General features: G+C 41.2%; 1 protein-coding gene across 1 annotated transcript; it reads right to left on the reverse strand.

Moving 5' to 3' along the window:
• Positions 1–13,268: 13,268 nt before the first annotated feature.
• Positions 13,269–100,714, reverse strand: cpsf1 (cleavage and polyadenylation specific factor 1). Its single transcript, XM_039736683.1, has 38 exons — positions 100,535–100,714; positions 96,310–96,484; positions 95,895–95,922; positions 95,483–95,616; positions 93,908–93,988; positions 92,504–92,655; positions 92,238–92,384; positions 91,793–91,932; positions 91,594–91,704; positions 90,328–90,421; positions 86,933–87,020; positions 84,010–84,132; positions 81,972–82,023; positions 81,104–81,198; positions 80,904–80,978; positions 78,930–79,010; positions 72,364–72,453; positions 72,149–72,262; positions 70,587–70,728; positions 70,228–70,406; positions 68,519–68,658; positions 63,895–64,075; positions 63,246–63,449; positions 60,270–60,359; positions 60,027–60,173; positions 59,699–59,851; positions 55,576–55,692; positions 46,994–47,084; positions 43,153–43,237; positions 38,466–38,607; positions 38,122–38,274; positions 37,248–37,424; positions 34,425–34,491; positions 32,149–32,196; positions 28,592–28,747; positions 26,013–26,142; positions 20,867–21,005; positions 13,269–13,452 (listed from the first exon to the last, which is right to left on the reverse strand). The coding sequence occupies exons 2-38, from the start codon at positions 96,451–96,453 to the stop codon at positions 13,405–13,407; spliced, it is 4,338 nt and encodes a 1,445-aa protein (XP_039592617.1). The 5' UTR covers positions 96,454–96,484; positions 100,535–100,714; the 3' UTR covers positions 13,269–13,404.
• Between the last annotated feature and the right edge of the window lie 13,601 nt (positions 100,715–114,315).

Here is a 114,315-nt window from a genome sequence, read left to right on the forward strand (position 1 = left end):
CAGTAAAACATCGCCATGTAGCCATGAAAATTCTGTGTTTGATAAATTGGGTGTCCCGTGTACAGATACTTGTTTCTTTAAGCCAGCCAGTCATCCACTGCTGCCGCAGTCCTTGACAACTTCTGCCAAGTAGAGCTTTTTCTCGGCCCTTCATATTAATATCATAGTTTGTCAAGTTGAACGTCGTAAACGTCATCTCAAAACCGACCCAGTTGATAATCGCTATCTGCTTCTGGGGCTTCCTCGTGAACTGACAGCGTCGGCAAGCAGCAATCGCCACACAGGACACATTAAATGTATGATATTCCAAGTCTCTGCACATTTAGAATCCTTCAATGTATACTTGATATCACTTTCATGATGAAATGTGTTTACAGTATGTATATTACATTTTACAGATAAATCGTTAACTTCATTTAAATAATGAATACTTTTAATAATCACACATGTGGGGGCCGGCGTGGTGGCCGAGTGGTAGTGCTGCTGCTGCCTCGTAGGGAGTCACGTCACTGGTGTTCCTGGTGTTTTTCCACAGTGAGCTCCAGTTTCCTTCCAAAGATATGAAGGTTTGGGCATTTGGTGACTCTACAACGCCGATAGTGTGTGTGAGTGCTTGTGTTCACTTTGTGATGAGCTGATGCCCCGTCCACGGATTATTTCTCCCTCGCTCCTGATGCTTACTGGAACGCCCGCATCCCTGGATTGATGGATGTAATCATTAAACATCCATCCTTTTCAGGGATATTATGGCAAGGTGTCCTCAGAATTTTATGGATGTTTCGGGCAATTCGCAATACAGCCGTGATGATATCTCGCAGTTCCACCTGGTGGAATCTTCCAGATTTATGTAAAGTATGTGCACAAGTATAAACAGTACGACACTTGCGTAACAGTAGCGTGCAGAGGCGCTGTATTGCGTGAAGTATAAACCCGGCCTTAAGCTCACGCAGGGCACCACATTGGCTTAACCTGCTCATGACCTCATCGGTCATCAGCCTCCTAACCAAGCACAGATCTCACATTATTAAACGTATTACTAGGTTAGCTTCTTTCTTTAAGGACATTAAAAGCTTACAGGCCATTACTTCACTGTTTCCAATTTAAAATCTGCTCTTTTTTGTTAACACACCAATCCAGATGTCATGAACCAACCAGTGAAGCCAAAGATATTTGTGAACTACCTAACAGACTGAAGAGTTTTGCACACTACTGTATAAACACAACCACAACACGGTGACCTTCCCTTGTTTCCCCACAAAATAATCTCAATTCAGTTAGGATTATCGATACAAAAAAAAAAAAACCTTCAACCAGTTTAGGCCGTCACTGAGGATGCCGCTAATAAATAATGGCGTAAAGCCGGCCTGAAACCGCTAAGGTGGCGCTTCCCAACCTTGGGGTCACCTGATATGCTTAATGGAGTCGTGAGAAAATATTTAAAAATAGAAAAAAACATGAAATAATGTATTGAATAGGAAGTGAATGTCAATATTGAAAACGGCTGGGGTCGTGAAAAAGCTCAGATTTCAAAATGGGGGCGCACTCTAAGGATACCAAATAAACCAAACCGTCATGTGTGGAGTGGACAGGCGGTCCTATCTGGAACTGAGATGCGCACTGCTGAAGCGGTCAAAAATGGAGTAGTATGAAGAAAAAGAAAGGGACCGGAGCACCGAAGTCCTCAGTAAAGAGTATGTGCTGTAGAGGAACAGCCTGGAAATGTTTGAGTGAAAGAGGAAGTCCTACCTCCCAGGGTCAGTCAGTATCGTCTCCATTTTATCTCAACAAGTTGTCACTTTAACACATCGAACAATTGATAAATATGTAAAAAGACGCCTCTCACGTAGCACCGCTAAGTAACGAACACTTAGAGAAGAGGATCACGTGTTAAAAAGCCAACACTGCAGCATCCCATTTCAGTCATTCTTCGTAAAGGTAGAGGAGCACACAGATCAGGTTGAACACATCAGAAAACAGAAAGTATTGGAATGTGATGAACAGAAAAGTAACACACAAATCTGAGATGAACACGCTCAACCAAATGCACACGACATTATGACATTATAAATACAGACAGACGGTACATAGCAGGCCAAAGAAGAAAAGATGGTGGGTGTTATGATTTGACCTCCTCTATTAATGCGGTTTGGAAGCTTGTCATCTGCAGACTGATGTGAAGATGAGGTGACTGTATGGACATCGGGGACATCACATGGCCTGAAGCCAAAGAGATCAGGAGCACCATAGCTTATATAAATGTGCGTTTTCTGCCACGCGCCTCCATTCTTCATTTCTCTTTTAGCTGCTTTCCCTAATGCCAGACGCATTGTTAACCTGCAGTGAACGCATGCGCCTTTGTGGTAGTCTGTGCCACTAAACCCCTGCACGGTTACATCCTGGGCATCTTGTAGTTCATAGCCGAGTGCCAGGGAGGGAAGGAGAGACAGACCACTGCCGTAATGTAAAATTAACAAGTTTTACTATTTTTATACATTAATGTCGAATGAAAACGTGAAGTCGTGACGTTCTTCGTAACAACGATCAGTCAAAGGCAAGTGAAGTACAAGTCTCCCAGACTGAGTGTTTAAAGGTGGTCCTCAGCCCCTCATTCAGAAGTTGGTTTACTTCTTCCCTTTCTTCAGGTCCATCAGAAGACTAATCCTACACGTGCTTCCTTTCACTCTTCCATTGCCAGATCCATCTTCACTGCTCTCTCCGAACACCTCAAATAGCCACTCAAACGCGCCCTCCTTTCTAATGCTTACTGAACCCTTAAATGACCCTCTGGGTTAAACCTCACCAAACCGCCTACGCCCTTCGTTGTCACCTCGTAACTCCCACGTCGGTACGCTTGACGTCTCTCACTAGATTGATGCCAGTGCACAGCACTTCCGGGTCCCTTCTTTCTCTTTTACTGATGGCCATCTATAAGAACTCTGCACACCTCATCACCTCACCTCGGGCGCTGTGCCCGTCAGAGCCACTGTGGTGCACCACCCCATGTCTCTGGTAAGTGCAATGCTTAACTGCTTAGACTCTTAACCTAGAAAAAGATAAAAAAAAACCCAAAACATCCAAAGTTATTTTGGGATGTCCTGCCACAGCCCACCACATGCCTACCAACAAAATGGCAGGGTGGTTTGTCCTCTTCAATTGTTCATCCTCTAACACAAAACTAGACCTCTTCACACAATGACACACACAATTTGTTTTTGTTTTTTTTGACGTTTGCTGTTACGTTAGCATTAATCAGCCATGTTACACACTAATGTCACCTTAAAAAGCAAAATCATCAGAAGCCCAAACATCCTCTGAATGAGCAGTTGCGACAGGTTTCAGAATTTTGCCCAGAATGGCGTGTGAAGGCCAACCCAGATATGCAGCAGACAGAATAAGCGTTCAGGGTAAAGAAGGCAAGCGTAATTCACTGTGCAGTAAAGAGGCGTCAAGTGTAAAGTTATTGAAGATGTGGAGGTCGCGTTCACTGTTGTGAAGATGACTCCTTTAATCAAGATGAAGCAGAACTCTATTATGAAAGTACCGCATTTTGAAGGAGAATGTGCCCCATCACCCTCGTGTTTCTGTAATACGAGATGTGGGGTTTGCCATGTTCTGTTGGACGTCACCAGGCGCACTGCTGTGCACTTTTTCTGGACACGTAGACCAAGGCGGCAGGACGCCATTGTGATGAGGGCCCGCATTCTGCTCTATCAACGCTACCAGCTTCACTGCTCAGTTCCGACTTTTATCGGTCAGGTAGACAAATCCAACCTGTTTTGGTTGTAAAATTGTCCAGGAAAGGCACTTCCGCCCCTTAAGGTTCTTTTTAGAGTGCTGGACAAGTAACCAAACTCCGGTGTAGCTGCGTCATTTCCAGGATGTCGAAATCGAGCTGCTACTGATTTGGTGAGGCAGGATCGACACGAGCCCAACACGTACAAAACAAATTTCATGGTCCAGTGAAGTTCATTTTAAAAGCAAAACAGTTCACACATACACTGTAAAAAAAAAAAATGTAAAATTTACGGTAAAAAACTGGCAGCTGGGGTTCGCCAGGATTTTACCGTAAAAAAGAAGGTAATGTTTTTTGGTCTACGGTACACTTTAAAAAATAATGTTAAATTTACGGTAAAATACTGGCAGCTGGGTTGCCAAAATTTTACTGTAATAAATAAAGTGACAATATTTTTAGGTTTACAGTATAATTTTGTAGTAAAAGCTATTTGACACAAGGGAATGTTTAACCACAATCAGAAATTCTTGTTGTGTAATAAATATGACAATCAACAAACAATATGTACTGATAGGGTCAAACCTAGTGATGGGTCGTTCTTGAACAATTCGTTCATTTTGAACGAATCTTTAATGTGACTCGGGAAGAACGAGTCGTCTCGTGGGAGTGATTCGTTCAGTCGTGCATGCGCATTTGCGCAACTTCCTATAGTTTCTGTATTGGAATTGATTCACTTGTTTCGAGTCTTCGGGTTTGAGTCGTTCGTTCATCACGTGACAGCCCCATAGCTTAACCTATGCAGTCTGAGCCGGAAACAGAATTGATTAGTTCATCTCTCGAGTCTTCGGGTTTGAGTCGTTCGTTCATCACGTGACAGCCCCATAAGCTTAACCTATGCAGTCTGAGCCGGAAACACAATTGATTAGTTCATCTCTCGAGTCTTCGGGTTTGAGTCGTTCGTTCATCACGTGACAGCCCCATAAGCTTAACCTATGCAGTCTGAGCCGGAAACACAATTGAACGAAATGACTCGAAAAATAATTTGTTCATTTTGCTGAACGAGACTCAAAGGTCCGAGTCGGTAAAATGATCCAAACTTCCCATCACTAGTCAAACCCCAGTACATAGTTTGCATCAGTTAGCTAACAACAACCAATAGCAAGCATGTGCCATTTAATTATACACATTGAAAACAATTCAATGATTAAAGAAGTTACGCCACTTGCCTGGTAGGTAAGTAAAGTTTTCTCTTCTGTGGTGTATGGTGTCCTACTTATCAAATACAACCCACCATAAATCAGCTTCCATAACTTCAAAAAACCTTCAGCATGTGAAGAAAAATAAGTCTGCTAACTTAGGTGAAGTTTTTTTCTCTACTATTCAAAGGTATGCGGTTCACCAGGAACAATACTGTAAAAAGGGGCGTGTCCTTATGCAAATATCATAGCTGGTTTTACTGAAACAGTGATTTACCGTTTTAGATTTTACGGTTGTTTACCTTCGCTATTTAACAGTTTTACACTGTAAAATTAACAGATTTTTTTCAGTATAACTGTAATGCATCAATAAACGGTATTTAGCATATTTTGAAGGTAGAAAAATATTGATTTTACAGAACTTTCTGTAAAAAGTAACGAAATGTATTATTTAAGATATACAGGTAATTTTCAGTAGAACATAAGGTAACTTTCCGTTTTTTCAGGAAAGGTCTTTTACCTTCACCATTTACAGTATTTGTACCGTTAAATTTACTGACATTTTTTACAGTGAAAAGTTATAACACATGAAGAACGAAAGGCAAAAGGAAAAACCGATTCTTCAACAAACTTCGCTTTTTCTTGTTAAACTTCAGTTCCTTTCGATGCTTAAAGGTTGTCTTACTGTATTTCTCTACAGCAAACTCACATTCAGTACGTTTTACACGTACGGCACCTTCAATACGGTCAATACGATACGTTACAGGATACGACTTGAAAACTGTGTGCCCTCCATGCCTTACCAGCTGCATGGCAGATCATAAACTGGGGCTAATCGTTAGTCAGAGAGGCAAGAAATAATTCCAATATGTCACCCAGTTTAGCTTGTGGCGCTAGAACACAGGGAGATTCACTCGAAAGAGGCCCCCAGTATTCTGTTGTAAGTCCCGTTAGGATGAGGCAATCTGAACCAAACAAATACGCTCTATGCCTTGACGTCTGTGTAATCGATTGCATTGCTTCCGATGCTAGAAGTGGTTTCCGTTTTCTGCCAGACATATTTCGACGCGGTGCTCCATGTTCCTGAACGTATCAGCAAGCGTCTCGGGGGGAATAGCAGCGATATCACGTTGGATGTTTTCCTTCCAGTCTTCCACAGTGTGAGGTTTGCTCCGATAGACTTTTTCTTTGAGCAGACCCCAAAAGAAGGAGTCTGGTGGTGTCAGATCCGGTGACCGTGGTGTCCAAAGCCCCTGTTGCCGAAGCAGGACTAAGTTTCTGCCATGCTCCTTGCCAATGTGTGACACGTTGCTCCATCTTGCTGGACGTAACTCTCTGTTAACTCACGATCACCCAGTTGGTTCTAACATTGTTTACACGACTTGGTGACCCAATAGGTTCGCACCCTGAAGACGCGCTGCTCAATACTGCAGACCACCGTCCTGATGAGGAGTCGAGTGACTGAGTGAAGGGGTACGGGCGCCGTGCACCCAGAAGTTACAAACGGAGGTTAAACGTCACGCCAGCTGTCCGCCGCCAACCTCATCACTACCGGCTTGTTTGCACGCACACTGCACGTTATTTCGTTCAGACTGCTTTGTTAGTACAGAATATTCTGGGCCTCTTTCAAGTGAATCTCTCCGTACAATTCCACCATAAGACTGCATTAATATACGAGGGGGGACCCAAAAATAACCGGAATGTTGTTGTTGTTAGGTTGGTACTTGTAGTACGTGGTTGGGCCGCTAGGACGATCAAGTTACACAGTCTGCCAAGTGCCATCAGTCTGGAAGGTTGTGCTTGTGTTCATTACATTTTTTTGTAAAAGTAGTTTTGTGCAAGCGTCGTTTTTTTAAGATGGCCGATTATCGTGAGCAACGCGCGGCAGTGAAATTGTGTTTTCTTCTTGGAAAAAAGTGTTGCAGAAACTACTGTTATTGAAACGGTATGACAACCCTGAACCACCCACCCTACTCACCGGATTTAGCTCCGTGTGATTTCTTTTTGTTCCCTCAGATGATAAAACACTTGAAAGGAAGGCGTTTTGCTGACGTCGAAGAGGTAAAACAAGAAACGACCAGAACATTAATGGGCATTACTTCAGACGAATTTCAAAAATGTTTCGAACAATGGAACAAACGGCTAGATAAGTGTATTTCCGCCAATGGAGAGTACTTTGAAGGAGACTAGTTGTGGTTTGTACAGAAAGTTAAATTAAAAACGTTTTAAAAATATTTCCGGTTATTTTTGGGTCCCCCCTCGTACAGTGGAACCTTGGGCCATGAACAATACAATACAGTTTATTTTTGTATAGCTGAAAATCACACAGGAAGTGCCGCAATGGGCTTTAACAGGCTATGACAGCCCCCCAGCCTTGACTCTCTGAGAAGGAAAAACTCCCAGAAAAAAAAACTTGTAGGGAAAACATGGAAGAAACCTCGGGAAAGGCACTTCAAAGAGAGACCCCTTTCCAGGTAGGTTGGGCGTGCAGTGGGTGTCAAAAAGAAGGGGGTCAATACAACACAATACAATACACAGAACAGAACAAATCCTTAATACAGCATAATAATAAAAATTTTAGAAGTTCGGAGTAGAATTTAACAGTAGATGATATCACATAATAAGATTTGGATTTGTTTAGAGTCCTGGAGACCTCAGCCATCAAGCTGCCTCCCCCACTTGGCCATTCCACGGCTGAAACGTTGCTCCGATGAAAGGACCCCTCTTTCCCATGATTCCTGTGATCCTCCATCAGGGATGACTTTACCACAGGCAGGTGGGCCGTGGCCACGAACGTCTCTGGACACGCACAAATCGGGTTACGACCAAAAAGTTCACCAAACTTTTGCACCTGTTCACGACCACACACTCGGGTGACGAACAAGCCAGTTCCCCTTCCGGTTCGTACGCGTCGATGATTTGCGCACGTGTTCAGTCTCTCCCTGTACCTTGTTCTCGGTCAGATGTGCGTGAACTCTTTGTGCTCTGTTTCGTGTGCGTTTGCATTCATTTTGCAGTTAACCACGGCCTCTAAGCAAGTGAAGGGTGGAGGTGTTGGTGAGAAGAAAGGTTTGAAGAAAATTGAATTAAAGAAAAGAATTATTTTAAAGTAATGAGCGTGGCGTTCGTGTTCCCGATCTTGCTGCCGAGTACAAAAGTCAAACTTTACGATTCCGACTATTCTAAAGCAGAAAGAGGCCATTAAAGCAGCTGATGTTGCAAAAGGAATTGCAGTGATAACCAAGCAGAGGCCTCGAGTGCTGGAAGAGGTGGAAAAACTGAGTGGCCGAATGAGAAGCAACTTGCAGGGGACAGCGTAAGCGAGGCGATGTTATGCGAGAAAGACGAGAAGATTCGTGGCCTTCTACGAGTGGCTAGCTCTTCCTGCTCACTTCCTTCATGCCAGAACTCGACTCGCGCCAGGTTAGTTTTCTTGCTCGTTTATGGTTCGTTTTTGTATAAATTAAGGATTTTTCAAATTTTCATTTTTTTTAAAGTGTTTACAGCGAGCGCTTCGTAAGGCTGTAGCGTGAACTCTTGCAGTGTTAGTTTTCTCTGTTGTTCAACGTTTTCTCCGCGTTATTCAATGTTTTTACATTTAGTTTACTATTACACTGTGCATTCTATGGTGTGATTAACTATTTTTGTGCTTAAAAATCTTAAAAAGAAAAATTTACATACAGTTTGGACGATCTGGAATGGATTAATTGTATTTACATGCAATCCTATGGTGGAAATTACTTCGGGTTGCGACTTTTTGGAATGAATTACGGTTGTGACCCGAGGTTCCACTGTACAGGCAAACATTTTAACATAATTAAGAAAATACGATCAATCTGCATAAATAATTCACTAAGGCAAGACAACCATGAAAAGCGATTCACTAAGCTGCTGACAAGTGAGACACCTATGGCGCAGGCAGGAAGGAGCCACGCCCACCAACTCCAAGACCATTGGATACGACGACACCTCGCAGGGCCACGCCCACCAACTCGGACGCGACGACACAGAAAAAACGGCGTCATTTATGTTCGTTTGTCGTAAAGGCCACATTCAGTGCAGGTCAGGTTAATGTCATGTACCTCCGAGCTACGTTGACTGTTCATAGAGGCATGTTTCTCACGGAGGTGTAAAACGGTTTGCGTGGGGAATCCCATGGGATCCTTAAAACGTTCCTTTACAACTGAGGTTAAAGCACAATGAAGGAATCAGTCTTTAAAAACCGAGTTTTCAGTTACGAAGCACGACCGCGTGCACCATGGCAAACTGTTTTACACGCTACATACAGCAATTCGCATCCGCGACAAACATGCGTCTTCTTAGATACTCCTGCAGGAACACGGAAGACGTTTCCCTGCCCACCAACTCTTCTTTTTCACCGGCTGGCGTCTACCCTCGCTCTCTAGGCATTCACACTGCCTGCCCATTTGCCCGGACGCAAAAACTCACCGACCACCCAGCTAGTCCCTTTCGTCTGTGGTGAGAGTCCACATGCGCGTCTGAGCCACGCGCCGTTTGTTATGCCGCGGCTTCACTATTGTGTTGTATTCTGCTCTCCCCAGAGTTCCATCTTTTCATTCGCTTACTGTTGTATTCTCACACTAACCTGTTTTAGACAACCGTGTCTTTCCACAAGTGTTTAGCATTCAATAAATAATTATGCATGACATTGCCTGTGTGTCTACCCGGCGCAGAGAGGCGTGGGTAAGCCGTTGAACCCCATTCGGGCTGCAAACCGTGGAATTCCCACTAAGTGAGACTCATACGCTCCCACTGGTTGCGTCCCAACCCTTTGTACACACCCCCCTCTTACTGTGGTCGGGTGTCTTGTTGGATTATATATAGAAAAGCAGCCAAAACCACACAGAGCAATGAAACGTCTACGTGAGTCACAGGTGCATGTGGACTGTGTAAAGACGACGACTCCAGTGACAGTGAGTTGGAGGTGGGCACATGAGCGGGCAGTGCATACTGAACGAGAAATCAGCAGACTAACATGACGGAGGGAGCTAAATGGACATCCTTCTCCTCTCCTCCCGTTCCAACCTCCGCGCCGTGCACCCCCATCCCTCCGTCTGGCAGGAGTAGGCGCGAGGGCGGTCCGCCAGCTTTCAGTCACGGACGATTGTGTGTTGGTTCGTTCCGTGCATTGTTACAATGTTGCTTTTCTTGCTGATTTATTACATTACCGATTTTTCAAATGTTCATTTTCTCCCTCTGCTTAAAAATCATTAAAAAGCGGCCTGATTATGCGGCGTATGCTAGTTTAACATAACCCAAGAACTAACAAATGGCTCTTACAGCCGGAAAAGCCTAAACTGTTAGCCTTGACTTACATCCACTCATCACTCATACAAACGAGCACACAAGTCAAACCAAGGCTGGTGACCTCAGTTTCAAAATGGAGCCTTTACAGGGGCCAAGGGTCTGTCACGGTCCAAGGGGGCAAAGGGCAGCACAAATCAAACTGGCGACCGCAGTTTCCAGACCCCTGAAATTCTAACACAATTCAAACAGAACGCAGACGGCTCACACCGCAATCGACATAAAGGACAAAAGTCCTAACAGGTCAGGCCGCTTACCTTCATCACAGCTAAACAAGCCCACCTTGGTCAATAAACAAGGCAAGTGTCGGGGAGGAAACGTTCAAAACTTTAATTACGACTTCTGTTTACTTGTAGAGAAGTCAGACATTAAATACTGGGAGTCAAAAGTAGAAGAACAGACACCACCTGAACGATTCGATTCAATGCTTCGCTGCAATGTTGTGTACTGACAACGAAGACATCTTGATGATGAAATACGGTATATTATATAAAGCTCAGTAACGGACACATCTTCTTCTTCTTCACTAGTGGCACCTCCAGGGTGACGGCGAACACGACTGCTGTCTGTGCCCACCATTCTTTACGTCGGGGGCTGCTATTCTCAGATGGACCTGCAGTCTGGAGTTTTTTTAATCGATGAAGTGCCACCCTTCATTTGAGATGTTTCTTGCCTGCAGGACCACCCAGTGCTCTTCTGCATACCCAAACACATCTTGCCAAGGTTGCCATCCTGCATACCAAAACAGCGGAGATATGACTGGGATCTGCACAGGCCGCTCAGCTTGTGGGCATGAAGGACAGCTGGTCCTCCAAGGGTGGGTGGCCCCTCCGCTCGCACTCCTCCGTAGGACGTCGGCCTTTCGTCCAGATGAGCCCTTGGGAGAGTCGCACGCCCTCAGCTTGTTGTTGTATTCCAAGGGATGGAATGCTGCCATCTCCCATCAGACCCACCGCACTCGGTTCAGGGGCGACCCACTCGTCCCCCCCTCCACCATCGCACTTAGTGTGGCTGACTGACCCCTCAGGGGCACTGAGTGGGCTGGCAATGACAGTGAGGGTCCTGTGACGTGGTAGCGCCAACCTGCCATGAACACTGGGGGGCACAAACGGCATAAGTTACGCCGGGCAGCAATTGGCTTTAGAGGTTTTACTCCCTGAAACTTTGTTTGACATCTTCAGGCTCCACACCAACATCCATCATGTCACACGCAGGAGTTTGGAGGCTCGGGAGTTGAACTTTTACAGAGTTTATAAAGCGGGTTTAACTGTTTAATGTTGCTGATGCCCTGCAGCAGTTCAGTTCGTTCGTCCTCCACATCGGGAGCTTCTCGTTTTCAGGTTCCCACAACAGTCGGCCAACACTGATGGAGTCCCCTCGCCCCGATTCTGCTTCTCCTTCACTGAAACCTTCCGCCATGAAACTCCCTGACTGCCCCGAGAACAACGCAGAAGACGAGTCTTCACGACTTGTCACATGTCACGGTTTTGTACGCTTGAAGCAGCACGGTGTCACACCAGCTGGACGTGGTCTGCTGCTCTGGAGTGGCTCTCGATAACATCCTGCAATGGCCTCCATGGGACTTCCTTCGGCCCCACTTGGCAGATCTCTGAAGCTCCGTGTCACTGATGGTGTGCGTGTCTGACACGTGGACCATCAAAAGGGCCTTCCTGTATGGAATCCTGGCAGCAGTTCATTCACGGAAACAATCGGCCTCAAGGATCAAACCGACACCAACGTTTTCAGCTCTTTGGTGGGTCCACAGACCATTTACAGAGTGGCGTCTGTCCTAGTAGCCGTGACACAACTGTCAGGTCACCACTCATGTTCCCGTTGTTCTGTCTGTGTGTACTTGAATCATAAAAATGGGCAACGGCAACAGAACAGTGCATGATGGGAACATTTAAGGGTGACTCGTGTGGTCAGCAGGCCAAAATCGGTAAGATACACGCAAAGGAAACGTGTCCAGGGGGCAAACATTTTGTGCAGCAATGAGAACAACACAATCCACCTTACTTAACAAATGGACTCGTGTCAGTGTGTCTGTGTATCTTTCCATTCTGTTATGTCTCTGAAATTCCAACAGATGGTGCATCAGAAATGATAACACTGCTTTTATGAATCCCATACCAAATGGCATATAACAGAGACACGGGCACTGCATTTGTCATTCCAACAGATGGCACATCTAACAGAGACACAGGCACTGCACTTGTCATTCCAACAGATGGTGCATCACAAACATTTGCAGTAACGCATTTTATTACTACAAATGTTTGTGATGTACTATCAAGTTCAATGCATTTTGTTACTAAATATTTTGTGATACATCCATCTGCAGGAATGACAAGTGCAATGTATTTTATTTCTAAATACATTCCAAAAGATGGCACATCACAAACATTACTACTGCTTTCACAAATTCCATACCAATGGCATACAACAGACACAATGGCGCTGCACTTGTCATTCCAACAGATGGTGCACCACAAACATTTGCAGAGCCAGTCGTGCCGAGAGGCTCCCCGGTCGTGTCCCCGAGTTCCTACACGCTGTTCCAGCTGTGATGACTCCACTCGAGGCGTCTTTGAGTGGCGGCCATCGCGAGCTGACAGATGTGCAGGCGCCGTCCAGCACTAACAGCTCACATCTGTCTGATGAATTCATTTCTTATTCATTTTACCCATTTGGGTCAGATATCGAGACAAGTGCGGTCGTATTGGATTTGAACTGCATGCAAGATGAATTTGAAGAGTCAAACACAAGAACTGGAGTTCAGGTCTGAACGGCTCTTCCTATTTTCTTTGATTTTAACAGTCGCGCCCGCCCACCTGCCTGCCCGTGTTATTCCAGACCTTTACCGCCACCTGGTGGTTCATTCATTCATTTCACAGCCAAATGGATTCACTTGTTTTTTTTTTTTTTTGCTTTATTTTGTTTACAAAATAGTTCTCCATAAGAAAAATGATATTTTTATAACACCAAAAAAAAAACTACATTAAATCACATATTGGAAACAAAAAAAAAAAAAACTTTACAATTTTAAGAATGCTTGCTCAAAAATGTTTTGTATAAAAAAGCCTTAAGAAAATGTTAAGGCATTCTACAATAGCTTCATGGGGGTGCGAACCTGCAGAGGTGGACGTCTGCTCAGAAGTGCGCCGTCACTCGGTCGATTTCCAGCAAATCTTCTAATATCTGGAAAAGAAAAATCAAAAAAAGGGAAAAAAATCCGAGTTATAAAATCAACTTTTCTACCGCGTGCTGGTCGTCGTATTAAGATGAATACGGTACGACGATACGCTGACCAAATCTTTTTGTGTTTGTCAAATATGGGATTGTGTCGCACATTCTCGTTTCTGAACAGGGGTCCTGCCATTTTTCTAACATGTGGGACCCTCATGGTGAGGTCACTGTTGGGGACAGCCGTCCAGCTGAAGGAAGAGGCCTTCTATGTGCGGCCCCCAGACTGATGACAAGAGGGGCACACCGGAAGGATCCAGGATTGGCTCGAAACTTCTTGGGTGAAGTTGGCAAGGTCAGGGTTGCCCGGTCAGTCCCACCCTTAGCAGGATAAGTGGGGTAGAAGTGGACGTGAACACCAATGACTGGCCACACGTATCTGACTGGTGCGGTGGTCTCCTCAGCTCCAGCTAACGGGCATACAGTCACTTCCACACTTTCAATTCAGGGCACTGGGAGCCGAAGCCCACCCTGAAAGCATCATCAGGCACTCTTATTCAAACTCGGACCACTTTAAGACTGCAGATTCCACCGACCAGACTGGGGGGTCAAACCCAGGGTCCTGGCAGCTCGCTCTTTACTGGAAGTTCGGCCGATTTATTTTAGTGTTGTGTTAGCTTTGTTAGAGTGGCATGCAAAAGTTTGGGCCCCCTTGCTTAGAATGTCTGTTACTGTGAAGAGTTACCGTATGTACTGGTATGTAGAAGTCAGGTCTTGAAACCCGAAAAATCGATCATAAAATCAGACCTCAACTTATACGCCCGTTCAAAAATGCGACACTTAACCTTTTTTTTTTTTTCTTGCCTCCTCCAATCTCACACCAGTTTCTCAGACACATTGAATTTTGTCGCAGCAGCGCAGTCACCAATTTCTTTCGCCACTTCAATGACTTTTAATTTAAAACCAGCTTCATGTTTTCTTCTGATTGGACGCCTCATCGTAGATAAGGGAAGCTCTTACGATAAAAATGTATGAGGGTGTGAGATACAAAAAACACAAAACAGTGCAAACGTCGCTTCGGAATAGTTTGGGTGTTACCGTGTGGTCACGTAGGCACAATCTTCTTCTTTTGGCTGCTCCCGTTAGGGGCTGCCACAGCGGATCATCTTCTTCCATATCTTCCTGTCCTCGTCATCTTGCTCTGTCACACCCATCACCTACATGTCCTCTCTCAGCACATCCATAAACCTTCTCTTAGACCTTCCTCTTCTCCTTTTCCCTGACAGCTCTATCTTTAACATCCTTCTCCCAATATACTCAACATCTCTCCTCTGCACACGTCCAAACCAACGCAATCTCGCCTCTCTGACTTTGTCTCCGTCAAACTTGAGCTGACCCTCTAATGTCCTCATTTCTAATCCTCTCCATCCTCGTCACACTCAGTGCAAATCTTACCATCTTTAACTCTGCCACCTCCAGCTCTGTCTCCTACTTTCTGGTCAGTGCCACCATCTCCAACCCATATGACATAGCTGGTCTCACTACTATCCTGTAGACCTTCCCTTTCACTCTTGCTGATATCCGTCTGTCACAAATTACTCCTGACACTCTTCTCCACCCTGCCTGCACTCTTCTTCACCTCTCTTCCACAATCTCCATTACTCTGTACTGTTGATCCCAAGTATTTAAACTCACTCACCTTCGCCAATTCTACTCCCTGCATCCTCAACATTCCACTGACCTCCCTCTCATTCACACACATGTATTCTGTCTTGGTGGTCCTACTGACCTTCACTCCTCTCCTCTCCAGAGCATATCTCCACCTCTCCAGGGTCTCCTCAACCTGCTCCCTACTCTCGCTACAGATCACAGTGTCATCAGCAAACATCATAGTCCACGGGGACTCCTGTCTAATCTCGTCTGTCAACTTCGTCCATCACCATTACAAATAAGAAAGGGCTCAGAGCCGATCTCTGATGTAATCCCACCTCTGTCACTCCTACCGCAGACCTCACCACTGTCACACTTCCCTCGTACATATCCTGTACAACTCTTACGTACTTCTCTGCCAGTCCTGATTTCCTCACACAATACCACAACTCCTCTCTCCTCACCCTGTCATCTGCTTTCTCCAGGTCCACAAAGATGCAATGTAACTCCTTCTGGCCTTCTCTAAACTTCTCCATCAACATCCTCAGAGCAAACATTACATCTGTGGTGCTCTTTCTTGGCATGAAACCACACTGCTGCTCACTAATAATCACCTCACTTCTTAACCGAGCCTCCACTACTCTTTCCCATAACTTCATGCTGTGGCTCATCAATTTTATTCCCCTGTAGTTACTACAGTCCTGCACATCCTCCTTATTCTTAAATATCGGCACCAGTAAACTTCTTCTCCACTCCTCAGGCATCCTCTCACTTTCTAAGATTCCATTAAACAATCTGGTTAAAAACTCCACTGCCATCTCTCCTAGACACCTCTATACTTCCACAGGTATGTCATCTTGACCAACGGCCTTTCCATTCTTCATCCTCTTCATAGCTGTCCTTATTTCCTCCTTGCTAATCCATTGCACTTCCTGATTCACTATCTCCACATCATCCAATCTCTTCTCTTTCTCGTTCTCTTCATTCATCAGCTTCTCAAAGTACTCTTTCCATCTGCTCAACACACTCTCCTCGCTTGTGAGTACGTTTCCATCTTTATCCTTTATCACCCTAACCTGCTGCACATCTTTCCCAGCTTGGCTCCTCTCTGCAGCCCACCGGTCCTTTTCTCCATCCTTAGTGTCCAGCCTCTCACACAACTCATCATACGCCTTTTTTCTTTAGCCTTTGCCACGTCTCTCTTCACCTTGCTCCTTATCTCCTTGTACTCTTGTCTACTTTCTGCCTCTCTCTGACTATCTCACTTCTTCTTTGCCATCCTCTTCTTCTGTATACTCTCCTGTATTTCCTCGTTCCACCACCAGGTTTCCTTTTCCTCCTTCCTCTGTCCAGATGTCACTCCAAGCACCTTCTCGCTATCACCCTTAGTACATCTTCTGTAGTTTCCCAGCTGTCTGGTAACTCTTCACTGCCACCCAGTGCCTGTCTCACCTCCTCCCTGAGTCTTCCTTTTCCAACATTCACCATTTGATCCTTGGCACTGCCCTCACTCTCTTCCTCTTCTTGATCTCCAATGTCATCCTACAGACCACCATCCTATGCTGCCTAACTACACTTTCCCCTGCCACCACTTTGCAGTCTTCAATCTCCTTCAGATTGATTCTTCTGCATAAGATACCATCTACTTTGGTGACTCTTCCTCCACTCTTGTACGTAACCCTGTGTTCCTCCCTCTTCTTAAAATACGTATTCACCACAGCCATGTCCACCCTTTTGGCAAAATCCACTATCCTCTGACATTCTTCATTCCTCTCCTTGACACCATACCTACCCATCACCTCCTCGTCTCCTCTGTTCCCTTCACCAACACGCCCATTGAAATCCGCTCCAATCACCACTTTCTGTCCCTTGGGTACTAGTGATGTGTCGTTCGCGAACGAGCCGGCTCTAAGAGCCGAAGCTTCAGCCGCACACAGAACATTGGCTCATAAAGCCGGCTAATTGGCAGGGGCGGGACATTATTTATACGGGCACACAGAACACTGGCTCATAATGCCGGCTCGTTGGCAGGGGCGGGACATTATTTATACGGGCACACAGAACATTGGCTCATAATGCCGGCTCGTTGGCAGGGGCGGGACTTTATTTATACGGGCACACAGAACATTGGCTCATAATGCCGGCTCGTTCACCAACGATACATCGGACTAGGATTGTACCATTATGTGAAAGAAGGAAGGGGGGCAGACGCTCCGAAGACAGCGAGTGTTGGTACAGGCCAGGCACACAGAGCGACACTGTCGATGCGACAGACGAGGTGCCAGTTTTAAATGCAAGCGCATCGTGAAGAAAAAAAGAGGAGTGAAGAAATGAGTGAATGCCGAAAAAGCAGCAGCATCTGTCTGCATTTCAGTGATACTGGAGACTGCAAAGCTAAGTGCAGAATTTGTAATATGAAAATATCCGTTAGAGCAGAGTCAACGACAAACCTGCACACACATATAAGAACCTGCCACCCATCCGTGCAACTGGAGGAGAGCGTGCCCTCTCTCCTGCCATCCACTGACCCTGGAAAAGAGACAAGTACTTCTGCTGCAGTGCTGGTAGGAAGACTTTGCACAGTCAGAAAGAGTCTTCTCAAAAACAGGACAAATAATCACGGAGTGGAGAAATTACATCAGCCCATCTGGCATTTCTGAATGCCAACCTGGCCTAAAAACTTTTATTCAAAGAGTCATAGTGTTGTGTTGTTGCCGAGTTTGGCCTTTATTTAATTTGTTTGCTGTGGTTAAGTTGTTAATTTAAAGCTTTCATTAAAATGTTAAACAGTAGTAACTGTGTATTTTTTGTAATGAAAAAATGCATAAAAATACGTAATGTCTGAAAACACTGAATAAGAAATTGCTTATACACAAACCATTCATAATTGCTTAATTAGGCTAAAATATAAGCATCCAAGTGATACTAAACGAAGAGCCATTCGGGAGCCGTAAGAGCCGAAGCTTTGAAAAGAGCCGGAGTTCCTATCACTATTGGGTACACTGTTCATCACTTCATCCAGCTCACTCCAGAAATCTTCTTTCTCACCCACTGCACACCCAACTTGCGGTGCATATGCACTAACAACATTCATCATCACACCTCCAATTTCCAGCTTCATAATCATTACTCTGCCCGACACTCTTTTCACCTCCAAAACACTCTGTCCATACTATTCCTTCAGGATTACTCCTACTCCATTTCTCCTCCTGTCCACACCATGATAGAACAATTTGAATCCACTTGCGATCCACCTGGCCTTACTCCCCTTCCATTTAGTCTCTTGCACATACAATAATAATAATAATAATAATAATTCTTTGTATTTATATAGCGCTTTTCCCACACCTCAAAGCGCTCAGCAATTGCAGGTTAAGCTTGTCAACGCTTTTTGTAGCCAGCTGACAGTCTTTCCACCCATTCGTACTCGCCAAAGGTTTCTGATTCTTTGAGATTCTTGGGCCATCTTGCATGTGATGCTCTTTTGAGGTCTCGCCACAGACTGTCAATGACGTTTAGGTCGGGGGACTGTGAGGGTCCATGGCAAAAGCATCAGCTTGCGTCTCTTGGGGTATTCCGTTGTGTTTCAGATCATTATCTTCTTGTAGGACCCATCCTCTTTTTAACGTCAACTCTTTTTACAGATGCTGTGGTCTTTTGCTGCTATTTATTTGAATCCATTCTTTCCTCTCCCAATGACCTGTTACACAAGACCAAAGCTGATTGATTCACCACCAGGCTTAGTAGACGGAAACGGGTTCTTTTCTTGTAATTCAGAGCCCTTTTTTCTCCCAACATACCTTTGAACATTGTGGCCAAAAAAGTTCTATTTTGACTCCATCAGTCCACAGAACGTGTTTCTAAAATGCATCAGGCTCGTTTAGATCTTCAGTTGTGAACTTCAGGCCCTGAGTTGTGAGGCTAAGACACTGGAGAGGTTTTCTTCTGCTGACTCCACCATGAAGGTCATACTTGTTCAGGTGTCGCTGCGCAGTAAAACAGTGGACCCCCACCCCAGCGTCTGCTAGATCTTCCTGAAGGTCTGTCTGCTGTCAAACAGGGGTCTTGATTTGCCTTTCTAGCAATCCAACCATCAGCTCTTTCAGAAGGTTTTCTTGGTCTTCCAGACCTCAACTTGACCGCCACCATTCCTGTTAACTGCCATTTTTTTAATAACATCACAAACTGAGCAAATGGCTTCTGTACCTGAACACATTTTGCTGTCTTCTTGTCGCCTTCTCCTGCCTTGTCACAATCAGATATTTTACTTTTCAGAGTGCTGGGCAGCTGCTTAGAGGGGCCGATGGGTGCTGATTGTTAGGATGAAGTTTGAAAAGTCCAATGATTTATACAGCTTTGACATTTGCATCACCTGAGGTGTCCTAACGATGACTGTGCACAAGCCAAAGTCCAAATGAGCCAATTAAGGCCTGAGACCACCTTGGGAAAAGTTATCTGAGACCTCAAATATCTTACGCTTTATCTATCTCCTTTGCTTTGTTCACTTTACAACTGTACAAAACATAAACAATACACTAACCTTATATATTAAAGTGTGTGTGTGTGTGTCTGTCCGGCCTGCCCGTAAGTGAGACGAGGAGTCGGGGTAAGGGGTCCACATCTGAGGAAACAGAAAACTCGCTTACCCGCTAATGCACAAATGATGTGAGCACCTCGGCAAAACGAATCCTCCTAGGAGGGAGATGCCCAGAGCAGTTCCTTTCAGTTACCGGACATCCATCCATCATCCAACCCGCTGAATCCGAACACAGGGTCACGGGGGTCTGCTGGAGCCAATCCTAGCCAACACAGGGCATAAAGCAGGAACTAATCCCGGGCAGGGTGCCAACCTACCGCAGGACACTCACAAACACACACACCAAGCACACACTAGGGCCAATTTAGGATCGCCAATCCACCTAACCTGCATGTCTTTGGACTGTGGGAGTAAACCCACGCAGACACGGGGAGAACATGCAAACTCCATGCAGGGGGGACCTGGGAAGCGAACCCAGATCTCCCAACTGCGAGGCAGCAGCGCCACCGTGCCACCCTAGATGACATCTCTACATTCAATTTTTTTTCTGACGATTTCGGTAGTTTCTAGGACCCCTGGGCTGACACAGCTAGTCTTACATAAAATGCTAAAAAGAAAAGTGTCATCTTTAACGTTATGCCTGTTGCTGATTAGTTCATCTTCTGCTCACTTAACTACTCACAGTAGCAGACATTTTAAGCAGGGGGGCCCAAGTGTTTGCATGCCACTGTAGTTGGAAGTCTGTTTGTAGCCCTCCTTCAGACCCCTTCAAGCTGTGCACACTTCACCATGCGACTGTCACGTCTTTGGCCCACTCAAGGAGGCTCCACGCAGTTGCAGGTTTCACCCTGATGATGAGGTGAAGGAGGTGGTGGACTCCAAAAGCACTCGGACCTCTTCACATTTCATTTTAAGTGGATACATTTGCCCGCTTTGCCCATCAATCTACACTTGAAAAATTGTTCAGAAAGGTTTGCATATTTATAAAAAAAAAATCAAAACCGGAAATCTCTCACTTTAAATGAGTATGATCTGTTAGGTTTTGTCAGGGCGAGTCACAGGGTATGTCAGACTTCACGACCGGACCCTCATGGATGCACGCCACTCTTTGATTATATAAATGCAGTCTGTGGCTGAACATCACCGTGACGGGCCCTTTCAGCTCGCCTGTAAGCAAAAGCTTCCTTATCTACCGCACGTGTCGCTGGGAAAGTAACAAGCAACACGTGGCGTTGTACTTACTATATCTTGGGTAGTTCCAATTTTTTTTGCAAGTTCGCTGCGCTCCATGGTGCTCAGGTAGAGATATTTGTTCAGTAGTTCACCGTCCAAGATATTCCGGACTGCGTTCTGGAGGGAACGTCGGTCAGCGTGCAGCATTCTGTGAAGACAGGCGACATAATGTTAAAACATCAGGGGGCAAATTCACGTCAACATTCTGGTGTGAAAATGAAAGACAGTCCGTTTCTAAAAACTTCAGAACACAGCAGCAGCAAATCGAACAGAGCAAATGAGGGCTGGGGCAGGATGATGGGAAACACACCATTGTCTTGTCCATAATGACATTCTGGTTCCAGCTGGCATTTAATTGGCGCTAAAACAGATTTGCCAACCTGCAACTCACTGTATGGCCGAGATGGGTTGTCAGCTTAAGAGGAAAGGAAAAGAGCCATCGCTTGAATGCTTTATGGGGGCTGCAGATTTCTACAACCAGCCGAAGGGTCACTTTGCTGCTGCATACTGGGGAATTGAAACGACTCGCATATGAGGTGTCACACACAGGCGCAAATGGGAGAGCAGCTGAAGGGCCCGAATGAGGACAATTCCATGCCAGACCAGGGGGTGGTGAGTTGCACTAATCCTTTCTCTCTTTCCACTGCAGATCAGTTACAGGAAATCTTGCCTGGCCTTGATGATGTCAATTCCGGTTCAGAGGAATGCAACTTCCCGACTGAAAATTCGGGTACAGTACACCTGGATATTAAGAGGATATTGGATTCTTCAGGTCCTGCTCCTATTGCTCCTGGAAGTCATTCATCCTGCCGACTACGCCAGTGTCATATGAATAGACAAGAGACATAAAAAGGTTTGCGGCAGCCACCTGTATAGTGTTTCCTGGCTACAAAATTAGTTTAAATGGTGTACCAGTTGTGTACAGGTTTGAGTTGAAAACAGAACTGCCTGGATGTTAACTATTTCAGGGCGGATGTCGACAGGAGGGGTTGAGGGCGCACATCGACAAAAGTCCACATCCATGGGTAGACGGTGACAATCGGCTGTTAATGGCGACAAAACTCACAGTTACGTTAAAGGCTCTCTGCTTGGAGGAATGTTAGACTCATTGACTCAGCATCTAATCCTTGCGCGTATGTGAGTTACGAAATGTAAACAAAGGCAAGATGGCATCGACATCTCACGTGGGAGCGAAGCGATTTCCGCATTATCGCCGAGTCGGTTTCTGATTTTTCAGAATCTGATTTTATTGATAGTGATCAGGAGATCGAGCAAGACAGTTAGGAATTGGCATCAGCTGATCGGACACCAGCCGATGCCACCCCAGCTGAGCGCATTCGCGCAGCCAACACACATATGGCAAGGTTCATGTGGGAGGAATACCCAGACATTGATCCATGGGAGCCAAACTTGCTACCGGACTTCACAAGACGGCATGGCTAGCTGTTGGACATGACAGATTACCAGCCGCTGGACTATGTCAGGCTGTTCTTTCCTGAGGTCGCCTTTCAGCTACTGTCAGACGAGACAAACAGGTATACGGAGCAATTTTCTGAATCGCGGGCTTCGCTTGCAGCACATTCTCGCTTTTCCAAGTGGAAACCGACAACAAGAGACGAGATGAAGGTCACTCTGTCATTACAAATAGAGATGGGACTAGACTGGCGATATAACTTCAGGGAGCATTGGTCCAAATGTGTTTTGTGCCCTGGTGGCTTTGGGCAGGTTTTATTCACTTCTGTGATAACCAGAAGCAAATCCCAAGGGGTGAGCCAGGCTATAACCCCATGTATAAAGTTCAGCCCCTGCTTGACATTGTGGAACCAACATATAAACAATTTTATCAGCTTGGCCGTGATTTGTCTGTGTATGAATCAATGATAAAATACAAGGGACGCCATTTTTTCCCGCCAGACAGGCTGACGGAGTGCCACTTTCCTGCAACAAATCAGGACAAAAAATACAAACCTGACTGTGTTGTGTGCAGCAACAGACAAATGAAAAGGAGGCACCAGTGCAGCACGTATTGTAAGCAGCGCAATGTGGCAATGCATGCAGTTGGCTGCTTTGAGCGATATCATACTTTGCTGTGTAACATGTATGTGAAATCACATAGTAATACAGGCTCATACGACATTCAAGACAGTAACATCTGTCAAAATAAATATTTTTTGCTGATTTGATGTCTTAAACAATTGCTTTGTGTTCTTTTTTTTTTAAAAAGTCAAGTTTCTGGAAAAATATTCAGCCCTGGGAGAAAAGAAACAAAAAAAAAGCCCTAAAAGAGTTAAGGGATGGTTAGAGGAAGTAATGTCATTGGGGCCAGAACCGGAAGTGACATCGTCAAGGCCAGGCGGGATTTCCTGTAACTCGTCTGCAGTGGAAAGAGAGAAAGGATTAATGCACCTGGTCTGGCGTAGAATTATCCTCATTCGGGCCCTTTAGCTGTGTGACTGAGGGTAAAACCAAAATGGAAAGGCAATTTGAAAATTACGTGGTAACCGCAATAGTTAGAAAGTTACACAACACAAGGCCATCTGCAATGCCTTATGGGTGGTTTGAACACACACACACGTAGTGCGGCGCTCGGCCATTAGTCTCGTTGAAGCCAAAGTCAAATGAACCTGGACATTCCACTGTGGGACCGCACCATTATTGAACAACGCGCCGTCGTGAGATTTCTTGAGGCAGAGGGCGTGAAACCTGCTGAAATTCACCGAGGGGTGTTGGCTCAGGACAGAAGTGAAAACAGCAGAGCTTAACATACAAGATTATGAATGGTGGGAAAGGTTTACAGCAGGAAGAACAAGTGAAACTCAATCTGGTCAATCATCAACATCACGCACACAAGCCCACATCGACATGGTGAACGTCTTCATTAGACAAGACCGACGGATTACGTTGTCTGCTGTTGCTGCACATTTGGGTATCAGCAATGGATCTGCACAGGACGGCATAGAGAGTGATGGCTGTTACATAAGATGAACACCCAAACTGCTTACTGATCTTCACAAACAGCAGCATGTGAAAGTTGAGACCCAATTCGTGAAGCGTGACGAAGAAGATCCTAAAGTTTTGGAGTGGATTGTCACCGGAGATGTGACTTGGGTCCATCACTGTGAGCCGGAAGACAAGAGACAATGCATGCAGTGGAAACCCCCGTGTTCTCCATTAAAGAATAAAGTTCAAGTGACAGCCCTCTGCCAAGAAAATCATGATGACCTTCTGGGATATGAAGGATCCTATTCTGACATTTTCAGGAACATCGACAATCAGCGACCAATACAACGTGGTGTGCTCTGCTTAGAGAGAAACTGAAACCTGCAATCGGCAGCAACAGGAGAGGAATGCTGTCAAACACCGTCCTGCTGCTCCATCACTACACACGTCCACATGCAGCAGCCTCAACGCTGAAGGCCATGCAACAGCCGTGGTTTGAATGTCCTCCACATCCCCCTCAGAGCCAACTTCCAACTCTCACATCTTCGGCCCACCTGAAGAGGCTCTACGAGGTTGCAGGTTTACCTCTGACTATGAGGCTGAGTTAGCGGTGCAGACCTGGATTTGTGAGCAGCCCAAGGAATGAAGTGGTGGAACAATTCAAGAAGTGCACCGGCCTGCAGGGGGACCATGTGGAGAGGTGACACAACTGTCATGTTCATCCGCTCACAATTACCCAAATTAAAAAGCACGTTGCCTTTATTTTTTCAATGTGCCTCAAGTCACAAGTCCAGTTACAAGTAGATGACAATCTGTGTACACCACACGCTTCATGAAGAAAGCTAACAAACACGGACAGCTTCCTCAAATGCCCCACGGCATCACCTAATCTGAACTCTTTTAATTCCGTATCAACCTCACAAGATTCATCTCAAAGGCGTGAACAGAACAGGAATGTTAAAAAGAACATAAAGCCCGGACTTTCTGAGGAAAATACCCAGAGGAGAGCGACTGGGCTGACTGCAGGGCTACCGGGGATGAGTTATGAGGAAAGATTAAAAAGAGCCGAGCCTTTACAGTTTAAAAAAAAGAAGATTAAGAGAAGACATGCCTGAGGTCTTTAAAATTAAAAAGGGAATTCAAGCAAAGGATCGAGATGTGACTTTATAATGAGTTCATCAGGGGCACATTGTAACTTGTTAAGGGTCGCATCAGTGGGGTCCGGTGGTTAAGGCTTTGGATTTCAAACCCTGAGGTTGTGCGCTCACATCCCTCCACTGTGCGACCCTAAGAAAGTCACTTCACCCGCTTGTGTTCCAGTTGGAAAAAACAAAAAGAAATGTAAACAATTATATCTCAAATGTTGTAAGCTGCTTTGGATAAAAGTGTCAGCCAAATAAATAAATGCACATTTCGCACAAACATCAGGAAGTTTTTCTTCACACAGACAGCCATAGACTCGTGGAATAAGTGACCCAAGTGGTGTGGCAGGCAGCAGGACATTAGGGACCTTCAAACCTCGACAGATTTACTTTTAGTGTGAGCAATGGGCGTTGTGCGTCATCTGCCAAACAAAAGCATGAAGCCTTCCAAAGTATAAAGACATTTGGAAACAAAGCATGCTAACTTACAGAAGTTGAAACTTTTTTAAATGAAAAATGAAAATCGTGAGGCTTCACAAAAAAACGTACAAATAAATGTGCCAGCAGGCCCTCGGGGCACTGTCCCACTGCACATCACAGTGCCAAATGTAGGAATGGGCACAAAATTCTCGACATGCCAGCCACCTGCAAACTAAGACAAATCCCTTCACTTACCCCGATGTGAAAACCAGACAGGCCAAGGTTATTCATTCAGAAGACAAATGGACACTAAGTTTGATTCAGTGTTACACCCCCAGTGCCGAATGAGTACGGTGCGTATTTCACCTCCTATGTACACCGTAGGTAAATTCTGAATACATATTTGCTGTTATTTGTTAATGTGTGCCATTTGTAGGGCCGTGGGCCAGTTGACATTAGAATTTCTTGATGATAAAATGGTTTGAGACCCATTGCTCTACAACATCTTCATCCTCAACGGGCTCACCCAGGACAGCGGGTTTCCTCTTAAACAGGGCATCCTTCGTGGTGGGACTCATTAGCTTCATATGATCTGACACTAAAATCATCAACACACGGCACGCAGCTTTACTATCACAAAACTCTCACCATACCTGTATGCTTTAGGGTTTAAGCCAGCGTGGTGTGGGATCATGGTAGTCAACGCATTCTGCAACATTAGTAGTCGACGGTACGTCTTTTCCTGCATTGGCAGAAGAAGTCCAATCCCACCATCTAGAGTAGCTTTAAGAGAGAAGACATGTCTGTTATTACGCTGGTTGGTTTTACAATCAGAAAGTCGAGCAAAGCCAATAATACAGTGGTGATCGAAATTTGAGAACAATTTATGAACACTTGCTTTTTCTGAAATGTTGTTAATCTTCATTGCTCAAAAGAATATTATCTGATGGTTTATCACTGTTCTACTAGCATGTTTTACAAAATAATGAAGGCATTGCAACAAAAAACGTTATTTTGTAGAAAACGCAACAGTCAAAATTAGAGAACAGTACCAATGCAGTAGAAGATTACAACTACAATGTCTGAAGAGTCACAGTTTTCATGGGGCAGAATGGTGGCTCCGAGGTTAGGGATCTGCGGCGCCCGATTGGCTGTTCAAATCCCGTAAACGGCAGAAGTGACTCCACTCCGCTGGGGCCTTCAGCAAGGCCCTTAACCTGCAATCCCTCCAACCTGGGTAAGACATTAATCCGCATCCAGCCCTGCAAGACGGTCCTCCAACTTACAGGGAGAAATCGGGGGTTGATGGCAGGACTGGCACTCCAGCCACCATAACAAAACCTCACACTGTTGGTCACCCGCTGCACTCGGGTCCCAATCCAGGTGGCTCGTCGTGTGGTGGGTGCGCCAACGTGCTATCAGTGCACACTCCCAACCTCTCTTACGGCTTTGAATTATCAGTAGGACATGTCGAGGCCCCTTAGCTTTGAATGACTTCAGCCCCTCTGCACCCGCAGGACTTCACTCGTTTCTCACGCTGCTCTGGTTTGACATCGGCCCACTCTCACTGTTCTTCCACACTTCGGTAACTGTCAGTGGGTTTCTTACCCATAACCCTGTCGCCAAAGATTCTCGACTGGGTTTAGATTTGGACCCTGGGCTGGCCATTTTTATTATTACAATGATGTTAGCTTCAAGGAGTTGCTTTCCCCGTTATGCAGTGTCACGGTGGGCACCGTCTTGCATGAAAATCATTTGCTGATTATGAGACACTTGCAGAGAAGGATCAAAATGTTGCTGATGGTGGTGCTGATAAACATTTGCAGTCATCCTGCCATGTAGCTGTATAAGAGGCCCAACTTCTGCTGCAGAAAGCAGCCCCAAGCTGTGACGCTTCCTCCTCCAAACTGAACTGACTTTTTTACGCACTTTGGGTTCAAGTCTTGTTTGACACTGAGATGATGTTTCCCATCGGACCCAAATAAATTCACCTTGCTGTCGTCACAGAATTGAACTCTGGACCAGTTCTTCTCTGTCTACACAACGTGCTCCTCAGCACCAGTTAGTCTTAGCCTTCTGAACCTTTCTGCTGATGAGTGGCTCTGTCGCTACAGAGTGGGATTTCAGTCTGAATGGTCTTAAACGGTGAGCCGCTGTATGCCGAGACCGATCCTTACCTGGCGAGCAATACCAGCTGCAGGGTTGAACCGATTCCCTATTGAGAGTCTCCATGTTATCCTCTCGGCATTCGTCTTACGTGGACGACCAGCGTTTTTGGGGGATTTGAATGAATTAAGTGTCATTGTAAAGCTGCCATATTCTAGAACAATCACTGACTTGGAATGACCAGCTTTTCTTGCAGTGGCTGAGCGGGTTAGCCCTTTGGCCTTCATCTGGACAACCTGCTGTCACAGGGATCCTGTCATCTTAAAGCGGCAGAGTAATTCAGAGTGCAGGGCTGGTCAGATAATGAAGGAAATTAACACCAGAGAGGTGTCTGACATTTTGATCAGAGTCCTTCAAATTCTTCATTTAAGTTTTTTATATTGTGTTTCAGAATGTATTTAAATTATAAAATTTACTTAAAAAAAGCTGCTCTTCTATTCCAATTGGGATAACTTCAAATAGGTATAGGCAGTGATTTTCAAATTGAGGAAGTTCTGCGAATTTTGATCACCACTGTACCTGAACAGAAAAACAGAAGTCAGAAGTACACAGCATACCCCGTCTGCAGCTATTTATGCATTTCTCACTCACTCGGGGTCAAGGATGAGCCCCGGACAGGATGTCAGCCATCTGCAGGGCCTCCTCGTTCACAGGCACACAACCACAAGAGGGACAGTTTTGAGCTGTGAAGGAAGTCAACTGCACGTCTTAGGACAGCGGGAGGCCATAACAACACAGGCAGGCAAACTCCACACACAAGGCATGGAGGGTTAGGCAGGAACTGAAAGAGGGTCCAAGCTCTCTGAGGCGACAACACCGCCTGCCTGCCTGCCGCCATCCAAATGTCCTGTGCAACCTCTTTAAACTTGAATCGGTACACTTTGCTTCTGTAAATATTTCAATCAGAAAGTTGCCGGTTCAAATCCCGTAAATGCCAACAGGGGCCCTGCTCTGTTGGGCCCCTGAGCAAGACCCTTAAACCTGCAATTGCTGAGCACTTTGAGTAGTGAGAAAAGCGCTATATAAATGCAAAGAATTATTATTAATCCATCTTAAGTAGTCTTACCAAACCAGGTGATGTGTTTGTTCTCCCAGGCTAGTGACTTCTTGCTCGGCCCCTCCATTGCCCCTCTACAGGGCATTCTCCAGAAAGCATTCACGTGAGCACCAACGTTAAAATCCGCACGCCGAAGCAGGCGCATCCCTCCGAAGCTTTCTTTTGCTAGACGTATAACACAAGACATTCATTTCAACAATCATTTCTCTACATAACTTTTTGTTTTTTTCATTCCTTATTTACGTCATGTCATTTTATAAACTGCTTAATCCAGACCAGGCTCGATTGGGGGCTGGAGCCTATCCCAGCGAGCTGAGAGCGCAAGGCAGCAACAAACCCTGGACGACGACGACAACAGCATTTATTTATATATAGCACATTTTCATACAAACAATGCAGCTCAAAATGCTTTACAAGATGAAATAAAAAGAAAGCTAATATGCAAAACATTAACAATATTAGGCAATAATTTTATAAAGTGTGCAACAAAGCAAAAAGTAAGGGCGGATGACCAGGAGGAAAGAAAGCAAAATAAACTTCAGTTAGGATGGAGAAAAAAAAAAAAATACAAAATCTGCAGGGGTTCCAAAGCCACCCAACACCCATTGGGCATGGGCACTGGACAGGGCGCCACTCCATCCCAGGGTGAACACAGACACACACATTTGAAATATATTTATTTACTAATGTATAATTCTGCCATGATTAACCCTGGATTGTATAGTAAAGTGGGGTGTGAACATCTCCTCAGCCACCTTGTTTTACGTACTTTATCTAAACTCTGCCGCGTTCTTCTGTTTTGTGAACCCCTAAAAGTGCAAGCAGTGCCTTTAGTCCTCTCATTTTTAACTTTATAGGGTCCTTAGTGTCACGTGTACAGGGCACAGTGCAATTCTTAGTTACATGTGTCAATTAACAAGCGAGACGTCACCACTCTCTAGTGCCATGACTAATGATCGATTGATATGAAAGGTGCTACTAGACAGACAGACAGAAAAGGCACTATATAACAGCTAGCTGTGCTACCCGTCTCCAAGACAGGTTGAAATCCAAGTAATCAACGTAGACCGTCGCACTAACATCTGGAGTGCACCACCTATTGGGATGTATTTTTTAATACATTTAGTAATAAAATTCATTGCATTTTTCATTCTAACAGATGGAAGATCACAAACACTTGTAGTAATTAAACACAGGACTACAAATGTTTGTGATGCACCATCTGCTGGAATGACAAATGCAATGTAGAGGTCTTTTTATATGTCATTTGATATGGGATTTGTCAAAGCAGTGTTAATGTTTGTGATGTGCCGTCTGTTGGAATGACAGAGATGTAGCAACTGGATGGACACACAGATACTTACAGTATGCTTTTATTAAAATGGATGGGTTAATGGATAAGATACTGTAGATGTGAAAGGCACTATATAACTAATAGACAGACGTTTCAATCAGGTGTTTTAGGGCTGATTTAGATTTCACGTTACTAGACTTGGCCAATTCTGAATTGTTTTTATTGTCCTGCACAACCAGCCATGGAGAAACTTTATTTACTATATTAAAGTCATATTTTTACATTTAGGCTGCAGTTCCCAGGTGTTACCTGTTCATATTTTATTAACAATATAAAATTCTGTAGGTTTATTGTTAAGTGACCATAAAAATACTAAAATAAATAAAAGCCCCTTAAAAGATACTTTTTTTAAACTAATAAATTAAGTACAAAAATATTTATACATAATATACATATAACAAAATAAAAATGATTTTTACACGTACAAGCCAAAATTCTAATGAAATGTTCCAAGTTTATCTAGAAGATACAAGGCCATTATGAGTAACAAGTTTACACGTAAAATAAACTCATTTGTCTTTTAAGCTAAAAATCCTTACTGGTTAGTAAGCAGCAAGGACAAATTCTTCTTTAACTGTTCTTTTTCTAATTAAAATGAGAGCTGCTATGCTAAACACGAGCAGATAAGGAGCATTTGTTTTAATTACAGAACAAAATGAAAAAAGTCTCATTAAATTTTCATTTCTTCCAAAGACGTGCCTCTCTTTTCTCACACTCTGCCAGGCCTTTCCATGCACAGCACACAACTCCTCAGATTCCCTTTTCTGTCTTTTACTCCACTTTTTGCAATAAAAAAGCCAGTATTCCATTCTTCCCGCTCACCTTAAGTTTGACTGCTGGCTTTCTTTTTAGAGAAAGTTCCAGGAGCAAAATGGCGCATGGGATTCCTTAACTGCCATAATATCTTGTGTAAAGGAGCACTACAACTAAATTACTGTAAAGCTGAGAAAAGCACGTTCTGAAAAAAATCTTTTTTGAGATCAGTTAATGTAATCACTGATCATGTCATCTGGGGTGAAAACTGGATAATCTCAACCAGCAGCTGATCATTTGGAGTATCACAGATAGGTAGACATACAGAGAGATAGATATGAAAGGCACTATATGATAGAGTAGCAAAATACCTGCGCTTCGCAGCGGAGAAGTAGTGTGTTAAAGAAGTTATGAAAAAGAAAAAGAAACATTTTAAAAATAACGTAACATGATTGTCAATGTACTTAATTACGTGAGAGGCGTAGTGATGGGGGACGCAACTCCGCCTCCCACGGCGACCGAGCTGCAGGCTATGGCCGTATATATGTACGTAAGTAGGTTCCAGTTATGACCGTTACACGCAGAATTTCAAAATGAAGCCTGCTTAACTTTTGTAAGTAAGCTGTAAGGAATAAGCCTGCTAAATTTCAGCTTTCTACTTACACGGGTAGTTGGAGAATTAGTGATGAGTTAGTGAGTCAGTCAGTCAGTCATAGAGGGCTTTGTCTTTTATTAGTATAGACAGATAGATATGAAAGGTACGATATAATAGATAGATGTAAAAGGCACTATATAATTGATACATAGATAGATATGAAAGGCACTATATAATAGATAGATATGAAAGGCACTATATAATAGATAGATAGATGTGAAAGGCACTATATAATAGATAAGTAGATATGAAAGGCACTAATATAATAGACAGATAGATGTGAAAAGCACTATATAATAGATAGATATGAAAGGCACTATATAATAGATAGATAGATGTGAAAGGCACTATATAATAGATAGATGTGAAAGGCACTATATAATAGATAGGCACTATATAATATATAAGTAGATATGAAAGGCACTATATAATAGATAGATAGATGTTTAGAGCGCTCTCCTGCTGATCACTGGCCAAAGAAGAGTTTGCCCCTCATTGAGAGAAGACCTTCCTCTCTTTAACCCCCCCCACCAGTTTTAGGCATACCTGCAAGGCTCTAATACAGTTAAAAAATGTGTAATAAAAAATATACTGTAAAAAAAAACAAAATGTATGAATTAATAATAGAGAACAGAATATCCCCTCTAAGTCTCTGATTTGGTACAGCAATTGAAAATACAGGCAATACTAAACACCTAGAATGATGGAGGCGTGTAATCTTAACAGAACATGTGTGTTTTTGGAAATCAACGGAACGTGTCAAGTTCATTCTGTTACAATATATATGTGGTAAGTGGAGCTTACCTTCTGGCAGGTACATATAAACCATGAGATTTTTATCTCGATCTGACACTAAAGACAAAAAAAAAAGAATAATAGTAATTATCAAGAAGAGTTCACAATAAAATTAAAACAGATTCTTATGCTTAAAATGTTGACAGAAAAAAACAAACATTCAACAGAAAAGATATATAAGTAACAATTTTAAGTAAGCAAAATGTGTTCCATTAGCATCAAGCATCCACAATCAGTATTTCTAGCACCACAATTTAATGCATTTATCTTGTCACTGTGACTGCACCACGGCACTGCTGCTTTATGGATCCATCGTCCTGGGACAGAATCCCACACCTGCTTACCCTTCCAAACCTTTATTTAAACTCAAGAGTACGCTGAAGAAAATCCTGATTTACAATGCAGCCAAGCATAAAAAATATTCAAAAACAATACAAAAATCAAAACTGAAAATCATAAACTTAATAATAAGAAATGAAAAACATTAAAACCACTAACTAAAACAATTAAAGACTAAAGATAAGTGAGATGAAATTAAAAAGTTACAACTGTTCAATTCATATCAAAAGCCCATCTTTAAAGCATGTGCCATATATATAAATGTATATATATATACACACACACACACACACAGTGAATTCAAAACGTATTCAGACCTCTTCACTTTTTTCACATTTTGGTTTGTCGTAGCCTTGTGCTAAAAACATTACAATTCATTTTCTCCCACATCAAGTAACACTCAACACCCATAATGGCAAAGCTAAACAGGATTTTAGTGATTTTTACAAACTTATTAGAAAATACAATCAAAATCAACACAAGTATTCATACTCTTTTACTCTTGTTGAAGCCCCTTTGGCCGTGATTCCAGCCTGCAGTCTTCTAGGGTGTGATGTGACAAGCTTCACACACCTGGATGTGGGGAGTTTCTGCCGTTCTTTTCTAGATCTGACAGACTGGATGGAGACCATCAGTGGACAGCTATTTTCAGGTCACTCCAGAGATGTTCCGTTAGGTTCAAGTCTAAGCTCTGGCCAGGCCACTGAGGGACGTTCCCAAAGTTGTCCCTAATCCATTTCTGTGTTGCCTTTGCATTCTGTTTAGGGTCATTGTCCTGTGAGAAGGAGAACTTTTGTACCAGTCTGAGGTCAAGAGAGCTCTGGAGCAGGCTTTCATTAAGGGTATTTCTGTACTTTGCTCTGTTCGGCTTTTCCTGCTGCTGAAAAAGAACCCCACAGCATGATGGGGCTGCCACCAGCATGCTTCACTGTTGGAATGGTGTGGCATCAAGTTTGTGTGGGGAAAAATTATTTTAAGTGATTTTAGCACAAGGCTGTAACATAACAAAATGGGAAAATAGTGAAAGGGCTGAGTACTTTCTGAATCCACTGTGTATGTGTATAAGTGTATATATACATAAACACATGCACACACACACACACACACACACACACACACACACACACGCACACTCACACAGATGTCTTTTGGCATTTGGAATAAGACAGGCAGGGTCGTAGAGTGTCATAGTGGTCAGCACATCTCCCATGAGGACCTGACCCTGACTGATTGCTGGCTGTTGTCTGCACAGAGTTGGCATATTCTTCCCATAACTATTTGGGTTTTCTCCTAAAGATGCATATTTAATACTGATTGGCCTCTCTAAATTAATACTGTGAAAAGCTCTATATAAAATAATATATACACGTTATAAATTGGCCTAGTAAAAGGCTGTATTTGTACAGGTGTGTCCTGACATCTGACATGTCAGTCAAGACTGGTTGCTGCCTTGTGCCCAGTGGGTACTAGGGCACACTCTAGTTCCATGTAACTATGTATCAGTAAGTGGGGTCAAACAATGGATGAATTAGATGCATAAACAACCTCTTATAGTCGGAAAAGGTAACCAAAACTTGAATTTTTGAGGAACGCATATCATCCCTAAACTGACAATATAAACACAAATGCTGAGAGAGAGAGAGAGATGAAAATTTTGACAAACCTGATGAATTCCATTTTTAGACAGTTACATCCACTGTATTTTAAAGAAAGGGTTAACCCACTCGGGCGATCTTCTGTGTTCTAGTCATGAAATATCAGATCTTTGGTGACGGCACCTTTGAGCCCATAGAATCATTAAGCTCTCAATAAATACATTTGACTATGAGAAGGACAAAAGTTCTTGCAAGCTTAGGTCTTGTGCATTAGTTTACATGTCAAGCTGAGACAGAAGATAGTCCACACACTTTTAAAAATACTTTCGGTAAGAACACCCTTAGACGTACCTAGAAAGCCAAGCTGGGAATTGTCCACCATGAATTCGATGCTGTAAACCTCCAAAGGTTTGGCGTCCTGGAAAAGGAAAAATACATCGTAATGTATTATCCAACAAGGCACTTACTTTTTACTGCTGGACATTTATAACAAAATATTTCCCTCAGATGAACAATACAGATGCTTAATAGCACCACACACACATAAAGCAAATATATATTTTTTTACGTCGAAGAGTGTCTCACAAACAGAATAATCTCACCCAGTCTGGACATTTGCACTGTGTTAGCTGCCAGCTGCAAACTCGGGCCACCTGCATTACAAAGACCCTCAGCAGCAGCCCATTTATGTCATGAGCAGAACTCCTATGGACAAGGAGAGCCTTGAAGCAGAAGGCTTCCTGGCGACTTCAGCTCAACTCTCCCTCATTCAGTGCCCACCTTTCTGACGCTACACTGACAGGTTACAACAATTCAGTGCCTTTTAAAAAGTCCAGGCTTGTCAAGTCAGAGAAGGAAGTTGGTAAAAATGTATCGACTCTGAATCTGACTTTGTATAATGTAAATTGTAACAAAATGTGTTTAAATTTCCAATTTTACTTATACTAATTTAATTACATCATATATTTTTCTTCTAACCTTTTGGTTAGAAAATAATTAGGGAGCTTTGCCCCCTGCTCGCTGGCCAAAACCCAAGCACACTCTGCTCACGTTGAGAAGTGGGGATGCTGAACGCACGCTAAGGAGATGCAGTCTGATCAGCTGCTGTCTTTCTCCTGCTGCTACTGCGCTGCGTGTTCTGCTTGTCACGCTGTGCGTCGATCATTTAAAAGCCTGTACAGCAGCTGTCCTTTTGTCTCACTGACTTGTCTAGTGGGACGTTAAAAATGTCTCAGAGAAAATCACGTATTGTCTCCTTCCAAGCCTTCCAAGATTTTTTTTGATAATAGAGAGAAATAAAAAAGCCACTGCGGTATCGCTACACCAACACATTAAGGGGGCTAAAAAGTAGCCTGATGATTTACAATGGCAGTGATCAAATGCCTAGTGTCTTGTATGTTTGTGTGCTTTCAGTCAACATAGTAAATATACAATCACCGGCCACTTTATTAGGTACACCTGTTCAATGGTTTGCTAACACAAATATCTAACCAGCCAATCACATGGTAGCAACTCAATGCATTTCAGCCCATAGACATTAATAAAATGACCTGCTGAAGTTCAAAGCATGAGAAATGGGGAAGAGGAAAAGTGACCGATGTGGTTTTGAATGTGGTGTGGTTGTTGGTGCCAGACATGCTGGTCTGAGTATTTCAGAAACTGATGATCTACTGGGATTTTCACACACAACTATCTCTAGAGTTTACAGAGAGTGATCTGGAAAAGGGAAAATATCCAGTCAGTGGCAGTTCTCTGGGTGAAAATGCCTTGTTGATGCCAGAGGTCAGAGGAGAATGGCCAAACTGTTTCGAGCTGATAGAAAGGCAACATTAACTCAAATAAGCACTCGTTGCAATCGAGGTATGCAGAAGAGCATCTCTGATCACACAACACGTCAAACCTTGAAGCAGGTGGGCTACAGCAACAGGAGACCATAGCGGGTGACACGCCTGTCAGATAAGAACAGGAAACTGAGGGTACAATTCACATAGGTGCATCAAAATTGGACAACAGAAGATTGGAAAAACACTGCCTAGTCTGATGAGTCTCGATTTCTGCTACGACTTTCAGATGGTAGGCTCAGACTTTGGCATCAACATCTTTAAAGCATGGATCCATCCTGCTTTGTATCAATGGTTCAGGCTGGTGGTGGTGGTGTAATGGTGTGAAGGACATTTTCTTGGCACACTTTGGACACCTTAGTACCGACTGAGCATCGTTTAAATGCCACAGGCTACCTGAGTATTGTTGCTGACCATGTACATCCTCTTATGACCACAGTGTACCCATCTTCTGATGGTTACTTTCAAGCAAGATAACATGCCACGTCACAAAGCTCAAATCATCTCAAACTGGTTTCTTGAACATGACAGTGAGTTCTCTGTACTCCAGTAGCCTCCATAATCACCAGATCTCATTCCAATAGAGCACTTTTGGGAGGTGGTGGAACAGGACATTCACATCATAGATGCGCAGCCGACAAATCTGCAGCAATTGTGTGATGCTATCAAGTCATTATGGACCAAAATCCCAAAGGAATGTTTACAGCACCTCGTTGAATCTATGCCACAAGGAATTATGGCATATGGGGCCCAACCTGGTACTAGCAAGGTGTACCTAACAAAGTGGCAAGTGAGTGTATTGGTCTAATTAAAAACAGAGGAGCCGGAGTCGGTGGTACCATAAATTGAGAAGTCAAAGTTGGACTTGAATGTTTTGTCTACCAACTCCACAGCCCTGCTTTTGTCACTGAACGTCATCACAAAGTACAGAGAAATGCAGTACAACAGTAAGAAAACAAAAGCTGTCTGACAGAACCTTAGGAAGGTGAGGTCAACTTGGGCCACACCGATATTAAACTACATGATAGTTACCACTTCATTAACCAAGACAAATTACTTTAAAGTCATTAGGACCAGAACGATAAAAACAAAGAATTTTGCTGTTGTATATAAGGTGTTGTCTGAAATGGCAGAATGTATGCCCAGGTCAGTTTTGTCAGTGATAAGTAAAGGTCATGTGCTTTTGAACCAGATGTACTGAAGCCAAGAAGAGTGCTTAAGGTTATATTATTTCTGCGAGGAACAAACATAAAACGTGTTTTCTTTTCATGGATGGGTCAGTCTCTGATAAAAGTATTTACAGTATTTCACTAATGTAAGAATTCAGTCTTACCCGACTAACAAGAGAAAGCGTCTTGCTCTCCTCCTGGTAACGGAGAATTGAAATGCTCTTCATGACGTCAGCTGCGAGGATGAAATTTTTGATGCTAAACATCTGGTGGATGTATAGTTGGGTATCAATGAAGGCCATCCCAGTGAGCTCGTTATCCTTCAAACTCCAAAGGAAAATCTTATTGAAGAGTGAAAGAAACAAATCAAATAAAGTTAAGGTCAATGCAATTTCACGGCTAGGATCTGAATGTCATTATCATCACATTACTCAAGAAATACGTGGACCAAATGACTGGATAATACGAAATGATAATAATAAAAAAAAGGATAATCATCACACTTTTGATTGATATGAAATGTGTGGACCAAATGAACTGATAATAGGAAGTGATAATAAAAAAAAGTATAATCATCACAATTTTGACTTATATGACAATTTAATTACAAAACAATCCACTCTTAAAAAGCCTGTGTATTATTTTACCTTTGTTTAGCAAAGAGAAATGTTAACAAAATACAAACATCATCTTTAGACCCTACTCACACTGTGCCCAATGGTTTGGGAAAAAATTGAAGTTTCCCAAACAGACAACGGCCCAGATGGGGCCACTGCTATAAGAGACCTTCAGATTCTAAAACCTGCTGATTCTAATGGCTGCTACAGGAAACAACATTTTAGTTTGACATTACCAGACTAGCTCTGCTAGAGCTGTTTGTGATATATTTAGTTTATTTTTTTATTTGATATACTTTATTAATCTCTGAGGTGGAATTATACTCCTGTAGTATTACTGATGTATCACAGTGACATTCCATACCAGTTACAAAAGCAGCAGAACTTGAAAGGCGGATGTGAAGTTACGTGAAAATATTACCTTTTGACCAATGGCAGAGACGAGGTAACCATTACAATGGCATAAAGCAGTGACAGGTCCCTTCTGTTCTTTCTCATACAGGACTTTAAACTTATTTTTTGTGAGTGGCTGTCCGGGCTCTGGGACCACTTCAATAATATCTATGATTAAAATCTGTAAATCAAAGTAAGATCAGCTGTAGTAACACTGCTTACAAAATATCATTTTGAACACAAAAGATGACACTTTCAGGAAAGCTTAGCATGCGATATTACTGAAATATACTCTTGAAACTATTTTCTAAATACCAATACAATTCTATAAAGGGCCTCTGTTCAACAGACTAATGAGAAATGATGGCTTACTCTTCCCCTACAAGTGACCTCTTCTCCTTGCATTAGACACGTTCCTGCTGCAATGTAACCCTTTAAGCCAGACACAGTTTCTTCACTTTTCAAAGCCACCGTTTTCATGCAGGTTATGTGTTCCCACTCTTCAAGTTCAATTCTGTGTGAGAAGAAAAATGATCACTCATATGTAAGAAAACAGACTGCCAAAAAAGTTGCCCAGATGGACTCTTAAAATGTACAGAAGGCTGTGAGTAAATTATAACTGATACAAGATGGAGTAGTGCTGCTGTTGCTTGGGTGGTAAATATAACCAGAAGTACTTTCTCATACTTCCATTATTGCAAGTTATTAGGTATCCACTACCTACAGGCCTAAAAGGAGCCATGTTCTTATCAGCCCTTAGCTAAACAGATTTCATTGTCCTCTTATACATTACAGAAGCATCTTGCAGAAGGCACTAACGTGGAGTGATGCTCGCTGTACTGTTTACCTTTTACCAAGATTAACAACTGCACATTTAAAACACGGACATTTTGAATGGCCACTGACTCATTCCATCTGAAATCTACTGTACCTGCATTGATTTTGCATTTGCTTTTACATAGTCTTCTTGTTTGTGTATTTTACTGAGCTATCCCTCGTTTTTTTGTGTATATGTTATGTAATTGGAATTCAATCTGTACACTTGTTATAGTGTGCTGAGACTGTACTAATGTGATAATGGATAAACTGATTATTATTGTCTTTACTGTCATTGCACATATGCAATACAATGAAATTTACTGTGCAACTCCTATATAAAAATAATTTGTAACATAGTACAGTAAAACCTCGATTGTCCAACAGGGGTCAGGACCGAGGGCGTGACGGATAAGGGAAAGGACAGATAACAGAACAACTACTTTAAAAATGATATACAGTAGGTTAGTTTAGCAAATAGTCGTTATTTATTTACAAAACAAAAATACTTTAAATAACATTATATATTGTGGCGAGTGGCTGGGGCTGCTGCTCAGCCGGGATGCCCAGAAGGACCCCATGAGGGGGCAACTGCCTGGTTGCTTTGGGGATCACGGGTACAGAGCTTTGAAGCGCAACCCTGTAGGGGCCCGTGGTCACCGACAGGGGGTGCCCAGGTGCCTTTGGAGCCCTGGATCTCAGCACTTCCGCCACACCCGGAAGTGCTGGGGGGGGGAAGAGCACCGGGGACACCCGGAGTGCTTCCGGGTGTGCAGCCGGCACTTCCGCCACACAGGGGAGTGTCGGGAAGCACCTGGAGCCCATCCGGGCATGTATAAAAGGGGCCGGTCAGAAGAAAAGGCATTGTGAAAAGGCCAGGACTTAAAGGGGTGATTGGTGCTGCGGCACTGGGTTGTGCTCACTAACTGTAAATACTATAGTGTAAAATAAACGTGTGTGGTAAAATCATCATGTCTACCTGTCTGTGTCCGGGCTGTACCCCACAATATATAATATTCAACTGTTCATTTTTAGCATGATTCATTGTTTTATGATTTTTAAAATTACATTTTTTTCAATTTTGTCAGCATCACACTTTATATCGTTCACTGATGTTCTTCCTACTCTGTAAATCAAAGCAATACTTGAAGCAGTTTCGCAGTTATGCAAACGTTTAATAATTTCAATTTTTTTTTGACAATTACTACACTACACATTTATGTTTATAAGCCATTACAATGTACAGTAGATTAATTATAAGAAAAGAGAAAAGCTATAAAATACCATTAAAATGGAAGGTAAGTAAATGACACTGCGGTTTCAAAATGTGGCATGACACGTGGTGCTGGAGAAGTCAGAACACTATGCACGAGTACAGGGGAGACGTGTTCCAATGTGCACAGCAGTACGACAGTAATAGGTAGGCGATAACACGTGGGTCATTTTTTTTTTTGTCCTTGACGGTTAACAGAGACCGACGTTTAATCAAGTGACTGATAATCGAAGTTTTGATGTAAATATAAAATAAGTAAGAAAGCAGTATTTAAAAAAAAAATACCGACAAACATTAAGCAAGAGAAGCAGCGATCACACTAAAAATACTGTGTGAAATAAAATTAATAAAATAAATATGCCCAGAGTAATACTAATTGTATACTTCTGCAGTACCGTTTAAGTTCTCCCGAGCTTGATTTTACTCCATACTTTCCGGTATTTTATAATGTCGGTCATATAAGTTGAAGGCGGAAAACTCACACTATTGGTCCAAGAGATTACAATATGCTAACGCCCACCCGTGAGAGTAACCACGGAGCTCACTGCCTTTTTTTCTATGTATTGTGCCTACGTGAGCACACGGTAATACCTGAACTATTCCAAAGTGACGTTTGCACTGTTTAGTGTTTTTTGTATCTCACACCATCATACACCTTTATCGTAAGAGCAGCCCTTATTTACGATGGAGCATTTGATCAGAAGAAAATATGAAGCTGGTTTCAAATTAAAAGTCGTTGAAGTGGAGAAAGAAATTGGTAACTGTGCTGCTGCGACAAAATTCGATGTGTCTGAGAAACTGGTGCGAGACTGGAGGAAGCAAGTAAATGAAAAAAGTGTCACATTTTTCAACGGGCGTATAAGTCGGAGTCTGATTTTTATGATCGATTTTTCGGATTTCAAGACCCGACTTATACGCGAGAATATATGGTAATTAATTTGTGACAGCTTTTAAATTGTTAAACCCATATATTACTGCACATAAGAGACAGTCGTGCTAAGAAGATGCTTTTTAGGAAAGCAGTGTTCTTACAGAGTTCACTTCAATAATGGCTCTGTGATAATAACTGCTTTTTAAGGCTGGAAGTACATGACTTTATAGCCCTGTAGCGTCTCCCAGCAGGCAACATGGTAAAAAGGTGGTGGCCGGGATGAGTAGAGTCTTGCAGGATACCTGCAACCTTCCAGGGGCATCATGTTCTAAAAATGTCCGCTAATGAGTTTAAAGAGCAGCCAATTATCTCCTGACTCTCTGTAGGGCCTTTCTGTTTGCGGCTGTAGTACAACAGGCAATTTTTGAGTTGTATTGACTAATTCCATCCGTATCCAACATTGTATCAACATGCACATTGATAAATATTTCATTATATTGGTTCAAGGCCCTTACTTTGACACGTCTGGCCCTTAAGTGCAAATATCTTGGACTAAAACTAGTACCTCTGAGAAGATTCGAGGGCTGATACAGAGGAGAAGTAAAAGGGCTTCCTCTAGACAAAAATGTATCTCCTGCAGTGTATGGTTGTATGGTTGAATTTACGTGAATTATCTCAGTAAAGGCAATTTGAAAATTATGTGGTGGCCGCAACAGACAGAATCTGACTTAATTCTACTTGTTTACGAGAGGCTAACGGGTAATTTGATCACACATAGCACACAGCTCTGCCAGTAGTTTAGATGTAACTAAGGTCAACTGAGCATGGATGCTAAATTGTAGGACTGCACTAACGTGTGATGTGGTTACATGGTTACCACATCATTTTTAAATTGCCTTTACTTTTTGATTTACCCTCGTACATCTGTGGTCCATTAAGGTTATCGTAAAGTTCAGAAATGCAGACTGGAGAATGTGCATGGCAGATGTAACCAGAAGTAGCAAACGCAATGGCTCCCCACACGCAACACATTTATCTCACATCTCTTGTATACAAAGTGATTGCGCTGCCAGCACTATAGTGTACATTATATTATTTTAATGTAAGCTTTCCCTATTTACAAATAAAAAGTTTACTGCACAACACTGTAAACTTTGACTCGTAAGAAGCAGCTGCACCCAATCTCGTAAATCGTGTGTTTCCGGAGCATAGTAGCGTTATCTCTCTGAATATATTACAAACTGCACACTGCAGTAGCCCAAATAGCTTTTCTAAATGCTGTATAATATGCTGTTTGAACAACATCCAAATCGCATAACGTCCTGTTTCACAGAATGTATCGTGAGTGTTAAGCGGCGTATACCAGAACATACAATGGAATTAGTGAACTGCTCCATCAGCACACATTTACAAAAGGGGGAAAAAAGGTGGATGCTATTCCCACATTCAAAAGAAAAGAAAGTAAGATAGAATGTTTCAGATGAATGACTTTCATCAGGTCTGTGACATGTTGGTGTTATACTGCATATGAGTGCGGCAGGGCTGAGACGTAAACATGACGAGAACTGTCATCTGAGTCACTGACAGGCCACTTGATGAAGACTCTACAGCCAAACACTGTCTGTTACTTTCCTTTCATTTTTTAAGTACTGTATATCGTAGATGCAGAAAAGCAGTAACAATCATAAGCAATTGCATTTATTCTAGAATAAATAGGAAAAACCTCTTATCATTATGTTTTTTTCTGCCTTATACAATTTCTTGTATTAGGAATTTGTTAGTTTTCGCATACCCCATGGGGTCAGAGCGCAGGGTCAGCCATTGTACAGTGCCCCTGGAGCAATTACAGGTTAAGGGTCTTGCTCAAGGTCCCAGCAGAGTAGGATCTCTTTTGGGAGTGACGGGGATTTGTATGGCCTCTTTGCAACAAGTGATGAAAAGGAGGTACAAAAATAATGAGCAATGATAACAGATTATGTCTTTTTCTCTTCTATTTGTGCCAATACCATTAATATTAACCAGTGAAAAGATGCCGGTGTGTGTAAACATTTTGGTTTTACTTCAGTTTCCCTCTCGCTGGATTCCCTTTGGCTCCTTACCGCGTATTTGGGATTGTCTCCCAGCTGATTGGTGAAATAAGCTGAATGGAAAACCTCTCCTGCAGTGGGCTTATGTATCTCTCATCTGAAACACAAAGAGGCTTTGATAAGAATAACAGTTCATGAAAAGGAAACACAAAGCAATTTGTCAAAGTCAATGTAAATACTGTTAAAATATATAAAAATGTACTTTCAACTGGTATTTTTTTTATTATCGCTCTTATTTCTTAGGTACATAATCCATGATATTTTCCAGTAAAATTAAGCTGTAGAATATAAAACTGTATAAAAGAATATACACTGCTCAATAAAATAAAATTAAAGGACCACTTTTTAATGAGAGTACAGCATCAAGTCAATGAAACTTCTGGGCTATTGATCTGGTGCACTAGAGGGGCAACAATGAGACGACCCCCAAAACAGGAATACAATCGTTTAACAGGTGGAGGGAGGCCATAGACATCTTTCCCTCCTCATTTGTTTTTTCACTCGTTTTGCATTTGGCTATGGTCAGTGTCACTACTGGTAGCATGAGGCCATACCTGGAACTTACAGAGGTGGCACAGGCAGTCCAACTTCTCTAGAATGGCACGTCAATACCTGCCATTGCCCGAAGGCTTGCTGTGTCTCCCAGCACAGTCTCAATGGCATGTAGGAGATACCAGGAGACAGGCAGTTACTCTTGGAGAGCTGGACAGGGCCGTAGAAGGTCCTTAACCCATCAGCGGGACTGGAATCTGCTGCTTTGGGCAAGGAGGAACAGGATGAGCACTGCCAGAGCCTACAAAATGACCTCCAGCAGGCCACTGGTGTCAATGTCCCTGACCAAACAATCAGAAACAGACTTCATGAGGGTTGCCTGAGGGCCTGACGTCCTCTAGTGGGCCCTGTGCTCACTGCCTGGCACCGTGGAGCTCAACTGGCATTTGCCATAGAATAGCAGAATTGGCAGATCCACCACTGGCACCCCGTGCTTTTCACAGATGAGAGCAGGTTCACCCTGAGCACATGTGACAGACATGAAAGGGTCTGGAGAAGCCGTGGAGAACGTTATACTGCCTGTAACATCGTTCAGCATCGTTTGGTGGTGGGTCAGTGATGGTCTGGGGAGGCATATCCTTGGAGGGACGCACAGACCTCTACAGGCTAGACAACGGCACCTTGACTGCCATTAGGTATCAGGATGAAATCCTTGTATCCACTGTAAGAGCCTGTGCTGGTGCAGTGGGTCCTGGGTTCCTCCTGGTGCACAACAATGCCCGGCCTCATGTGGCGAGAGTATGCAGGTAGTTCCTGGAGGATGAAGGAATTGATACCATTGACTGGCCCCCATGCTCACTCGCCTGACCTCAATCCAATAGAACACCTCTGGGTGGGACATTATGTTTGGGTCCATCTGACGCTGCCAGCATCCGTCGTCTCATTACGACAATGTCAGGCATGCATATAAGCATGTGGGAGCCATACAAACTACTGAGTATGAGTTGGAGTTGCTACAATGAAATTTCGGCCAAATGGACTAGCCTACCTGCTGCATCATTTGTTCACTTTGATTTTCAGGGTGTCTTTGAATTCAGCCCTCTGTAGGTTGATAATTTTCATTTCCATCAAACAATTTGGCATCCTCTCGTTCCTAACACATTACCCATTCCATACCAGTAGAGATATCCAGCAGGATTTTTTTCCCATTGAGATCCGATGTGTTTTCAAAAGTGTTTTTATTTTTTAAGCAGTTTAGATACGTTTTAGCAGTGCATGGGAGTGGATACATTTTAGTTTGCTTATTTTAATCCATTTTTTATTTGTTATAGCAGTTTTTTAACTTGTGCATCAAGAGGAAACAAGACATAACAAAAATGCACTTTGACTTTGCTAGCAAAACAGCTAAATGGAAGCAATTCGTTCAGAGACTGTAGCATTTGGAGTGGCCTAAGGTAACCAATGCATGCCAGTCCCGTCATAAGGGAATGCCCACTTTCACTGAAAACCACCAGGTGTGTTAAAAATCACTGCTCTAGTAGTGAAGTCCTCTGGGACGACAGAAATCTCTACCTCAGTAATCTAACTCAGCAGGAGATTGGACTGTTGTGGAATTTTTATAAAAGCGTGTCAAAACGTCTGTCGATCTGTTATATAAATGGTGGGCTGGGTGGTCTCCAAACTAACACTTCAAAAATTGCTTTGCCGGCATGTTCCCTAACTAACATGAAGACGGTGTGCACTTACGAAACTTCAGTAGTGACCACCCTGTCATGCACCCCTTAGTTCTCTGTGATAATACACTAAGCGCTTTGTCCTTGCCTGCCAGTGGGAACTGATTTACGACATCTCCTAGTTTTGCTTGCTGGTTCTGTCATGTTATGTGATGTATTTCTTTTTATCCAAAGGCATTTGGGAAACTATTTATGTCGATTCCAGAACTGCAAGGTGACAGAATGTTAATGAAGTCAACTTAAGGGATCTATAAATTATGTAGGATAATATACATGTTTATTTCCAAATAAATTAAACCCTTTGGCCTGTCACATAAATATATAAGGTATAAAACAGAGGTCAGGAAAGGCTTCATCCCATAAAAATTATTCTATTGGAGATGTCTAGTCAAAAAAAAAAATAGTGACCCGATATAAAAATGGGAATAGCAATGGATGAAGTCTTTTGGAATATGATCAGAATATGACCATAACTTTACCATACCGAATAATCCCAGCATCTTAATTTTCATAATGTAGCATAACAAACTGTTCAACTTTTTAAAAACATTGCTTAAAAAATATTAGATGGTTATGGTGCTGGAGAGAAAAGCACAATTTTTCAATGGCTTAAAAATTCACGCCAGCACTGCTATTTCTAATAATAATAATAATACATTTTATTTATATAGCGCCTTTCCCATGCTCAAGGCACTTACAGAATATAAGAAAGAACGGCAGAGTATACAGTATATAGCATTGTACAAACCAGATAAATAAATAAAGAAGATTAAGACAGTAAATTCAGGTTACATGAGCATCTTGACAGAGAGGTAAACTGAGAGAAGGGTAATGAAGTCAAGTAGAACTAAAAGCCTTCCTGAACAGATGAGTTTTGAGTTGTTTTTTAAAAGAATTCATGGAGTCGGCTGATCTGATTAATTTCGGTAGGCCATTCCAGAGTCTGGGCGCTATACAGCTGAAGGCCCTGCTGTCACCCATGGAGTGTAGATGAGTGTGGGGCAAAACAAGATTACCAGAATCAGAGGACCTTAGTGGGCGGACAGGCACATAGTGATGGAGAAGGTCACTGATGTAGTTTGGTGTGAGGTTATTTAAGGCTTTGTAGGCTATTAGTAGGATTTTATATTTGGTTTTGTAAGACACAGGGAGCCAGTGAAGACGGAGCAGGATGGGTGTGATGTGCTCGCTGTTGCTGGTCCGAGTAAGGACTCTTGCAGCCGAGTTTTGAATCAACTGGAGCTGTGATATAAGATTAGAAGGGGCACCTGCCAGCAGAGAGTTACAATAATCGAGGTGGGCTGTGATAAAAGCATGGACAAGTTCTAAAGGCTGACTGATGCCCCTTGTGACCGTACTATTCGAGCAGCACGTTTGACCTTAGCGAATGCTTTCACCAACATGTGAACTGTGCAGAGTACAAAAACAGAACCCTTTCAAATATAAAGAGAAACTTAAAATGAAGAAAACTTGCATTCTTTTATTCAGACGACTTAACATAATTATTTTTTTCTTTTAGGAAATGCCATGAGGTATAATTATTTGATATTAATTTATATGAATTCCAGACATGTTAGTATCAATACTTTTTATTCTTGTAAAGATTATTAAACAAGTAACTTTCTCACCCTTTTCTATGACTTCGAATTCTTTCTCTTCGCCAGTCATTCTAGGGATACGTGTGCAAATTTCATGCACGCTTGTGCAGACAGCATACACCTGTACAAAAAATAAGATGCTCTAGAATCATCTATTTTTGAAAACCTGTAGAAATAAAAACTATTTAACATATTACTGAGAAACATACAAAATGGAAAAGGATATTAAAGTTCTTTTTTTACAAAACAAACTGAGTGCAATAATTAACCCACAAGGGCACATATGAGAGAAGAAACTGTATTAAAAATAAAAACACTAAAAACAGATATGTCCCATTCTCAGTTTGAAAATGTTCAACTGTTTTGTTTGCCTTAAAATGATTAATATGAAAAAAAGCATTGATTCTCAGCATTATATGATTAAAATATATCTATACTAATAAAAGGCAAAGCCCTCACTCACTCACTCACTCACTGACTCATCACTAATTCTCCAACTTCCCGTGTGGGTGGAAGGCTGAAATTTGGCAGGTTCATTCCTTACAGCTTCCTTACAAAAGTTGGGCAGGTTTTATATCGAAATTCTACGCGTAATGGTCATAACTGGAAGCTGTTTTTCTCCATTTACTGTAATGGAGATGAGCTTGAACGCCGTGGGGGCGGAGTTTCGTGTGACATCATCACGCCTCCCACGTAATCACGCAGTACATAGAAAACCAGGAAGACCTCAAAAAAGCGCTGAAGAAAACATGCATTATATAATTGAGAAGGCAGCGAAACAATAAGCGAGCGAGTGACATATACTACCATATTCATGAGTTCTGCTACTTCGGAAACAAAGCACGATGTAAACCTACACTTTAAGTTCATAGACAGGCTGCTGCTGGCGTTTGTAATTTAGTGCCTGCCCATATAAGGCCGTCCGTCAGCGGCAATCCAATAGCAAACTCCCACTAAATATTCACGGGTTAAGGACTGTGCTTATGGAGAGGAAGATGAGATGGTCAGGGTGGTGTTTGACACAAACTCAGCGAAACTGCGAGAGAAAGTTTTAAGTGCCAGGACTAAGGTAACATTAAATACAGCCACGGACATAGCAGGAGATGGCACCAGCACAGCTGGGAACCTTCGATGCATGTACACCGGCGGCTCACGTGAACTGGCGCAGTGCACAGATAAAAGACAACAGTTCCAAAGAGCTGAACAAAACCGAATTACACAATTGAAAAGGCAGCAAAAAATATGAAGCGTCTGATAAGCATATTCATAAATCCAGCTACTGCGGAAACAAAGCACACGGTGGAAAAAGTCAATGTCCCGCTAAAGGAAGACAGTGTAAAAAAAACCCGTGCATGCAGTGTGTCAGGTCTCAGATAAAGAAGAAGACAAGCTGTTTATTGATGCAGTAAGAAACGAATCGATGAATGAAACCTGTCATCTTTACAACGATTGACAAACACGGAATGTAACTTGAACACAACACATCCTACAAATACAACCTGATTGAAAGAAATAATGATAATCAAATCCTTGATGACAGCAACACTCAGTAACACTCACAAAACAAATACTGTATATTGACAGTCATGTTACGTTATTTTTAAAATGTTCCCTTTTCTTTATCTAGCTTTTTTAACACACTACTTCTCCGCTGCGATACGCGGGATATATATATGTATATATATATATATCCCGATCTACATACTCGAATAATGGATACTTTATTCGCCATCAATGATTGTTTTGGTAAAGCCATACTCAGTGTATTCATTAGATGAACGGTAAAAAAGTAAGAGCGAGGGAGGATGCAGGCTGTAGTCTTGCGTCAACTCTATCTGAATTGCGCGATCACATTTCAAAAATATATCTTTTCAAGTTCTATTTAGTCCATATTTGTCAAACTCAAGGGCCGGGCCACATCCGTGTAATTATATCCGGCCCGAGATCATTTTATATACTGTATTATTGTTATTAATGGCCCGGGTATATGAAGCGCTGGTAACACAATAAACTACAGATCCCATAATGCAGCGCTTCAGCTGCCTTGCCAACACTTACGCGTTAATCAAGTCTAGCTTATGATGCTGCAAGTTATTGCGAAGCTAGCTCACACGATGCTGGAGAAAAGTTCATTCTGAAAATAGAGCCTTTAAAAGCGATGGGAGGCTGAGTATATGTTTACTGAACCCGTGTGTCTCATTTGTGGAGCTAATGTGGCTGTAATTACAGAATTTAATCTAAGACGGCACTATGAGACAAAACATCAGGGTAACCTGAATGCAATGCAGAAGATACAGAAAGCAGAATAATTAAATAAGAATCTGACACTTCAGCGGACGTTTTTACCCGTGCACAATCACAAAGTGATTTCAAGTGAAGCTGCTTTTATGGGAGATACAAATGTACCAGTGCACCTTGCCCCACGTTCCCTGTTGCCAAGTAATGTTAAACCAAGTCGTCACTACGGTGTTCCCAAATCGCACTTTGCTGATAAACTGAGCGCACTGAGTTTGCACGGCGCTTTGGTGACTTTGAAGAACAAAAAGTCCGTCTACATGCGGCTCGAACCTTGTGCATGTTTGGTAGCACATATCTGTGTGAGAAGCTCTTCTCAGTGATAAAGACTAACAAAACAGCACACAGGAGTCGCCTCACTGATGAGCACCTGCAATCCATCCTGAGAATCTCCACAACACAGAACCTCACACCAAACAGAAACAAATTTGTTGCCAAAAAAAGATGCCAGGCGTCCAGCTCTAAAATGACATATGAGCAAAGACAACTGAATGATTTGATTTGTTATTGCTGAAAGGAACACATTTTATTTATATTTCCAGGTTTTGTTATGCAGCATGTTCATATTTGAATTTGTATAATTTTGACAGGATATATTTTTATGGAGAGCAAAATCTTTTGGGATATTTAAAATCTAAGTTTATTTTTTATATAAAATTACATAAGAGTAAAGAAATTTCAATGTTTGTTCTTTTAATGTTTACTTTATTTCTAACTTGTATAATTTAGACAGGATATATTTTTATGGAGAGCAAAATATTATAAGTTGTTTAAGGTTTGAGTTGATTTATTCAGGAATAATATTCCTGTCTGTTTTTACCATTCCTACCAAAGATATTTCTGTCGACTAAATAAAAATTCCTTCTATTTAAAATTTAAATAGAACTTGAACAAATCTGATAGTTCATAATATCCACGCAGACTTGCACGTAAGAGTGGGAGTTATCCGTTTTAACAAGCAGCGTATTGCACTGATACGAAATAGCTGTGTGTGTATATATGTATGTATATGTATATATATGTTTATATATGTGTGTGTGTATGTATATATATATATGTATTTGTGTGTATATATGTGTGTGTATGTATATGTATGTGTATATATGTAGATATATATATGTATGTATATATGTGTATATGTATAGATATGTATATATATATGTTTATGTGTGTGTGTGTAAATATATATATTGTCACGCACGAGCGATTAGGAGGCCGCGGACTGATTCGAGAACACCTGGGAAAACATTCGCCGCCAGGGAATGGCGGGTACTAACTTTCTCCCTCTGCTTCCTTATAGAAAAAGAGACCTTCCAGCACCATAGGCCTGGTTTGACCGCAGTGCGGTACTTCCGCCCTTCCTCCGCCATCTTGCCCTGACGCCATCCTTCCCATCCTCCCTAGCGTCCTTCCCAGCTGTCCTCCACTTCCGCTCCACCCCTATAAAATGGCGCGACGCCAGGAGACGGCGCGCGCTATGAACTGTTTAGTTTGTGCTTTGACCTCTTTTTTCTTTTGTGCAAAAGTTCTGTACAATATACGGGGCCGGAAACCCCAACCCTTATTGCTGTCTCCTCGGTCCTTGACAAGTGGCGTAGTCGGCAGGATAGAGAGATCCCGAGATGACGGAGGGACAGGACCTCAACACGGTGCTACAAGCTATGAATGACCAGCTCCCGGCGCTGCAGCTCAAGCAAGCCGCCACCACCCGGGAGCTGGAGGCCACGAAGGCCAGGTTAGTGGAAGCCCAACGGGCGAGACCCGACCCGCACAGGCAGCCGCCTCCTCCTTTAGTCCCGATGGGCCCTTCGGAGGACGTCGACGCGTACCTGGGCCTGTTTGAGAGGACGCCACCCGAACGAGTGGCAGCGGTCCGAGTGGGCGCCCATCCTGGCGCCATATCTGAAGGGACCAGCGCTGGCCTATTATGACCTCCCTGAGGAGGAGGCCGCTAATTACGACCTCCTCAAGCCCGAAATACTGGCCCGCTACGGCATTAGCCCGGCCAGCAGGCGTCGAATGGCGGAACTGGGTCTTTGACCCTGAAAAGCCGCTCGCGCCCAGGCGCTCGAAGTTCTGGGGCAAGATGGGCGCTGGCTAGGCCAGAGGGACCCGGCGGGCGGAAAGTGGTCGAGCGGGTGGCCTGTGAAGTCCTGGTCAATGCGATGCCCAGTTCCCTCGCCCAGCAGGTCCGGGACACGCCTACCAAACATGTCGGGCCTCCTCGACGCCCTGGAGCGCCAGTTGGCGGTCCTCCGACTTGGGGGTCAGAAAAGCCTGCTCGCGGGAACCGCAGGGACGGGCGGCCACCCCGAAGCCCTCTCGACGCTGCAGAAGCGCCAGCCAGAGCCAGAGAGAGCCGGACCGCCGCTGTTTCAAGTGTGGCGAGACCGCCACCTACTACCAACCTGCCCCCACAACATCGCCCGAGCCTATGGACTGCACCTGGACATCGCCGGAGAGGTATTGTATCCCGCCGCATCCCTTGGCGAAGTCCAACACGGGAGTGGTGTTGCTAAATGGGCACGCCGTGGTAGCTTTGTTTGATTCCGCAGCAACATTACCATTGTCGCCGCTTTGTCTTACCGCAACAGTGGTTAAACCAGCGCTTGTTGGTCACTTGTGTGCATGGGGGACTAGGTCATATCGCTCCGCCACTGCTATGTCACCTGGAAGGGGAACCAACCCAAATGACGGTCGCTGTGTTACCTGAACCCCTTCCCAGTGATTTTGGGACAAGACTGGTCTAAAAGAATCAGCGGTAAGCCATTCGCCGCCCCGGGCCTGTTGGATCTAGTGATGAGGGGAAAAGGCACCCTCCCGCGGCCTCCACGCCGCACAAGGGCAGGCCCTAGGGCGCTGGTGTTTCGGGGACTTTTCCTGGCCACGGACCTTGACCCGAAGACTCCGCGGAGAAGGGACTAGCCAGGGAACTCTTCCCGGCCCAGGCCACAAGACCCTCTCGGCGCCTGGACCATCAGTTTCGTCCACGCCGCCTCCTTTAAGAGGGAACAGTGGAATGATGATTCCCGCGCTTTGCCCGAATGCGTTGTTCTGCCTAACAGCTCACCAGCGGACGGTTCCACACCGCTGAACCCTTCTTTGTCCTCGAAAATGATCTGTTGTACCGAAAGTGGCTACCCATGAGGGCGAGGTGCGGAAGTTGTTGCTAATTCCGCTGCACCTTCCGGGCGGAGATATGCGAAGTTGGCACATGCTCACCTCCTAGGCGCCACCTCGGGCCGAAAAACGCTGGAGAGAATTAAACCCGTTTTACTGGCCTGGGATCAATGAGGAGGTCCGCGTTCTGTCAATCCTGTCCGGAGTGCCAGACCCGCCAGATTCCTAGGAGGGACCGTGCTCCTCTAGTCCCTATACCCCTAGTCGATGTACCCTTTGAAAGAATAGGGTCGATCTGGTAGGACCCTGGAGCCCTCAACCCGTGGCCACAAGTATATTCTAGTCATGGTGGACTATGCCACCCGGTACCCAGAGGCGGTTCCCCGCGCCCGCTAATACTAAAAGCATCGCACGGAACTGGTTAATTTGTTTCACGCTGGGCATACCCAAGGAGGTCCTCACGACCAGGGTACGCCTTTACATCGGATACGCTCAGGAGGTAGCCAAATTACTGCAGATAAAGCACCTGAAAGCGTTTGTCTATCACCCGCAAACTGACGGGCTGGTGGAACGCTTTAACCAGACGCTTAAGCAGATGCTCGCAAGGTAGTCAGCGCGACGGCAGGAACTGGGACCAGCTCCTCCCGCTCGTGCTTTTTGCTTACCGGGAGGTACCCCAGGCCTCTACTGGCTTCTTCCCCCTTTGAATTGTTATATGGCGACAACCCCGGGAATCCTCGACATCCTAAAAGAAGGCTGGGAGGCCGAGGCCCTTCCTTCCTCTAACATTTTGGAGTACATAGCGCAACTGCGCGACCGACTCACAAAGATCAGGCCCCTCCTAAAAGAGCACGTGACTCGTGGCGCAAGCAGCGCAGGCCCGTGTTACAACCGCAACTCCGCCCTCAGGGAGTTCCGCCTGGGACCGAAGTTATGGTGCTCGCCCCGACCTCCCACTCGAAGCTGCTCGCCACTGGCAAGGGCCTTACGAGGTTAAGGAGAGAAGGGGCCTGCCGACTATTTGGTGAAACAGCCCAATCGTCGACCGAGCGAGAGGATCTATCATGTCAACCTGCTAAAGCCCTGGAGAGATAGAGAGGAGCTTCCCAGCTCCCATAGGTCCTCTCTCCTCTTCACGAGCACAACTGCCCTTAACCTCGGAGAAGAGCTGACCCCCAAGCAGCGGCAGGAGTTAACCCAGACCCTCCGTGCCATCCCCGAGGTGGTGAGCGAGTCACCCGGCCGGACCTCGCTGATTGCCCACGATATAGTCACGGACCCGTGTAATCGTCCGAGAGGCCCTACAGACTCCGGAGGCAAAACGCAGAGGTCGAACTGGAGGTGAAACGTATGTTGACATGGACATAATTGAAGAGAGCCATAGTCCCTGGTCCAGCCCTATTGTCCTCGCCTCCAAGCCAGACGGCTCCTGGAGGTTCTGTAACGACTTTAGACGTCTGAATCAGATCTCCAAGTTCGATGCCTACCCCATGCCCCGCATTGACGACCTCCTTGAGCGCTGGGTACGGCTCGATATTTGACTACCCTTGACATGACAAAGGGTATTGGCAAATTCCTTTAACGGCATCCGCAAAGGAAAAACGGCCTTTAGCACCCCTAGCGGCACTGGCAGTACAAGGTCCTCCCATTTGGGCTGCACGGGGCCCGCGCGACCTTCCAACGTCTGGTAGACAGAGTGCTGAAGCCCCATCAGTCCTATAGTGCCGCCTACCTGGATGACGTTGTCATCTATTCCGGCACCTGGGAGGAGCATCTATTGCAGGTCGCCGCTGTCCTCCGAACACTGGCTAAAGCCGCCTCCGCATAAACCCCGGAAGTGTTTTTGGATTAAAGGAGGCCAAATATTTAGGCTACCTCGTGGGACAAGGACAGGTGCGGCCACAGGGCTCCAAAGTTAAAGACATCTTAGAATGGCCCCGTCCGAATACCAAGAAACAGGTGCAGGCTTTCTTGGGGCTTGCGGGTTACTACCGCCGGTTTGTTCCCCGCTTCTCCGAAAGAGCAGCACCCTTGACTAACCTGACAAAAAAGGGCGCTCCCCTCTGCGTGGTGTGGACCGACAAGGCAGAACGCGCGCTCAGTGACCTAAAGAAGGCCCTAACGCCGGCACCTGTGTTACGGACGCCCATTTTGGGCTCCCGCTTATTCTCCAGACCGACGCCGGACACAGGCCTGGGCGCCGTGTTGAGCCAAAGCGTCGATGGTGTCGAGCACCCTGTGATGTACCTTAGCCGGAAACTGATGGACCGGGAGACCCGGTATGCGGCGGTGGAGAGGGAGGCCTTGGCCATTAAGTGGGCAGTGACCCACCTCCGCTACTACCTGCTGGGTCGCGAATTCGCTCTGGTGACTGACCACGCTGCACTTCCGTGGATGTCCCTGCACAAAGAGTCAATCCGCGGTCACTAGGTGGTTTCTGGACTTGCAGCCGTATAAGTTCACTGTCCCTTATCGGCGGGGCACCCTTCAGGCCAATGCCGATGCTCTCTCGTATTCACGACCTCTCGGTTAGGTCCGCCCGACCTGACGGTCCTGGGCTAAGGGGGGGATCGTGTCACGCACGCGCGATTAGGAGGCCGCGGACTGATTCGAGAACACCTGGGAAAACATTCGCCGCAGGGAATGTCGGGGTATTAACTTTCTCCCTCTGCTTCCTTATAGAAAAGAGACCTTCCAGCACCATAGGCCTGGTTTGACCGCAGTGCGGTACTTCCGCCCTTCCTCCGCCATCTTGCCCTGACGTCATCCTTCCCATCCTCCCTAGCGGTCCTTCCCAGCTGTCCTCCACTTCCGGCTCCACCCCTATAAAATGGCCGCGACGCCAGGAGACGGCGTCGCGTTATGAACTGTTTAGTTTGTGCTTTGACCTCTTTTTTCTTTTGTGCAAAAGTTCTGTACAATATACGGGGCCGGAAACCCCAACCCTTATTGCTGTCTCCTCGGTCCTTGACAATATATATATATATATGACAACAACACTCATCACTCACAACAGTGACAAAACAATTACATTGACAATCATGTTACGTTATTTTCAAAATGTTTCCTTTTCTTTTTCATTGCTTCTTTAACACACTACTTCTCCGCTGCGAAGCGCGGGTATTTTGCTAGTTATTAATAAATAAAAATAAGTATTTATTTTTGTAATAAAATACAAGTAAATAAAATGCATTTACCTTGGATTCTACATGATAAGAGACATAATGCACAGTACATCGTAAAGGTATCTTCCTTACTGGCCAAGGTGCGTCATAAGAAAGGTACGTCGGCAAAACACTAATTCGAAGTTCTCCCTGTAAAAATGCAAAACAATGACAAATGAATAAAGGCCATCGATAGGTGATAAGGAGTACGCTGTGAGGATTTAACAGCAGAAAGGTCTAACAAAGTAAAATATGTCATTTCAAACTCATTCCCAATACTGCCTCACTTTGAAACTATAATTAATGAATGATTAAATTCACAGTCGCTGAGGTGATTTGTAAGTTGCTCTGGGCAAAAGCATTACCTAAATACTGTAAATGTAAATGCAATTTTTACATGGCCATCTGCATGTGCTGCACTCATAATATGCTTATGATTATTACTGATGTGATTAGTAATATTAGTAACATTTCAGATGTATTCCACTATTAGAAATAGAAAGCTTTACGGTAACATGCTTGACAGAGGGACACACACTTGAGTACTGAGGAAAGCAACTGAAAATGCACGTAGGGCATGAGGTAGCAAATCTTTTTAAATGATTTGTAGCATGGCTAGTCAATAACAAAAATAAACATAACTGAAGAATTCAAACACAACTTTGGCTTTACAAAATGAAAACCAAAACCAGAAAGAATTGGCCATAAAATACATAAACGGGTCACAGTACTGATGTGATAAACACGTAATAGACTGAAAATGGTATAGGAAAGATGCAACCAGAATCTATCACTTGGGCAATGTCTTTAGAACTGTATATTTTTATTTGTACTTGAACAAGAATGCAAGCTATTTCCATTATTACTTTTATACATGAACCGATTTACAAAAAGTTACAAAAAATCTTTTTACAAAGAAAGTAACACACAACGTTTAAGCACTAAAAACATGATGAAGGAATAAAATGTTTAATCTGTAAACCTTGTGCTCTACTGTAAAGGACTATTCTGCTGCATTCACTATAATTTCTGGAGTCCTGATGACTTTTTCTATTACAGGATAACTAGGTTTCAGAATATCACTCTGCAAAATAAAATATATGTTGCTATTTATCAAAATATACACAGGAAAGGAGTGTTTAATGTGTACTTCTCAGAAAAATGAGAATATGTACTACAATGGGGGAAATAAGTATTTGATCCCCAGCTGAATTTGTAAGTTTATTCACTTACTAAGAAATGAACAGTCTCATTTTATTGTAGTTTCATTTTAATGGAGACAGACAGAATATCAACAGAAAAATCCAGAAAAACCATGTTACATAAAGGTTATAAATTGATTTGCATTATCATTGAGAGACGTTAAGTATATGATCCCCTACAACCCAGCCAGAATTCTGGCTCCCACAGAATGGCTGTGTGCCCCGTATCAATCAATCAATCGATTGATCAATTACAGATACCCCTCATCTCAATTCATTATGTCCAAATTCAGCAGGGAATCAAATACTTAGTTCCTCCACTGTCAATCTGGATAAGGACAATAGTTTTGTTTTTCTATTAGATTAAAATGATGAGTGCAAATTTGAACATGAAATTGCTGTTACACTGAGAGGGGAAGCCTTCAACTGGATGGAAGAACTGTCACAAAATGGACAATATCAAAATAAAAAATCTTTTAGCAACAGTATTACGGAGAGTGACACTGCACGACTCTGAAATATGGAATCCAAGGATACTGGAAGTAATTGCGTGGAAGCATTAGAGATATCAGTGAATAGCAGAATGGAAAACATCAGTTGAAAAGACAAACACAACAAATAAACAAGTCCAATATGTGCTATACTTGTGGAGAACAGATTAAATAGTATCCATTTCAGAACCTGCATGAAAGCAGACAGACAAATGGGGGATGGAGTTTGGTGACATACAGTGCATCCAGAAAGTATTCACAGCGCGTCACTTTTTACACATTTTGTTATGTTACAGCCTTATTCCCAAAATGGATTAAATTCATTTTTTTCCCTCAGAATTCTACCCACAACACCCCATAATGACAATGTGAAAAAAGTTTACTTGAGATTTTTGCAAATTTATTAAAAATAAAAAAATTGAGATTCACAGCCTTTGCCGTGAAGCTCCAAATTGAGCTCAGGTGCATCCTGTTTCCCCTGATCATCCTTGAGATGTTTCTGCAGCTTCATTGGAGTCCACCTGTGGTAAATTCAGTTGATTGGACATGATTTGGAAAGGCACACACCTGTCTATAGAAGGTCCCACAGTTGACAGTTCATGTCAGAGCACAAACCAGGCATGAAGTCAAAGGAATTGTCTGTAGACCTCCAAGACAGGATTGTCTCGAGGCACAAATCTGAGGAAGGTTACAGAAAAATTTCTGCTGCTTTGAAGGTCCCAATGAGCACAGTGGCCTCCATCATCCGTAAGTGGAAGAAGTTTGAAACCACCAGGACTCTTCCTAGAGCTGGCTGGCCATCAAAACTTAGCGATCGGGGGAGAAGGGCCTTAGTCAGGGAGCTGATGAAGAATCCAATGGTCACTCTGTCAAAGCTCCAGAGGTCCTCTGTGGAGAGAGGAGAACCTTCCAGAAAGACAGCCATCTCTGCAGCAATCCACCAATCAGGCCTGTATGGTAGGGTGGCCAGACGGAAGCCACTCCTTAGTAAAAGGCACATGACAGCCCACCTGGAGTTTGCCAAAAGGCACCTGAAAGACTCTCAGACCATGAGAAACAAAATTCTCTGGTCTGATGAGACAAAGATTGAACTCTTTGGTGTGAATGTCAGGCGTCACGTTTGGAGGAAACCAGGCCAATACCATCCCTACAGTGAAGCATGGTGGTGGCAGCATCATGCTGTGGGGACGTTTTTCAGCAGCAGGAACTGGGAGACTAGTCAGGATAAGGGAAAGATGACTGCAGCAATGTACAGAGACATCCTGGATGAAAACCTGCTCCAGAGTGCTCTTGACCTCAGACTGGGGCAACGGTTCATCTTTCAGCAGGACAACAACCCTAAGCACACAGCCAAGATATCAAAGGAGTGACCTCAGGACAACTCTGTGAATGTCCTTGAGTGGCCCAGCCAGAGCCCAGACTTGAATCCGATTAAACATCTCTGGAGAGATCTTAAAATGGCTGTGCACCGACACTTCCCATCCAACCTGATGGAGCTTGAGAGGTGCTGCAAAGAGGAATGGGTGAAACTGGCCAAGGATAGGTGTGCCAAGCTTGTGGCATCACATTCAAAAAGACTTGAGGCTGTAATTGCTGCCAAAGGTGCATCGACAAAGTATTGAGCAAAGGCTGTGAATACTTATGTACATGTGATTTCTCAGTTTATTTATTTTTAATAAATTTGCAAAAACCTCAAGTAAACTTTTTTCACGTTGTCATTATGGGGTGTTGTGTGTAGAATTCTGAAGAAAAAAATGAATTTAATCCATGTTGGAATAAGGCTGTAACATAACAAAATGTGGAAAAAGTGATGCGCTGTGAATACTTTCCAGATGCACTGTACATGAGTGTGAATACTTTCCAGATGCACTGTACATGAGTCATACATGTAATTACATTTTTTTTTCTTATTTCAAATTCTTTGTGATAATACTGGAATTAGACAGCTGTATTATTCACACACGTTACTAGTGCTTGAATACTCAAAACACACAAAGAATAAGTGGAAAGCCCTACATATTTCCTCAAATAGGGGCTAAATTAAATTTGGTATGTAGCGTGTCATGGATAAATCAGCTATGACAACAAATAAGGAAGAGGGGAACAAAACCAGTCGGCCACATTACCAACAACGCGACTGGCATCTGTGCTATAATTTACATAAGAAGAATTTCAAGATGCTCTTTTTAAGCTGGAAGTGCTGCACTAGTTGCCGTTTGTCAATCAGTTATATTTTTTCCAATTAAAGAGTTAATTTACTGTGTGAGGTTTGGGATTACAAACAGGAGCTTGAAGGAGAAACTGAAAGAGAATGTAAAGAAGGTAAAGAGGTGCCAATAACCCACCGGAAAGTAAAAAGGTAAAAAAACTAACAGCAAACGATTACCCAAAACTTAAGAATGACGTCTCTCTAATTATTATACGATATGCACATGGATACCTAAATAACCAATATATTTGTACCTGCTTGTTGAAGTATAAGAATCCTTTTGGACAGTTTATATTGTGGAATGGGGAGAAGGATTCAATTGGGCCATCGATGGTCATGGGGTGCAGTCGCAGAGCACCCCTGGAAGTTACCAGAAGCCAGTGGGGGGATGGTCCACAGATGAACACCTACAGTAAGAATTACAATTTGTTTATGCAGATTACTTAATTTAATAACACACTCCAAAAAATGACAGGCTAGTTTAATAGAAAGCTGACAATAAGTCAATTAGTTTTTTTTTCCATGCAGGACAAAACAACTGCGACCAAGAACAGAGTATTAAGTAACACGTTTTTTTCTTACCCCAGCGTAACCGGATATATCTTCAAAGTAACGAAATCTTGCCACTCGACTTTTTATAGCAGATTCATCGCCTGAAATCCCATCTGATTTCTTGTCTTTCTTTGACTGCTTTAATTTTTTCTCACGGAAATTAATATTGTGAGGAACCTGTTCAAAAATATAAAAGAAAGGTTTCTCAAACCTAACTGTCTTGTTTACAACATTTGACTTAACAGATCAGTGAGTTTAAAATGTCAGGCTTACCTTTTTGAAACGGACTTTGAGATTATTTTGTCCTGGCTGAAGGTCATACCTGAAGGCTTCATAGATTAGAAGTTCTTGGTCTACATGGACCTGTTGTGAAATAACAAGCAAGCAAAAAAATTTTACAATGAAAGTAACACACAAAAAAAAAACTATTTGTATGCTCAGGAGCAACTTCAGCAGGTTTCAAGACCAAGAGGGTGAGAAACTGAAATTTAAAAGAATAACAGTGGAAGAAAATATTGTATGGTACAAAAAAGAAAAACCGACTCCCAACTTTTTCATGTTTTTATTGTTATACATCACTGAATCAAAGTAGATTTAATTATACATTTTTGGCACTCATCATCAGGAAAGGACTCTTGAATGTTAAAGTGATCTAAATCTTATTACAAATATTAATTACAAAATACATGATATCATACATCAGAATGGGAAAAAATATGACCTCAGTGATTTTGACCGTGGCATGATTGTTGGTGCCAGACGGGCTGGTTTGACCATTACTATAACTGCTGATCTCCTGTGATTTTCATACAACAGTCTATGGAGTTTACTCAAAATGGTGTCAAAAACATTCAGTGAGAGGCAGTTCTGTGGACGGAAATGCTTTGTTGATGGGATAAGTCAGAGGAGAAGGGCCAGACAGGTTTAAAAGAGGACAGAAAGGCTAAGCTAACTCAGATAACAACTTTGCACCACTGTGGTGAGCAGAAAACCATCTCAGAATGCACAACCTTGAGGCAGATGGGCTACAACAGCATGAGACCATATCACTTTAAGCTTCTGTGAGCCAAAAACAGAAAGCTGAGACTGCAGTGGGTACAGGCTCACAAAACTCGACTGCAGAAAATGAGAAAAAATGTAGCCTGGTCTGATGAATCTCAATGTCAGAATTTAATGTCAACAGCATGAATCTGTGCACACAACCTGCCTTGTGTCAAAAGACTAAGCTGGTGGAGGTGGTGTTTTGGCATGGGGAGATGCTTTCTTGGTATATTTTTGGCCCGTTAATACCAACCAATCATTGTTTGATTGCCATGGCCTATTTAAGTATTGTTGCTGAATATGTGCATTCATTCATGGCCACAATTTACCCATTTTCTAATGGTTAATGCACCATGTCACAAAGCAAATGTCATCTCAAACTGGCTTCATGAACATGACAATGAGTTCAGTGTTCCTCAGTGGCCTTCCCAGTTAGCAGATAGAACACCTTTGGGATGTGGTAGAACAAAACATTTGCAGCATGAATATGCAAGCAGACAAATCTCCAGAAATTGTGTAATGCAGTCTCATCAACCAGAATCTCAATGGCCTATATTGCTGAACCCACACCACAAAGAGCTGTGGTTGTTTTGAGAACACATGTAGGCCCTACCCAGTACGGGCGTAGTGTTTTTATTAATTTGCTCAATATGTGTATGGGGTAGGTTGAAAATCTTCAATTCCTAAATGCACACCTGTAATAAAATTAATCCTTTCTGTAAATAATAATTATGTACCATCCAATGACTTTTTAAGGTTATGCCAAATTGAAGAAACATACTGATATAATCTAATCAAATCAAACTAAACTAAAAATAAAATTCAAACTAAATAAGGAGAAAACAGAAATTTTAGTGATTGGCTAAAATGGATATAATGAGGGTATTAGAAATAAACTTGATCCATTAGGATTAAAAGTCAAGACAGAGGTAAAGAATTTAGGGGTAATTATTGACTCTGACCTAAATTTTAAATCACATATTAATCAGATCACTAGGACAGCATTTTTTCACTTAAGAAATATAGCAAATGTTAGATCTCTTATAACTTTGCAAATGGCTGAGAAATGAGTTCACGCTTTTGTTTTCAGTCGACTAGATTACTGTAACGCACTCCTCTCAGGACCACCCAAAAAAGACATCAATAGATTACAATGAATGCAGAATGGAGCTGCTAGAATCTTAACTAGGAAAAGAAAATCCGAACACATCTCTCCAGTTTTGATGTCACTGCACTGGTTACCTGTGTCATTTAGAATTGACTTTAAAATACTGCTTATGGTGTACAATGCCTTAAATAATCTCGCTCCATCTTATATTTCAGAATGCCTGTCACCTTACTTTCCAAATCGTAACCGTAGATCTTCAAATGAGTGTCTGCTTATAATTCCAAGAGCTAAACTTAAAAGAAGTGGTGAGGTGGCCTTCTGCTGTTATGCACCAAAAATCTGGAATAGCTGACCGATAGAAATTCACCAAGCTAATATGGTGGAGCATTTTTAAAAAAAAAAAAACAAACTGCTGAAAACTCATTATTTTAACATGGCTTTCTCATAACTTTATTTCCGTTTAACCCTGATATTCTGTATATGCATTTAATTATCATTATCATTCATGGTGGCTCTAAAATCTGCACTAACCCCTACTTTCTTTGCTGTTCTTTTTCCAGTTTTCTGTGGTGGCAATTTGCGCCACTTCCACCTGATCAAAGCACCGTCATGTCCCTGACATTGATGGATTAAAGGCCAGAGGTCCACATGACCGTCATCATCAAGATATTCCAAGAGAACCCTGAATACCATGAGGACTGATCGAGATCATTTATATTAGGTAGAATGCCTAGAGGGGCTGGCTGGTCTCGTGGCCTAAGAACCCCTGCAGATTTTGTTTTATTTTTTTTCTCCAGCTGTCTTGAGTTTTTTGTTTGTTTTTTTCTGTCCTCCCTGGCCATCGGACCTTACTTTTATTCTATGTGAATTAGTATTGCCTAATTTTATTTTTATATTTTGTTTTTTTTTCTTCTTTTTTCTCTTGCTTCATCCTGTAAAGCACTTTGAGCTACATCTTTTGTATGAAAATGTGCTATAGAAATAAATGTTGTTGCATAATAACAAGTTCCTGGACTTGCTGGAAAGGTAGTAAAAATGAAACATTAATTGTGATGTAAAATCTCTAAGGTTGTACTCTTATGTTCTGTTCAAGTACTTACCAGAAGATAGGTACGGGACTGGCGGTTTCCAAGTGAGACAAGCAACACTTCCTTGACTAATGGTATCTCTCCTTGTCGCGTAACTTCTTCTTTCTTGACCTCACCTTGAGCAGACTGTCCTGAAGAGCTGTCTACCAGAACTCGCTGACCCACTGGAAAGTTCTTTACAAGGAATACTAAACGCCAGTCGGGTAACTGATAGATCTGTAAACATTCAGAAGGATCCCAAATACAGGGTTACAGCAAAAATCATTTTATGTTCTATTAATGTGTAAAGAATTCTAAAAATATAATTCTAGTACAAGGATAAGTACACACAGCACAACAAACCAAACTTGCTATTACTTTGTACAGTACTACAGGTTTTTAGGGTCATTATTGTTACATGTGCAGAACTGCCTTGCGTGGGCTAATCAACATGCACCATGTCACCACTTTCCTTAAGGTGATGACTGTTTATCATTCATGTCCTACCCTTACATTTTATGAAGTACACCGTTAACTGCTCACATATTTAATGTGTACTGTCAACAAGACTATTTAGCCTTTAACATTTACCTTACAATTGACAGTTAAAGATCTATAAGTTGGATGCCACAAAACACATTAGTTAATTAACAAGATAGAAAAGTCTGAGCGCAATTCTTACTTCCATGACTCCATTTTCACGAACCACCATACACCAATGGGTGGGCTCCATTTTAAACTGGACGGAGTCCTTGTTATCCATGTTGGCAGAAGAAGCAGAACGATTAGGCTCTTCTTTGGAAGGACTAAAGAACATACTTGAATCCCCATACAACATTTCCTCTTCATCATCCACAGTGTTACTGAAAAATAACAAAAATAATAGACGAGACACTTGTTAACCTTCTAACTGTTATGTTTACAGGGATTTTTTTTTTCAACAAAAAAAAAAAAGTTATTTCATCTAACAGAAACACATAAATACCAAAATGTCAGCATAAATACAACAGAAAAGGTATGTCTAGTCTCCTCTGCTGTCTTGATGCATTTGGTACACGTCCTTTGTGTGGTAAGTTTTGAAACAAACACCAACACACAGCCCGATGCTGTATTCTAGACAGTAGAAGCGCGTTTCCTTGTGCACTTTTCTTACAATATTTTTTGTGTTGCTTGAGCAGGAGATGGTAAAACGTCACTGTCTGATTCGCACAATCTATGTGCCCCTTTGTTTTATTGTAGGCTACCACATTGCAAGCTTTAGTGACCTCCACATTTTCCCTGACACAAATATTGACAGTTGCTGTATTGTGAACAGCGTTAGGGGGGGGGCTAACATATTTGTTATTGTTCTACTTGATAGCAATCACTTGGCCATTTTTCCATGCACCTACTTGCACCAAGATGAACCTTAAGGGGACTGAATTCACCAAGTACATCACAAAAGTTTGGTAATACGGTGTGTGATATATGGTCGGCAGCTCATCCTGGCCAATACCTCCAAGCCGCCAGATGGAGCCCACCCTGAGACGTGGAGATGCCCCGAATTCCAGCAGGGCATCATGGTATGTGGAGTTTTAATGTACAGCCTTGCTGGATAACGTCAGGGCCGCCAGGGGACACTGCAGGGAGGCCCAGAGACTTATATTTTCAATACAGCCCGGAAGTACGACACAGTCACGGGGACAGAAGAAATGACGTACTTCCGGGTTGAAGAAAAGGAGTTTTCACCTGACCCGGACTATAAAAGACTGTGGGAGATCCCAAACGGGCGAGCTGAGTTGGGAAGAAGGGAACAACGTGTCTGGAGGAGGAGGATTGTTATTGGATTATTGTGATTTATATGAGTATTGTGGAGTGGAGGGTGCTTTGTGCACTTATTTATAATAAAAAGTCACTATTTGGGACTTTTATCTGATGTCTGATCTGAGGGTTCAAGTGGATGACAGTGCCCCCTATCTGTCACAGGTGTCATATGTTTAGATGACCAATTCAACATTGTCACCACTATCACTCAATTCAACTAATGGCTCAGTTAGTTTGTTCTAAAACTGGATTTAAACCTTCTCATTTAGATGCCATTGTGTTTTGTTGAAAGCTCCAGCCTACGCATAAATATTGATGGGTTACATTAGAGTGGCCACATGCATTGTAATATTCATGATTTTTTTACATTATTTTATCCTGTAGATGGTAGCAGAAGAACACTGTTCTAAGCACTACTTGGGCTTAAAGTTGCACATTGGATTATAGCAACTAAATCCCAAAATACATTTGGGGTTAACCGTACTTACAGAGAATGCCAACTCACTGGGGTTAATGCCAAGGAGTTTAAACATATATTATTATTTATAATATGTAATTCTGCTTCCTGACAGCTCAATTGACATAACATCACTAATCTTAGCTGGTCTTTCTTTTGTTTCCAATTAATGCTACGCTATTAGCCATGAGACAAAACACTTGGCTCACAATTTAATTCATACTGTGATTTGGGCTTCTTGATACAATACTGCCATGATATGAAATATTATGTTTTTTTATGTACGTTTAGTGTTACTTTAGATATTCATAAGTCAATCATTGAAAAATAAATTTAGAATGATGCAAAATTATGAAGGTTTTAACATGCATTTCTGTGCGCTTTCTCCAAATTAAATATGGACATTTTTTTGCACAGCAGCAACATAAGAGAGAACAAAAAATAAAAAAGTAAAACAGAATGTAAACAGGCTGAGTTAACATGCACAAGTGCCTTTGGAGGAAATGCCTCCAAATCCTCTGTTTGCTATTCATCCTGAGACACCTGCTGAGAGTTTGGAGGAGTTTCACACTCAGAGAAGTTCTGAAGCATCCATCCACAAACTTATGAGAACCACCATGTCCTTGAGATAAACAGTCCCCTGTGCGCTGACAGACCAATAAGAGACATTTTCGCACTCTTGCAGAAGCACAGCTAGAGTATATTTATCTGCCCCATCGAAAAGTATAGAAACCAAAAAGACTGTTAAATGCAGATAAAAAAATGAAAAGAAAACATCAGGCAACCACCCTGCAATTCTTCTTTTTTGTCATAAAGAACCTGGCAATAACACAAGTTTGACTGATATCATTCAATTTGATCCCGATGATAGATTTTACATTAAAATATGCAGAGGACAGTTTCATTTTTTCATTTACATGACATTTGCTGTATAGAATGTGTGGATATGTATAATGGAGCTATTAAAATATATGTAACACTTTACTGTGTTAAAAAATATTTAAATTACTGATATCTTGTTACAAACTGTAATTGAATCCACATACTCTTAGTGCTGTGATCTGGGTCTTTATGCTTTTAAGGCTGCAGAACACTCTCAAAAGTAAGAAACCTTTTCATTTTGTTGGGTTCAGGGATGGCTTACTGAAGCCAGCTGTGCTAGTTTAGACGTCTTTAGGCAGATTATTTTAATTGGCCAGTGCACAGTATTACATGAAAGCAAGATTATAAAATGGGTTGCAGGATGTAATCATATTTAGTGCATGTGAAGCAGTGAATTGCTGTATTCATTTTCAAAGGATCTGTGAACAACAGGAATGTAATTGCTATACTGGTGGTAATTAGTTTTACCGTGAATCAACAGCTGACATTATGACATATTAACACTTCAGATTAAAATGCTAAAAAGTAGCAGGTACAACAAACACACTTAGAAGAATTTAAGTCAGGAATAAAGGTTTTAAACATTACTGTCATGGTTTCATTAATAAGGTGACATGTACCTGCAGGTCAGGTCTTTCCAAGTCTTTAGAGTCCTGGTGCCTCCTGTCTTGCTCTATGGTTGCAAGACATGGACGCTATTCAGTGACCCGAGATGACGAATGGACTCCTTTGGTACCGCTGGTTTGACTTTGCGTCAATTGAGCGGATGCTATTGGAGTCCAGAATGAGGCACATTACCTGCACTGTGAGAGAGCGTCAGTTATGGTACTACATCCACGTGGCACGATTCCCCAGGGGTGATCCAGCTTGCAGGATCCTCATTGTTGAGGACCCGAGTGGCTGGACCAGGCCAAAGGGACACCAACGTAATACCTGGCAGATAGAGGATCATTTCCGGAAGGTGGGACTGGACCGCGTGTCTGCCTGGGGGTGGGATTTCCAACCAGGATCCCAAGCTGTTTCGTCGTGTGGTGGGTTTGGCAACACACTGTACCAGTGCATGCTCCCCAACCTGACCTGACCAGTTGAGGCCTGGAATGCATACCAAATATATTGTACAGGTGGTCCCCCAGGTTACGGACATCCTACCTACAAACGGGGCCGCAGCTGCGACGCATGCGCCTCAGTAACTGCCTGGGGATGCTGCAAGCGGTGGCTGAATGGAGGCTGGAAGGGGGCGATTTCGCTCCTCGCGCAGTGTAGTATCCCTCAGGCGGATCCTGCCGGCAAGCGGTTTCACTGCCCGCCCACCACAAACGGCTGTCCCGTTCGTTCTCAGTGGGTGGCTGGTAATGCTGCAAGCGGAGGTTGAATGGAGGCCACTGAGGGTGAACGGGGCGGCGGTTGTAGTGTGCACCGGATGGCTGCCTATTGAATGGGGGCGATTCACTACCCGCCTTTGGCCACACCGTGTTCGTTCTCGGTGGGCGGACGCTACAGGCAGCACACTGTAGTGGAGGTGACTGTGAGGTGGGCTGGTGGTGAACCGTCCGTCAATGCCCCCATTCATTCTCAATAGCAAGCCTGCTTGTACTGTTACATACATAGCAGGAAGTTGTCTCTTGTCAGCACATCAGACGTGTTGACGACAGGTGCCTTTCTACTGTGATAGCGTGTACAGTTCTGTGCAGAATAGCTCATCTTAATCTTTTGTCTTCACCCTTCAACAATGTCTCTGAAACACAAATCTGATGCAAGTGCTGGTGATACAGTAAAGAAGAGAAAAACCATCACCATTGAAAATAAAGTAGAAATAATAAAAAGGTCAGAGAGGTGAAATTCCATCATTCATTGGCAGGGCACTTGGTTACAGTTGGTCAACAATAGCATTTATTAAAGTAATGTACCTGTTCCGACTTACATACAAATTCAACTTAAGTACAAACCTACAGTCCCTATCTCGTACGTAACCCAGGGACTTCCTGTAAATCTGAGAAAAATTTGCACACAGAATTAACAAGTATGGAAATATTACCAAACAACTGTAAGACTAACAATCTTCTTTGAACTTTCTACTCCAGATTGTGGGTTTTTTAAATATGAAGATCTTCATGAAAATATCTCTCCTCTATCTCAATTATGTCAAGTGATTGAAAGCATTTACCTCATATCTTGAATGACTGTCTCTGCCTCAGAATGTGTCCGGGTTGCTACATCCTCTTTTGCGGCACTGGAAACCTTGTTTTCTGTTGAGAATGTGCCACTGACATCTCGGTATGCGCAAAGAGTAATAACACGGGATTGCTAAAGAAAGACAACAGATTTCAAAAAACCATTTACCAAATATTTGATGGAACTGATAACTAAATGGAGTATAACCTAAAATAATGAACAAAACAAAACATTTACCATTTTTATTAGATTCTATCAATACATAAATAGACATAAATCCTAAACATGTGGCACCCAAAAGAAATGCTGTTAACATCAGTGAATAATGACAGAAGAGGTCTGGAAACAGCCTTAGTTCATGAGGTATTGAAAAATTTCAGAGCATTGCATTTGTTGTCTTTAATTTAACTATATTATATGTGATTTTTTTGTATCTTTTGCCTTTACAAGCTCACAGTCACAAAAATGCCAGCATGATGCAAAATACAGTGGGTCCTAAGGGGTTGGGGGATCTGGGAACCACCTAATTAACTCTTTGGTCCCTCCAAAGGCCTGAAAATCCAAATCCAGATTTTAAAATCAAATTATCTGCCCTATAATGCAACACTAATGGCCGTGGGTCCAGTCCCCTTAGACCAATCTGATTGGTCAGTTTTGCTCTGGTGCTGCTATGAAAAAAGAAACTGTGAGTGTGAGACTCATGAGGAGGATTAAAGGCGCACGCTGTGACAGTCGCCTTCAAAGACGGAAAGGCACCTCGAAAATGATAACAGAATCTGAGAAGCAGGCTTTATGGGAACACGCACACATAATGCACTTTATAATCTTCAAAGAATATTTTCCTTTAAAGGCCTGCTAAAATCTATTGCCATTTATTTTGTGCAAACTGAATAACTCATTCATAATAAAACAGTTTTTTTTGTTTTTTTCTATCAACAAAAGATAGAAGTTGGATGTTTCAAAGTATAATCACTGCTAAACTAGAAAAGGGTTCACACATCTTTACTAATCATATAGGGTATAATTAAAAATAACTATGGAATATGGGGTCTTACAAACAGTGGAGTTGTCCGATTTTAGTCAAAAACAAGAAATGTGTTTTTGGAACTGGTACATATTTGAAAATAAATAACGAGGCATCTTTTTAAGCTCTCTCTCCAATTAAAGGCCAACAATTTCTGCTAGTAGCACAGGAGAAAAACTGTGAAACGGTATCTACATATTGTGACACAGAACGCTTGTACTTTTTTATTTTAAAACGTTTTACATTTTTTAAACTATATTTTAAATGACCTAGAGAAAAATCACTAGAGATTAAAAATACACTATATATATCTGAGTTATTATTAGTAACTGTGATGCAGCAGTTTTATTTTTTATTTATTTTAAATCAGTTTTTCTTCACACAGAGAGCCATGGACACATTAAATAAAATTCCAAGTGGCATGGTAGACATCAGGAATCAGGAACTTACAAAACTCAAATGTGATTTAGGAGAAATTAGGTGATTTTCATTGGTGAGCTTGTTGAGCTGAATTGCCTGCCTGCTCTTGTCAAATTGTTCAAATGATCTTTTCTTTCAAACTTCTTACTTACTAGCTAGGAAGCATCAGCTACAGTACCCTACACTGGATTGGAATTATATTTGCTTATATTAACCAAAACAAGAAAAAAGATTTTTAAAGTAGCTTCTTTTCTTACCATATGTATTTGTGGTTTTTGAAGGGCAAGTCTGTGAGTCTTTCCCATGTAAGAGTCACTCTTCAGAACAAACATGGTGACCTGCCCTTCAGCAGTCATGATAACCACATAAGGGTCTGCTACTGAACAATGCACTATGGGAGATCCCAAATCAACAGGAATGAAGTGCAATTGGTTCACTAAAAACAAACAAAAACAATAATTCACTAAACAAAAGACCTATGTACTCTTATTAACTTAACAACTTTACAACACAAATTTGCTTGAAATTTGTATTATCAATGATCACTGCCGTTATCAAACTTGTCTTGACACAAATTTTGTTCAAACAGAATTTACTTTCACAGGAATTAACTAACCTCCTTCTAAAAGACGAATGCCCATTGGAGAAACCTGGACAATATACTTGTTATCCCCAATGTTGCCTGCAAACACAGTTGGACCTTGGGTAGCAAAACCACTAGTATCAAGCTCCATAATTTCCTGGCCAGTTTGCAGTATCTGTAATACAAGCAATTAAAAATGTAGCATATGAAAAGACAACTTCAATAAAAGAAGAATTCCAGGCTTACACAGGATTTCATAATAATTACATGTAAATTTAAAATGGCAAATACTAAAACACTTACATTTATTACTACAGCATGTCATGTGATAGAATACAATGAAAGGCACAACAGAGCTTGTACAGAATTTTTCCCATTACTAAATTATCACTTGGCTGTTTCTGGCATATTTCATGAATTAATTTCCTAAACCCATTTACTCCAATACAAAGTTCCTGGGAGCCAAAATTCAATCCTTGTAGTAACAAGTGCAAGGAAGGATTCTTGGATGGGACACCAGTCCATTTACCAGAGGGCACAGCCACCCACACATGGACAAATAGTCACCAATGAACCTAACTCCTATAACATTGGACTGTGAGTGGGCACTTGAATAACCAGAGAAAACCAAAGACAGAGAGAATCTGCTCAAACTTCACACAGAACTATAAAGCAACGAGGCAGGTGCTGATTGTATGGATGTGTTTATGACAGATGGCTATCCAGTCAAGTGCTGGATCATACCGTGTGCCAGACAATGCAGAGATTTCAGCTCCCTGGAACTCTGTTATGTAATAAGACGGTTTGTAAAGATTTAGATGAAGTGATAGACAATATTTTTTTTAACAAATTAGGTTATAGTTTAAACATTAGGAACTACTGTTACCAACCATAATATATTTTGGAATTTAATCAATACATTGACTATGCAAAAATAACGTGTATTCAATATTAAATATAGAGTTTGATCAAAGTAATGAATCCATCCGTTAGTAAACTCTGATTTTCTGATTATTAATTTACTACTTGGTTTTAATGTTGGAAAGGAATTTGGTCAACTTCTGCCATTTTAAATCTGCTGTGCTACATTAATACATTTATCTTTATTATGTGCCCAATGTATGACTCAATGGAAAGACCTGACGAGACACTAGCTTCCTGAACACAGTAATCTCCCATGTATATATATCTTATGTATAAACGTCACACGTGGAATTTGTGTGTGTGTCTGTCCAGCCCGGAAATGAGACGTGGAGCCGCGGTAAGGGCACTGCCTCCGAGGAAACTGAAAACTCGCTTAGCTGATAATAACACTGAGGCCGGCACATCAGCAAAATGAAACCACAGAAGAAAGACAAAGGCGCTAACATCGGCAAAACGGCACCCATTTTACTTTTCCTAATGTCGGCAAAATGAATCCTGCTAGGAGAGAGATGCCTCAGAGTAGTTCCTTTAACTTATCTGACATCTCTAGATTTAAATTTTTTTTCCTGACGATTTCAATAAGTTTCTAGGATGCCCAGGATTACACAGCTATTGTTCATATAATGAAGTATCTTTAACACATGACTACTGTGCAAAAGGCACTTGATTACCATAGTAGAGTCTTCTCTGCTTAAGATGAGAAAGCCATGCATCTTTCCATCGTCATCCGGGTTGTTTGGAGGTTGTACTCCTTCTGTCGTTTCTGAGCCCTCTTCTGGGACAGTCTAGGAGAACATTTGAAAAGATTATTTTTATTTCTATGAAGTGCACTATACTGATGACATTTACATAGTTATTACAATAATGTAAAAATGATAAACCTTACATCCTCTTTCTTCACAGAAGAAATGACCGTCCACATATCATGACAACCTGGGAGCTCAAAAGTGGTAACAACCTGAGGTCGAATACTTTTCTGTCATGTAGTTAAAAGCAAAGAAAACAAGAATCAAACCGCATATACAGTACATTCATCTCAGAATACCAGCTGTTGACTTGAACTTAAGATTTATTACTCTTAATCTGACTAGTGCATGGTAACACAGCAGTAAAACAGCAAGCAATTCTCAAAAAATAAATAAAAAAGCATTAAAACACAGACAAGCTCTTCTTTGTTTATTTATTTGTCTCTGAGTGTTTACAGGCTTCTCCAATGATCTCTGAAGCAGCCCTGGTAAACCCAGAATTTTATATTGCACTTTTTCCTTACCTGTGGCAGACTCGCCTTACTGCCACAGAGTTTCAGCTAGTGCACACAACTATAATCTACCACATATTTAAAACACAGAATTGGATATAGATTTGCACATATTTTGGTCTAATAACCTAAAGAAAACCACAAAATTAATATCTTCAGAAAAGATAAAAAGCACACTAATACATAAAGGCATGCAACTATCACAACAATTCACATTTTGGGGGAAAAACTAGAAAACATAAAAGTAGTAACATTTCACTATCACTTCATAACCTGCTTAATCCAGAAAAGTGTCAGGGGGAGCTGGAGCCTATCCAGGCTAGCACAGGGTACAAAGCAGGGCAGGGCATCAAACTGGGGCCAATTTACTTAACTTGTATGTCTTTGTACAGTGGAGGAAACACCATAGACACGGAGAGAACATGCAAATTCCATGCAGGGGGCACCTGGGATGTGAACCCTAGTCTCCTTACTGCAAAGCAGGAGCACCACCTTTACATCTACAATGAAATTTGCTAACTATACCTATGGAAGCATGGAGGTGTCTAGGAGATACGGCAGTGGAGTTTTTAACCAGATTGTTTAATGGAATCTTAGAAAGTGAGAGGATGCCTGAGGAGTGGAGAAGAAGTTTACTGGTGCCGATATTTAAGAATAAGGGGGGTGTGCAGGACTGCAGTAACTACAGGGGAATAAAATTGATGAGCCACAGCATGAAGTTATGGGAAAGAGTAGTGGAAGCTCGGTTAAGAAGTGAGGTGATGATTAGTGAGCAGCAGTGTGGTTTCATGCCAAGAAAGAGCACCACAGATGTGATGTTTGCTCTGAGGATATTGATGGAGAAGTTTAGAGAAGGCCAGGAGGAGTTGCACTGCGTCTTTGTGGACCTGGAGAAAGCATATGACAGGGTGCCTCAAGAGGAGCTGTAGTATTGTATAAGGAAGTCGGGAGTGGCAGAGAAGTACGTAAGAGTTGTACAGGATATGTACAAGGGAAGTGTGACAGTGGTGAGGTCTGCAGTAGGAGTGACGGAGGTGGGATTACATCAGGGACGGCTCTGAGCCCTTTCTTATTTGCAATGGTGATGAACAGGTTGACAGACGAGATTAGACAGGAGTCCCACTGGACTATGATGTTTGCTGATGACATTGTGATCTGTAGCGATAGTAGGGAGCAGGTTGAGGAGACTCTGGTGAGGTGGAGATATGCTCTAGAAAGGAGAGGAATAAAGGTTAGTAGGAACAAGGCAGAATACATGTGTGTAAATGACAGGGAGGTCAGTGGAATGGTAAGGATGCAGGGAGTAGAGTTGGCGAAGGAGTATGAGTTTAAGTACTTGGGATCAACAGTGTAGATTAATGGGGATTGTGGAAGAGAGGTAAAAATAGTGCAGGCAGGGTGGAATGGATGGAGAAGAGTGTCAGGAGTAATTTGTGACAGATGAGTATCAGCAAGAGTGAAAGAGAAGGTCTACAGGACGGTAGTGAGACCACCTATGTTATATGGGTTGGAGACGGTGCCACTGACCAGAAAGCAGGAGGCAGAGCTGGAGGTGGCAGAGTTAAAGATGCTAAGATTTGCACTGGGAGTGATGAAGATGAACAGGATTAGAAATGAGGACATTAGAGGGTCAGCTCAAGTTGGACGGGTGGGAGACAAAGTCGATTGCGTTGGTTTGGACATGTAGAGTGGAGAGATGTTGAGTATATTGGGAGAAGGATGCTAAGAATAGAGCTGTCAGGGAAGAGGAAAAGAGGAAGGCCTAAGAGAAGGTTTATGGATGTGCTGAGAGAGGACATGCAGGTGATGGGTGTAACAGAACAAGATGATGAGGACAGGAAGATATGGAACAAGATGATCCGCTGTGGCAACACATAACGGGAGCAGCCGAAAGAAGAAGATTAATTTCAGCTCATAAAATGTTACCCTAAAGAATAAACACAGTCTTAAGGCAGCAGTAATTCCAGTCACTGACATAGCTGCCTCACAGCAACAAAAACAGGAGTTTTTTTTCTTTGGGCATTTTTACATATTCCAAGGACATGTATATTAGATTGGTGGCCCTCGAATGATGGCTAACTTTTTCTCTTTCACCTCTTTACTGTGTAAATATCCATTTGATTTGAGGATGAAGTAGTTGTATTTGTTAAACATTTAATCAAGTGTAATATTCATGCTGTGAGATGGACTTCATTGGATGAGTTATTAAAACAAAAAAAAATGTTATTCTGCTTCAATAAGAAGAGAAATGCAACATTTTGATCAAATAATATGAAAGAGTAATTGTGCTGTCAATGTAATGTGGTGTTAAAACTGTGACACCATTATATGAGCTGGAGTGTCTTATTGTACAGACTCTAAACCAGGGGTCCTCAATCACGATCCTGGAGGGCCGCAGTGGCTGCAGGATTTTTGCTCCAATCTGATTGCTTAATAGGAAGCACTTATTGCTCAAGTAACACTTCTGCTTCACTTTAGTTGTCTTGCTTATTAAGATTTTGAACCCTTATTTATTATTGTCTTAAACATCTGTATTCTTGATTTTTAATTGCTCCTAATTAGCAATAACATTCAAATGACAAAAAAGACCAGCATTTCTCCATTTAGCTTGTTACCATTTACTCCTGTGTGTATTTATCATGCACTATAGGGTTTAATTAAATACTTGGAAGGAAAATAAAGAGAAAAAAGTGAAGGACTGAGAATTACTCCTCCATTTTAGCCTTCAAATCATTTGGATGATATCCGTAGAAAGGGGAAGAAAATCTAGGATATTAGAATAGACCTGACATAACAGAGTTAAAGCACTAGCAAGTCATGAAATTAAATTATTGGCAAGAACTGCTTTCTAATTAAGCAACTGGGTTAGAACAAAAACCAGTAGCCACTGCAGCCCTCCAGGACTGTGATTGAGGACCTCTGCTCTAAACCATGACTTGCAGATAAATCTTGTGTATCCTAGCCAAAGAGAAAAGGATTGTATTCTTTGGCCAGCACTCATGTATACGGTACTCATGAGAACCAGTACTTTGTCTTAATTTTAATGGCTTTAACCCTGATCTTTCTGGAGCAGCAATTTTCCCAGCTATACTGAAAAAGCATTGGGTTAGTGCTGGTGGTGCAAATACCAATGAACTTTTTTATTATTATTATTTTTGACAGCTCGGGAAGACATTTTGTTTCCTTTCCACCAGTTGTTGTATCCAGCTCCCACCTATAATCCTCACAAGTTTCTTGCTGTGGAAGAATATATGTTCAATTTATGTTGTATGTATGTGGATATATATCTCAATTCAGTGTTTGTATTCTGCTCTGTTAACTTTAAATACTATCACTAGCAAATTATATTTTGTTAAGTAATGAACTGGATTCCATGTATGATAAATTGTTTCATACTATTTTCTGTATGTTTTTACCAAATCTGTACCTTCATTGGTACTTATTAAGTATACCATACCCATAAAATATTCCAATAGGCGGTCATTAGTGTTATGTGAAGGTGATGTGATTTGCATCCTGTTTTTTATTTAAAGGAGTATCTTGGAGTTTAAAGACAGGCTGCTACTGAGTAAGCAATAAAGCTGATAACAAGTTTGCTAACTAACAGTCACCAAAAAGTCTCCAGACATGACCTCACTCTTGTCCGGTATACACTAAGCAGTTTGGAAATGAAGGGGGGATGATTCTCAAGCTATCTAGAGTGCACACTGTGTTAGTTGGGCATTCAGGACTTAGATGTTAAAGTTCTGGATCAGCACTAATGCTAATTAAGAGCTCCTTTTGTTAAATTAAATATTGTGGCTTATTTTTCTTCCACATGGCTTATAAGTACTCCTGATGGCAGAGCAGCTGAAGTCTGGAATATTCTTTTCAGGAGAACACTGACGGAGTGCTTTTTTGGGGAGGAGCTGGAATTGTCAGCATTGATGTGGTTGTTATGCCTTCCTAACCTTTGTTTAGTTCAAAATAATATCTATTTTCTATGTCTCTTCTTTTTTATTATCTTAACTAAAGGTCACTAATGAGGCGGAATATTTTTGACAAAGCAGTTATGTCAAAAACACTGCAGCCGTAACTAAGGGCAGACAGAAACTATCTAACCAATGAAATTTTTGGAGCTTTGGATAGCTTGTGAAGCCAGGGGGACTAACACTGTTAGTCCACCCATTTAACACGGGTTTCACCTATGGGTCGTTTAGGACTAGTGTTGATTCCACATATATTCTTTATACTCCTGGCCATTTTTTAAATTAACATTTTAATCAGTATTGCTTAATGCTCTGATTTATTATTCAAATGTTTCTGTACCAAAAAACAAAACACAATTAACCATCTACTAACATAGGCCTATCCAGCACTCTTAGCGCTCCAGCTCTCTATATCCCCCCATAACCGTTTATTATGATTATGTGGTTAGTGCCACATCTATCTTTTTGGACCTGCTTTTCCATTACAGAGAGGCTAACACAATAGCATAAAGAGTAAGGCAGCTCAGAGCAAAATGAACAATTGTACAAAGTGTTTTTAAAGCTTCCCCTCCTATACTTACTTTAGTATATTATGCAGCTCATTTTCTAAGGTGACTTTGTTTTGGTTTTTGGTGCACTTAACTGATTCTTCAAAGACAACAAGTCTTGTAAATGATTTTGCCTCTACAGAGCACACCTCTAAGCACCAGGTTAGATAGATAGATAGATAGATAGATAGATAGATAGATAGATTAAATAAATTTAATCTTTATTTCTCATAACACACTTAGATACTCTAATATAAATATATATTATCTAGGTTGTAACAAAGTCTTTAGTATTAACTCTTTCAAAATACCTGGAGTCGACATGTCAGGGATTAAGATGATCTGAGGTGTGCTTATAAAGGGAATATCTCAAATAAAGACTTTGAATGGTACAAGTATCCATCATTCATGTTTATAAAATAGCTTTGGTGTCTTCCAGAATATTTATGTCATGTGTATAACTGGGTCAACCAGGGGCTGACAGATTGAGGCACATTCAGATTTTTCATTCTTCTGTACCTGCTCCCTGGCGATGGGGCTTTAACAGGTTTGGTTACCAGTTGTAGGCCTGAAGGTCCTGAATCCATGTAGTTCTCTTTCCTAACCCTGCTCTACCCTTAGATGAAATCCCTAGATTGACACCAGTCTTCAATGAACCTCAGGGACCAGAGTCTAGGCTAAAGTAATATTTAAAAAGAAGCATTACTCATAGTTATTAAAACAGACAAAGCAAATTACAATAAAAATTATATGAATGTGATACAAAATACTATAATCCAACTTCTTTTTTACCTAATATATAGCACAGTTAAAGTATAAGCAATAGAGAAAATAAGTCTTACAGTTTGGTAGCACTCTTACATGGAATCTGCCCTTCTCTCCGTTCTTCAAAGAAGGAATCTATTTTAATTCACATACCTGACTTCTGAACAATTTTGTTAGCTTTGTTTGTTTCTTTGTTTTTCTGATACCACTTAACACTAAAACAACATTCTACATTAAACCATTTGTAGTATCTCAGCAATCATCTTCAGCAAATCCTTTTCTCTTATGCTTAATTTTAAAATACTGTATATAGAAAATAAAATTATACAAAGAGTAGGTTTCACTTTATGATTACTTTAAATTACATTTTCGTCCTTCTTATTTTGGCTACAGTTAAAAAAAGATCTCATGCTTTCTATTTAATTAATTTAAAATGTATACCTATTTATTATGCTAAAATATATTACTTAAAAATTTCACAGGGGCGCATGCCACACAGCTGGCAGAGAAACTAATTCACCTGAGCCGAGAATGCAGACATCATTCTCATGGTTTTAGATATTTTGCCAAGGTCCACTTGTCAGGAATTTCTTAATGGCCTGGCTGAAAAGGAGTGGACTTAAATCTAAACTTTAAACTGAAATTCCAAAAGCTCATTGCCTCTTTTCTCACTTGTCCATTTCTGACCAAAATCGTTTCTAATAAGAAGCTTTCATTTCAGTAATGGGCCAAAGTGGATTCTTTCATTCTTCATGGCTGGAAGTACGACTCGAAAAGCATTGATACTGATAACGTTTTTGTAAGAATACAGAATGTCATTTTAGTCTATCAAACTGTTAGGTACATGAATAATAATAATAATAATAATAATAATAACTAGATCAACTTCAACAAAACATAGTAAAAGGTTCACCTGAAGCACAGACAATGCTCCATTTTTTCCATATCCTGAGCAAACGACCACTTCTAGGTCTGGTTCTGGATTATTTTGAAACTGCACAAAAAATTGGAAAAATAATGGCACCGTTTAAAATTTATTTCCATTTATGGTAAATTTATTACTTATGTTTGCCGGGATTAGCAATATCTCTTAATGGTATTGTTTAAATAACAGTTGTCACAGATGTGTATAATACATTTATGTTTTTAAATGATCGTTACCTTAAAGAATTTAAAAATAAAATCTACGGGATTTGAAAAAAAATAATAGTGCAAAAAATGTGAAAAGTTCAGCACAACAGTAGGGAACATAAATTAAACGAAAGAATATTTTTTTTAAAAAAAAAAGCAAAAGAAAAGTAGCTGGTCTTTTGCCTAGGTTTAAAAGAATACTCTGCCTAAAAATGTAATTTTTTTACAATATATGTTACATACCCCATGTAGTTTACAGTGATAGCCTAGAAAAGTTTTATCACCATGTTTTTATGCAGAAATTATATAAACTATTTTATGACATAATAGAAGCCAATAGACACCAGTGCTGCACAACACCAAACAATGTGAAAAACATTCGTGGAAGAAAGAAAGAAAATAAAAATCTTCACATTATTTGTGTTGCATAATGTACAGTACATGTCAGTTATTCAACTACATGCTCAAAACTTGAAAAATTCATGATTTTGTTGCTAAAATACTGTTAGCTACTCCCAGAATTCTCAGTGGACATCTTATGCAAGAAACCTAAAGCATCATTTTTTAATTGAGGTCCTGCCTCTCCACATCATGCATAGGTCAGGAGTCCTGTCTACAGTTCAAAAAGCAATTCCCATGAGGCTTAACATTTCCTGTTTATAATGTCTGCTAATATTTTTTTCTAAAATAAGCATATGTTTGTATGTTTTAAACATATGCTCAAATAACTGGATAATTGGCACGATTATGCAACATGAGTAATGTGAGATTTTGTTTTCCCCCATGAATGATTTTTACATCATTTGCTATTACTGTACAGCATTGGTCATCACTGGCTTCTATTATGTCATAAACTTGCAGTAGAATCCACTGCTCTATGTGAAAATAGGAGATTGAAAACCACTAGAAAAGACTTGGGGTAAGTAAAATATAAATATAAAAAATACACACATTTTTTTTGGTGGAGTATTCCTAGTTTTGAAAGAGCAGGCAGTATGTAAAGCTGACCCTGAATCTTTAAATAAATAAAATATTTAATCAAATAAATAAATCTCTCTATTATAAAAGGAAATCCTAGGACGAGACTTTCTTGGAGAAAATTTCAACTCCCGCGAGAAATAATTTCAGGTCCCGCCCTCCTGTCAAACATTTACAGCCACACCGACGGTCCAATCACTTCTCATTCGTGTGAATACTATTGTTAGACACAGTTCCTGTGCTCTCTGAACCAAGTGGGGTCAGAAATAAAAGACAAAGAGTTGAAGACAAAGTAGAATGTTGTAAAGAGGTTCAAAAATGGTGTGATACACATGCAGTGCTGGTTAGAGATAATGAAAGCACTAAAATTCAAAAGTCTCAAAAAACTGATAGTAAAGATTGCTTTAGAACTAACAAATGGAAATTATTACTCAGTAAAATAACGGAACAGAGAAAAGAGATTGAATATATGGACATAGGTGATATATGACATAAGTATGCACATATTGTTTGGCTTTAAACTTTAAGTCGGAGACTTGTAGATCATTTACTTTGTGTTGCCATCAGGTAAAAGTAGTGTTTCCTCCCAATGAAGAGGCGTATCCACGAGAATTAAAATATTTGTTGTTTGGTGAAAATGAAATCCACATATGCGAGCGGCAGAGACATAATGTGGCTGGCACGTAGTGCAGGCCAGGGGGGTTGGTGAGCAAAGTGAGTAGGGGGCAAAGCCCCCTAGTTATTACAAAAACAAAAAATATAAAAACTTGATATTCACCTCTTCTGAAAGGAAAGCAGGCTCTCCCATTGAAGCATTTGCACATGGGCCAATATTCAATATGCTGTCACATACCTAAAGACAAAATTAAGAGAGACACTTATTTTCCCTTGTTTACGAATTAATGTTCTGGCAAAGTGAAGTATATCTTCTATAAAAAGCAGACACACAAGCAAGTGCACAGGCAATATTTCAAGTACCTCAAAAGAAAAGGTCGCCAACTGAGTCCCAGACTGAGTCTCACTGCCATAAACTTCAATCTCATCCATCTCATCCAGCAAAGCCCCCTTTCCACCTGAAACATTAAGTTCAAGAGTGCAAGTCAAGCAAATAACACACAGATCATATAGTTATCTAACCTTAAAAATACTTTAAACTCAAGATTGTAAAAATTCAAATGCTTTAGTTTCATCTACCTGTTTTCTTTGGCTCCTTTTTTTCATTTTAGGACTGTGTGCAGCTGAACACTGCTGTAGCAAAATCAGGTGGAAGGCAAGAACTGACATTCGATGGCAACTCTATCACAGGGCACCTTTACACACACACACCCTCACTCGCTCATGGCAGGCCAAATAAATGTGGCCATTTAAATAATACATTTTTTAAGTGTTGAGTGGAAACAGAGTATCCACAGGAATGCCACATAAACTCGGGGAATCTACAAACTCCAATCAGGCAGTAACTTAACTTGCAGCTGTGAGGCGGCCATTTCAACCATCTAACCTTCCACCAACTTTTAACACCCGCTTATCCAGGGTAAGGACACAGGGCAGCTGAAGCACAACACCTGTACAGGGTGTCATTCCATCACAAGGTGAACACACACATCCGCACACACACTAGGGGCAATTTAGCAACACCAGTCCACCTAACCTGTGTGTCTCTGGACCGTGGGAGGAAACAACATTTTAACATTTTAACCATTGTTCAAATTCATAAAGGCATGCAATTTTTCTATTCTTGCTATTTAAAACAGAATATTTGATGAGTTGGTGTCTGTTTGCCATTAGTAATTATTATTTATTTTGGCCTTTGTGTATTAAAAGTAGAAATTATTATTGCTCTTACCAGCCCAAGCACCAGAAGGATCAACCCGCTTCTTTTTGTTTGGGGGTTCCTCCTGTAAATAGAAACAAGTCACAATCAGTCATGCATTCTTCATTAAAAGAAACATAAACATAATTCAATGGGCAATATACAATTCTAGATTTAGTACAACCAAGTTAAAACTGAAAATGCTCTTGTTAAATTATGCACAATTTAAACCAGTTAACAGTGTACAGTACATTTAAATGCCTATTGTGGCCACCAGGAGGCATCTCAGAGCCCCAAGCCCATGACAGGACTACAAACACACAAATCCTGAGTCAAATAACCCTTATTATTTTATGTAATACCTTTAACTGGCCTCTTTACAAGAGACGCACAATTCTTATATTTTTTTCTGTAGTCTTTTCTCCAAATTTCCCCCAGTAAGCTTTGGTTCTTCTCCACTCCTGACTCTGACTCTGACTCACACTCCAAAAGTAAGGCAATGCGGACTTCCTTTCATGCTGGACCCAAGAGCACTTCCAGTGCCACAACACAGCATGGATCAGGCTGATGCCGCTCAAACTAGGGACATTTTCTCTTGGTAGCTCCTTCTTGTACCACCCCATGGCACCCAGTAGGGCTGCCCAACAGGACTATAACTGGCAGGATGCCCTGTGGGTGTACACATGGGCAATCCAGTAAAGGGATGCTGCCACCTAGCATTATCTGGGGAGTACACATCCCTGACAGATAGTCTCTCTTCCCTGTCCTCCTGGTTCACTGTCCTGCCTAGGAAAAGGAACACCAGCCATACCAGTTCTGACATCCATCCACTTACAACCTCCACGTACTTCCCAGGCCTTCTGGCCAGACAAAGGTCTGTTCATCTTGTTCAGGAAGCCAGTCCATCCCAGCTTTCCATTGCACTATATGCATTTGAAACATGCTGTAGAATTCATCAAATATTCTGTAGCTGATCATTTTCACCACAAAGTTAATTTTGTTGGACAAAATGGGGCTTGTGTCCTGAAAAACTTCAATGTATTTGGCGCTTTTTTTACAGCAACCACTCAATAATTAGCATTCTTTGAGACTGCTCTGCATAAGCTTCTCCTTTGAGATTAGTAACTTATTATCACTTCTTATGGTTCTTCATGTTCAAGTTTACTTTCAAGTGTAAAGAGGATACGGTTGCATTTTTATTTGCATGTCTGACCAGACTGCCACGTATCAACACACTCTCCAGTGCCTTGACCAGCATTACTAGTCCAATGTAGACCTTAATTGACAACCTGAATTACGTGAGATAAACAATCATTAAGTAAAAATGGTACCAATATCTCACCCCCAGATAATTTAACTGAAAAAATAGCAAGTGCTTCTTTCTAAATACATTACAAAATTGAAGCAGGATGCAGATTTTTACCAGAGTAGTCTCTTAATCAGTATACTTAAAACTGCTTCAATAAATTCAACTTTTAGTCATTACGGGCAGCACGGTGGCACAGTGGTAGCACTGCTGCTACGCAGTTAGGAGACCCGGGTTCGCTTCCGGGGTCCTCCCTGTGTGGAGTTTGCATGTTCTCCCCGTGTCTGCGTGGGTTTCCTCCCACAGTCCAAAAACATGCAGGTTAGGTGGATTGGTGATTCTAAATTGGTCCTAGTGTCTGCTTGGTGTGTGGGTGTGTTTGTGTGTGTCCTGCAGTGGGTTGGCACCCTGCCCGGGATTGGTTCCTGCCTTGTGCCCAATGTTGGCTGGGATTGGCTCCAGCAGACCCCCATGACCCTGTGTTCGGATTCAGCGGGTTGGAAGATGGATGGATAGTCATTACACCTTACATCACAATTGTAATTAGCATGGCACACGTCTGTTTTCAAAACCACTCAAACAGTTCTGAGTCACTGGAAGCCAGTACCTATACAGGAGCATGCACCGCTAAGCAGGAGGTATACCTTGAAATTTGCACAGTCACCTACAGAGGGCCAGTTTAGATATCAAGCAAATACCCTACAAGAAAAATGTTTTGCTAATGTGGTACACATTCTACAAATTAAATAAGAGCTGTAGTAATACCTGCTTTTCATTTTCCTTCCCATCTTCCATGGGAGCGTCTTGTAGTTTTTCAGTGTACTTGAGTAACAAGGAGTTACCAAGACGAGAGCCTAAGAAAAGGTAGCCATTCTCCATAGTCACCATCTGCAGTAAAACAAAAAATTACAAACATGAAAATGACTTCAAATAAATATGAGATGCTGCAGAAAAAAAATGATGTTATTATATGTACAAACATATGAGTAAAGTTGAAAAAAGTGAAATATTTTTTAATGGCTTTAATTTCCATATTTCAAATCTAGTGGAAACATTCCACATCAGCGCATTAACAAATCTGATCAAGTCTGCGTTACTCATTTACAGGAAGTCAAGAAAATCAATATTAATCTGTTCAAGAAAATAGCAGTATCGACATTTTTCTCTTCAAGTTGCTGTGAATTTTTGCATTTTTAATGTAACCCCAAAAGTTTTCAATAGGGTTGAGCTGGCCACTCTATTACCTTAATCCTTTTAGTCAGGGACCAAGATGTTGCTCGCTTACTCGTGTTTGGGGTCATCTTGTTAAAACACCCATTTCAGGGGCATGTGGCAACATAATCTCTTCAAGTATTTTGATGTATTCAGCTAATCCATGATCCCTCGATAAATAGGCTCAACAACGTACAGTAAAACCTTGGATTGCGAGTAACTTGGTCTGCAAGTGTTTTGCAAGATGAGCAATATGAGTAGTACGTATATGCTTTGTCTGCCAAGTGCCACGTGATCACAACTGAACTGATGGTTCTTCTCTCTCTCTCGCTGTGGGATTGTGGGTAATCGCCTCCCATGCTCGGTCTCAGTTGGCTTGCCTCACTCATATAGTCAACATCCGTACAAGCGGATATTGTTTACTATAGCATGGTGACCATGTGTGTGTTGTAACGTTTGAGTCTCTGTCTTGCACCCCAAAACTGCATCTCAGTACTTTAGCAATACCAGCTTTATTCAGCGTGAAACAGGAACAGCACGGTTATTTATTGTAGCGGGATCTGCCACTCTCCTATATAGAGACACAGCAATCAGGCAGGGTCATGGCCAGGTTAGTGGCTAAGTAATACTATGCCCTGCATCTTTTCGGATTCACTTTTACAGTGAACTGATACAGCCCCGGGAGCCTGCGGTTGCTTCGGGACACTCTTCCACGCGTCGTACCGTTTGGTGGAATCCCAAAAGACTTTAAAATCCATACAGTGCGTAAACCATTTTTTAAAATTTTGAGTCCAAGTATAGTGACTCGTCAGGCAAAAGCAACTGTCCTTGGATAGGTTCCTTGTTAAAGTCGCAAAAAGGAAGAAGATTCCACTGAGCCAACAGATAGCCGTAATTCCGTTAGTTAGAGTGAAAGTCGTCCTACACAATAACCTCCTCCTCTTCTCCTCTCTCTTGTCTCCTTCACACCAGCCAGGATTCATTTCAAAGGTAAAGTGTGGGTTAATTTGTTTTATGTATTTTTACTTTATATTTTGTATTAATCATTTTAATATGAATCATTTTGGGCTGTGGAACGAATCTTCCGAGTTTCCATTACTACGTACGGGGAAATTTGCTTTGATATACGAGTGGTTTGGATTACAAGCACGAATCTATAACGAATTATGCTCGCAATCCAAGGTTCCACTGTTGCATGTTAAACATCCTAATACAATGATTTTTGTGCCAAAATACTTCACTGTCTTGAATTCAGTACCTGGGGGTCGTTTGACGTGCTGTCAATGACTGCTACACCCGAAAAAATCAATTTTACTCTCATAAGTCCAAAGAATGTTACTCCAGTTTTCTTTAGGCCAATCGATGTGTTCCATGGCAAATTGGAACTGATTCTGCAAAAGCCATTTTTTCAATAATGGTGATTTACGAGGGCTTCTTACTGATAACTTAGCTTCGATCAAAAAACTTCTGACTGTAACAGTACTTACAAGAATGGGACCAAAACATCCTCTGAGAACAACTTCTCCCAACCATCCTAAAACAGTCTTGGTGACCAACAAGGCCTTTTCCAGCATGATGGAGCACCGGACCATAAGGCAGAAATGGTAACTAAGTGGCTCAGGGAACAAAACATTGAAATTTGGGGTCCATGGCCAGGAAACTCCCCAGACCTTAATCCCATTGAGAACTTGTGGTCAATCCTCAAGAGGTGGGTGGACAAACAAAAGTCCAACAATTCTGACAAACGCCAAGCATTGATTCTGCAAGAATGGGCTGCCATCAGTCAGGATTTGGCCCATAAGTTGATTGACAGCATGGCAGGGTGAACTGCAGAGGTCTTGAAAAAGAAAGAAGGGCCAACACTGCAAATATTGACTCTTTGCTTAAATATAATGTATTTGTCAATAAAAGCCTTTGAAACTTACGAAATGCTTGTAATTCTACTTCAGTGTACCACAGAAAAATCTGACAAAATATTTATAATCACTGAAGCGGCAAACTTGGTGAAAACCAATACTTGTGTCATTCACAAAATGTCCGACCACAACTGTACTCCTACAAGTAAATTATTTGCCATGTAGAAAATATCACTACTACTACTAACAGTGGCACATCAGTTTACAGATGTTGCAAGCTATTAACACAATTGTAGTACTAGGGTGTTGTACTGTGTTTGCGATTATGAATGTAATGAGAAGTCAAGCGAAACGACTTACATCTTGCCTGAATAAGGGTCCTGAGTTGCCTCAAAAGCTTGCATATTGTAATTTTTTTAGTTGGCCAATAAAAGGTGACGTTTTGCTTGACTTCTCATTAACACAACTGTACAAAGGCAAACTATTTTCAAAAACATTTAAGCTCAACACAGCCTATACAGTAATGTACAAGTCTTCTAAGAATTGTTCAAACACATTTTCAGAAATAAAGCCTATCTTCATATACCCATGCAACATTAACCATCTTCGTGAATACTTACACATGTTGTAAGAACGCTGGCAGCTGCTTTGTCAAAGTGAAATGCTCTCACACTTCTCATTCCATCAGTGATGAGTGTCAGTACATAACTAATAAAAGAAAAAGAAAAATCATATCCATCGCCTCAAGCAGATAGCGCTGACAAATGAAATGAAAAACAAGAGATAAGTTTTAAAATGAGATGGTAACAATTTGCAATATTTGACAACAGTCAGCCCAACTAAAAATTACTGTATATTCTATTGAGTGCTGCCAAATAGAAAAAAACACATGAAGAAATTCATTGTGGTTAGTTACCTTTTTAAAATGTGCACAAATGAAGTCTCAAATAAATGGGCCAAAATTAAAGGAAATAAAAATGAAAATCACTTTAAAGATGTAAAAGAAACAGAACAAAAGACTACCTTTTCTTAAAAATCTGAAAATATTTTTGTTTGGTAAGTAGCCAGCACAATTATTTAACATTTTACTGCAAGCCTAAACCCTGAAGGAAAAAATCGGGAGTGCTCTCCCCTCGACTTTCTCATATACTTGGATATGGTGATGGATATTTGTGGAGTAAACCTCAAAGACAATGATTATATTTTTATATTAAGTACATTAAAGAACCAACAACAACAACTCAAATCAAATTAATAATATATTGAACAATTATTATAAAAGTAAAGTTGAATAAATCGGAGTCTGCAGCTACATGAATAAAAGGTAAGGTACCACTTCTGGTTAACGGAAATAGCCCAAAAGTTGCTAGAAATCTACGTTTTGTACCTTATACTTGTATGCAAAATTTAGTTGACCTAAGTGAAAGCAAACTCAAGTTATCAGGTTTAAACACAGAGACGCAATTCCAAAAATGTTCTAAAATATCGAGATTCATCAAAATCTCGACATCGAATCTTTGGACGAGTACAATTCTCTCGCTATACTTTGTATACGAGACAGTAAAAACTAAATAACTATAAGTGTGAAAGCATACAACTTGAAAAGAATAAATGCATTATATAAAATAATGGTAAGTGCAAGAAAACATACAAAGACACAGGTAGAAAAGTGTCAAATCTAATAACTCAAACCCAGGAATCTGGATCATATAGATTTTTAAAATCATATTTTTCAAAAATAATACACAAATGCCCACTTCCAAAAGCGCAATTATAATTTCAATCTGAAATCCAATATTTCTCAAAAAAAACTGAAAGCCATATAAACATCATATAAATTTAAACAGATGCTGCCACTTGAATTGAACTGAAAGGAGCGGTTGTGTTTGTTTGCCTGCTTTTGAGATTTTTTTTAAAGAATAAATAATTTCACATCTTTCAGTTAATTGAAGGACATATTATAGGGTAGCTTCTTGTTGAGTGCTGTTTGCCTAAAGACAGGTAAATGTAAACAATACTTTTTAAATCATATAGGCTTCTGCCCAAAATAACATATCCACATATTTTATAGCACTTTTTCCTCTACAGGGTCAGGGTAACTTCAGTCAACAAAGTAGAGCTCCATTTCTCTGTACTCCCATGAGATAGGTTTGTGTATGTAATGGGATAAAAACGGAATCAACAGTTTATTTTTTAACGATTGGTGCTGATCAAAAAAGTAAACAATTAATGTACCTCTGGCTGCATCACAACTAACTAATCTAGTCAATGTTATTACTGAATTAAACAGAACCTTGACAAGGTATATATTATCTGACAAGTCAGCCTTTGTAATTACTAGCAGCAAGAACAACAACATAGTATTTTTCACATAATGATAGATAGATAGATAGATAGATAGATAGATAGATAGATAGATAGATAGATAGATAGATAGATAGATAGATAGATAGATAGATAGATAGATAGATAGATAGATAGATAGATAGATAGATAGATAGATAGATAGATAGATAGATAGATAGATTCAATGTGTTTGCCGGTTTTACAATTATTTAACCAGAAATACAAATGTAATAGGGGGCTAGGGATCTGCACTGGCAATCGGCAGGTTGCCGGTTCGAATCCCGTAAATGCCAAAAGGGACTCTGCTCTGTTGGGCCCTTGAGCAAGGCCTTTAACCTGCAATTGCTGAGCACTTTGAATAGTGAGAAAAGCGCTATATAAATGCAAAGAATTAATTAATATATGCAGATACATATGAATAATATAGTCTTATAGATGTATGGTGGTCCAATGCTTCACACTGCTGCCTACAGTCACCACAGTTTGGGTTAGATTCTCAGTTCAGTTAGCATCTTTGTGAAGAATGGGCATTTTCAAAATGTCTTCCTTACATCCCAAAACTTCTAGACGTAGCTTAACTGAGTTAAACACTGCTAGACATAGTTTACATTGGCACATCCAGTTCTCACAGAAATGTGTTCTGTGCAATGTGCAATGGGCAGACGGAAACGTCACGGTAACGAAACACAGCAGCCCAGGTCACATTGCCAAGGTTGCCGTCACCTTTACTATGACTTGTTTTATGCATGGGGAGTTTGACTTGAATTTGGGTTGAATGTGATCAGTTGCCCATCAATCGTGGTATTTTACATGGCATGTGCAATGTGATTCATCATCAACGGGTTTCGCCAGTGTTCCTTTCTTGTCAACTATGGCGAGTGCATGCAAGGAACTGGTGTTGTTCTTCTGTTAGACATGTGTGTGGCCAAACAACGTTTGCTATGAGAAGTACAGCCATAGCATGCGTATGTTCGGCTGTTTTTTCCTGTCAGCTATGCACCAGGTCACACCGCATCTTGCCATGTGAAGGACCCAACACCCAATTATGTGGTTGAAGTAGTCCTGCATGTCCACTTCATGGGTCATATTACGTGGAGTAAGGCTTAAACTCTCGATTATGACCAAGATCAAGGTTGATGGCAAAGTGATTTGTGACAAACAGACAACCCTTAGCATGTTACATATAAATATACTGACTTCAAACTGTGAGTAAGTGTGGGCATGTGCATGAGTATACTGGCACCCTGTCCAGTACTGGTCCCTGCCTTTGATCAACCCCTACTATTTCCAACGCTAGCCCCCTACAAATGCATTTGGATTAAGTGAGTTCAAAAATGGATCAAAGAATGGACGAATGGATATATACTCCTATACAATGTTTGTATTTATTGCACTATACATAAAAACACCAGAAGCTGAAAAATGCAATGTCATGGAAGAAACTGAGTTAATTACAAGGAAAAACAAACACATTTTTCCCTCTGTTGTTTTCTTTAGGGCACCAGATTAAAATTACCGTTACACAACAACAAATGAATTTATCTAGCTTGACGTGGCCCCATCTAATAAATAAAGGTCACATTCACTCAGAGCTTTAGGTCATTGCATTGTTTCATTAAAATGACTGTCTAATAGATATATGACTGTCCAAAGTAATTAAATAAATTACATTTCTCCTCCTTTCAATGAAATGACCACTTTGTCTGATGCAATAAAAGTAGCCTGTGAGCAATCCAATGTTATCTTCACTTCTTCTTGAACACCTAGGCAGTGTGAAAAAACAAAAATTCCAGGTGTTACTTTAAGTTATAAATCAGTTGCTTCATTAGAACATTATTGAGACAAACTCATTTAACCCATAAGATTTTAAGGAATTGATACGATTTCATTTAGTGTATAATTAAGGACGAAAGTTTGTTGTTGTAAGAGGAGACAAAATGAATGTTACGCTAAACACAAAATGGTTGTATAATTTAACTTTCCCAATATACTCTCATGTACTGTTAAAATGTTTACCTTTCAGAACATTTATATACTAATTTCTGTGAATGCTTCTTAACTGACTTTGCCAATGAACAGAAAGATAAATTATAATATGAATGGATAAATTATAAAGTAGCAAGCATTAACTCATAATCATTAAACACCCTGAAAAATACAGCAGCTAATACTCTAGAAGAGGTTTAAATTCAATTCAATGTTATTGCCTCAAGTGGGAAATTTCATTTATGCAAGCACTCTAAATACATATATAGCTGAAAATGTATATATGAATACATAACGACTCCACTAAAATAATGGAAAAGCAAGCTTTACTATGAATTGGTAGATTATAAATTCCAAGCACAATTTCATATTTATGAATGTCAAATATGTGCCTCTTTATAGAAAAATATTATAATACTAACTGCTCTGCACAAGCACATTAAATACGTAACATATCATATAGTCAGCACCCATCTCTTCCCTTAAACCATCTAATAAAATACTGGGTTTCAGGGAGCTCAATGTATCAGATTATAAAGTAGGAATACACCTATAACCAGAGTGCTTCGTTGAGAAAAAGATTTAAAACTCTTTATTTTTGAAATTTCAGTCGTACTTGTGAAGGATTTACAATGTGAGAGATTTAATAGTAAATGTTAATAACTGTCGTCATATCTTTTCAAATAATAGCTATACACTATGCATTACACAAAGTAAGTTAAAACTTTATAAACTGAAGTAAAATATGTAACAGCATAAACATTTTTAAAATTCTAAATGATATTAAACATTTGCTACACTCATTAATGAAAGAAGTCTAAAAAAAAAGGTATTAATAAGGACAAAGGTGAAAACTTTTCCCAAGGCATAACACAGCATATATTTGGTAGCCACACAAACACTAATCTACCAGCTGTACCCACTTCTTTCCAATGATAACAATACTCACGCAGGGGAAATGCAGTTGTCCCATTAGTCTGACTGTTCAGTGATACACCATAGGGAGGAACGCTCTGATTTAAGTATAAGAGTGAGTTTACAGCAAACACTACAACACCACCTGCAAGGGAATATAATATTAACATTTATGCTGTCATTACCTTATCTTATTCTGAATTTTGAAAATGGTGTAGAAGGACCCTACTTGCCTATTGGTTTAGGAACTGCCATCACCTGAGTGCAGTCAAAGGGTAGGTTGCTGAGCGACCAGATGACTGGATGGACTTTTTGCATGATATTGAGAGAAATAGCAACAATGCTGCAGGTGTCTTGTCGGACAGCAACTCGTCTAAAAGATACAGGCAACGCTTACTTAAATTATAAAAATACAAACCCATTTCTTAGTGACAATATTTGACTTTTTGTATGTGCAATTAAAGAACCCTTCTGAATGGTACCAACTATAAATAATCTACCATTAAAAGCAAGTGAAAATAAAACTAAAGCAGATAAGCCAAGTATAATACATGGTAATCTAAGATATCCTGATGACTGATACTAACTGCAATATAATTGTTCTTATAAATGATTATTGTTTAACAAGCAACTAATATTTTTATTAAATGAATGTTGGGCTTTATAAATAACATTTACCCTGGCCATGTCTGGTTGGGCTCAAAGAGGATCAGCAGAGTTGGCTCATAATATCCATGCAGAAACTTCATATCAATTATATTAAGTAATTTCTCATCCAGCTCTCTGACATCAATAATATAACTGGGGAGAAAACTAGATTTCTGCCTGGAGAGGGAAAAAAGAAAATGTTACTTAATATGTAGATGTTACAAGTTGAATGTCCGAGTGAGAATGTGAATTTGAATGAAAATGTGGTGAAATAAAATAGAAGAATGTCACCATACCCTTCTCCTACTACACATTCCTGTTCATCAGTTAAAGTGTCTTTTCTGAAAGGCAAAACAACTAGTCGTGTCCCATATATCAGCATAACTGCACAACGATTTTCTGGATCCACTCGAACAATCGGTATATGGACATTTTGCACAAATCCATCCTGCACAAACATATGTAGAAAACCTTGTTATTACAATATGTTTAGATAACTGACACGAGTAAAAGCAAATTAGTCATATTATCCACTGTAAATACAAAACAGAAAAAAAGTACATTTAAAATTATTTTTAAAAAATATAATATTCCATTTGTAAGCTACAACCCTTAGACTAATTATAACCCAAAATCTCTCTATTATAAAAAAAAATCTTGGAAGGTTGGAAGGAGACGAGACGTGATTTTCTCAGAGAGACACTTTCACGTCCCACGAGACAAGTCTTTGTACCTAGCGATTTAACCACGTCCAGGCCGGAAATAAAACAAAGAGTAGATGACAAAGTAGAACATCGTAAAGAATCAAAAAATGTTGGTCGCGCTACAAATGCAGAGCAGGTTAGAGATAATGGAAGTACAAAAATTCGAAAGTCTCAAAAAAGGCATAGTTAAGATCACATTAGTGCAAACAAATGGAAATTAGTACTCGGTGAAATAACAGAACAGTGAAAACGGATCAAATATATTGTTCGGATTTAAACTTTAAGTCGGAGACTTGTAGATGTTATAATTCGCGTTGCCATCACAGGAAAAAAAAGTAGTGTTTCTTCCCGATGAAGAGGCGTATCTGTGAGAATTAAAAGATTTGTTGTTTGGTGAAAGTGAAATCCCGCGAGAGAAATCACTCCTCATTTATGTGAATGCTATTGTCAGAGATATTTCTTGTAGAGAGAGAAAGAAACGATATTCACTCACGGCCAGTTATACGTTGCGTTGTCACGATTTAATTTCCAAACACAGAATCAAAATTCAATGTGATATTGATGAAAAGATAAAAGTGAAAAGAGATTAAATATATGGACATTGGTGATATGACAGAGGTGCGCCAACATGAGATGCAGATCACACGGCACGGCAGCAAGCCAGCAGCTGATCGAGCAAAGAGGAGGTTAAAAAAAAAAAAAAAAAGTACTTCCCATTGTATCACCATTTAAGAGGGGGTTTTGGAGGAACGACCGCGTCTCCTTGAGGTTCGTTCAGCCCCCCTCTTCACAATGTGAGTGGCAGAGATGTGAAGTGGCTGGCGCATAGCGCAGGCCGGGGTTGGGGGATTTGCAAGCGAAGCCCCCTAGTATTTTAATATAGAAAAATAAACAACCTTCTTTGAAACTTAAAATCTCTTCTCTATAAGACTGTGTTAAAAACTCATTCCTTATTTATTACACCTCTAAATATCATATGAAAAATGTCTTACTAACCCTCAACTCCGGCTCTTCAAAATAATGAAGTGAAAGAGTTTTCAGATCGTGTGTTCCAGGATCATACTCCACTACTGACAGCTGTGACAGAAAACATTTAATAAAAATAGTAAGTGAAGCTTCTGGATGGGTATGATACTTCAAAAGAGGATTATCAGGGCAAAATTTTTAAATTATTAAATTCAACCATTAAAATGAAGTTTAACACAGAAAAGTGCTAAGTGCTAGATACGGTCAAAAAGAACTTTAGCTTATAAATACAAGATGGGTGACAGCATAGGATGGGATCACTGAAAAGGATTTGGGGGTTTATGTTGAGACATTTTCATCATCTAAACAAACTGCAGAAGCCATTAGGATATATCATAAAAACTGATGAATATAAATTAAGGGGGGTTATGCTCAGACTATATTATGCGCTACTAAGACTACATCCATAGTATTGTGTGCAGTTCCGGTCACCACATTACAAGGAAGACATAGCAGCACTTGAAGCTGTGCGGAGGAGAGCAACCAGGAGCATCCCAGAACTTAAGGATGTTTGTTGTACTCTGATGGACTCAGAGAATTAAACCTGTTTAATCTTAAACATCAGAGATTACATGTGGACCTAATCTAAAACTTCAAAATTCTTTGGAGGCACCAATGATGTAGATCCAGCAGAATTCTTTCAACTTAATGGTGAATCATATACTTAAGGACCCCAGTGGAAATTATAGGGAAATGCATTTAGGACTTAAGTCAGAAAATAATAATAATAATAATACATTTTATTTCACATTTTACACAACGAGTTATGGGAATCTGGAACAAACTACTGAGCTATGGAGTTGAAGCAGAAACCTTGACAGCCTTTATGAAAGATCTAGATGAGATACTGGGACAGCTTAGCTATTATTACCTAAACAAATATGTCTAATGGTTTCCTCTCGTTTGTCAGATTTCTATGTTCTATAACAACAGACAGGGCCACACAATACAAAAATCAAATACCAGTCTCTATTTTAAATATTAGAAAAATCAGTATTTTAAAAAGATTTTTTGAACAAAAATAATCATAAAGCAACAGATTAACCCCCCTTTAAATGTTACTTGTGTTTAGCTCACTGCAACAGATAATTTCATGTTTTATAGGGCTGACCAATGGAGTTTTGGACTTGACAGTGCAGTTTAGGGCTCCAGGGCCTAACTCTGCAGTAATGCTTAGAAGGTAGAAAATGGCTTAAACTGAGTGCCAGTGACTAAGCATTTTAGTATCCTTTTTAACTCTGCCTGGCTGGGAATGGCTTTCAAGCATCCACGGGTGATCTAGACCTCTTTTGTGCTCGTCATCTAAACGGTAACTCCACCAAACATTTTACTACTGAAATATTCTTGCAGAGTGTGACGCATTTCTTAATTAAACAGAAAGAGGTTCTGGTAACACAATACTTGACAGCGGCATGGTAGAGATCAACAGAAATGCTAAAACACCAGTGACTGACGATCAACATAAATCAGGGAGACAAAATACACAGAAGTAAAACAAAGGCAGGCTGAAAAATCCAACTATAGAAAGATAATCACGTTTATTACCTTAGCATCCTTAAAACTAAGCAAAAGAGCATCCCGCTTAGCTGAAACTAGCTGGACACTGGCCATTGACATAACATTTCCAAAAAGCGAAAAAGCTGCCACCTGTTCCAACTTCTCTTTACGGTTTTTACCCTCTTTAAAAAAAAAAAAAAAAAAGTGTAGTTAATTAGCATTTTTAAAGTTTAATAAAATTCATACTTTAAAACCTAAACAGGCATAACTAAAATACATTTGCAAATGCTAAAGCCAAACTAGGTGTTTGTCAAATTAAATCCCTTTTACAAATGAAACAAAAGTAGAACTAAAAACATCATTCTCTTCTCCCTGAAACCTTCATTCCAACACTAAGTAATTAAAACATGCATTTTAGGGGGATGTGGCCCAAGTGCCCATTTATAAACCTGGGACATACCAGTGGACTTGTCTGTCTTGTTCGTGCTCTGTAACAGAGAAACACAGAAAGTCTTGTTTATTACAACAGAATATCAATGAGAAAAAATTCCAGAAAAAGCAATTTAATGAGAGCAGCATCAGAAACAGTGAGTCATTAACCGATTGTTCAAAGAATAAAAGATGAGTAACATTAACTCATATACATCCGATTGTTCAAAGAATAAAAGATGAGTAACATTAACTCATATACATCAAAATTTTACAAAGTACAGCACTCTCAAACATAACTTTCAAAACTTTCAAACAAACAAGTTATCTATCTCTGTATGTGTGATATACACTCATACATACACATAAATTATAACAATAAAAGCAATTAAAGAAACCCTGTAATAAAGGTAAAATCTCAAAAACAAGAAAAAGCCTCTTCTTACCTCCACATCATGTATCAGACGGTAAACGTACAATTGGGATGTACCGGCCACTACTAGATTTTTCTCCTCACTAGAGAAAAAATTGCAGTAGACTGCAAACTCGACTGCAGTAGGTGGGTGTGCCTGTCTGTAGACTGCATACATCTTCCCTGGGAATGCACCACTCGCTCAACAACTGGGGAAAAAAAAAGTGAAGGTAAAAGAATAATACAGTCACTACTGGCTTTACTCTGGAAAGGCGGTCGAAACATCAAACATACATACATGCATGTATACATACAATGAAACTCAGAGTATGCTTATATAAATTACATGGAAAACATACCTGCTTAATTATTAATACCACTCAGGCAAGGATAGTATGACCACACAAATATGACATACTGTATATTGGAGTACGTATTCATCGAACCATAAATGATATTCATTACCAAGTATTTGAAATGATATACATAATATAGGGGTGTTTTGTGTGTGTGTGTGTGTGTGTATATAAAATCAAACATGTATAAATACTTCTAGACTAAATGTATGTATCTAGACAAGGATATTGTGACCACACTTTTATGATGTAATGCATATCGGTGTAAGTAAAAATAAATTCATTCATCAATCTATAAATGGTATTAATTACTGAATTATTTGAATTGATATGTAGAATGTATGTGACAATTTATATACTCACACACACTGTATATAAATATATATATGTTAAACAGATATATTTATATATGTAAAATACACACACACACGCACATATATATTTTTTATATATACAGTATATATATATATATAAAATGCCCTACTATAAACAACATCACAAACAGAACATTAGACATATATTGCTGAGAACAGGCCATTGAGCCCAATAAGCTCACCAGTCCAATCCACCTAATTCCTCCAAAATAACAGAGTCGAGTTTTGAACGTTCCTAAAATTCTGCTCTTCACCACACTATTTGGTAACTTATTCCATCTGTCTGTGGTGTGGATTGCGAAAAAAAAAAACATCCTAATGTTTGTGCAAAATTTACCCTTAATAAGTGTCTAACTGTGTCCCCGTGTTCTTGATGAACTCATTTAAAGTCACAGTCTTGATCCACCGTATTAATTCCCTTCATAATTTTAAACTCTTCAGTCATGTCACCACTTAAGTCTTCTTTTTCTTAAACTAAGACAGGTTTAGCTCCTTCAATCTCTCCTCATACTTCTCAGTCTCAGAATCAGCTTTATCGCTTCTCTCTAGACTTTCCCTAGCAATGCTATATATATAATACAGTGACCAAAACTGAGCACAGTACTCCAGGTGAGGTCTCACCAGTGTGTTATAAAGCTAAAAGCACCTCCTCCCTTGACTTGTACTCCACACAATGGGATACTACATAACCTAACAACTTGTTAGCTTTCTTAAATGCACAAGGTCCAGCAGGTGAAGCCTCACTAGTTCATTATACAGCTTATGCATAACCTCCTTTGACTTGTACTTCAGAAATCAGTGCGTTATATAACCTAACATTCGGTTAGCCTTCTTAATGGCTTCTGAACAAGACAGACAGACAAACAGACAGACAAAAAGATAAGGCACTAAATGAATGATAGACAGATAGATATGAAATGCATTATATTATAGATAGATAGATATGAAAGGAACTATATTATAGATAGATAGATATGACAGGCACTATATTATAGATAGACAGATAGATAAATATGAAAGGCACTATATTATAGATAGATAGATAGATATGTAAGGCACTATATAATAGATAGATAGATAGATAGATAGATAGATAGATAGATAGATAGATACTACATATATAACTTCCCAACATACATATAACTTGTATATGAGATTGAACAATTTCATTCCCAGATTTTGGCCATACTATAAAGTTCTACTGAAATGTTGAAAGTGGCATATGGTGAGGATGCTATGAAAAAGTCAAGTGTCTTTGAGTGGCATAAAAGATTCAAGGTGGGGCAAGAAGATGTGAATAATGATGCCAGAAGTGGACCATCCATCATGACAATGCCCAAAGTAATGATGCGCTTGGTGTCAATTACAAATCTGGATCTTCCACCCTGTTCACCTGACTAAGCCCTTGTGATTTCTGGGTCGTCCCAAAAATAAAAACTGCCATGAAAGGATGAAGATTTGTAGACATTTTTCATATCCAGTGTAATTTCACAAAGGAACTTTATTCCAGACAAATTGTTTCAGCAAAAGCAATGTCATCTAACTAAATGCACAGTTGTGGAAGAAGATTACTTGGAAGGTGAATGTAGCTGTTAGTACAAAGATACACACATATTTTTTCCTACAGGCTCATCCTAGGTATCAAATTGTCATACCTCATATACACTGTACACAATAATATAATTTTATTAAATAAATATAAAAGATCCAGAAAGAAAAACAACTTCTTTATGCTATAGAAAACTCTGATAAAACATACATAGATACAAAGAGATATAGATACACACACATATATATACTATTAAAATATACAATACATATATAATGAACCTATATAAATATAGACAGACAGACAGATAGATAGAGAGAGAGAGAGAGAGAAATAATAATACAATAATTTAAAAAATAACAATTAAATATTACAAAATAAACGTAAAAGAACCAGAAAGGAAAATAGCTTAGTCACACAATAGAAGACTCTGTGTATGAATTAAAGGAGTGTTTCTTTGTTAAAAACCAAAAATCAACAAAACAATTCAACTTCCATACAAAACAAGACTATCATAAGACATGTATCATGAACATTGTTTTCAATTAATCAAGCCAAGATATATAAAATTAGGTGTGAATATGTTAAACCTTTAGAACAATATATGACAGCATTTTTTCTATGAAGTCTTTTTACAGTAATAATTTCATAATTGATCACACATAGTGATAATAATTACTCTTCTGTGTATAGATTTGTATATGAATGACAAATTAAATAAAAAATTTTAAAAAAGGATACAGGCAGAACTCAAACCACAATGCAGCGACTTGTACTCAGACCTGCCTCCACCTGCCATTCTGCCGCCGCCACTGACTGGCACTAAGATTGCCCCTTCTAAGCACCAAACCATTACAATTTTCTCAGTTATTTTTTCACAATTGAGGTTAGATTTTTCTGGCCTCCAGGGCTATGAGATAATCCATCAGTGAAAATGGCTTGTCCTTAAGATTGTTTGCAAATAGCCAAGTCAGTATGGAAATCAGGGTCATGCCATTTTATTTACACTGACATATAGAAATGGAATGCTGTGGAGAACAGATTAAATAAAACACAACTTCATCCATCCATTCATTCATCTTTCAAACCCACTTATCCAGAGAAGGGTTGCGGGGAAGCTGGAGCCGAACCCAGAAATCAATGGGCACAAGTCAGGCTCAATCCATTTAACAGTACAGTCGTAGGGAGGCTGTGCCCACATAGCACCTCCATTCTCCTACGTCCTTCACGGAGTCTGGTAAAATGAATGGACACGACTGCACGTTGTGGCCTTCATGATCTCTCTATGTTATTTTGTTTCGTTTGTAACGGTTGATTTTTTTAACCCCTGTACGTTGCACATTAGAGATGATGTGCACTTTAAAATTCTGCAGGTCTTGTGGATTATAATTTAATTTTAAAGAGTTAAATCTGAAAGCACCATTTTATTAGGAAAAAACTTTAAAGGAACAAAGCAATTTCTCAAACTTTCGATTCTTTTCTTTTTTTTTCCCCCACTGATGTTCAGTGGAGATTCCTGGATCCTGGCAATTGGGTGGGCAAGACAGGGGGGACGTTTGTGATTTAACCTTCTCGCACGCTGAAATTCTCACTTTAAAGTTCTTAGAAGGTGGGAAGTCTGGTCGGGACTCCGTGACCTTGTTCAGAAGCGCCTTGGAATGGCACGCATGTTATGGAAAAGTAATCCATGTCAAATAAGGAATCACTGCCGGCGCAAATCCCGGCACAAATGAACTCGAAGTATAACAAACTCCGGGACAATAAAAGGCATTATTTTGCAGACAAGCACGCGCAAACATAATCCACTGCGTATTTTTATTGTTTTCTGTATTCATTTCCATTTTTACATTATAGGTGAAAATCATTTATTTACACAGAACAATGAAAAGGTTTGTTCAGTTTCAAATTCGCGAGTCGAGGACTGGAAGCGCTTAGCAAGGAATACAAGTCCTTTTCTGTGGCGGTCCTTTTTTTACCTACCGATCGTCTATACCGGGCAAGCGTCTCGGTAAAGGTTCTCGTGTCAGTCTGCTATACGCATTGTGTCTTATCCTGGTTAGTTCACATACGGCACATACATATTTTCCCCAGACCTCGTCCCTCATTCATCCTCATCCCCGCCATGCCGCAGTGGCTTTCGTGACTGACAGTAAATACCGCCCGATTGAGAAACGAGGAACGAAATTAGAAAGGTTCCGAAGTGCTCGGAACACTTTATTTCCTGGGGTCCGAGTATCTCATATACCACGCTCATGAAACACAAACTTACGGCATATGTAAATAAACTTGCACTTAAAGAAATAAACAGCGTGAATATGCACGCAAGTCGCAGTATTTAAACTCGATTGGAACAACATTCACGTTTTACTGCAGAACCTTGATCAAAAAGCACGCACGAGTCGGGGGAAGAGAAAAGCTACGACACATGGGGGGGTGGAGTCCAGGTATCTCGAATTACTGAAGAGAAGTGCGGTGTCTTCACAACAAGGCTGTTCTTTGGTGGTCAGTTTAAATAAACTGGTTGTTAAAGAAAGGGCACAGCCTGCCGCACATGTTTAATAGTACCATTAATGTTATAAATTCATGTCGATGGAAGTTATGGAAATTTTCCTTTTCCAGCTGGTAGAGGAAAAACGTATCATGCTCGTTTTTCGTTCAGTGATTCAATGACTAACGATGGAATGTCTGTTTTTTTTTCTAAAAAATATGTAGAAAATGTTGTTCAGCTACAAAATAAAGGTGTAAAATGATCAAACAGACGCGTCTTGATTTGAGGTTTTATATCAGAAGGTGTCAATCTCGATTTTATTAAGGTCCAGAATTATACATTCATGCTCCCAGTTGAGGCCGTTCGTGCTTAACGGCACAGGATCACAGGAACCCTTCGGCAGTTTAGCACATACTTGCAGGATACATATTTATTAAGTAATTAAATTTCATTAGAATGATTTAAGGAAAGAAAGCAAAAGTTTATATTGTAGCTTCGACCCCAAGGCGCCACAATGGCTGGATTCTCTGCTCTTTATATGACTTTTTGAGGTGGCTGCTTGCCTTTTGCCGCACTAGTTGGAAAAAACAATGCGAATGAGCGACTCTTCTGCTATTGCAGTGCCAGCTCATTCTTTTGGGGACTCGTCTGTGGATGATGTAACTAGTCCAGCGGTCATCTCTTCCCGCTACGGTCGTACAGCTGTTGTTGAGGGCACATCAGTAGGGATCGAGAGCGCAATGCTGTCAGGTGGCGCAGCAGTGATGTTGCGTGCTGCACTGGCATGTGGCACTACCCGGATGTTAAGTGCTGTGCTGGTGTTATAGAATTTTAATCAATGCATGATATTGTTTTACATTTCAATACGGGTATATACCTAAAAGAAGTTGTAACAAATGATTATTTATTAAGGAAAAGGTCTGAAGGTAACTAAAGGGTTAACTAAACGTGGCTTAAAGACTGAGTACAGGAGGGTTACCTCATCATAGAGGAACCACTAAAGAAATTACTAAAGTTAAAAAAATGCCCCCATAAAAAGTGAGGACAAACTAGTGAGAAAGCCCAAGCGTTGATAAGATCAATGGGAAAACCCGTAGGACCCCCATATTAACGAAGCGCTGTTTAGAATAACGGAAGAATCGACACGTATACAAAGTTACTGGTGGCTGTAGTTGATTGGCTAAGATGATAAAATTCTGCATATTAGGAGTCAGATGACGTGATGGATTCGATAAGGTAATGGCAATAGAGAGGTATAAAAGGTATTAATGATTGCTCACACCATGGACTGCTGTGACACTTAAGCATATCTGTTTGCAAATAAAGAATTGTTCTGTACTGTCATCTGGTCTCCGAGAAAACAGGACGTTTTTTTCCCCATTGTTTTGTGTAGCAGGGAGTGTTCAACGCTGGTCAGTTGTTGGCAAACTGTGTGGAGATGCAGATGTACTGGTCTCTTTGCCGTTTTCCTTTTATTTTTTCTCCAGCCGTCTGGAGTTTTTTTGTTTTTTCTGTCCCCCCTGGCCATTGAACCTTACTCTTATTCGATGTTAATGTTGATTTATTTTTTATAATTATGTCTTTCATTTTTCTATTCTTTAATATGTAAAGCACTTTGAGCTACTGTTTGTATGAAAATGTGCTATATAAATAAATGTTGTTGTTGTTGTTGTTGTTCCTTTACTGAACTGGCGCTGCAAACCATGTTTCAGGTCTGGATATCAGCTTTGAGACCCTACCTTCACTTTGGCTTTACGATCCGCTTTGTCCTTTGCCTACACGTTTTTCCCAGCGTTCCCTGCTTTTCACAGTCCATTTGAGGCCAGCAGTAATTGAATCTGCCACACTTTTCCCCAGCACCATGAGCCTGAATGCTCCGCAGGTGTCTGTGCACCCGGGCTAATGGACCTTAGCAGATGGAGAAGCAGTGGTGGAGCTGCAGAGGTGCCAGTCTCTCAGCTGTCTTCCGCCCCCGTTCTCCTGCTGCAAGCAGCACTCCAGATTGCCGATCAGTGCCTCAAGACTCTCCAGCACCTCCTCCGATGAGCGCATGCAGGTCAGTTTTGGGCGCTCTGCTAAACTGGACTATTGACCTTCTTCGTGTCCCACTCCAGGCACCAATGTAGCATCGGCACCGAAGGCCCCAATGGATGGATTCTTTGTTCTTTACATGGCTCCTTAAAACGGTTCACTATCCTTAAAAGGGCTGCTTGCCTTTTGCCGCACTTGTTGGAAAAACACATGCAACGGTGCGGAGTTGCCGTTTTTATAGGCGATCTCGCTATTTATTGATGATGCAATGTCTTGTCAATCTTTTGTGGACTTCCCTCTGGCTGATTTGTCCAACATCGTTGCAAATACATACATAAAAATACGCACATTTCATATGCAACTAGATTAAGTACCAGGAGTTGTCTGGCTGTATTAGTAGAATGAATCAAGGAAAGAAAACAAAGGTTTAGATATTTTTGAAACAGTGACATTTTTGCTATTGCTATAGCTGTCTAGTCTGCGGTGGGCTGGCGCCCTGCCCGGGGTTTGTTTCCTGCCTGCCTTGTGCCCTGTATTGGCTGGGATTGGCTCCAGCAGATCCCTGCGACCCTGTAGTTAGGATATAGCGGGTTGGATAATGGATGGATGGATAGCTGTCCAGTTCGGCATCCACACAACCTCTCCTATCGATTAGCCCGTTCACACGCGCTTCCATAACCCGATTATTCTCAGAAACCTGATTTCTAAAATGCCGTGTTAACCCCTTATACCGATTAGACAAACCCGAGTTACAGAGATTGGTCTCCCCACTAAACACCCGATTATGTGATCCAGTAAATCCTTAATGAGGTTACTGTGAACGATTTTTGATGTGTGCGCATGTCCGTTGCACTTGGTTAGCGTTTGCAACCCCGCGTAGGAGCGTCCATAAACTATATCTTCTGAGGAAATGTTTCTGGTTATCGCATCATTCCTTCTTGCTCTTGGCTGAAATAATCTGCCTCAATAATTCAGAAATCGAAACTCAGCAACATTATCTCGAGAGCAGCAGGGTAACCCATTAAAATGAACGTGCCTTATGTAGTCTGATTACTCTTTAAAGCAAATTAACCCGCACTTATCTAATTGAAGTAATAATACCTGCGTTATTAGAATTCCTGCAGCACACATATCGCCGGTCCTTTGCGGGGCTCAGTCGCACAGCCAAGCAGAAATGAGTTTGAGAAGACTTTGCAACTGAAAAAATCTCAACCGGATTGTGTGCTTGCATGTACAGGTGCCGGTCATAAAATTAGAATATCATGACAAAGTTGATTTATTTCAGTAATTCCATTCAAAAAGTGAAACATGTATATTAGATTCATTCATTACACACAGACTGATGTATTTCAAATGTTTATTTCTTTTAATTTTGATGATTATAACTGACAACTAATGAAAGTCCCAAATTCAGTATCTCGGAAAATTAGAATATCAATTAAGACCAATGCAAAAAAGGATTTTTAGAAATGTTGGCCAGCTGAAAGGTATGAACATGAAAAGTATGAGCATGTACAGCACTCAATATTTAGTTGGGGCTCCTTTGGCCTGGATTACTGCAGCAATGCGGCGTGGCATGGAGTCGATCAGTCTGTGGCACTGCTCAGGTGTTATGAGAGCCCATGTTGCTCTGATAGTGGCCTTCAGCTCTTCTGAATTGTTGGGTCTGGCGTATTGCATCTTCCTCTTCACAATACCCCATAGATTTTCTATGGGGTTAAGGTCAAGCGAGTTTGCTGGCCAATCAAGAACAGGGATACCATGGTCCTTAAACCAGGTACTGGTAGCTTTGGCACTGTGTGCAGGTGCCAGGTCCTGTTGGAAAATGAAATCTGCATCTCCATAAAGTTCGTCAGCAGCAGGAAGCATGAAGTGCTCTAAAACTTCCTGGTAGACGGCTGCGTTGACCTTGGACCTCAGAAAACACAATGGACCAACACCAGCAGATGACATGGCACCCCAAACCATCACTGACTGTGGAAACTTTACACTGGACCTCAAGCAACGTGGATTCTGTGCCTCTCCTCTCTTCCTCCAGACTCTGGGACCTTGATTTCCAAAGGAAATGCAAAATTTACTTTCATCAGAGAACATAACTTTGGACCACTCAGCAGCAGTTTTGTCTTTAGCCCAGAGAGCGCTTCTGACGCTGTCTCTTGTTCAAGAGTGGCTTGACACAAGGAATGCGACAGCTGAAACCCATGTCTTGCATACGTCTGTGCGTGGTGGTCCTTGAAGCACTGACTCCAGCTGCAGTCCACTCTTTGTGAATCTCCCCACAGTTTTGAATGGGTTTTGTTTCACAATCCTCTCCAGGGTGCGGTTATCCCTATTGCTTGTACACTTTTTTCTACCACATCTTGTCCTTCCCTTCGCCTCTCTATTAATGTGCTTGGACACAGAGCTCTGTGAACAGCCAGCCTCTTTAGCAATGACCTTTTGTGTCTTGCCCTCCTTGTGCAAGGTGTCAATGGTCGTCTTTTGGACAACTGTCAAGTCAGCAGTCTTCCCCATGATTGTGTAGCCTACAGAACTAGACTAAGAGACCATTTAAAGGCTTTTGCAGGTGTTTTGAGTTAATTAGCTGATTAGAGTGTGGCACCAGGTGTCTTCAATATTGAACCTTTTCACAATATTCTAATTTTCCGAGATACTGAATTTGGGACTTTCATTAGTTGTCAGTTATAATCATCAAAATTAAAAGAAATAAACATTTGAAATACATCAGTCTGTGTGTAATGAATGAATCTAATATACAAGTTTCACTTTTTGAATGGAATTACTGAAATAAATCAACTTTGTCATGATATTCTAATTTTATGACCGGCACCTGTAAATGCACTGGCTGTCTCTGCTCTCTCGAGTCGAGAATTTATTTTTGGGTTCTATCGGCCTCCTTGATGGGTTGTAACTATGAATCCTGTCATGTCCAACTCATCTTCTTCGTTCAACGTTAACAGTTTGTAGAGCTTAAATTACAAAGAAAAGCTGCATTTAGACAACAACCTTTTAATTCCCCTTTGTTTTGCGCTGCACTTCCACTCTCAATCAAGTCTCACCCAACACCACCTGCAAAAGCACACAATACAATACAATACAATACAGTTTATTTTTGTAGAGCCCAAAATCACACAGGAAGTGCCGCAATGGGCTTTAACAGGCCCTGCCTTTTGACAGCCCCCCAGCCTTGACTCTCTGAGAAGATAAGGAAAAACTCCCAATAAAAACCTTGTAGGGAAAAATGGAAGAAACCTCGGGAAAGGCAGTTCAAAGAGATCCCTTTCCAGGTAGGTTGGGCGTGCAGTGGGTGTCAAAAGTAGGGGGTCAATACAATACAATACACAGAACAGAACAATTCCTTAAGACAGCATAATAATAAAAATTTTAGAAGTACGGTTTAACAGTAGATGATATGACATAATTAGGTTTGGATATTTTTAGAGTCCTGGAGACCTCATCCATCTAGCTGTCTCCCCATTTGGCCATGCCACGGCTGAAACGTTGCTCCGATGAAAGGACCCCTCTTTCCCATGATTCCTGTGATCCTCCATCAGGGATGACTTTACCATAGGCAGGCAAACAACTTGGCAGGTGGGCCGTGGCACCAAAGAAAAGAAACAGAATAGGTGAGGGTTAGTATTCAAATATAATTATCATGTTACTTACGTTATAGTGCTAATGACTAACAACAGAGATGCAGTCTGTACAGTTAATCAGCAGACACTCCTTTTCAGATTACAGTAGAATGTTCCGCTGTTTCACTTGCTCTGAGCCAGCAGGTGGCACTCGTGTGCAAACAATTACACAGGGGCAAAAAAAAAAAAAACCAGTGGATCCCAGCAAGGTCAAAATGTTGGGTTCTTAAGTAGTCTATAATATCCGTAAGGTCTTAGAGAGTAAATCTGCAAAAATGAGTCCAGATCAGCCAAAGGGTGAGATATATATAAGTAATGTGTGGCTCACAGACTTGCACAAGAGAGAATGAGGTGAGTCCAGGTTTCTGAAAAAAAAATCAACTTCATTGTTGTAAAGACAGGGACTTTCACAAAGCATTTATTCAAATGGGAGCTGTCACTTAAACATGCAGCATACAAGCAGTGATGATGACATTATCATGCATTTGCTGTCTTCTCAGATCAAAACAGCAGATAGCCTTCCTGTACAAGTGAGGAGACAAAGGGCCTGCAAGGCTAGGCCCTCACATCAACCAGTGGGAGACAGACAGGGGAGACTACAGTATGAACTTGAAGTTGAACCGGCAGTGGACAACCAGTCCTGCCTGCGTTAACAGAGATTCGGTGCACAGCGCCAATTATAGTTGTTGGGGGTATATATATACGAGGGATATCCAGAAAAAAAAGGTTACAACAGCTGTTAAAAATTGAAAAATGAATATATTTCAACCAAATTTACGGGGTATGTTCCAAAATATGCGTTTATTTCTCAACATAATCGCCGTCAACTTCGATGCACTTCTTCAGCCTGGGCACCAGCTTTTTTATACCCTCGTCGAATACGCTCCGCTCCACCTCCGAAAGCCATTTCTCCACGGTCTCCTTCACCTCCTCATCGTTGGAAAAACGTTTCCCACCCAAGAATTCTTTCAATTTGGTGAAAAGGTGAAAATCGATGGATCTCGGCCGCGGATTCACAGCGCAAAGTGAGGAACTTGATGACCGAACGAATCTCGCATCGGCGGTATGTGGAGCAAACGGCCTCAGCAGAGGTTGACGAACTCGCTTGCTGTGATGACATTTCACAACTGACTGACGCGGACCTGGGCTTATTTTGACTGTTAGGACCCCCCTACACACAGTATGCCAACCTTCGAAAAAAAAAATTCCCTGCACCCTCCAGGGCACTTGTAACCTTTTTTTCTGGATATCCCTCGTATATATCTCGTGTATATATATATATATATATATATATATATATATATATATATATATATATATATATATATATATATATATATATCAAAAGTATATATATATATTAAAGGAACACTTTTTAATCAGAGTATAGCATAAAGTCAATGAAACTTATGGGATATTAATCGGGTCAATTAAGTAGCAGAGGGGTTGTTAATCAGTTTCAGCTGCTGTGGTGTTAATGAAATTAACAACAGATGCACTAGAGGGGCGACAATGAGATGACCCCAAAACAGGAATGGTTTAACAGGTGGAGGCCACTGACATTTTCCCTCCTCATCTTTTCTGACTGTTTCTTCACTAGTTTTGCATTTGGCTACAGTCAGTGTCACTACTGGTAGCATGAGGCGATACCTGGACCCTACAGAGGTTGCACAGGTAGTCCAACTTCTCCAGGATGGCACATCAATACGTGTCATTGCCAGAAGGTTTGCTGTGTCTCCTGCACAGTCTCAAGGGCATGGAGGAGATTCTAGGAGACAAGCAGTTACTCTAGGAGAGCTGGAGAGGGCCATAGAAGGTCCATAACCCATCAGCAGGACCAGTATCTGCTCCTTTGGGCAAGGAGGAACAGGATGAGCACTGCCAGAGCCCTACAAAATGACCTCCAGCAGGCCACTGGTGTGAATGTCTCTGACCAAACAACCAGAAAGACTTCATGAGGGTGACCCAAGGGCCCCATGTCCTCTAATGGGCCCTGAGCTCACTGCCCAGCAGCATGCAGCTCGATTGGCATTCGCCATAGAATACCAGAATTGGCAGATGCACCACTGGTGCCCTGTGCCTTTTACAGATGAGAGCAGGTTCACCCTGAGCACGTGACAGAAGTGAAAGGGTCTGGAGAAGCCATGGAGAACATTATGCTGCCTGTAACATCATTCAGCATGAGCAGTTTGGTGGTGGGTTAATGATTGTCTGGGGAGGCATATCCATGGAGGGTCACACAGACCGCTACAGGCTTGACAAAGGCACCTTGGCTGCCATTAGGTATCAGGATGAAATCCTTGGACCCATTGTCAGACCCTATGCTGGTACAGTGGCTCCTGGTGCACGACAATTCCTGGCCTCATGTGGTGAGAGTATGCAGGCAGTTCCTGGAGGATGAAGGAATTGATACCATTGACTGGCCACCACACTTCCCTGACCTAAATCCAATAGAACACCTCTGGGACATTATGTTTTGGTCCATCCAATGCCACCAGGTTGCACCTCAGACTGTCCAGGAGCTCAGTGATGCCCTGGTCCAGATCTGGGAGGAGATCCCCCACAACACCATCTGTCATCTCATTAGAAGCATGCACCGATGTTGTCAGGCATGTATACAAGAACACAGGGGCCATACAAAGTGCTGCCTACAATTTGGAGTTGCTGCAATTAAATTTTGGCAAAATGGACTAGCCTGCCACATCATTTTTCACTCTGATTTTTGGGGCGTCTTTGAATTCAGGGCTCTGTAGGTTGATCATTTTCATTTCCATCAAACGATGTGGCATCCTTTCGTTCCTAACACATTACCCAGTCTATATCAGTATAGATATCCAGGAGGATTTCTTTTTCCCATTGAGATCTGATGTGTTTTCAAAGTGTTCCTTTAATTTTTTTGAGCAGTTTATATACACAGTGGTACCTCAGTATACGTCCTTAATCCATTCCAGATCCTTTAACTTATACCAAACAGGACGTATACCAAACAAAGTTTTCCCATAAGAAATAAAGGGAAAATGATTAATCCGTTCCCATGAAAAAAAATCCTATAGTTATTGGCATATTATACATTGATGGGGTTGTATACAATAATTTAAACACTGCTTAATACTAAAATATATAAGCAATTAGATGAAATAAATGAAAATTTAACCTCACTTTACTTTTTAATAGCGTCTTTGTTTTTCACAATCGTAGATACCGTTCTCGGCATACGGTATGCAGCAGCCATGTCCCGGATACGCATACCACCTTCATACTGTTCAACAATCAATTCAAATTTACGCAACAAAAAACACAAAATCACATGAAAATTCACATAAGAGTTATAGCGCAGGTTGTTTACTGAATGCTAGCAACTGGCGTACTGACGCTTGTGGGCAGTCGTGGCTTTGTCTCGAGAGAGATAAACAAGGGTAGCGCGCAGTGTTCTAGCAAACAAGTCGTATTCCAAACAAAGGTCGTATACAAAGCAAAATGTTTCGCATCCAAACAGGACGTATACCAAGTTGGACTTATTCCAAAGCGGACGTATCCCGAGGTACCACTGTATATAGATACAGTGGGTACGGAAAGTATTCAGACCCCCTTCAATTTTTCACTCTTTGTTATATTGCAGCCATTTGCTAAAATCATTTAAATGAATTTTTTCCCTCATTAATGTACACACAGCACCCCATATTGACAGACAAAAAAAAGAATTTTTGAAATTGTTGCAGATTTATTAAAAACGAAAAACTGAACTATCACATGGTCCTGAGTATTCAGACCCTTTGCTCGGTATTTAGTAGAAGCACCCTTTTGAGCTAATACAGCCATGAGTCTTCTTGGGAAAGATGCAACAAGTTTTTCACACCTGGATTTGGGGATCCTCTGCCATTCCTCCTTGCAGATCCTAAGGATGCTAAGGACCTCAGACTGGGCCGAAGGTTTACCTTCCAACAAGACAATGACCCTAAGCACACAGCTAAAATAACGAAGGAGTGGCTTCACAACAACTCTGTGACTGTTCTTGAATGGCCCAGCCAGAGCCCTGACTTAAACCCAATTGAGCATCTCTGGAGAGACCTAAAAATGGCTGTCCACCAACGTTTACCATCCAACCTGACAGAACTGGAGAGGATCTGCAAGGAGGAATGGCAGAGGATCCTCAAATCCAGGTGTGAAAAACTTGTTGCATCTTTCCCAAGAAGACTCATGGCTGTATTAGCTCAAAAGGGTGCTTCTACTAAATACAGAGTAAAGGGTCTGAATACTTAGGACCATGTGATATTTCAGTTTTTCTTTTTTAATAAATCTGCAACAATTTCAAAAATTCTTTTTTTTGTATGTCAATATGGGGTGCTGTGTGTACATTAATGAGGGAAAAAATTAATTTAAATGATTTTAGCCAATGGCTGCAATATAACAAAGAGTGAAAAATTGAAGGGGGTCTGAATACTTTCCGTACCCACTGTATTTTATCTATTTTATGGCCTACCGACTAAATATATCATTAGATTACAGTATGTTCAGAATTCTGCTGCTCGTCTGCTTACCCACACTAAAACATCTGCTCACCTCACTCCTGTCCTCTGTGATTTACATTGGTTACCAGTTTCTTTAAGAATCAAATATAACATTATTCTTCTCACCTTTAAAGCCCTTCATGGTTTAGCCCCTCATTATCTGTCTGAGCTGCTGCTTCCTGACACTCCTGCTCGTGCATTAAGATCATCGGACGCTAACTTACTCACTGAACCTAAATACGGGGTTAGTAACTATGGGTGGCAGAGCTTTCAGTGCGATAGCCTCTAAAATTTGGAATGCTCTTCCTCTCAGCCTTCGTGAGGAAAAATCTATTATTCATTATTATCCAATTATTCAAACTCCTGTTACAAACACATCTCTTCAATGAGTATTATTCATTTTCTTGTATGTAATTTCTATTGTTTTGTTAATGCGTTTATTGAATTGTAAAGTGTCCTTGAGTGTATGAAAGGCGCTACATAAATAAAAATTATTATCATTAAACAACTAGGGGGCTCCACCCCCTCGCTTCGCTCGCCCACCCCAGGTTTGGTTTACCGGATATACAATTAAAAAAGATTGTTAGTTTCATGGGAATTGTTACATATGTATTATTTTCACTTTTATTTTATTAAACAATACTTTATTTCCAGCCCCAGCTGTGGTTACATCTCTTTCTCGCAGATCGTATAATGCTGCTCACGTTATGAGGGGGGTGCGTGCGGCTGAACGCACGCTAAGAAGATGCCGTCGGATCATTTCAGAGCCTGTACTGCAGCTGTGCTTTTGCCACTTCACATCTCTGTCGCTCACATTGTGAAAGGGGGGGTTAAGGGTTAGGTTGGCTGAACGCACGCTATGGAGAAGCAGCCTGATCATCTGCAGGCTTTTTGCTGCTAGCGAGCTGCGTGTTTTGCTCGTCTCTTGTCGTTGTTATAAGAGCTGGGAGCACATGAAGCGTGTCCGTCAACAGCAATCCAACAACTGCTAGGTTAGATGACCGTGGGCCCTACCACCCCGTGGGTTTGTGTCCTGCCTTGCACCCTGTGTTGGCTGGGATTGGCTTCAGCAGACCCCCCGTGACCCTGTAGTTAGGATATAGCCGGTTGGATAATGGATGGTTGTCCGTGGACTTGTTTTAAATGATGTCTCATTGCCTTGTCTTGTGTGACGTTGTAAACAATACTTGTCCTTTATTTCTGGCCCCAGGCGTGGTTAAATCTCTTTCTCGGCATGTATACTGCTGCGCGCGTTGTTGGCTGAACGCACGCTAAGGTGCCTTCGCGCTGCTATCGGTCTTCCGTGCTGTACTCCGCCTCCCTCAATCGGACCTAACAGTCACTTAAAACAAAAAAGGCTTCAACTTGGCTGGGACGCTACAATACTTTTGAATTTTACTTTCATATTCTTTACCTTTACTCTGCATGTGTATCACGCCATCGTTTGTTTGAGCCTTTCAAATTCCACTGCTTTCGTAATCTCTTATCTGCCTTTTTTTCTCTCCAGCGCTTTTGGGTCTCTTTTCTCCGCGCTGCTCTTTCTTCTTCTTTCGTTCAGGTTTCATCTAGAACGCATTGTCCTCATATGCTTTATATGTGCTGAGAGCACAGGATCTGTGTGCGCTATGTGCCTTTATGTGACTGAGTGTTATTTGATATTGTTTGCTTCCGTGATGATCACTTATTGTCGCCCTGCTTTTCCTTTCCAGGAATTTTTTTTATAATAGAGAGACAATTGAATATAGATTACCATACACCTCTATAATTAATTGAATATAGATTATCATGGGCAGCACAGTGGCGCAGTGGTAGCGCTGCTGCCTCGCAGTTAGGGGACCTGGGTTCGCTTCCTGGGTCCTCCCTGCGTGGAGTTTGCATGTTCTCCCCGTGTCTGCGTGGGTTTCCTCCGGGCGCTCCGGTTTCCTCCCACAATCCAAAGACATGCAGGTTAGGTGGATTGGCGTTTCTAAATTGGCCCGTGGGTGTGTTTGTGTGTGTCCTGCGGTGGGTTGGCACCCTGCCCAGGATTGGTTCCTGCCTTGTGCCCTGTGTTGGCTGGGATTGGCTCCAGCAGACCCCCGTGACCCTGTATTCGGATTCAGCGGGTTAGACAATGGATGGATGGATGGATAGATTATCATGCACCTCTCTAATATAGTTTAAGTCACGGGTGTCAAACTCCAGGCCTGAAGGGCCGCAGTGGGTGCAGGTTTTCTTTCTAACCCTTTTCCTAATCAGTTTTCACTGCTAATTAACTTCTTTCCCCTCTATTTTAGTAGCCCTGATTTTAAGGATTAAGTCTTTTAAGTGTTAAATGACAGCCAAACAGAAATGAGACATGAAACGAGCCAACAGATGACCAGCTAAATTGGGGCTTCAAACTCCAACTGATTCCTTAATGAGAAGCTGATTCCTGCTGTTAATTAAACCCGTTATTCAATTCCATGGCTTGTTGCTGCTCTTTTTGCCACAGCAGACATTTCCGAAACTGTTGATATTCCGTTTTTTTTTTTTTAAGAACTCCTAAAATGTTTTGGTAACCTGAGGGATCAACCTTACTGAGACGTTCATCTTTATTTTCAGATTTTGTTTGATGGGTACAGGTGAGCTGGTCAGGTCCTGCTTGTTTTATGTCTCATTACTGTGCGGCTGCTAATTAAGGAAAAAACAACTAAGGGGCCGGAGTCAAGCTAATTAAAGCTAAGGCTAAAGAAGTTAATTAGCATCAAACACTGGTCACTAATTAAGACGACGGTTAGAATGAAAACCTGCAGCCACTGTGGCCCTCCAGGACTGGAGTTCGACTGGAAGTGCAGTGGAAATTACTTATTTATGTAATACTAAATGTGCTACCCATCTTAGACAGGTTGAAATCTAAGTAATAATCCATGTCGAACCATCTATTGGAATAAAGTTTGTAATGCATGTAGTAATTAGACACCTTGCATTTACCTTATCTGTTTAAAATTCATTACCACAAATGTTTGTGATGTGCCATCAAAAAACTCTCTCTGCACCAGCATGTATACATCATTTACAAAAAAACTATGTCCACCCAGTCTAAAATAACCAAAAAACATGTATGATATTGCTGTTTGC

The sequence above is a fragment of the Polypterus senegalus genome, chromosome 15 (assembly GCF_016835505.1).
Source record: "Polypterus senegalus isolate Bchr_013 chromosome 15, ASM1683550v1, whole genome shotgun sequence".
Lineage (NCBI taxonomy): Eukaryota > Metazoa > Chordata > Cladistia > Polypteriformes > Polypteridae > Polypterus > Polypterus senegalus.

What these genes read in the sequence shown, in the direction of transcription:
- cpsf1 (XM_039736683.1), bottom strand. Translation starts at nt 96,453, where the DNA reads ATGTATGCAGTCTACAGACAGGCACACCCACCTACTGCAGTCGAGTTT. An exon ending in GTCTGATACATGATGTGGAG is followed by an intron (nt 95,923 to 96,309) that starts GTAAGAAGAGGC and finishes TCTCTGTTACAG; the next exon opens with AGCACGAACAAGACAGACAA. An exon ending in CAAACACATCACCTGGTTTG is followed by an intron (nt 26,143 to 28,591) that starts GTAAGACTACTT and finishes TCTCTCTTAAAG; the next exon opens with CTACTCTAGATGGTGGGATT.